The sequence below is a fragment of the Notamacropus eugenii genome, chromosome X, assembly GCF_028372415.1.
Source record: "Notamacropus eugenii isolate mMacEug1 chromosome X, mMacEug1.pri_v2, whole genome shotgun sequence".
Taxonomy (NCBI): domain Eukaryota; kingdom Metazoa; phylum Chordata; class Mammalia; order Diprotodontia; family Macropodidae; genus Notamacropus; species Notamacropus eugenii.
In genome coordinates, this window is record NC_092879.1 from 72,213,464 (window position 1) to 72,330,594 (window position 117,131).

General features: G+C 42.7%; 1 protein-coding gene and 1 pseudogene across 2 annotated transcripts; both read left to right on the plus strand.

Moving 5' to 3' along the window:
• The first annotated feature begins 11,622 nt into the window (after window positions 1-11,622).
• ZNF185 (zinc finger protein 185 with LIM domain) lies at window positions 11,623-73,583 on the plus strand. 2 transcript variants are annotated; one of them, XM_072627105.1, is made up of 22 exons: window positions 11,623-11,768; window positions 32,089-32,161; window positions 33,340-33,460; window positions 34,142-34,207; window positions 37,117-37,155; window positions 37,909-37,986; window positions 39,281-39,373; window positions 42,123-42,206; window positions 42,388-42,468; window positions 43,540-43,623; window positions 44,899-44,976; window positions 49,330-49,413; window positions 50,327-50,419; window positions 52,393-52,479; window positions 52,852-52,950; window positions 58,783-58,878; window positions 59,217-59,306; window positions 63,570-63,767; window positions 66,205-66,303; window positions 69,920-70,022; window positions 71,064-71,162; window positions 72,175-73,583. In XM_072627105.1, exons 2-21 carry the CDS (start codon window positions 32,134-32,136, stop codon window positions 71,160-71,162), a joined length of 1,800 nt encoding a protein of 599 aa, XP_072483206.1. In that variant the 5' UTR covers window positions 11,623-11,768; window positions 32,089-32,133; the 3' UTR covers window positions 72,175-73,583. The 2 variants fall into 2 exon arrangements, with proteins under 2 accessions (XP_072483206.1, XP_072483205.1); XM_072627104.1 differs by having other exon boundaries at window positions 44,884-44,976; window positions 72,175-73,478.
• Window positions 73,584-79,450: 5,867 nt separating this feature from the next.
• Window positions 79,451-80,094, plus strand: LOC140515638 (elongin-C pseudogene; annotated as a pseudogene).
• Window positions 80,095-117,131: the final 37,037 nt, after the last annotated feature.

Consider the following 117,131-nt stretch of genomic DNA (forward strand, 5'->3'; position numbering starts at 1 on the left):
ATGTTCAACTCTTCATGACTCCTTTGGGGTTCTCTTGGCAAAGATACTGGAATGGTTTGCCATTTCCTCCCCCTTCTCATTTTTTAGATGAGGAAACTGAGGCAAACATGGTGAAGTGACTTGCTCAGGGTCACACAGCTAGTAAGTATCTGAGGCCAGATTTGAATTCAGGTCTTTCTGATTCCAGGCCTGGTGCTCTACCCAAGGCAGCACCACCTAGCCACCAAAGATGCAAATTAGAGAAAGTGGAGGGCTTAGAGAGGGAAGGCTAAGGAGAAAGATACTGAGAACAGGAGTAGACTTATGTTTTTGTTCAGTCGTTCGGTCATGTTGGACTCTGACTCCATAGATCATAGCACACCAGGCCCTTCTGCCCTCTACCATCTCCCAAAGTCTTATTCAGGGTGGTTTATCTAAGCTAATGTGGTATAGTCGTGGAAAGAGCTAGGCTTGTGATCAGAGGAATCCTGGGTTCAAATTCTCACTTTGACACCCCCTAGCTGTTTGACTGGGCTCATCACCTCTACAGGACTCAGTTTTCTCATCTGTAAAATGGAGCTAGTAATCAAAAAGTGGTAGCTATCATTGTCCTAGTTTTTGCAACTCCTTTGATGAGGGATTTCATGCTATATTGGACAAGATAGAGACATGGAAGCTAGATGATGGAACTGCTCAAATACTCAAGTTCAAAGAGTAGTTATATATTAGTTAACATCAATGGTTTCATGTCAAGTTGGAAGGAGGTCTACAGTGGGAGGCCCCAGGGATCTTTGCTTGGCCTTTTACTGTTTAACATTTTTATCAATGATTGGAAAAAGACATAAAGGCCATGCTTGTCAGATTTGCTGATGACACAAAACTGGGAGGTCTCCAAACCTTCTAAGATGAAATTTAATAGGGTAGAACTAGGAGAATGGGTAGAGGTAATAGAGAGGCTAATTTATGCTTAATGTCAGGAAAGGCTTATAACTTAACAAAGTCTAGTATCCCATGACAGAACTTCTCATTATGTTACACATTAGCCATTTCTTTCAGGATTTGCATTCTTGATGATGTGCTTGACAGAATTAAGGGCTTAAATGTTACCTAATTAAGAGAGTGGCGCTTGGCATGCCTTCCAGAAGTTGGTTTATTTCCATTACAACCTTTTAGTTTTAGCTTCTTTGAGAATGTGTCTCTCTGACCAGCAGTAACCCCAAAAAGTTTGGATCAGCCTCAAGACTTGAGACCCCCTCCTAGTAGTACCAGATCTCAAACTGTACTTCAAAGCAGTAATCTTCAAAGCAATTTGGTACTGAGTCAGAAATAGGCTGATCAGCAGAACAGATTAGGCACACAACATAGAGAAGCAAACAAACACAGGGACATAGTGTTTAGTAAACCCAAAGACTCCAGCTACTGAAGTAAGGACTTACTATTAGAGAAAAATTGGGGAAAACTAGAAAGCAATCTGGTAGGAAATAGGTATAGACCGGTAACTCATATGCTAAGCTAAGCTTGGTATATACCATATACTAAGATAAGCTTCAGATGAATAGACACAAAGGGGGATTTAATAAGGAAAAAATTACCTTTCATAGGTAATTTTGGGAATGGGGACAAGTTCTTGACCAAACAGGGGATAGAGAGAATCACAGAAGGTGAAATGGATAATTTTGATTACATAAAATTAAAAAGTTTTTATACAAACAAAACCAATGCATTAGAAAGGAAACAAGTAACTGGGGAGGGGGGGACATTTTTCTTTGATAAAGGTCTCATTTCTAAGATACATAGGGAAACCAATAAAAATTTGTAAGAATAAGCAGTTCTCAATTGACAAATGGTCAAAGGATTTGAATAGGCATACTTTAAAAGAAGGAATCTGAGCTATATAAATAACCATGTGAAAAAATATTCCAAATCTCAAATAAGTAGAGAAATGCAAATTAAAACAACTCTGGGGTTCCACTTCACACCCATCAGATTGGCAAAGATGACAAAAAAAGGAAAATGATAAATTTTGGAAAAGCTGAGGGAAAACAGGTACATTGACACACTGTTACTGGTGATGTTGCAAATTGGTCCAACTGTTCTAGAAAGCAACTTGGAAGAATGCCACAAAAATGACTAAAATGTGCATACCCTTTAACCCAGTGATGCTGCTATGAGGCCTGTATCCCTAAAGAATTTTTTTTGTTCAAAAGAACCAAAGGACCCATATGTACAAAAACATTTAGAGCAGCTCTTTTTGTATGGGCAAGGACCTGGAAACAGAGGGTTCCCATCAATTGGGGAATGGCTGAATAAATTACAGCAAATTAATAGAATGGAGCACTATTGTATCATAAATGACAAAAAGGATAGTTTCAGAAAAATTTGAGACGACCTTAATGAATTGATAACAGATTAAAGGGAGCAGAGCTAGGAGAACATTATCTGCAACATTGTAAAGATTAGCAACTTTGAAAAGACTTGAGAACATTGATTGTTGTTTGCAGTGACATCACGATTCCAGAGGGTACCAGCGATGAAGCAGGCTGCCCACTTCCTGATGGAAGGTGATGTACTCAAGATGGAGAGACATGGATATATAGGGAATTTGTTTTTGATTAACTATGCATATTTGTTACAAGTGTTTTGTTTCCTTTTTTCCCTTCAGTAGAGCGGATGGTGGGAGGGAGAAGAAATATACCTATGATAGCTGAAAACAAAATAAAAAGTCTAACAGCTCTGACTCCTTAGAAGACCATGTTATTATCTCTTTAGGAATATAGGCTCCTTCTATAGCAGGGTTAGCCAGGTATCCATGAACTTATATGGAAAAAAATTATTTTTAGTAACCTTTAATTTCCTTTGTAATACTATGTATTTTATTTTTTCTTCATTTAAACATATGATTCTGAGGAGGGCTCCAAGAAAGTCCGTGACATAGCCAAGGTTAAGAAACCCTTGACCTATAGGATGGGGACAGACTCCTGGTACCTGAGTCCACCTCTCTCTCACACCCTGTTAATTTTGATTCCATGGTGATTAGGGGTGGGAGACCAGAGTAACCTCAAGTCCATGTTCTTCCTTATGTAATAACCATTGCCCTGCTGATAGAGGCAAACCCCTAGGAAAGTTCCGGCCTAACCTTTCTGCCTTTGGTTACTTGCTAGGTTCTTTCTCATACAGTATTCTTAGTCAATTTGATCCAGAATGCCTTGGATATCCAGTAGCTGGGTTATCATTGGCAAGTTTTTAACCTCAGCCTCATTTATTTATCTGAAAAATATTAATAAGAATAATTAATGATACTACTAATCTACCTTACAGGGTTGAGTATTGTGAGGAAGATGCTTTGAAAATTTTAAATAACCTAAATCTGACATCTAACCTCCACTGACGCAGATCTCAGAATCTCTGTGCAAGGCCTTGACTTAGTAGACAGGGACATGACATGGATTAAAAAGTCAAAAGACTTTTTGACTTGAGTCAAAAGACCAGAATTTGAATCTTGGCACTGCTCCTATTCTACAGTGTAATTTTACATGTCACTTAAGTGCTCTGTGCCTCAGTGTTCTCATCTGTAAAATAGGGATGATGAAAATAAAAGTGGCACTCCTACTATGCAAGGCTTCTGGAAGGATCAAATGAGAGGCAATGGGTGCAAAGTGCTTTAGAAACTGTAACCTGTTCTGAAAATGTCAACCATGGTCTTTGTTTTGGGATATTTTCTAGGTCACTAGACAGCAAGCCCAGGATCCACTACTAGGGCCATGCTGTAGACCTTCTGGGCTTAGTCTAGCCTTCTAGAACTTATCTCTATGGTATAATGAAGTACTAGCAGAGAACTTTAGTGAGAGAAAGGTGGACCTTAAAGCACTACAGAAATATGAAATTGTGGGGGGACTACTAAAAACTGTTTGGGGCAAGTAAACACAATGCCAATGACATGCCAAAGGGTTTCTAGTACCCATTTTTCTATGCCTCCACCTGCTAAATTGACTTTTTAAATAACTAGCTGATTCTAAGTAGGAACTGTTGAGGTTCCAATTTATGATGCAGGGGCAAAGTGGCCTTGGCAGACACAGAAACTGGGTTAAAATCCCAGCTCTGCCTCTCAGATAAAATAAAAAATATCTCTTAGTGGCCTTGGCCAACATTATTGGTCTCTATGTTGTTCCTGTGTTCCTATCTACACAATGAGGGAGTTGGAGGCCATAACCTCTACGACCCACTTCCTTTGTCCAGAAACATTCCTTGGTCAACCTACACAAGGCCACCGATTTGAAACCAAGTTTCTACTAGTCCAGAAAGAATGTTAGTCAACCTCTGCAGCCTTGATGGATTTGAAACTAAGTTTTCCCGTACCCCCAGTTGTGATTGGATGATCAAGAAAAAGAGGGACCTCATAGATGATTGGGCCGTCTTTTTTTCTAAGCCTCAGACTACAATATGATTGGTAGATATTGAGCGTAAGGGGAGGATGTACTGACAACTCCCTTTTCATGCCAGGCAATAACTGGCGTTGCCCAGCTTGCACCTCAACCAGTCTCACTTGGTTGGAAGGACTGGGATGTTCTGCTACTCTCTGAATTGGACTCTACTTCAGGTCAGTGATAATATATATACTTTGGAGTGCCTCTCTCTTTGGTGAGATGGAGCTCTTTATCTGGGCTTTCCGTTTCTTTGTGTACCTTGGGCCAACCTTGGTGGACTCTTACTTGGGTAACTTTTTATGGGGGATTTAGTCTTCTGCCTTGGAAGATATGGATGCTTTTCACAAGCTTCCCAAATACCAAGGCTCATTTCTAGGTCACTTCTCATTTTTCTTTTCCTGCTTTGGCCCTCAGCAAAAGAATTAATGCGCCTAAATTTTATTTTGGTAAAACAGCAGAAAGGGCAATGGGCTTAACAGGAGGAGAGTCCTGGTTTGAATCCTCCCTCTTTAGCTCATTTAGTTATCATTACTGCTCCATCTCCTCACCTGTAAAGTAGTCATAGTGATATTGTCTTAAGTTGTCTTAGAGTTATGAAAATTAAATGAAATGTAAGTGATACTTTGTAAATCAGTACATTGCTACAAGAACGTCAGCACAGCTGCTTCTCCTTGATTTTATTAGAATTACTTTTCCTGTGTTTGTTCTGGATCCTGGTCTACCTAATTCTATAAACTAGTCACTTCTGTGACAGAAAGTAACTAAGGTGCACTGGACAATGGATGCCTAGTAGAAGAGGTCTTTGGTAGAGCCCTTGATCCTGATGAGCACTGTTAACTGTTATGGGGGCCATCTTGGCTGTTGGGCAGGAATTTTACTGGCAATCGGAGGCAGGAACTGGCTTTAAGGCTTGGCCTTGGTTTGGCTGTTTCAGGGACTGGAACAAAGCAGGCTTGCTTTGGACTGGCTATTTTCTATTTGGAAAATAGAGAAGAAAATGGGGAAAGTCAGAGAGAGGAGGAGAAGGAGGCAGAAGAAGAGTGGAGGGCCAGGAGGTGCTGGGCAAGCTTTGAAGTGTCGAATGGCAGTTTCTTGGGTCGGATTACTGAGCAAAATAATTATGAAACTGTGATATAAATGTCTATATGTAAAATAATATTTTTATAGCTGCTGCTAAGTTTTCCTTTCTTGTTGGCAAGCTGCTGACCGCCAGGAATTAAGGCTATGAAGCTCCTTTGAGTCTCTATTAATTGACCCTGTGGGAGTTTAGCCACTGTATAAAAAACCCGTTAATTGTCACAGCGCACCTTCCGTGCCCCGCCCTTCTGCGTCTCCTTTCCCTCCCTTCCCGGCCCTTCTCCCTCACTTCTAGACCCTTCCCCATTTTCTATTACTTCTAGCCCCTCCTCCTTGCGTTCACTGTATGCGTTTCCCCCCTCCCTTTCACTCGCTCTTCCCCTTCCGCAACCTCAGTTCCGCACTTAGTCCCTCCCCTTCCGCAATCTTACGGTCCTTGCTCCCGCCCCTTCCGTCTCTGCGCTTAGCTCCTTCCGTAACCCTACGCTCTTAGTCCCGTCCACTCTCATCACCGTTTGACACGCTCCTCCTCCGCGTTTAGCTCCCTCCGCAACCCTGCGCTTTTGGCCCCGCCTCGCCCGCAATCTCGGTGCTTAGCTCCTCCCCTTCCGCCATCTTCTCTCCTTACTCCCGCCCATCCTGTGGTCCTCTTGCCTTGCTCTCGCCCCTCCCCCTCGATCTCTTCGCTTTTGTGCCCCCTCCGTCCCCACGCCCCCTTCGCCTTTTTCTTCTCTCACCTCTCTGCCTCAGGGGCTTGTTCTCAATATCTCCCCACCCTCTTATCAGAGTACTTGGGTTTCAGATTTGGGCGACTCCTTTAGTCTCCCCTTGGGCTTTACTTTCTTCATCTGTAACATGAGAGAGGCAAGAATTAGGTGGGCCCTTGGGTCCCTTCCAGCTCTGAAGCTGTGACCCTATAAGCCAAAAGTAAGGCCGCTTTAGGAGATGGGGGGTCTCTCCCCACCAGAAATCTTCAAGGATACTGGTTAAAAAGTAGGTTGATCACTGAAACAGATTAGGTACACAAAAACTCGGGAAAACTAAAGCAGTCTGGTACAGACCAGGAACCAATATGGTGTGTACCAAGAAAAACTCAACACGTACACACATGGCTTAGATATGAGAGCTCACATGAAAGAGTAAGAAAGAAATTATCTTTTACATCTATGGAGGACCAAACAATAGATAGAGAGGATCACAGAGGATGAAGTCAAGAATTTTTGTTACATAAAATTAAAAAGGTTTTGAACAAATAAAACCAATACTGCTAAAATTACAAGGGATAGGGTTGACTGAAGAAAAAAATGTTTGTAGAAAGTTCCTCTGGTTAAGATCCCATTTCTAAGATTTAAGGAACTGATTCAAATTGAATCATTGATGAATAAATTTAATGAAGCATGTATTAAATTAAGTCATTCCCCAACTGATAAACAAAAGATAGGTAGATATATAGATAGTTTTCAGTGAAATCCAAGCTATCAGCAGCTTTATGAAAAAATGTTTCATATCACTACTAATTAGAGGAAAATGCAAATTTAAACCACTGAAATTCTACCTCACACCCTTTAGATTGGCAAAGAATAACAAAAAGGTAAAATGACAAATAAATGTTGGAAGGGCTGTGGGAAAATGCATATTAGTGCTCTACTAGGGGCTATACATTGGTCCAGCCATTCTGCCTGAAAAGTCACTGAACTGCAGTAGTATATACTAGTCCTATACCCAAAGAGATGAAAGACAGAGGAAAAGAACCTTTATGTTCACAAATATTTATAGTACCTCTTTTTGTGGGGGCAAAGAACTGGAAACTAAAGGGGTATCCATCAGTTGGTGCATAAGTGAGCAAATTATGATAAATGAATAGAATGGAATACTAGTGTATTTCAAGGCAGCTGGGGGCCTAGTGGACAAAGAGCCAGAATTGGAACCAGGAGGTTCAATGTTCATCTCCAGCCTCAGACACTTCGTAGCTCTGTGACCTAGGCAAGGAACTGATCTACCTCAGTGTCCTCATCTATAAAATGGGCATGATAACTTCTCAGGCTGATAAAATGAGATATTTGTGAAGAGCTTTGCAAAGCTCTTAGAGCACTATATAAATGCTAGCGATTATTATGACTAATGTGCTGTAAAAAATGAGGAAGCAGCTGGTTTTAGAGAAACCTGGCAAATATAAACTATAGTAAGTATATAAGTATAAGCAGATTCAGAGCTCTGATCAATGCAGTGACCAGCCATGATTCCAAGGGACCCACAATGAAGCAGGCTGCCCATTTCCTGATGCAAAGATGGATGACTTAGGGTGTCGGTTGAGACATACATTTTTGGACATGGCCCATGTGGAGATTTGTTTTGCTTGACTATATATATTACAAGAGTTTTGCTTTTCTTTTTTTCTTTTTCTTTCAGTTTCAGGGAGAGGAGAAAATAAATGCTTGTTAGCTAAAAAATAAAAATTCCCTCACTGCATTCCCCACCCGACCCCACAAAAGAGAGACAGCTTCAAGCTCTCTCCAAGGTTTCTTGGAGCTGATTATTAGAGGAGCTTCTTGCCCTGGACTAGATTGTCTGCAAGGATTCCTTCCAGCTCTGACTTTCAGTGATTGGCCCATGGCCATATCTGGTCAGTGTCCCAGATGGGATTCAAACTCAGGATATTCCTTTCTGCCTCCAGCAATGGTGCTCTAGCACAAGGTAGTTCTCTCTACTACCAGCGAGCAGTCCTATGCCTGGCTTACTCCTATGTGATGATGGCTCACAGTGTTAGGATTAGGGTTAGCCCCAAATCCCTACCTAGGCCCCAGGCTCAGGAAGAGTTGTGGAACTCAGGAATGGCCACTAGAAGGGGCAGAAAGGTAAATACCCTATCCCAGGCAGGCAGCTCCCCAAACTTCTAGGGTTTCCTCCTCTGTAAGGCATCCTCCAACCTTTCAGGGCTCTATAATTTTATGAGAGACAGAGACAGAGACAGAGAGAGACAGAGAGAGAGAGTGTGTGTGTATGTGTGAGATACATACACACAAACACATTAAAATGTCAGTATGGAATAAATACAGAAGCTGGATAGAAGACCAGCCTTGGAGTAAGGAAGACCTAAAATTAAGTTCTGGCTCAATATATCCTAGCTCTGTGACTCTTGGCAAGCTGTCTAAAACTATAAAGTTACACACTGAAGTGCCTATCTGCAGTGGTGAAAGGTATGTTCCATACCAAGAATTCCCCATGCCAATGCAATCCAAGGTCCAAACCAGAAACAAACAACAATTGAACATCCCAAGCTTTTCTCACAGACGGCTAGAGTGTCTCAGTAAGATAAGGGTACAGACTTTAAAGCACCCTATAAATATTGGCTATCAATATGGAAAGGGAGCCAGCTGGCTGAGAAAATGAACTATATAGTCTGTCTGAGAAGGGGAAGGAGATCAAAGAGAGACCCATGGCTGGCCCTAGAAACACTTGGCTTGACTTTTTTTGAAAGAACTGCCTTGTGCTGGGTGATTGGGCATCTTGGGGGAGGGGGGGTGTCCTCTGAATCCTTGGGTCTGAATCCTGAATACTTCCTGGGGTCCTTTAACAAAGCTGGAGGCCCATATACCTTGGTGAGGCAGGGAGCAGGCTGGGGCATGGCCAGGGAGAGCTGAGAGAAGGGAAAGGGGTAAAGTCAGATTGTTCCTCAAGCAGGGCTCTTCCTCCAGGCTTTGGAAGAGGAAGGCCTAAGGTGGAGAGGGGAGATGAGTCAGGACCATTCATGCCTAAAATCTGACACCTTCCCGCCACCATCCACCTTGAGTTCCACATCATCCCCCAACTGTGGCCCCAGGCCGTCCTGCCTTGTCCAAGGCAAGAGTTGGAGGTCTGGCCATGGATCCCAGGCCCAATGGGCATCCGACCCCTTCCTCCACCCCTCCCCAGGACCCAACCCAGCACTACTCTCAGCCCCACCCACCTGCCACCTCCCAGCCTGGTAAGCTCCCCAGTTGGCACATAAGAATTATTCTGTTCCCCAGAGCAGAAATAATCTCTTCATCAGAAACTGCTTGTGGGGGGGGGGGGGGTGACACTGCCCTGAGTGCTCAGCTTGTAAGGCCCACTCTATTTTACTTGGTTCAGAAAAAGAAAAAGAAACAAAATTCTGGAAAGCATCCACCCTCTACGCTTTGTCCACTTGTCCACTTGCCTCAGTCTGACCACCAGGTACTGCACCCTTGTCTGAAGCCCTTAGAGTTGTGCTGGGCATCCCCACTGCAGCTAGTGGATGACACTGGCATTGAAAACCTCTTTGCATACATTCTCTCATTTGATCCTCACCATAAACCTTGTGAGAAGAGTACTTCAGGATGTTTAGTATTTGCATTTTTATAGAACAGGAAACTGAGGCTCAGGTCAAGTGACTGCCAGTTTCCTCTCAGGAGATGTTCAAGTAGAAAGGGAACTCTAGATTCCAAGCCCAGCTCTGTCACTTACTGCCTCAGGAAGGTCAGATTTTGACCAAGTCTCTTTCTCTCTCTAGGTCTTAGTTTTCTCATCTGTACAGTGAAGAGTTTGGGTTAGATGATCTCTAGGATTTCTCCAGCTTTAAAGATTATCCTCTGCCCAAGTCCAATGCCTGTTCCATAATAGGTGCTGAATACATGCCTAGTGATCTCTTGCCCCTAGGAGAGAACCAAAGCTCATAAAGGTTTCTTCACATAGTGGGGCCCTTGCCCCAAGCCTGATCTTCTAGGTTTCCATTCAGTGTTCTTTGCACCACACTTCATGGCCTTCCTGGGGCTGGGGAGGTTGCAGGACCATCTGGGTTCCTGGGGCCTGGGGCCTCCCCTAACAGGTAAACAGAAATCATCAGCTGCCATCTCCTGGGCCCCCACATGATTATAGAATCATGGTATTTGAGGGGGGCAGAGGAGGGGCCTTCAGAGACCATCTAATCCAGTGGTGTCTGACTCAGAAATAGACCTGTGAAGACTCTCTCATCTAGGCCATCTCTTTCATGCTACCAGAGACCGGACCTGGGATTTCAGTAGTATAGGGGGCTCCTTTTGCCCATGCCCATCCCCACTTGCTCTCCAACTTCTGTTCTTAGAGAGATGCTGGGGTACCCAGAGGTGCCACCATGTGCCAGAAACAGGCCTTAGACTCAGGCCTTCCTGACTTCGAGGCTGGCTCTCTCCCCACCCCACCCTGCTACTGGAAGGGACCACAGAATCCCATATGATTGTTCAGTAGCATTTAGGGGCTCCAGGTCTTTAGGAGTCTTAGAGTGCAAACCCCTCTAATGCAGGGGAATGAGGAGTCAGAGGAGGAGGTTTTAAATCCCAGCCTTACTATTTAGGTCCAGCGTGCCCCTGGGCAAATCATTCCCCCTCATTGCTACATAGTGGAATCTAGTTGCTTTTCTAGCTACCCACTGGCAGAGAATGGAGAAACACCTCTCTCCCCACCTCAAGAGGATAACAAGTGTCTCTTTCTCCACCAAAAAGCACTTTTCTGTTGGCCCTTTGCCCTGGGCCTAACCTCTCCATCTGAAAAATGGGCCCTCTAACAACAGTTTTCAGGTAGGGCAGGCTTAAAAAAGTACCTGTGGAAGTCTCAGGCTCAATGTGAGAGCAGGTAAATGGCATCAGGGGATGGATGGGGAGGGTCATTCCTCTCCCTTCGTAGGCTGCTTTCAGAGCTCCTGGCCCTGACCAGGGAAGGGCCCTGGTCTGCAGGGTCCACTCTGCCCTCTCCCTGGGTTATAGAGAATTGAGCAGAAAGGGGATCTAACCCCACAAGGTAGACTTTTCAGATGAGCCTCTGGGGCTCTGATCGGCATCTGGGGAAGCTCTGAGAGGGGCTGGCAGTGGGGGAGAGCCTGGCAAACTGCTACCTCCTGCCTGGGGAATGGCGAGGGAGTAAATCCCTCCTCCAGGAGAGAAGAGACAGGAGGATGGGGGCCAGGGAAAGGAGGTGGCTGGGGCCAGAGGGAGGGCAGTAGAACAGCCGGGTGAGGTGCTGCGTGTGTGTGTGTGTGTGTGTGTGTGTGTGTGTGTGTGTCTGTGTGTGTGAAGAGAAACCTGTTTGTTCCCCTGAAGGGCACAACACACCCAGCCTTCTGCTCCCAGACAGTTCCTCTCTCCTAAGTGTCTCCTTTCTCTCTGTTCAGGCAGGAACTATCCCAGCTGACCCCGGGGACCCAACCCCATGCTAGCTCTCTCTTTGGAGGGAGCCAGCAGAACCCAGAAGATTCTGTCACCTTCTAAGTGGCAGTCAAGTTTCTGAACCCCAGAAGAGACTGGAGAGCATTAGCAGGTAAGACTGCCTAAGCATCGAACCCTGGCAGGGGGTAGGCTCAGGAGATAGATGGGGGTGCTAATGGGGAAGTAGAAAGCACCCCTGCTTTGGGGCTAGGAGGTCTGGGCTGTAGTCCTAGCTCTACCACTCACTTGCCATGTGACCGCAAGTAAATCCCCTCATATCTCTGGGCCTCAGCTTCCCCATCTGTAAAGCTAGGGGATTGGACAAAACCATCTCACAAGTCTAGTACAATTTTGACATTATGGGAGCCTTAAGAAAGAAAGCAACCTTCATGGATGTATTCTAGTAGCATCGTCTAGTGGGAGGAATTCTGTGATTGGAGTTAGATGACCCGAGTTCAAATTCTGAATGTCTCTTTTAATACTTTTGTGACTTTGAGCAAGTCAGTCAACTTCTCTGGGCCTCTGCCTCCGGGATGAGGGATGAGAGAAGCTAAAAGGGCCATGTTTTACATCTCTGTTCCTATAGTTATCATTTACCAAGGATGAACTAGCTTGATTCTTAGACTAAATCAGTGGGCTCCCTCCTTGGATAGTGTCATCTCTATCCTCACTCATTCTTGAAGACAGAAAATAGTTTTGGAAGATCGGTCTGACTGGGCCTTGTCAGCCTGTGTGACTCAGGCCCCAGGAAGCTCTTCTGAGAGCCCAAGCTCTGAGTAGGACCTGGTATCTTAAGTGACTTTGAATCTCGTGGGATGACCCCAGGAGGCCTAAAGTGCCCTCTGAGATCCTCATAGCAGAGAATGGGGAAAGCAGCCCAGGAGTCATGGGGGTGGTATTCTGTGGATGTGATTCATGGGAGTGACTTTGAGGATAGGCTCCTTGGGAGGTGGGAGGAGGTGTGGAGCATGGGTCCCCTAGACTCAGGACTCCACGATGGGCTCCTCTGCTCACTCACTGGTTAAGGAAACTTTGGGCTGGCCTTAGCTCAGCCCTGGCTCTACAAAGCTGGCTGTGCTCTTATCTCCCTGGGGAAGAGGGAGGCAGGCCAGCCTTGATGAATTCTGAGCCTGGGCCAGCTTTCCACCCTTGAAGGTAAAGAAGCAGTGGCGGGGGGAGGCTGGGCCCTGGCTCGGTGGGGCTCCTTCGTGTCTCTTACACCCCCATTCTCGAACTCCAAGAGCATCAGCTGGGCACCAGAAATCTGGAGAGCTGGGCTACAGGACCTGGCATTCCTAACGGACTTGATTCTTGGTGGCATCCTGGTTTGTGGGGAGCAATGACACATAGTGGAAAATAAACCAGGCCGGGAGATGGATGATTAGGAGTTAGACCTGGCTCTGCCATTTAAGTCAGTGGGTGAACCTGGGTAAGTTCCTTCCCCTCTTTGGGGCTCAGTTTCCCCAGCCCCATTAAGAAGATGCGCTAGCTAGCCCTCTAGGACTCCTTCCATCTCCTAATCCTGAGTCTTTGCCTTACGGTCTGTCTGGAATCTTCCCTAACATCAGGCTACAGAAAAGAAGGCAGACAGTATGGTTCAGGAGAAGGAGCACTACCTCAATATGTTAAATATTTTGCAAACCTTAAAGTGGCACATAAAAGTTATTACTATTATTGTGATGGTGATGATGCCCAGCCTCCCTACTTTCCTCCTTATCCCCTCTCCTTTCTGTAAGGTTGGGATTCCCTTCACCCTCACAACCCTGAGGAACTCTGGGATGGAACAGGGGAAAGGACTCTGGCTTGTTAGTCGAGGCTCTGCTATTAACTCAGTGTGATCTTGAACAAGGTCCTTCTCCCTGAGTCTTGGTTTCCCCCATTTGTCAAAGGATATGGGTCTGGAATGAGATGATGACCTAGAAGAGTACTTCCAATTGCCAACATTCCATGACTTCTAAAAGTGATGCCCATGTTAGTGTATATTAAGGATTCTGTAGTGTAAATTAAGTATTAAGCATCCCCTTGGCGCTTTTCCCCTGGCTCTGTGTGTGTGTGTGTGTGTGTGTGTGTGTGTGTATGTGTGTGTGTTGGGAGAAGGGGTTAGGGTGAACAGCTCAGCCTCCCAGGAGCATCCTCTCCATCCCCACCTTAGCAGTGGGAAGATGCCCATAAGGAAAGGCCCACCCACCCCTTCTCCTTCCTGCCTTGGAAGTGTCCCACCAGCCTATGATCCGAATAGTTACCGTTTATCTAAGCCTTTAGGTTTGCCAACCACTCAAGGATTGTGGCTTCGGAGGGGGAAGGGCCTTCAGAGGTTGCCCCCCTCCCATTTTACAGATGAGCAATCTGAGGCCCAGAACAGTTTGGTGACTTTCCTGAGATCACAAAGCTAGTTAGTAAAACAGATGGTCTTCAAGCCTCAACATACTCCAAATCCTCTGCTGCCTCCTTTCACACTAATTGAGCCTCAGAAGAGCTTGCCTCATGAGGGAACAGATTCATCGAGGTTTAATCCCTTGCTCCCCACATCCAGGGCTGCAGCCATCACACACAAAGCAAATGAGTGACGATAGCCCCTTAGAGAAAGTGACCCTGGAACAAGGCTAGGGATCCTTCAGGGTATGAGATAAGGAAGGCAGTACATTCCAGGCAAAGGCATGGAGGCCAAAGATGGAGGGTTCTCTTCATAGTGGTTTGGGGGAGGAATGTCAGGTGACCCCTGGGTGGCTTCTGGAGCCTCTTCATGCTGTCCTAAGGAGAACCCTGGGTCTGAATCCTGCCTCTCTTCTTTACCATCTGTGAAAGCATGAGCCATTGAATCCCTGCTCCTCTGGGCCTCAGTATGCTCATCTGTAAGATGAGAGAGTTAAACTGACTGACTGTTAATGTGCCTTCCAGCTGTGAAGACTGTGACTTTTCTCACTAGCTGTCCTTTATGAGGCCCCAGATGAGGAAATGGAGGGGGGCACGTAAGACCTGGGATCCTGATCCTCCCCCACACACTCACCCCTTGCCTTCATTATTTTCCATCCCAGCTAAACCAACTGGAGGAGTTGTGTCTGACTCCAAGCCTTTCTTGCTATTTGTCTCTTGCCCCCTCTCTCCCCCCACCCTGCCCCCAGATTTGTCACTCTTTAACTCCTAAAGTCACTTTGTCTTACCTGTCCACATGTTATATCCTCCTTGGGAGCAGAGGTTTCTTTCTTGTTTTTGTTTACATGATATCTGGCACATAATAGGCACTTAATAGATATCCTGTCAGTTGAATATAGTTGAGACAGTGGTGCTTCCACAGCAGCTGGAAAGGATAGAGAAATCAGCTTTCCTAAGACCATTGGGAGCCTTGGACTATAGTCCCAGTTCTGCCACTGATGAGCTGAATGACCTTGGACAAGTCTTTTCCCCTTTTGGAGCCTCCTTTCTGCATGAGTGAAAGGGGGTGGAGTAGACCCAGAGGGTCTCTGTTTTCCCTAGCTCATATTGGAGCTAGGACCTTTGGGGTCCCAAGGCTGTAGTGCCCCTCCACTGGTCAAGACGACCCTCTGAGCTCCCTCCCAGCTTCCAAGTGCTAGGGTAAAAACAGCGGTGTCCAACTCTGGTTGGCTGTTACCAGGGAAAGTTCTCTATGGGGTAAGGAACTGGCAGCATGGTACCAAGAGACTAGCAAGAGAACGTTTCCCAGACAAGACAGCACCTGCTCTTTGTTTTCCCCGGGTGACACTGAGGTGGAGGATGTGCTCAGGAACTTCCTTTGACCCAGGAAAAAGCACTCACTGAGTACCTACTCTGTTCTAGGCAGGACCTAGTCTGTACTGGGCAGGACCTACTGTATTGAGGGAAATACCAAGTTTCCATAAGGTCTGTTTTCTGTCTTCATAAAATTTACAGTGAATGCTATTGAGCACCTCTGATGTGCAGACACTGTTAGGTGCAGGGATACAAAGACAGGTTTTTGCCCTTGCAGAGTGGACATTCTTGGTGGAATTTAAGCTCTGGAGCCTTTCTTTTCACCCATACTCACCACTCCTTTTTCCCCAGTCCTTTTGTGCCCACCTGGGAATCCTTACTCAGTTACTCAGGAATCCTGCCTGACACCTAGGGGCACCCACCCAGTGGGTTCCAAATGCCCACAGACCAACTGTGCTATAGGAGAACCCCAGGCCAAAAGACCCGAACTAGGAGGAACAGGGGACGAGAGGTCCATTTCAGCTAGGTAGGAAGGAAAAGTGCACCATACTGAGTTATCTCAAAGAGGGGAATATGCCAAAATATATTTACTTTGTAAATATAGAACATTAGGTCGGGAATCAGAAGAACCTGAGTTCATATCTAGCTTCAGATACTTACTAACTGTGTGACCCTGTCCAACTCATTTAACCTGTGCCTCAGTTTCCTTATCTGTACAATGGGGATCACAATAGCACCTACCTCCAATGGTTATTATGAGAATCAAATGAGATAATAATTCTAATTAGCACAGTGTGTGGCACATAGTAGGCACTATATAAATCTCAGAATAGTGTTTTTAAGCGTACAGTATGAAGTATGTAGTATTACAAAGGAAACCAAAAATAAATAAATGCTCCCTCTCATTCTTATTAGGTTGCTCATCAGCACCTGGGAGCAGTTATCATGCAGGGTGCTTGGATTCAAATACAGGTTGGACTGGCTGGCCTCAGAGCCTCTTACTACTCAGATGGAGACTTTAGAGGCCAGACTTGAAAATCCAGCTCTTGCTTTCAGCAACAAAGCCAGCCGAGCTGGTGTCAGACAGCCCCAAGGTCACGTCAGCTCCTTGATGGCCAAAGCAGGAGGAGGGGGCACCTCCTTCCCAGAGACAGAACACACACCCAGCTTTGCTTTTACAAATAAGGAAAGGTTCTGGTGAGAGGATTCCTTAAGCAAAGTGTCTTCATGCCTTCCACACCCAGGCCGCAGCTGCCCTGAGCCTTAGAGAGCCAGCCGGCTCCAGAGTTTTCCTGACCCTCTGCCCAGGGAGGGGAGGCAAGGCAGGGCTGTGTTTTCTGACACTTCAGGATTAAGACTTGAGAATGTGGGCCTATGTAGCTAGATGGCATAGTGAACCTGAAGTCAGGGAGATGTCAGTTCATACAAGGCTTCGGACACTCATTATCTGTGTGGTCCTGGGCAAGAAATCACTTAACCTCACTTTCCTCTTCTGTAAAATGAGGGTAGGAGGGCAAGGATAGCCCTTCCATCCCAGGGTTGTTGTGAGGCACAAACAAGATAAGGTATGGAGAGAGCTTTGCAAACCTGAAAGTGTTCTAGAAATGCTAGCTGTTTTTCTTAACAGGCCTCTCTGCTAATCAGAGCATGACTCCCACAACATGGAGGCCCTGAGAAGACAAATGTGCCCCTGGAGCCAAGGGAGGTAGAAGAATTCAGGGCCAAGAGAGGGGGGTCCTTTGAGTTTGGCTCCTCCACCCCACCCCCTTGCACTCCATCCTGGGCTTCGCTGCCTTCCTGGGTGAAACAGCCATGCCTTAATTAGATCCCAGACCTTAATCCCACTGAAACTACTGGCTCCTGACCAAGGCCAATAGCACTGAAGCAGGAGAGGGAGGGCATCTAGTCCAACCTACATGTCTTACAGGGGGAAAACTGAGGCCTCAAGATGGGAATGGCCTTGTCTAAGGGCACACAGAGAGTGGCAGAGTCAGGCCTCATTTTTCATGTCTGGGCATCAGATATGGAGAAGTCATTCTATAATATAGGAGGCTTTTTAGTGCTGCATAGGAGGACCAGGCAGAGCCCTTAGGGCTGAGACTGAGGCCCAGCACAGAGCTAGGGGCTCCTGCCACAGGGTGAGGATAGGGGCTAGCACCCCCCAGCTCTGCTGCTCACTCCTCTTCCCCATCAGCCAGTAGGGAGCTGGGAACATGTACATGCTTGGGGGGAAACTGTTACTGCCTCTAGGCGGGAGGGTGTCACAGGAAGTACATTGAGAATGGGATCCAGCTAGTTCTCTGTATGCTACCTTAGGCAAGTCTCCTCCTTCCTCTCTGGGCCTCAATTTCCTCATCTATAAAATGAGGAAGCATGACCTCCCTTAGGTCTCTTCCAGGTCTCAATCTGTGATCCTCGGGTCCCAGGACCCCTTTCAACTCTGACCAACTATGTCAGACCTCGTTTTCTTATCACAGCCCAGGCTAGATAGAAAGCAATCAGAGCCTTTGGCACCATGTCAGCTTCCTTCCCTGTGCCAATAAACCTTAACATGGCTTCTCAAAATGACCACCCCTCCCTTTCTAGACAAGATGATACTTAATATTGAACATCAATGCAACTCACTAAACTTGCTAGGTAACTATATTTCAATTAATTTCAATCTATAAAATGTTACTCAAACCTCTTTTAGCCTCAATTTTCTCATCTATAAAATGGGGGAAATAAAGCTGTTATACTTACCTTAAAACACTATAGAAAGAGCAGCTTCTTATCATTGTTATTAGTAGTGGTAGTAATACATTTGTGAGGACCTCTGATTGTATTGGGGCAGGGAAAGTCACTGCCCATAGGCCTCTCACTGAGAATCTAAGTTACAGACATGTTGCTGATCTGACCTAGACTTGGAACTGGAAGAGACCTCAGAAGCCATCTAGTCCAGCCTCCTCTTTTATACATAAGGAAACTGAGGCCTAGAGAGCTTCAGAAATTTGGTCATGATCCCCCTACCAGGACATGTCAAAGGCAGGGCTTGGTCCCAAGCCTTTCTAAATCCATGATCACCATTTAGGAAGGGGCCTTTCATATTAATAATAAATAATACACTTGTGCCCTTTTTGTCCCTCTCTGTCCATTAATGCTCAGTGACTTTTCCTTCTCTGGTCATCACTGCTATGGCCTGGCTTTTTCTGGCTCTGCCTTGGTCCCCTTTTCTTTGTTACCCCTCCTGTCTATTAATCTTAATGACATGAGAGCATTCCATAACATGAATGTACTATACTTTCTCCAACCATCCACCGTCCTGTTGTTTGATGTTTCTGATGCTGCCAAGCTTTTTGTGATGACAAATAATACTGCTGTGAGCTTCTGCGAACACAGAGTTCTCCCCACTGCCTTTGTTCTCCATAATTCATTCAGAATATGTTCCCATGAAGAAAATAAATAGGTCCAAGGGCATGTTCATGACCACCTGTCATCAAGTTAGAGCTGGAAAGAAGCCATCTAGCCCAACCATCTGTCATTGGACAGAGAGGGAAACTGAAGCCTGAGGAAGTTCAAGAGTGGCCGAGAAGGTTGTTACACCCAGATCATCTGAGCCTGAATCCAGTGCCCTCCCTGGTCAGAGGGCTCCCCTGCCAATATGCTTTCTGATACTGTATGTCCTACTCATAGGCTACCAGGTAACTCAGTGGCTAGAGCGTTAGACTTGGAGTCAAATACTTTCTAAACCTCACTTAGACTCAGTTTCCTCATCTACAAATGGAGATAATAATAGCACGCACCTACCTTGTAGGATGGTGTGAAGCTCAAAGGAAATAACACCAATGAAATGCTCTGCCAACCTCATAGCACCATGTCAATGCTAGCTCCAATACCAATTATTATTATTTTTACTGCTTCTCCTCCTCGCATACCAGCTAGACTGAGAGTAGGAGGGGGCCATGCTTCTGTGGTCTCATAACGGGCTTGTCCTTGGCAGCCATATGGGCCCATAGGACCATGGTACATCCGTTTGCAATCAAGACAGAGGTTGTTAGCAAACAGGCCCAGCTTCGTGGAGTAGTTTGGTTGTGGCCTCTGGCTCTTACACTTGGCAAATCTCTACCCACAGAATGTCCTTCTGGGACCTGGAGGAGAGGCTTGGTATGACTGTTGGCCATAAGACAACCCCCAGGGGAACCTGTGGTTCTGTCCCGTCTATGATGAGAGAGGGGGTTTAGTAGATTAACCACAGACTTCATGAGTTAATAACAGCCACAGAAAGCTTGTTCAGTCACAGACTTCATGAAGAAGAGGCCTACTGTCCAGGGCTTTGTTGTTATTGAGTTGTTTTCAATCTTGTCTGACTCTCCATGACCCTGTTTGGGGTTTTCTCAGCAGATACTGGAATAGTTTGCCATTTCCTTCTCCAGCTCATTGTATAGATGAGGAAACTGAGGCAAGCAGGGTGAAATGACTTGCTCAGAGTCACACAGCTATTAAGTGTCTGAGGCCAGATTTGAGTGAGTCTTTCTGGCTCCAGGCCAGATGCTCTATCTACTGCAGAGTCCGCTAGCTAGGGAGATGTTGATCTTCTTTCACTATGCCTTGGTCAGATCACTTGTGGAGTATTGGGGCTGGACTTGTCCTCCTTGGCCTTGAAGGTCAATGGGTGGAAGTCATAAATACGACTTGATGATGCCATGTCCTTCTGACTCTAAGGTTCAGTGATTCTCTTTGAAAAGGAGGGAGCAATTGCCCAAGGTCCCACAGCCAGGAGGGGCCAAGTTAGGTCTTGAAGCCAGGGCCAGAGACTCAGGCCCTGACTATTCTCACTAAACTGGTTATTTCTCTCTATTTGGTTGGCCAAGAGCTAAGGATAACACACAGAAACCGAGGGAAACATTGAAATAGGAAAAACCAGCAGGTGTCTGTTGGCTATAGTAATTTCTTCCTTCCTTCTAAGTGACTTCCTACTGCTTTTTATTGCCATAGAAACCTTATAGTGTACAAGGCCAGAAAGGCCTGCCAAAGGCTTGAACAAAGAAACACAGACAGGCCTGAGCTCTTGTTGCTTGTCAGATCTGAGCACAGGGTCTCAGATACAGGGTCTAGGAGGTGAGGAAGGGTCCCTGCATGGAGGGACATGGTAAGACTTTCAGAAAAATGGAATGGAGGCAGCAGCACAGGTGGCTCAGCAGATAGAGCACTGGCACTAAAGTCAGGGAGACCTGAGTTCAAATCTGGATTTACACACTTACTAGCTGTGTGACCCTAGGCAAGTCATTTAACCCCAATGGCCTCAAAAAAAAGGAAGGAAGGAAGGAGGATTGATAACAAAAGTGAGCTACTTAGTAAAGGGGGGAAGGCAGAGAGCAATAAGGCTGAAAGCATAGCAAGATAGATGGTCATAGACATATGGCATGCATTTGAGCTGGGATGAAAATCTGTAGGGCAGAATAGAGATCAATGTGTTTGAATCCAAGGGCCACTGGGAGGCTGTGACTGCCCCCACAACTGCACTGTGGATTTCAAGCTAGACAGCCCACAGAGACCATCTAGTCTTACGCTGTCATTTTACAGATGAAAAAACTAGCCCCAGAGGGGTTTAGTGATTTGCTCAAGGCCATACGATAAGTCAAGAAGCATTTACTAAGCTTCTACTGTGTGCCAGGCACTGTGTTAAACTCAATAGATTCAAAGAAAGGCTATAAAAATAGTCCTTGCACTACAGGATGTCATAATCTAGTAGTAGGGGCAGAAATGGGATTTGAAGCCATGGTCATCACTTTTTCCCACATGTCCCTCAAAGACGGTGGAATGAAGTTTGGCAGTAATCAAATAGCAGTAATAAATAGAATACATTGAGGTATTCGAATCTGCATGAGCCTGGAAAGTGGGTCTCATTCCAGCTTCAACCCCTTATTTCTGCCCATGTAGACATGTCACCATACTTTTACCTTTGCTGCCTCCTTCATTTCTTTCACAAAAGGCCACAGTGACTTGTATTGGTTTATTGATGCCCTTTAGTTTTGGATGTCCATTCTTGAAATGTGGAGGGATAGTCATGAGAGCAGTGGCCCCATCCTACTTGATTCCATACCCCTAATATGTGCAAATTTATCCCTATAAATTCTCTATTCCTCCATTACACTTTGTTTATAGCGAAGAAAAGGTTAAGTCCAACTGGCCCACCTGCCAGTGTATACGACATTCTGCTCCTTAGTCCACCACCATTCTATCAAGTCAAGGGAATTTTGCTGCATCTTCGGTTCTCCATGTCTAAGACTGGCCATTACTATGAAGAGAAGTCCAAGTGACCTTCCAAGTTGTTTCCTTTCAGTGATCACCACCATCATTTTAGATATCGTTCTTTTGGCTGTGCTTTCTTCATACAAGTCTTCTCCTGTTGCTCTGAGTTCTTCATGGTCATTGTTTCTTATGGTGTAGTAATAGTCCGTTACTTTCAAATATCCCAGTTTGGTTAGTCATTTTCCAATTGATGGATGCCCACTTTATTTCTACTTTTTAGCTAACACAGACAATGCCACTCTAAACATTTTTTTATATATGGGGATTCACTTTCCCTCTTTGGCTTCTTGGGATAGATGTCTGGTAATTGGATTGCTGGCTCAAAGGGTTTCAACATTTGAGTGCTTTTTGTCAAAAAAGTTCAAATTGTCTTCCACAACAGATGAGTCAATGGATAGCTCTACCAGTACTGTATTTATAAATGGGACACCTCAGTTCAGAGAGGTAAAATAGTAAGAGTGGGGAGAGTAGAAATGGCACTGGATTTGCCACTAGGGGCTTGGGTTCAAATCCTACTTACTAACTGGACAAGTGACTTTCTCTAGGACTCATTTCACTCCTTCATATTAGATGGTCTTTAAGTAAGATCCTTTCCAACTCTGGGTCCTGTGACAACATCTCGCCCTACAGTAACACTACTAGGTCAGTAGCAGATCCAGAACTATACCAGAGGTCTCACACGCTGTCTTTACAGGGTTTTTTGCCCTTAGTGCCTACCATCATGGGTCCTTATAAATCCTTGAATGGGGAGAGTTGATAGGACTGAACTATGTTCTAAGTGGCAGACCTCCTCTCTGCAGATGATGCCCCATGACAGGGACCTTTTGAAGCTTGGGTACCAAAATTGGCTTCACAAGCACGAGCTAGGGGGAAGTGTGACTAGACATCAGGGAGTCTTGAAAAATATCTGGGGCTCTTAGCATATTGCAAGCTCAATATGACTTAGTCGTTTGATAAGGCAGCCAAAAAGACTAATGAGAAAATGAACTGCATTAGGAGAGGAAGAATGTCCTGAACTAGGGAGGTGATAGTGAGATCTCATCTAAAACAGTACCCATTTCTGTGCACCACATTTTCAGAGGGACACAGATAAACTAGAAGGAGATGAGGATGGCGAAGAGTCCAAGGGTGAACAGGTTGAGCTGGGGATAAATTGCTTGAAGAAGAGGAGGCTTGAGGGAACCATGATACCCCTCCAAGTATTTGAAGAGGGGTTTACCTTGGTCTACTTGGGCCCCAGAAGACAAAAGGAGAAGTAATGGGCAGCAGTTACCAAGAGACATGTAAATCCATATGTGAGGTCAGGAAAAAAACTCCCTTACAATTTGAACTGTCTCCAAGTAGACTGATTTGCCCCAGGAGGTAGTGAATTACCCACCCCAGGGATGTATTAGAGGGAATTCTTGTTTAGGGAGCAGATTGCACTTGAGGGCCCCAACTGTGATGAATCCATGAGTTTGGACTATTTTCTATGAGTGCAGATGAGTTACAAATGCCAACAACCCAGAGCAAGTCAGACTTCTCAGGAATGAGTACAGAACAACTAGAAACAACTTCAGACCTCTGCTGATTAATCTCCAGGGGGCAGGCAGCTCAAATTCCCTGCCCCTTGCCCCCAAAAAGGACAGAGAGGCAAGCCAAATCAAGCCCCAGGAATGTCCAATCTAAAACAGACCACAGGACCATAATCTAAAATTGGAGGGACCTCCAAGGTCATTTGAGTCCTAGGCCACCATCTGATGGATGCTTTTATTTGCCTCAGCCAAGGTCTCCCAGGTTCAGTCTGGTTCAGCATTCTTTCCATAGTCCCCATCTAAGCCTGCTCCAGGTCTGATACCAGTAAGTCAAATCATGACATTAAAAGAAAAAACTAGGATAGCTTTGAGCCTTGAGGAGGGGACATTCTTACCGGTCTTTTAGAGAAAAATTGGCCTCCTTGTGCTCAGGTCCTCCTCGAACCCCAAACAACAGACCATTCAGCCACATGAGGCCCCTTGCCCTAGTACCTACAAGCCCAGCCACACACACACAGGCTGCCCCACATCATCTTGTGCTGAGAGATGCCAAGCCAGAAGAGGGTGGCAGGGGGTCGGTCTCTTTTTTCTTCCTTTGCAGCATAGCTGTTCAGGAGGCAGCTGCTCTCAGTTCAGCTGATCAACACCTCTGACTGGCCTGGCACCGGCCCAGACCATCAGCCAAAGCGGGTCTGAGTTTTGCCTGCATGGGGCAGGCCTAGGCCTGGCTTTGTGGTGTCTCTAGAAGGTAGGAAGAGACAGCCCCCCCCCCCACCCCTGGTTACTGAACAATCGGCCCTCCTCCCCGCTCTGTCTATGACTTTCAAGGCTCGAGGAATGCTAATTTAGGCCAACCTTTCAGAGTTTTGGGGTATCACTATTTCCAGTTGCTAGGCTAGAGCAAGGAGGAGAAAGAAGGAGGTTACTACCTTAGTGACCTGGGCCATGATCTATAGAGTCCTTTGTAGGATTTAGCCCCACAAGGGACCTCAGAGATCTCCTAGTCCAACCCCCTTGCCTCCCATTATTTTACAGATGAGTGAAATGATCCCTTGAGCGGGGAAGGGACTTGGCGAAGGTCACACAGGTCCTAAGTGGCAGAGCTGGCGTTTGAACCCAGCTCTTTAGACTCCAAGGCCAATTCACTTTCCACCCTACCCTGCACATAGTCAGGATGGAAAGGTTTGTTAGTGACCACATAGTTCAGTCCTCTTAATTTCATGGCTGAGATAAAATAAGGCCCAGAGAGGAGGAGGGACCGGCCAAAGGTCCTGGCTGGCCTAGTCAGAGCTGGGCAGAAGGGTTGGTGAGGCTGGGGAGGCCTTTTGTATGGAGAGCTGCTACTGGCTCAGTCTCTGGATATGCTTTCCAGACAGCTCTTATCTCCCTGACCCTGACCCTGTGGACATGCTGGGGTGCAATGAGCTAACGGATCTAGGGAGTCCAAGCCCCAGCTTGGGATCCCTTTGGGACCTTGGGCAAATCATTCCTTACCTGTCTGGGCCTCCGTTTCCCATCTGTACAATGCAGGGGGCAGCTTGGAAGATAGTAAGGGACCCTTTCCTACCCTGAATTTGAATTTCAATGATTCTTCTTACTGGGGAGGAGGGGCCAGCATGGAGGATTCCCACTCCCAGCTCTAAGAAAAGGAAGCTGTGCTATGGTGGGGGAAGAAGCAGGAGGTTTGTCTACCAGCCGTAGCACTGCCCCAAACTAGGTGTGGTTCTTTGCACCCAAATGAGCCTTGGTTCTTCCCAATAGAAAAATGAGAGGGCTGAACTTAATGGTATCTCATTTCAAATTCTCTGGGCTCCGAAGACAAGAATATAACTGGATATGAGGGTAGGGGCCCAGTGCCTTTGTGTAGGAAGGAAAAAATAAGCATTTCTAAGTGTCTACTATGTGCCAGCACCATGCTAAGCACACTATTGTGTTTGATACTCATAGCAACCCTGGGAGATAGATACCATTATGATCTTCATTTTACAAATGAGGAAACCGAGGCAAACAAAGGTTAAATGACTTGCCCAGGGTCACATAGCTAGTAAGTGTCTTTCAGGTCTTCCTGACTCCAAGCCCATCACTCTATTCACTGTATCTCTGTAAGCATAGAGAATCAGGATCGAGTGCTAGCTTGGCAGGATGAAGGCCAGGGAAGGAGACATTTATTCCTATCCCCTGGCTAGGAATAACCTTTTTACCCTGAAGCCTGGTAGTTGTTGAGCCCTGCCAAGGCAGCAGTCTCTACTTGCCTATCTCTTAAGCTATGCCCCTGGGTAGTGCCGCTGGAAGGGCTCTGATTCCTTGCTCTGACTTTGGGAGCAATGAAACCAGTAGCAGGGGGCTCTGCTGCTCTTCCTCATCCCCAGCAGCCAAGATCCCCAGGAGGAAGCTGTGGGCAAGAGAGATCATCCTGGCATAGGTAGGCCCCCCTGGGCCACTGGCACTAGCCCTCACCCTCCACCCCAGGGATATCCTTGTCATGGCTCCTCTTCTACTTTGCTCCCTATCACATCCCCTTATCTGTATCTGTTTCCCTTATCTCTTCCTTCCTTCCTTCCTTATTCCTTCCTTCCTTCTTTCTTCCTTCCTTCTTTCCCTCCTCCTTTTCTCCCTTCCCTCCTTTCTTCTTTTCTTCCTTCTCCTCAATTCCAGGATTCATGAGTGAGGATTTACTGAGCCCCTACTCTCTGCAAGGCTTTGGGAAAAGAAAAGGAGATAGGACTCCAGGGTCCCTTTCCCTCACAGAGATTACTGCGATAGAGGAGATGAGAGATGTCCAAAAATAGTTCGAATACAAGATGGACAAGATGTGACGAGTAGAAGCAAAGTCTGAAGAATGTGGCTGATGAGTTCACTTGAGGGAGACAGGCCTTTAGCTATACAAGTGAATATAAGTGAACTATATAAATGCTTCTTCTAGTAAAATTTCCTGGAAGAGGTAGTCCTTGGGCTAGACCTTGGAGGATGGGTAGGTTTCTCTAAGAAAACTAGCATCCACCTTGTTGCATAGAGAGGGGTGATGGGAGCCTTATTGTCCTGGCTGAATGGCGAATGGGGAGGGGTAGTGGATGGGGAATATAGTCAGGCCTGTGCTTTAGAAAAATGGTTTATCAGGTGGAGAGACAATAGAAGCCAGGAGTTTGAGTAAGAGGGCCTTGTGATAGTTTAGGCAAGATAGGGCAAGGCCTTGAACAAGGTGATAACCTAGTGAGTGGAGAGAAAGGATTGCTTACAGACCCTCTACTCCACTGCGCAGGCCTGCAGACCCATTGGGGATACATAGATGCCTAGAAAGCCCTGGGCAGGTTGGGGTGTGGGGGAGTGGTTGGTATTGGCCTTTCTTCTGCAGAGTTCTCTAGCTTGGGCAAGCCATGAGCCCATGTGTTCCTACTTAGATGGGAGACTGAAGCAACTGGTAGGGTTTGTTAGGACAGGACAGGCTAGGACTGGCTGGCTGGAGGAACTATATCCAAGTGATTCAGGTCTATAAAAACAAGCCGAGGTTAACTACTGCCAGCCTCCCACAGCCCAACTTAGCACGCCCCACCAGGGCACCCAAGAGGCTGCTTGCAAAGGCCCCACCATGCCCCAGGCCCAGCAAGCCCTGCCAGGATGGGCCTGGAGTGGGGCCCATAGCAGGCTCCCTCCTGCTGGGGATGATGAAGGTGATAATGAGGAGTTAATCCCTTTCTGTCTTCCAAAGCTTGGTTCAGGAAGACTTCAGGACAGTCTTTGTCATGGGCAGAGCTGTGAGCCCTGTTTGAGAGATGAGGAGCCAGGCTCATGGAGCAAGGAGACTGGCTTCTCTAAGAGGATCATTTCAAGATCAGAAAGAGGAGGGCTCATAAAATCATTTTGGCATTCAGAGGGATGAGGCCCAAGTCTGCTCTCTCCCATTCACCACCAATGACACAAATGGAATGGGCTGCCAAGGGGGTAGTGGGTTTTCCTCCCACTGGAGATCTGCAACACCCAATGAGGCATGGCCATTCACCAGGCATGTTGGAAAGAGGATTCTTTTTCCTGGTTTCAACTGGATGGACACCGAGGTCCTTTCCCACATTCAATTTCTATGATTCTGGTGCCCTTGTTAACTTAATGCATTCCCCTAACAAATTGGTATTAAGCAAAACCAACATCTGCCACTTTTACTACGGGTGTGATCTTGAGCATTCTCTGAACCTCAGTCTTCTCATCTGTAAAATGAGAGAGCTGGACTAAATACCCTCTAAGATCCTTTCCCACTCAAAATGTGTGAGCCAGTGGACACCTGTGTGCCAAGGACCAGCCTGAGTTATCCTGAAAGATTGCATGATATTCCCTGAAAACCTACAGCCCAAGCAATGGTCCTCTGGAGGTAGGATTCAATCTTTTATGACCCATTTGGGAAACCAGAGCATCTACCTGTAGCAGGTATTTTTCAGTGTTTGTTGATTTGGTTTAGTTTGCTCACAGTGGGTGTAGGAGGACCTTCCCTGGAGGCCAGGGATTCCCAGATTGGTTCAAAGCATGAACCCAGGGTTGGGGTTAAGCAGGCACATGCATGCACAGGCATGTACATGCACACACACACACACACTCACAGAGCAAAGTGTGTGGTCTTTGGGTGGCTTTTTCTAAAGTGGCTTTTCCGCAGAAGTTTGGAATCTACTTTTTAAATCATCCAAGGGAGGCTGGGTGTAACCAATGGAATAACTATTTGCTACAGGCTGAAAACAGCAGCAGGTATGTGTTTGGAGGGAAAGGACGGAAGAAATGACTGATGGGATCCATGGATTTGCACAAACTGAACAAAATGAAACAGATGGGAAAAGAGCTTTAGAACCTTCTCAATGCCCTCATTTGTACAGTTGAGGAAACTGAGGCCCAGAAAGGCAAAGTAATTTGAGCCAGAGTCACATGATTAATGAGTAGCAGGGCAAGGTCTAAAACAAAAGTTTCTGGGCTCCCAGCCTTCACCACACCAGGCTGCTTTAGACCATAATGGGAAGGGAGGAAAGGAAGAACCATTTTTAAGCATCATAGAGGATCATGGGATCTGAAATCTAGAGCTGGAATCAACCTCAGACTAAAGTTGAAGCCACTTATTTTACAGTTGAGGAAACTGAGGCCCAGAGAGAAGTGACTCAGTCATTCAAAGCAACTTGGATTTCAGGTCCAGTAAGTTTTCCATTATACCTAGCTGGAGCAATTCTAATCATTTAGATAGGAACAGAGTTCAGTGAGTTATAGGAAACCTGTTATTTGCCATGTATCCTTCTAGAAAAACCTGGTCACTGCTGCCTTTCAAAGTTCAGCTGAGAGTTAGCGAGCCTTTCCATGAACAGGGCAATCAGAGAGGGCTGAGGCATCCCCCCATCAGTCTCAGCTCTTGGGCACTGGGCAGCTGAAGGCCCTGCTGACCCTAATGGCTACACAGCCCCACCAGGACTTGACTGTATATGGGCTGCTCATTTCTTTTTTTTCTTAATTTATTTTAAACTTAAATACACAAAAAGAAAAGAAAAAGAAACATATTATAAACTTAAATACAAATAAGAAAGGAGGAAAAAACATTGCCATGTGCACAGCAGAATGTGAAAGGATTCAAAATATACAGCAATAAATTTCCATTTCAAGAAAGCCTATATAATACATACTACCATTGTGTTCAGAGCTGTCCAGCTTTCCTTTGCTTCCTTGTGAGTTTTCTTTTGTTCTCTGCTGTGCACTTTTTACTTTGTTCTTTTCCCACCTTCCTTCCCTTTCCTTCCTCAAGAAGGCTACAATTAAGCTACAATATGCATACATACCTATATATACATATATACATACATATATACCTCTATGTATATACACACACATACACACATACACTTACGTACGCATACATCTGCTTAGATATCTATAATCATACGCCTATATAGACCTATACGTTCATATGCATTGAAGCAAAACTGTATTATACTTGTTAACCCTCTGTTTCTCTGAGGGTGGATAATTTCTTCATTCATAAGTCTAAGTCTTTCCATATTTTTCTAAATCACCAACTCGTCACTTCCTATACCAGAGCAATATTCCAATCTTATACTGTCTAATTACTTTAAATAGTTTAAAACAATATTGATTAATATGACTGACATATAAGTTTCCCTATTTTTCTCTTTTGATTAAATCTATTTTAGCTTTAATTTTCTTGGAGATTGTGATTACCACCCCTGGCTTTGTCCCCTAATAAATTCTACTCCTGATCATTATTTTATGTCTGCATGTATCTCTTATTTCCTATCCCTTCTGACTCCCCTACTTTACTTCTGCCTCACTACCTTACCCTCCTATTACTTAACCTCCACCCCACAAAGATCCCTCCCTTATCCTCTCCCCTCAAACCTTTCCCCTTGCCCTCTAGTTTCTATCTGAATTTAGAAGATGCTAATCTCTTCTGTAGGCTTGGGTTCATTTGTTTTCATTTTCAATTATAATGGAGAAAAGAGGATGAAAAGGGGCTCAGGGAATGGGGGTGGTGTTATGATGGGATGGATCATTGAACAAGGGAAGACAGTGCACCTCAACTCTCATTTTCATTCTGTTTTCTCTGCCAGGGATCTTTGATCTTTGGACTAGAAAGCACAGAATAAAAATGACTTTCAACCTAAGATAAGTAAGCAGATAATAAGAGAACATTTTGATGAGGGTGAGTCACCTGTCCCAGAAGAACCATATGCCCAGGTACTGAAAGAACTAGCCGACGTAATTACTAAGCCTCTATTGGTATTCTGGAGAACAGAAGTTAGCCCCAGGCTGGAGAAGAGCAAATAGCCCAAATTTCAAATAAGAGGAGAAAGCTACCTGCCAGTCATGAGCTGATGGGCTTGATTGTAATTCCTGGCAAAAGTCTCCCACATCTTATTAAAGGGACAGATAGAGAACATTTAGGAAAGGGAGTGTTTAGTCAAAGAAAGCCAGCCTGAAGTCTTCACACACAGACTGGCTGTTGATTGATACATGAAGGGGGTACTGTAAATAAGAATTTACCTAGACTTTAACAAAGCATTTGCCCAAGTTGTTCATGCTCTGTGTGTGGACGGTAAGGAGAGATGTGAGCTAGGGCACAACCCTTCTTCCCCCACTTAATAGTATTTTATTTTTTCCAATTATGTGTAAAGATAGTTTTCAATATTCACTTTTATAAGATTTTGAATTCCAAACTTTTTTCTCCCTCCCCAAGACAGCATGCAATCTGATATAGATTATACATGTACAAATATATTAAACATATTTCCACATTAATCATGTTGTGAAAGAAGAATCAGAACAAAAGGGGAAAACCACGAGAAAGAAAAAAAAGAAAGTAGTAAGCTTCGATCTGCATTCAGACTCCATAGTTCTTTCTCTGGATGTGGATGGCATTTTACTTTATGAGTCTTTTGGAATTGTCTTAGATCCTTGCATTGCTGAGAAGAGCTAAGTCTATCAAAGCTGGTCATTGTACAATGTTGCAGTTACTGGGGCACAACCCTTTATAGTTGGATGGATTTGGAAAGGGTGAGATAGCAACATCCAAAGAACAATCCAGAGTGGGGCCTCCTTAGAGTCTTCTTAGACTCCTTATGTCTCCTTAGAAAAAGTCCTCTAAGGAGTGCTCCAGGGACCTGAGCTCTGTTCTTCAACATTTTTAGCTAGGAAGTGCTGGGAGTGGGGTGGGGGAGGGTCTTGCTTACAAGCTCACATAATCTTCAGCTGCATTAAGAAGGGTTCCTATCCAATGCCCACAAGCCAAAGATCTTTCCAATTTTGAATGCCCTGGGTAGGCCACGTTTGGAGTAAACAGGCTCAAGCCATTGATGAACTGGAGACTGGCCAGAGGAGAGCAACCAGGCATGAGGAGGGAACTGGCTGAGATCAGCTGGAACAACTAGAAATATTTAGATTGAAGAAAAGATGATTTGAGGGTGAGAGAAGGAGATCATTAAAGAGTGACAGGCTCTGAAGGGCACAGCCATCTCGTGATGTCTTCCAGAACTTGGGAGGTTGGCCTATGAATTCGTCATTCAACAAGCACTTATTAAGTTGAGGGCAAGGGAGGGAGGGCCTTTGTCCTAGCCCCCTAAGATCCAGCCCAACTCCAGGCTGAATCCACCACAGGTAGTATGCTTGGGCCCTAGTCCAATCTCTGTAGGCTCCTAGGGTACTGAGAACTGGAACCTATGGAAATCCTTGATTCTCATCCCAATCTCTATGGGGCATAATACTGATGGTCTTCTTCATGCCAGGCTACACTTTAGCAGAAGAGAAAAAACCCTGCCATTCTTGGCAATTGCCACCACCTATGCTTGACACAGCCCTGAGTTTACCTCTCTGAGTCTCAGTTTTCCCATCTGTAATGCTGGGGGCAGAGGGTGGGCAGAATGATCTCTGAAGGTCATACTGAGTCTAGCATTCCAAGAGCCTGGAGGAGGCAGTCAACAGAGCTAGGTTCATATCCTGTTTATCTCTTATGTGTGTGTGACCTCTCTGGGACTCATCTGTAAAGCTAGGAGGTTGATCTCTTAGTTCCTTGACAGCTCACAAGCTTTGATTCCATGATTCTCCATGAGGTTTCCTTCAAAGCTCAGCTCCTGAAAGTTTTTCTGTAGTGGTTAGGGTTCTCTCCCCGCTCCTTCAATTATCGTGTATGAACTGAGTTGTTTGCAGTTTGCTGATGTCCAGTGTAAGCTCTTGGAGGGCAAGATGTTTCCAGTTTTTTGGTACTTTTTTTGATTAAGTTAGTTTCCTGGGCACACTCAGCTGTTCAAAGCTTCTGGAGTCATTGCTGGTGGGTTTTGTCACCATCTAACTATCCACAGATGTGGAGAAGAAGCCACTGCTGCCTGGCAGTGGTGAGAATGGTGGGACTTAGGACCCTGAACCAAGTTCTGCCACTGTTTGCAATAACAGTCAATGTCTTATTTCCCCCAGAACCATTTTCTTTATTGCTCTGACCTGCGAATACACAACCACAATATGATGCCTTTCGGAAAAAACCTCAAAGGTAAGTCCCTTGGCTCCTGCCTCTCAGGTCCCTCTCCCTTTCTTTCGGGCTTCTGCCCCTCTCCTTTGCTGTCAGCTGAGAGGTATCCCCACCATCTACTAGCACAGATTGAGGCAGTCTGTGGGACTCCATGTTCTGTAACCTTATACTTCATGTAGGCCACCTCCCTGGCCAAGGATGGGATCATCCCAGTCTGGAGATTGGGGCGTGAAGCCTGAGGCCTGTGTATTCCTTGCTTCTCTCCACTAAGGCTGCCATGGACCTGGGGGCCTTCCCCTGGCTCCAATAGGGCTCTTGTCTCCCCTCCAACGTATGGCACCCTCAGACCGTCCTCTGTCCTCACCCATTCCATTACATGAGCTCACCTTGGTAACTTTGAAGTGCAGCTGCCTATTTAATTCCCACCCTGGAATTCCATCGTCTGCAACAGCATCCTTGTCTGTCTTAACTATCAAGCTCCCTAAATGCCGAGGACTATGTCTCCTTCCCTCCCTAGCTCTGTGCATAGTTCAGGATTTCTAGCCATAGTGTTGATGCTCCTTCTGAAACTTTGCCAGTGACTTATTGTCCAGACTTGGCTAGAACCATGGCCCACTCTGGATGCAATTTTTTTCCTCTAGTAGTAAAATGGGGCTAGCTGGGGAGAATCTTTGGGCTGCATATATTCTCTAGAATGGAGATGAGCAAGACCTTGCCTCCATTTCTGTCCCTAGAGTAGACAGTGGACATATCTGTCACAGATAAAGACTGAATTTGGGTGTAATTGAGAAACAGGAAAGAAGAGCTAAGTCTTCAATTGTAACCGTTGGTTTGAGCAAAGATCACCTTGGTTTCCTATACTCATTTGTATCCATCAGTGAGCAGGGCTAATACTTGGAGCACTTGAAAGGACCAAGTGGAGCTCAACTGTAGGATGGTGCATTTACCACCCAGAATCACTGAATATTGTCACTTGCCCCCACAAAGATGATGATGACCCAGACATAGAACCTTATTTAGCTAGCAGATGGTTATCTTTCACACAGATGAATAGGACCATCCAAACAAATGGTCTCATCTACCTTGCCTATTGAGGGACATTTATCCTGTTCATCCTTACCCATGACATGGTTACTTCTCCATCCCTGCTCCCAATTCCATTTTCCTTTGGAAAGTAGCTCTCTCTACTGTCTTTATAGGATATCCTCAATCCGAAGAAGGTGATCGAAAAAATGTCATCAAACAAACAAAAGTTCGAACTGTCATCAAAAGTGACAACAGCTGGATTCACAAACCAGATGATACAGAAGGCCAGACCATGTGAGTGTTCTAGAGAAATTCCTTGTTTTGACTCTGGAATGCTGCAACCCTTGTAGTTCTCTGCCTAAAGTGAGGAAGAGGTGGAAAAGGGCAGAAGGAAAGGGCCACTGATCAAGGTAGTAAGAGGGGCCCAGCTTGGCCAAGAGCCAGGCAAGGCCTAACTAATGTGCCAATGGCAAGCCCAAAGCAGTGGAGGGGGGCATTGGGGGAGATACAGAGCTTTAAGTATACCCATGACTGACAGGGACTCTCATCCCTGGTTGTCCTTGAATACCCTTTTTCCTTGTCCTAAGGGTAGCTAGAGACCTTTTCTGTTAGCTTCAGATGGTCAACCTAGCTAGCTTCCTGACTCTTGAGTTAATGGTGGTTGAACTATCAGATGTCTTAAGTCAGTTCCCGTGGACTTTGTCACTCATTCACCCTATAACTAGAATGAGGAAAGAGGAGCTCCTATCAATGTGCCCCAGAGGCCACCAGGTATATCAAACTGAAATGCTTAGTGGAAGAGGGTGGAAACTGGGGAGAGAGACTACTGTCTGGGTATATGAGGCAGATTTGGGCCAATAACATGGGGTAGATAAGTGGGAGAAAGGTAGATTTGCTTTCCCCTTTTGGGACGTGGCTCTGATAGGGACACTATTGCCTAGAACCCTCAGCAAACTTCTATTGTTTTTCCCCCAGAGAGTTGCCTCCCAGTGAGGAGCACTGTTCAGCTGAACCTCCACTTGAAACACCCCAGAAGGACAGGTATGATGAAGGCACCTTTCCAAACTCCTTTGCTCATTCTCCATTGTGGCAGGGACATGGCACACATGACCCACATGGCCTTCTCATCTAACCTAGAACTTTTCACCACACACAGGTCATAGAAATGTAGGGGATAAGGATATTTTTGAGAGCCCTATGGGCAGTGGAGTCAGGTGCTACAAGAGAAGAGATGTGAATGTTCATGACGTTCAATGTATTTCTGTGCATTGTGTAGAAGATTATCCCTCACTGAAACATAGTCAATTCCTTCCTGCCATTGTTAGACCCAGAATAATGGGCTTGATGAGTCAGTGATTGACATTCCATGCTAGGGAGAGGATTTTCTCTTGTTAGCCTAAGTCTGCTGCCCTACCTTTGAAAGGGAGGTGGGCTTTGTAAAGAGGAAATTGGACATGTTAGAAGACCCCGAGTAAAGAATTGATTCTACCATTCAGCGGCTGTGGGATCTTGGGCAAGTCACTTTCCCTTCCTCAGGCCTCAGTTTTCCTCTTTTGTAAAATTGGAAGCCTCTATACCCACATGCCTGGGCACTGCCATCTGGCCAACTTAGGCATCCTTGCCATCTGCCCTGCTAATGAGCCTATCAGAGTTCCAGACCTTTGTATGCCCCTGAGGCCAAGCCCTCTTTTATGTGCTCTGTCCCCTAATGGAATGTGAGTTCTCTGAGAACAGAAATTGTCTTGCTTTTTCTTTTTGTATCCCTAGCATTTAGCGCAGTCCATAGTAAGCACTTAATAAATGCTTTCTCCTTCATTCATCCATTCATGCCCTGCTCTACATAGATCAAATGAAGGGGGGATGTCTTGGAAAACCATAGAGTCCCCAATCCATCCATATTTCTGAGAGTCTGCCTTCTTACTGCAGCTTCTTGATGGCACTCAAACCAGGGGTAAGGATGCTGTCCTGCAAGGCATCCTGACAGTGATGTCTTTGAAGTGCTTAGAGCTCCTTGAGAGAGAGTTGAACAAATGTGTTATTAACTAGGGGCAGCATCTGTAAGTCCTGAGAGCCTCCTGACATATGGACGTTATACTGTGACTTTCCTTCGAGTTGGGAACAAGCAGGCAACCAGAGTTAGCTAACAGACCCCCCATGCAGGGTATCTCTGTTTCACAGTGTCAGAGATATCTGAGCTGGTAGAAACTTTAGAAGTCCACCCATTCTCTTTATTTTCAAAGGATCAGAAAACTAGGGGTAGAAGGGATCTTAGAGATCATGTAGTCCAAAGCCATCATCCTCTGGGTGAAGAAAGGCAGGAGGGAGAGGTTGAGGGACTTGTCCAAGGCCACACAGGTTCTTGTTGGAACTCTGATTCCTCTACTCTAGTTAGTACTCTTTCCACTGAGGGAAGTCCAGACCCAGAGAGGGGAAGGGACTTGTTCAAGGGTGCACAGCACAGGTGGTAAATTGACTGGCCTTACTCCAAGCTCAGTGAGCTTACCACTATGTCCCACTGCCCATGCCAGGGGAGACCCTCTGACTCCAAGTCCAGAGTGAGAGAGGACAGCCCAAGAGCTCTATAGATTGTTCTCAAGATGTAAAAAGAAGCCCAAAAAGGACCTCCAGCATATTGGTCAGATCCTCTATGGAAGACTGAAGGCAGAGCATGAATGGGAATCTCCATCACAGCTTTGGTTGTGGTCTGCACCATTGCGGTCAAACTCAGATAGAAATGGGGGCCACTAAATCCCTATCAGGATCCTCTACCCGGCTACACAGAGACTTGAAAAGCCACGCAGTACCATTATGAATGTTCTACCGTAGTTTTTCTTTCTTTTGTTAACGAGTTCCCAATTACATTTCAATCTGGTCGCATTAGCCAGAGGGCAGTCTGCTTGACACCTCTGGTCTACATTGACGAAGGAAATATCCATGTGAAAGAAAGCACAACTCCATTGGAGTTAAATAGCTGCAGGAGAGTGGATTGGGAGGCAGAGGATCTGGGTTCCAATCCACACTGTTTCTTGTTAGCTATTTGACCATAAGCAAGTCACTTCTCTTGAGGCAGCTGGTGGCCCAGTGGCTCAAGGACTGGGCCTGGAGCCAGGAAATTCTGAACTCAGATATGAGCCTCAGACATTTAACTAGCTGCGTGATCCTGAGCAAGTCATTTCACCTCCATTTGCCCCAGTTTTTTCAACTGTAAAATGGAGATAATAACAGCACCTAGGATCAAATGAGATGATATTTGTAAAAAAAAAAAAACAAAACACATAGTAAGCACTATATAAATGCTTACTCCCTTTTCTTCTTGGAACCTCAGTTTCCTCATCTTTAAAATGAGGGAGTTGTACTGAATGAGGTCCCTGCCACTTCTAATTTTCTAATGCCACCTCATTCTCTAATCCTATGACATCTAAATGAATGTGTTGTGATCCAGGCTCACAAAATGTTATCAGTGGGGAAAATGAAGGGAGCTGGACTCTTAAAAATATGTATATTTTCTTTTTTATTGTGAGCTTAACAATCACCAATCAATAAAAATGTTTCAGTCTAAAAAGAGTGAGAAAGAAACTAGTGCCAGAAACTAACTGTTATGTACAGTTTGACTTTGTTTAGCAACCCCCTTGATTTTACAGAGGAGGAAACTGAGGCCCAGAGCTGACTAGTGATTTGCTCAAGGTCTCCCAGATGACCTGATCCTCTGACTGCCAGTCTAGTACTATTTGCTTCCATGGTGCTGGGCTGCCTCCCAGGCATGTCTTTCCCTTCTAAGGATGGCAGGGTCACTGTCCAAATAAGCAGTACTGGAACAAGGTTAGTAGGGGCTACAGGACAGGGCCTGCACCTTTCCTCTGGCTACCTTCATGGCTCTTTTCCTTTGGGTCCCAGCCTCCCTGTTGCAGTTGAAACTGGCAGCTCCTGACTTGTTTTTTCTCTCTGTGCAGACCTCCACCTCCCAGGCCTTCATCAGGCTACATTATCAGGTGGGTGTTAGCTGGTAGGGGAGCTGGAAACAGTAGGGGACTGGCGGGGCTCTGGGTGCTTGCCAAGGCCAGTGATGGACTCTAGCCTAGAGGTTGATAGAATTTTTAGTGAGATAATTCCTTATCTCCCACCTGGAATTTTTAGGCAAAGGAGATGACAGAGTCAAGTTTGGGGTAACTGACCCCAAGGGAGTACATTTGGAGCTTTACAAGTGCTGCTTTACTCATTGCCTGGCTGGGGGTCTTGTCTATGATGGGCCCATTGCAGAATGATCTGCCTGAGAGAGCCTCAGAAAGCTCCCTTAAGACCTAGAAAGTCAAACTCTAATAAAACCAGAGTTGGGAGCAAGGCTGCTGGCCAGGAAGGGACTGCACTGCAACCTAGGGCCTCAGTAGACACTTTATAAGGTAGTGAGTACCTGGGGGTAGGGTTCCTTTTGTAAGTAAAACTCCTGAGATGGAGGGATCCAAGATGAATCTATGATCCCCTCAGAGTGCAGTGTGCCAGGGGGCAGCGAGATTGACTCTAGCTAGGCAAAATGCCAAGCCATAGGAAAGAAGGGTGTCTCTCAATGAGTTTGATGTGAGATTTGTCAAACTTGAAGAGATGCCCTCTCTAGAATGCATGGAAGGCCTCTCTGGCAAACCTGTCCCAGCCCACCTCCAGGATTATTTCAGCTGTGCTCTGCTTCAATGGATTTCTCTAAGTCATTTTGGACACTAATGAGATGTCTCCTCCTCGGGTTCATACAGGGGCGTGTTCACCAAGCCCATTGATAGTACATCTGTGCCCAAGACTCAGCACCAGGATACTTTGGAAAACCCCAAAAGGTTGGTCCGGTGAGAGGCACACATACTGTGAGTACCCATGGCCAGCATGTACCCTGCCAGGAGGTGCTTCCCAAGGCAGTCAGCAGCTATTAAGTATGGAGTAGAGGGGGCAGGGAGGGGAAGCAGCCAACAGCTCCTTGGGTGGAGTTGGCTAGTGCTGAACTATGCTAAATCTTTACAAACAAATTTAAATTGAGTCAGATTAATTGTGTTTTAGGAATTAAGCAGCCAGCTTCCCTCTTCACCCCCTCCTTTGCACACATATAGGCTTGAGATAGATTTGGAGACACTCTGAGACATACAAAACTATGGTTGGGCATCTCTCTTTCTGGTCTCAACAGTGAGGGTGTGGGCACTGGTAGCAGCTAGTTCTCCTTCTGGCCAGAACTGATCTAGCCAGAGGAAAGACAATGCAGATGGTGGCATTACTGGCTATTGCTGTGAGGAGCTCAATCAGTCAGTCAACCAACAAGCATTTATTAAGCACCTACTGTGTGGGTGCTTATCACTATGCTAGATGCTGGAGCTCAATATAGGACCCTTCCTTGTACCCAGAATCCTCTTCTGAGCATTTCATAGGTTCTTGTTTTAATTGGCTGCTCACAGCATCCCTATTATAATTGTGCCTATAATAACAGCTGGTCTCTAACCTAAGACTCCCAAAGGGCTTCACATAGAAACTTCACAGAGACTCCCTTCACTAGTGCTCATAGCTTTCCTCCCATAACACATAAAAATGACTTATTTCATAGATTCCTGAGTTGTTGGGGGCCTATCCCATTCCTCCTCTAGGAGCTATCCTGGGGATGAGCCTGTGCAAACATAGCTAAGGCTGATCCTCAGAAAAGAGGCTACCTTATCTCCATTGCTCAGGCCTGTAGGGCTTGAAGCTCCAGCCTAGTGAACCACATATCCTCCCTGAAGCATATCAGTGGAGCCACAAGCAGAATAATTCACCTTTCTATAGCATTGTATGGTTACCAAAAGTGGGTCTAGCTAGAAAGGCATCTCATACTTAGTCTTTGGAAAAGAGCTTTCAACATGAATTCCAACAGGCCTGCACCCCACCCCCTGGGCTCAGGGGAACCCCAAGACCTCCATCCGAAAAAGGTTGAGCTTGTTAGCACTGTCTTCCATGTGTCTGACTGAGTCTGAAAGGGAAGAGTAAGTAGGGAGAGACTGTCTCAGTTCCATCTGTGAATCATATACTAAACTTTCAGATGTTTGGGACCCTGGACAGCTCCACAAGGCCTGTGGCTATGAGGTGCTGACTGAGTTTACTTTGCTTTTCCAGATCTGTGGTTCCAGAAAAACCTGTTCCTGCCAGCGTGCCCAGGGTCTCAGGCTCCGGCTACAAAGTCAGTTCAGATGACTACAGCGGGAGGACGTGAGTGGACTTCAGAATCTACCCCCTTTTCTTTTTCTTATGTGCCAGCACTAGAAGGCACCTTTGAGGTCACCACTTGGTATATAATATGATGACCAGTGCACCTGGGGTCAGAGGACTGGAGTCTAATTCTGTTTCTGCCACTCACTTAGATGTATGTCTTTAGGAAAGTCACTTCCCTTCTATGGGACTCTGTTTCTTCATCTGTAAATCAGGGATGATTATAATGGTCCCATGACCGTGGTACTTGGCTGATATTTGCATAGCACTTTATTATTACTTGGGCAGCTAGCTGGCCTGGAATCAGTAAGACCTGAGTTTAAAACACCTCAGACACTTACTAGCTGTGTGACCCTGGGCAGACCTCTGGGCTTCCCTCCCCTGCCTTAGTTTTCTCATCTGTAAAATGGGCATAATAATAGCACCTTACCTGTCCAGGTTGTTGTGAGGATCTAATGAGGCAGATTTGTAAAGCATATTGCAGACCTGAAAATGCTAATTAATGCTAGGTATTGTTATCATCATTATTATTAGTTCAGTTCTCTCATTAACTGGCTCATCAAGGTTGAAGCAACATGACCTGACAGAGTCGCAGAATTCAGAGTAGCCTTGTTCCTATTTGTTCCATTTTACCATAAGTCACTGAGGGGCCTCTCCTAAGGACTCATGATGAAAAATGCCATCTGCCTCCATTTAGTTGGTATAAATTTAAAAAGTGTAGAATTTAGAGGTGGGAACCTGTGACCTCAAAGCCACATGTGGTCTCCTAGGTCCTTGAGTGCAGCCTTTTGACTGAGTCCAAGTTTTACAGAACAAATCCTTTCATTAAGGAGATTTGTTCTGTGAAGTTTGGAATCAGTCAGAGAGCCACACTTGAGGACCTAGAGGGCCACATGTGACTTCGAGACTGCAGGTTCCCCACCTCTGACCTAATCTCTGTCTGCCTCAGTTTCTTCATCTGCAAAAAAGGTATAATAATAGTACCTCCCTCACAGGGTTATTGTGAGGATTAAATGAGATAATAATTGTAAAGCACAGAGCCTGGCACATAGTAAGTGCTTTATAAATGTTAGTTATCATTAATGTTACTATTATTAATGATCAGTTTATGAGCAGGTCAAACAAATCTGGCACTATAAGGCAAGGCATAGTTCACAGAAGGTCTTGAAGAGCTGACAGAGCAGTCTGGAATCTGGAAAGTGGACTACCATCCAAAATTTAGCCTTTCTCTCCTTGTGTAGAGCGCCCTACCATATCAGACACAGCCCCATGGATGGGGATGATAGTGCCTTAGCTTTTCCTGTTGATCAGCAGCAATGACTAGAAAGGTTTGAGGAGGCTGCAGGAGGGGCCTCTCCCATGTTCACTTTCTTTCTGAAGCAGCCCAGGAAATTCCACCGTAGTGTCATTGGGCATCGTGCCTCATAGTTCCCCCTCTTGGGATGAACAAGGTGGGATTTTCCTTAACCAGGTGGCAGATGGCACAGTGGACTTTGATACTGGGGGTGATACCTGAGAAGCTTAGCTTTGCATTATGGCACTCCTACCTACTTAACTGTGTGACCTTGGGCAAGTCACCCCTCCTGGGCCTCACCTGGCTTTTCAGTGAAACTAGGGGGACCCCTTCAAGCTTCAGGTTCCATCATTGTCTGCTGTCTTGCGAATGTTTCACCTCTGGTTAGCTACAGGGCCTACTTGACTTAACTGAGAGGACTGAGATTCTTATAATCTCTTTGATCTGCTCCCCTACCATATCCCCATCCACTTGTTGTAAAGTGAATTAGAAGAAATCCCTGCTGTATGCAGGAGGGATTTATTCTATGGAATCCCCAATGCCAATGGTATCCAAGAGGCAAACACTCCAAGTTTGGAAAGTGCCCAATAGGTGCCAGCCTGTATTGGAAGAGGCTGTTTACTCACTAAGAGTACCCTATGCTAATGAAATCACAGTCCAGTTAAAAAAACCTATCAGATCTCCCAGAAACTTAAATTTAGGGCTTGGAAATCATCTAGTCTGACCCCCATTCATTTTACAGATGAGGTCTGGGGAGCAATTGTCCAAGGTAAAAGGAAGGAATGAGATTTTACCCCAGGTTCTGTGACTCCAGATCTAATGAGGTTCCCCTTACCCATTGTATGACTAGTGTGTAAATATGAGAGAGATGGTGGAAAGAGAAGATTTGGGCAATGTGGGGGGATCCTCTACGCAGGCTTTCTTGTTCTTCCTTCTCATTTCCCATTCCTCTAAACAATTTCCCAGCTAATGAGGCTGATTTTATTCAGACATGAATGTGACTGAAAGGTAACTCAGTGTGGTGGAAAAGAATTTCTGGATTGGGAATATGAAGCCCCAAAAGTGAGCCCAGGCTTCCATTCTTAGCTGTCAGTCAGAGCCCAGTCATGTCACTTCTCTTCACTTTAATTGCCTTGTCTGTAATAAGCCCTGCACTCCCTGCCTGGCATGGTGATGGTTGGAAGGGCAGAGGTGCTCCTGAAAGGCCTCTTTGAACTTGAATTATGGGGATGGCCTCCAGTGTTCTCCCTCAGAAAGAATTGAACTCTTACCAAGTTATAGTGGTGAGGGACCCCTTTCTACTTGCTTGCCTGATTTAAGCAGGGGTGGGCTGGACCACCCAGTACCCTAAGCTGCCCAAAAGTCAAACAGGTTTCAGTCAGAAGCCAGGTGGGTCATGTGTCCCCATGGGAGGTATGGTCGCAACCCTGGTTCTTCCCTTCCCTGCCCTTCTAGAGTCAAAGCCTCTAGCAAGCAGCTTCAGAAATCTGCCCCCTGGGAGCACTCCTATGTGCTATCTGCTGCCAAGAAGAGATCAGTGTGAGTGCATGTCCCAGGAAGTGGGGGGGGGGGGGAGGGAAGAAAGGAAAGGAACTGGGGGTGGAGACTGGGAGGTGGGAGGGGGGTGGCTTAAAGGGCACAGGGTTATAAAGCATTTGGATTTGATCTGACACTGAATGTGTCGGTCTTGTGTCACCTACTTTATTTTGTAATCCTACAGGCTAGGACCTCAGGTGTTGCCTTCGAGTTTCCCTTTCAAGAGTTCCACTCAGCACTTAAAATCTCCTTTTATGGCTAAGAGGTAAGGCTCTACTGAGGAGGGTTCTAGCAGTTCTCTCCCTGGGCTAAGGAGAAGGTGTCCTCTGGGCTTCCCTCCCCTGCTAAGGGGGTGGGCCAGGAAAGGAGAAGGCCTTGGGCTCTCCTGGAGACTGGGAGCTGCTGCTTGTGTGGTTTCACTGAGCACTGCCAGCCTGGCACAGCCTCAGGAGACAGACCTAGAGCCCTTATCCCAGACAGGCTAAATCTGTAGGACTGGAAGTCACAGACAGATCTGCGTTGCCTTTACTTTGTCCATGGAAAAAAAGTGTGCCCTGGGTTCCCCTGCCTGTGGAAAAAAGTAGAGGTGCTACATCTTCTGACCAAAGATTCATAGGCCCTTGAAAAAAGGAATCATCAATCATTTTGCCTTCTCAGAAAATATCCTTTTCTCCTGGGAAGGAAGGGTGTTGTGCTAGATAATCCTTTGGCCCTGGAGTCAGGAAGCCTGGCCTTAGACTCTGGTCACTCTTTGTGATCCTCCTCTGAGCCTCGGTTCCCTCATCTTTAAAATGGAACTCATAATAGCACCTACCTTATGGGGAAGAAGCACACAGTATAGATTGCATAAATGCTTACTGGCTGATTGAATAATGTCTATAAAGGGCTTTCTAAAACCTTAAAGAAAATGAGACCTAGCTTTAGGGGTTTCTGCACCAAACAGGCAAGCCTCTTTTGTTGGTAGAAGAGAGGTTAGAAAGTCATTTCCACAGGCAACCTTGAAGTAGATGGTTAGAAAAGGACGCCTTCAGCTATAGTCCTTGGTGGGGGTAGGGTGCTGGCTGTGAGTGAGCCCTCTCCCTTTTGACCGCTGCGACTGAATCACCTAAGCCTTGAGTTCCTAGAGGAACAGGGAGCTGTCCAGCATGGGGAGCTCCCCATCCAAGAGAGTATGACAAGAAGGAAGAGGGTGCCTTCTGAGAGTCCAGGACGGAATGTGAAGCTGTTGGGTTGGCCTTCTGCTTTGAAAGAGAAGAGGCTGAGTAAATGAGGGGGATGTCTGGCACAGTTACTCCCTGTAGCTCACTGAGAATATCTTTGTGTTACTTCCTTAAAGGGCTGAAGTCAAGGAGGATGAAGTCCCTCGTGAGAGGAGTAAGACCCTGCCATCTTTCTCAAGACAGGTTTTTGCTTTAGCCAGGTACTTGTTTCCTATTTGTTTCTGTATACACTTTGCCCTGACCTGCCAGCCTCAGTTTCCCTAAGAGCAATGGGCTTACCAGGGCTCTTCTTCCATCTCTTGCTGAGGCAGCAGTCCTAGCTCTCCAATTCCCAAAGCAGAGCACTACAGGGAAGAGGGGATGACTTCAGGAGATATTCAACACTCAGGCCCTTTTGGCTGACCTCTCCTATGCACTGAATCATTTTCTTTCACCTCTCATCTAGTTCATGAGAAGTAGCATGGCCTGGTGGAAAGAGAGCAGGCCTTGGAGTCTGAAAAATCCTGGGCGCAAGGCCCATCCTTGCCTGCCACATTCTGGCTGCCCCTCCCCAAGGCATGTCACTTCTCAGTGGTTCAGGCCACTCTCAGGGGTGAAAAGTTATAAAGAAGGTGCAGACCTGCTTTGGTAGAACAGGTGCCCTTCCTGGGTGCTTCCTATACCTATGAAATCACAAGAGGGGATGGGCATTCATGGATTTAGAGCCATGTCTGGCCCATTCCCTCATTTTGCATGAGGACACTGAGACGCAGAGGGGTTAGGTGCCTTGCTCAGGTCATCCAGCCCCAGGCCCTCTATCTCCAAACCTAGCCTCCTCGTTTGAGGACATGTCTCCTCTCCCCTGATAGAGTCTAAAATCTGAGAGCAGTTAGGTCTCCTCGTTCATCTCTATATCCACCTGAGAGAAGAGGCTTTACTGTGTTTCTCGAATCTTCCACCTTCTCTGGCAGTTTTGCTACTATCGCATTACATTGAGTGTACACTTTTAACAAAGCTGTACACAATAGAAGTTTAGGGTTTGTGCATTTCACTGTTTTTTGTTCTTTGTACATTGAAATGTTGGTGTTTGTTGGTGTTGCTGAATTTGTAATGAAAAGGAAAAATTGAAATGAAAAATAATTTTCAAAAAGACTTTCACCTCTCTCGTGGCCCTTCCTTGCAGAGCTGTCTCTAGCTCCAGGGGGTCTCTGTGTGTCTTCCTATTCCTGACCTCTCTCCCTTTCTCTCCACCTCCCAGTGGTTTAGGGGCCAGCCAGGTTCCTAATAGCTCCAGCTCCAGCAGCATATGCATGTGGGTTTGGTGAAGAAGGTCTGATTCTTCTCTCTCTTTCTCTGTGTCTATCTCTCTGTCTCTCTGTCTCTCTCTGTCTCTCTCTCTGTCTCTGTCTCTCTCTCTCTGTCTCTTTCTCTCTCTCTGTCTCTCTATAATATATATATATATATGTATATATATCTCATAGTTCTGATTCTAACAGAGACAGAGCAGACGGCTCACCTCGGGCTGGAAACGTGTCCAGGAGTCTCTTTTCATCTCCCAGAGTTCAAGAGTACAGGTAAAGGAACTGTTCTGTTTCTCTGTGTCTAAAATGAGAATAGTAATGCCCATCATACCTTGCTCCCCCTCCCAGAGTGGTTGTAAGGATCAAAGAAGACGAAGCAGGTCCAGTACAGTGTGGCTATAAATATAGTTATTATTGTAGGCTGACCACTGTCCCCAGGGTCATCAGCTTTGAGAGCAGGACACAGTGTCATAGGTGTGCTCCTGCATACAGGACCTCCTGTACCCCTTCCTCCACATCTTGTTTTCTGTCCTCTGATGCCCAAGGCTACTCTGAGCTCTCATTATTCCTTCCTGTCCCTTGTAGTTTCTGCCAAGGCGGGGGGGGGGGGGGGGGGGGGGGGGGGGGGGGCTGGGGGGTGAGAGGACCAAACTGTACCTTCTTGGCCTGAGTTTCTTTAACCCAGGCCAGGTACTTAGGCTTAAAAGCCTTGGCTGCCAGAAGCTCTCCGCCCCCCCATCCCTTCTTCTGCCCCATCCCAGCCCCTGGTTTTTTGTTCTCAGAGAGGAGGCTATTGATTGTCTACTGGCTCCAGGTTCCCTTGACTTGAGGCTCCAACTCACCTCTGTGGCCCAATTTCAAGGCTGACCTGAACTCTGATTAAGGTTGGGCTGCTTTGGCCAAGCTATTCCTGCTCAGATGCTAGTCATAATGAGCCTGACCTAGGTGACCCACCTACCCTGCCAATACTAGGTCAGTGTGATTGGTTAATATCTATCACACCATTCATGTCTTCTTGCAATGGTCTCCCTTCTGCTGCGATGGGGCTGGCCTGAAACCATCCAGGAGCCCACCTTATACTGCTAAAAGCTCCTCCAGAGGAGCTGCCCATTCCCAAGGGGCCCCATTCTAAAGACCACCTGTGCCTGATCTGTCAAAAGGGAGAGGCCATGGTTTTGGTGTTAAGGCCAGGCTTAGGGGAGGGGGACTGCTACCCACTTGCACACACCTATGCTGGTGGAACTATAACACCAGAGATCTTCAAATAGAATCCTAGGGGACCAGGCCCAGGATCTCCCATTGATCTCCTGTGGAGATATGCAGTGAGGCTGAGTCTAAGCTACCATGTCATTGCAGACTCATCCTTCTGATGAGCTGATCCTACCTCTGGCTAATAAGCACAATCATAGCACAGAAGGTGTCTGGGAGGAACACCACCACTGTCCTATTGCCTTACCAGAAAGTCAGCTCACTGGTCAAGTACAACCAAAACACTTCCAAAAAGGAAGACTGGTTTCCCCACATAGAACAAAGGCTTACTAGGGCCACTTCCTATTGCCACACCTAAACAATGACTGACTTACATCTACTTGCAATAGTGATCACTCTCCCTTACCCTTTATTTCCCTAGCTGTGTGTTGCCTCCACATGATTAAACAGCCATACATTTATACATGGCACATTTCTTCTATTACCCTCACTCTTGTGGCTCCTTCTGAGTTCCCCTAGTTACCATGCTGATACCTCCCCTCCCCTCCTTGTACACACATACACTCTTATGTACTCACAGCCCCATGTGTTGTCCTAACAGCTCCCCCTTTAATCTACTTACAGACATATATACACACAGATGTGTTCCTTTGCCCTCACCCACCCTCACATACAAAAAAAGAAAAAAAAAACAAGAAGGGGAATAAGATAGGAGAGGCTCACAAAGGGGTGATGGTGGTGAGGAAAGCTTAACCAGCCCTGTTGGACCCCTGGTAGGTTCATATTTAGTGGAGAGGCTGGCCCCTCAACATGATAGGCAGAGAGACTTAATTTCCTGAGCTCTCCCACTAAGGATCAGTCTCTGGGGAAATGACTCAGATATGGCTGATGTGGTCCAGAAAGCCAATTTATTCATTTCCAAAAATAAGCGTAATTGCCAAGCAGACCAAGATGTTCTTGTCGGGTGGCCAGCCTGTTCTCACCCCAGCAGGGAAGTCACATTAAAACCTGGAGGCTACGTGACAAGGAAAGAATCAGAGCAGAGGGAGCTGGGTGGGCTCAATAGATGTTTTCATCGAGCTGTGGTCGCCTGATAAGTCCCAGTAGCTACTGTCGAGCTGTTGCCATAGAGATAGAATACCATCTCTAGACTCAGAGAGTAGTAGGTAGATGTGGCTGTGCTGCAGGCAGGCCTACATTATATGATAGAGTAAAAAACTGAGACCCAGAGAAGGGCAATGGCTGTTTAAGATCACATAGATAGTTGGAAATCAAACCTTGACTGGAAGCATGTTTTCTGACTCCCAATTCAATGCCTGTGTTGCCTCCATCTTGAGAAAGGCTTCTTACCTTCTACCTACCTACTTCGAAGGTTTAGGCCATTTTGGTAGCAATTCTGAAAAGGGGGGTAGGGTTTTGAGCATCATAGAATCTCAGAATTCTATGGGACCTTTGAAGTGATTTAGTCTAGCTACCTAACACAGAAATCTCTTCTGCCACATCCCTAATTAGTGGTCATTCAGCCTCTGTTAAAATAATCACAGGGAGGGACACATTACCATTCTGTAAAACAGCCCACTCCTTTGGCAAACAGTGATAATGGTCAAGCACCTGTGCCTTATGTTGCGCTGAAACTCATTCTTTCTTGAACTTCATTTGAATTCTGCCTTCCTGAAGCCAGTTTGAAGAAAACTCTCATGTCCTTCTGACATTTGCTTTTCTCCAAACTAACCATTCTCTAACCCTTCAACAGGGTCTCCTATGACAATACTTCTGGTCCCCTCCCCTATCCTTATCAACCTCCTCTGGAGGTCCTCCATCTTCTCCCTTCAAAAATATAATGTGGACTTAGGCCAGAGAGGGGAAAAGAGGCCCCCATTCCAAGCCAGCTGCAGATGACTGCTGATCTATCTGCAGCTCCTAGAAAGAACTGGTTTTCTGTGATCAAACAGAAGGCAGGTGCATTCTTCCTCCCCCACCTAAGTTTGGAGAATCTCTACCAGCAGGAAAACACAGGGAATCCTCATTGAAGGGATGCCTCCAAATGCCGCCTCCAGGAAGCTGGCTCTCAGAAACTGGGAAGTTGAGTTGTTCAGAACCATTGACATGTGTCTAGGGGAAAACAGTGCTGACTGTTCTCCAGAAGGATGAGGTCTCTTGAGAGTTCCCTCAATCTCCCTGGTGATTGATTGCAGGTGCTAGCCATCTCTGGCCCTGTGTGGTAGTTATAGTAAAGTTATAGTAAAGACTTCTTAGTCTTCTCGTTATTGCTGTTGTATTAGAAAGGTATCTTCTGTCCAAGATAGGCCTCTCAAAGATTTCCCATGGCTTTTTCTTTTTCTTCTGTAATGATAACAAATATTAACGAGGAGCTATGATTCATTTTATAAAAATCTGACTAATGCACAAATCTCCACAACAAATCAATTGTCTAAAGTGAAGTGTGCCTGTAAAACAAGGGAGTAATTGGAGTAGCTTTGGGGAGGGGCGTGGGGGTTGGTTCTGATTACCATCATCATTACCCTTTTCAAAAAAAGATAGTAGAACTACAGTGTGAGAAAGGCGAATGATAATAAACAGAAATGACTCTCATTTAAGAATTTACAAAGCCCTTTCCTCAGAACAACCCCAGGAGGTTTGTAATATAGGCATCCCCATTTTAAGACTCAGAAGAGGGAAGTGACTTATTCAAGGTCAGAGAGTTAAACCAGGCACCATCATGATTTGAACCCAGGTTCCTCTGACTGCAGACCTAGCACTCCCTTTTCTGATGAGTGGTTTTCACTGGATTTTCTACTGCCTTAATGGCAACTGTGATTGCTCTCTGGTCTTTTGATCAGAGCAACCACTCAGACTCACACTTGAGAGGGAACATTTGTGAAAAGCTAGTCTGGAGGAAAGAGAGTTGACTCACCAAGGCCATCCGTGACATGGGGTGAATGTGAGGCAAGTCAGGAATAACCACAAATTCTGGGATCAGAGGTCCAGAGAGCTGGAAGAGACCAAGGAGATCCTCTAGTCCAGAGGAGGAAATGGGGTCTAGAGTGATGAAGCAACTTTCCCAAGGCTACCCAAATGCTAAAAGAATCACAAGCAGGATTTGAACCTGGGTCCTCTGATTTCAGACCCATGCTTTTGCCCTGTACCATGTTTTCATCTAGCCCCAACGCAAAGAGTGGAAAGACACATGAGTGCACTGGAAAGAATATTGGATTTAGAGGTCAAAGACCTGGGTGTAAATTCTACTTTTGACTCTTACTTCCTGTATGAACTTGGGCAAGTCTCTATCTCCTTAGGTCTCTGGGACCTTTGTGACCTCTGAAGTCCCTTCTAGTTCTGAATCTATGTTCTGTGGTCACCATAATTTGTGGTAGAATGAAGGGGGATTGAATTACACTTTCTTTTTTCCTTCTGTAGTGGAAAGAGAGAAGAAACTCCCACTCATGACCCCAAAATGGAATCTACTCTTCTTGACCTTTCCCCAAAGACCAGTCATAAGAGGTAAAGTGGTGGTGATTGAACAGAGGATGTGAGCTGGCTGTCATAAAGGAACCAGAGAGCCCATCAGGGGCTCATCTCTGCCCCCTTAACATGCATCCTGCATTTCTGCCATTTTGATGTTAACCATTGCCCCTTCCTTGCCACACACATGTATGTGTGTGCATATGGAGGAATGGGGAGTGTTTTGTCAGGAAAAGACAGTTAAATCCATCCAGATCCTGCTGTATGCTTCCTTTATGGTCCCTCTGCCCCATGCCCAGAATTATGTTCCTTTAGCAGGTCAAACTCCCAGGCTAAAGACAATGTTGGTTCCTCCTGATAGATTCTCAATGAAGTCATGACTTTCAAGTACATTGGCCATTTTTTTTTCCTGGAAGGCAATTGAGGTAGAGTAGAAAAGGTCCTAAGCTGGGAGTCAGGAAACCAAGGTTCTACTCCCAGCTCTGCTACTCAATGTGACCTTAGGCAAGTCACCTCTTCTGGGCCTTGGTTTCTTCCAGTGTAAAATGGATGAGTAGGCCCTGATGTTTTTTTACATGGTATCTATGCTCCTCTGATGGAACAGACTCTTGTCTGTGAGGATCATTGAGACTTATTTGAAAAGATCTGTGGAAAACGCATTGCAGGGGTAGAACAGGGTATATGCTGCCAGGTGCTGTGTCCCCTGCTTTTGAGACTTCAGTGGTATTGTTTCTTACATGTTCAGGGCTCTGTGTGTGTGTGTGAGCGCACATGCACACATGTGTGTTCATGCATGTGCACACAGGGGCGGGGGGTGGGGAGTGGAGGGAGATGACTAGCACCTAAAAACAAAGGTTTAAACGAATCTCCGAAGAGCTTTTGGGGAAGGCGAGCTGTCCACAGGATAGTAGCAACCTTTTCCCTGAAAGGAAGCAAATTGTTTCTTCTCCAGAACTTTCTTGGAGTATAAGGAAAGAAACATTTCTGGCGCTAGAGGGGACATTCCGAGAGAAGAAGACAAAGATTTCTACCCCGATACTGACAGGTAATGAGACCCAGGGGTGTCCTCTAATCCTTCCAGGTTATCCTGAGTTGTGGCCAATTTCACGGCTACTCTGCACCACGCCCCTTGCTCCAAGCTAGCTTCTGGGTGTTCCTGCTGATGCTCCTTACAGAACTGAAGGAAACTGTCCATTGAGAGTTGGGTTTTCATGGCACATTTGAGTTCATTGGAGAAATGAGCATTTGTATCCCTTCTCTCACTCTGGGTGTTCCCCAAGGCTCTGCTCTGGTAACTTATCTTTCTCACTTGGTAACCTCATCAGTTCCCATGAGCTTTATTACCATCTCAAAGCAGATGATCCTCTTTATTTATTCTTTTTTGAAATTGTATTTATTATTTATTCTCTTAATCCCTTTCTTGACCTCCAGTCTTGCATCACCAACTACCTAGTGGATATTTTCAACTGGATAGTTTTTAGGCCTCTCAAAATCAACCTGTCCAAAAGACAACTTGTTGCCTTTCCCCTCAAACCCTCCCCAGTCACCATCAAGAGCACCACAATTCTTCCTGTCACCCAGGCCTACAACCTCGGCATCATCTTCGACTCCACTTTCTCTCAGCTCTCATGTCTAGTCAGTTGCCAAAGCCTCCATTTCCACCTGCATCACATCTTTCACATGTCTCCTGCCACCACCCTAGTTAAGGTACTCATCTCTAGGCTGGACTGCTGCAGTCGCCTTCTAACTGGTCTCCCTGCCTCAAATCTCTTTCTGTTTCAATTCATCTACCACATAGCAGCCAAGGTGATTTTCCTAAAGCTCATCTCTTTGTCACTCCCCTACTTGAGAAATTCCACTAGCCCCTTATTACCATTAGGAGCAAATATGAATTCTTTTTGCATTTAAAGCTCTTCACAATCTGGCCACAACCTACCTTCTTGGCCTTAGTAATCATTACTTCCCTTCACACACATTACAGCACATTCACACAGCCTTCTTGTTGTTCTTTATCCGTGGCACTCCATTTCCTGTTTCTCTGTTTTTGGGGTTTTTATTGGGGTGTTTCACACTGGCATTTACCCTTCTTGCCTGGAATGCACTCCCTCTTCACCATTACCTCTTACAATCTGTAGTCTCTTCCCAGAGCATTTGGCTCAAATGCTACCTTCTATGGGAGGCTTTTCTTGCCATACCCAACTGCTGGTACCTTCCTCCCCTCATCATCTCGTACTAATGTGGTATCTGTGTCCATGTTATCTCCCCCCAATAGAATGCAAACTGCTTGAAGGAAGGGATTGCTTTGCTTTTGTCCTTGTCACCCAGTCCCTGGCTTCTGGTGTATAATAAATGCTGGGCTGGTACCACTCTAGCCCATGATACTTGATGAAATTGCACCTTGGGAGTGAGAGAACCTGAGCATTGCAAAGCTGGCAAAGACCATTATTAGACATAATCTTGTCCAGCTCCCTCATTTGACAGATGGAGAAACCAGGGCCTGGAGCAGGGAAATGCTTTGCAATCAAATCATATTTCAGATTGCCCAATTATTGGCAAGAATCCCATGACTTGTTCCCCTAGAATCCCAGGATAGTATCCAGCTCATTCCTGACAATCCTGTCTACAGCCCAGTGTTTGAAGACCCTCTCACTTCCCCCACCAGTGAGGGAAAGCTCATTACCTCCCCAGGCCATGCATTCCACTTTCAGAGAGCTCTAATTGCTAGGAATTTTTCTTGATATGGAATCTAAAACTGACTTTGCAATTTCCATGTGACCAGATGCTCTCTCCCACCACTATTTTGTATTTAGCTGAGCCAGACATTTCAAATATGAATTGGAACTTGGGTCTGGAATGACCCCCAATTTCCAGATGGGGAAACTGAGACACTCATGAGTGCTGCCACAAGGAACTCAGTCTCTAACTTCTCATGCTTAATGTTTTAACAGTGGGTACTTGTGGCTAGGGGAGACCAGATGTAGAGTCCTGAGGCTTCTAATGGGTCTTTGCTTCTGACAGATCAAGTACGTGGTCAATTAACAGTACCCATGGCTCCAGTGGTTCACAAAATGATCTGGATGAAATAGAGATTACCTCTAAGAAAGCGTAAGTTGTTCCAGAGCTCGACCTCTTCCCTGGTAAGTGCTGGCCTTAGTATATAGTAGCATTCATAGTAGGGGAAACAGGGCAGATGAATGAAACAGTCCAGGCACAGGAAGGTAGCCCTAGGAGAGCTCTTAGAACATTTTGCAAAGGCCTTTGAGACCAAAAAGCAGTAGAAACCCATTGGCCCTTCAGTTGGTTTGATTCCACCCTTCCACAGTGGACTATGGGCTGTGTTGCAGATTCCACAGTAGACCTAAGTGGATGCTGCTGACAGAACCAGACATCCTGGTTCTTCAGCATGGACCTCAGCATTCCTTCAGCTGACCCCAAGTCCTGCCTAAAGGGCTCAAATATCCTTCTCTTCCCATGCAGATCTACCTTCAGCTCTGTCCAGCAATACGTCAATAGAATTCAGGGAGGAGGCTATGCGGGCCCTCGTAACCAGCAACCTGTTAAAGCCAATGAACCCAGGTGAGGGGGTTACAGGACTCTATGGATCAGTAGAATCTGGCCTGTCAGGACCCTTATTTTACTGTAGAAGAAACAAAAGCTTAGAGAGGATGAGTGACTTACTCAAGGTCATACAGTATAACTGATGGATAACCATGACTAGAACCTAAAGGGAAAAAAGTGTTTATTTTCACTGTAGTTGATCTCATTGCATCAGAGCACAGTATTTGTTACAGTGAGTCAAATTCACATTCAGTCTGATCAGTGTATAGTCTATTGACAGCAGAACAGTGAGGATGCTCTCATTTTCCAAGCATTAAGTGTGCATATCATGATGTTCTAAAGGAAACATTCTTCCAGGCATTTTCAGCAGTGACAACTTACAGTCATATCGTGCATCCATGAGTTGTAGAGCATCAATAGCATTCCAAATGAAACTGGAAAATCAGGTATTTGGATTTCATCAGCAGATCCTGGCAGCTCATAGGATGTAGTAGAAAGGTCAACGAACTTGGAGGCAGAAGGGCCTGGGTTCAAATCCTTCCACTGACACTTTCTAGATATATGACCCTGGGCAAATTGGCTTAACCTCTCTGGGCCTATGCCAACTTGAATATGGTATCTGCTTGCCAGTTGTGCTCAGATATGATGTTATTCTGTAATGTGATTATTAATATGATTAAGTAATCTGAAGTGTCATCAATTTGGGAGTTTGTGCTAATGATATTTGTCCATGCCATGTTATTCTCTTCTGTGTCCTCTCCACCGTTCCCCAGTAATAAGCAATTGGAGGCACCATTGTTACTGGTGTGACCTGAGAAACTAAAAAACCATTCTAGCCCAAAGCTAGCTTGTCATAATGCCTGATATTCAACTATTAGAGATTCATTCCTTTGGATTAACTACAACATAGATGTCCCTGCCTGGGACACTAACTAGAATGTTAGCTCCCTAAAGAGGCTATTTCTTTTTTCTCTCTTTTGTCTTTGTATCACTAGCACCTAGGACAGTGTCTTGCACATATAGGTGTTTAATATGATTGATATTGATTGATTTAATATGATAGTTGTTGAATTGCATTTCTGAATGCCTGGACAAATAATTTTCCTTTTCTGAGTCTCAGTTCAGTTATAATATGAAGAGCTTGGATCAAACAATCTCCACCCATTAAGAAAGCCATCAGTAGCTAGCCCTTTAAATCCAAATTAGTTCACTCACATGGTTTGAATGGCTTATATCTTACAGATCATTTGGTATCTATTCTCCCACTGGCCCCCCACAACTCTTTAAACTACCTAAAGGCAGGTAATACTATCACCATTATACAGATGAAGAAAACAGACTAGATCCAGGAACTGACTTACCTACCCACAATCACATAACTACTAAGTATGGAACTGGGATTTGAATAAACACAGGGCTTTTGCTCCAAATCCTATGTTCTTATGTAAAAAAGCAGAAGCAAAATAACTCCCCACCAAACATTCAAACAAACCCATTTACCAAGTATATTCTACCCCCAAAAGCAGGTGATCAGTTCTTAACGGAAAGGAAGGCTCTTTGTCCCTTGCCTTTGGTATTAGGTTACTCATGTTGACCACTGGATTTGGCCTGAAGTGTGTTACTCCTTCCTGGGGGAGAAAGGGATTGACTACCTCCACTCTGCCTCATTTCCTGTAAATCTTGTAGCATTTTCCTGAATTCTTCACATTTGTCATTCTTCATGTTCAATTCTCAGTTTATTTGGTGTTTGTTCAGTTTTCCAGCCATTCCCCAACTGATGAGCATGTATTTTGTTTCGAGTTTTTTATCACAAATTATGCTGCTACGAACCTTTTAGACATATGGGTCTTTTTTATCATCAGTAACCTCCCTAGGATGTATTCCCAATAGCAGAATCTGAGTCAAAGGTATATTTAGTTACTTTTCTTGGATGGATGGATGGATGGATGGATGGATGGATGGATGGAGCATTTATTAAGAATTTAGCTATATACCAGGCACCGTTCTAAGTGCTAAGGATATAAATACAAGCAAACAAGATAGTCTCTGCCCTCAAGGCGCTTACATTCTAATGAGGAAAGATAACACATAAAGGTACTAGAAAATGATAGAGGAGAAAGGAGGTATGGTATAGAGATCTCCAGGAGGTTGCATGAAGTCCTAGTTCTAGGCAATAGAAGGCAAAAGAAACTACTGTCCCAGGGACAGAGTCCAAGATTCTGGTGGGGGAGGGCAGATGAGTAGGAGGACTTCCTTGGGGTATAGAGTCCCAGAACTTACTTTTCTTGGATAATTGCAAATTGTTTTCGACAATGTGTGAACCAATTCACATTCCTACCAACACTGAATTAGCATGCCTCTCTTCCCACAGCCCCTCTATTAATGAGTTCTTCCATTTTTTAGCACCTTTGCTAACTTAATGGATTGATTTATATTTCTATGATCAGTAATGATTTTGAACAGTTTTCTTAGGTCATCATCCATAGTTTGCATTTATTTTGAAAACCATCATGTAATATCCCTTGACCATGTACACATCTAGTAGCAATGTTCCAATGCTCTTTGCCCACCATGTCACCTCTGCCTCTTCAATTGTGAATGGAAGTGGAGAGAAAAGGGGGAAACAATTAGATGGCACCAGACACTAGCCAGGGAGGATACACTAGACCTGCGTTGGTTCTGCATGACTGAGCACTTAGGCACTTAGGGTCTAGAGAGATGAGAGATATAAGGAGATAGGATGGCCAGCCATCTCCTACTCCCTGACCCTCAGGTCGTCCAGTAGACAGTAAATGAATGTGGTATCTTATGCCATCTGAAGATGACTTTGCTATAGGGTATTTAGAAAAGAGTTTCCCCTGGAATGAATCTCAATCTGAGACCAGTTGGCAGTGGCATTTACTTTAAGAAACATTTCGCTAAAAATCGCTCTAAATCAGAGCCTTTAAGGCACAAAATAAATGTCCAGAGAGGAATCAAATATTTGTTACTCTGGTGCATGTTTCCTTGTCTTTAGCCTATCTGATCTGTATTCTCAAGAAAGCAATATTCAAGAGATGCCTCTGGTTCCATCTGTGCCCAGAGAATACAGAATCCCCTTTTGGAATCTGACAAGGTAGATTCAAGGTAGAATCTCCCAAAATGAGAGAGGCATTTATCTTAGTCTTCACTGCTCCAGCTCTCCTAACCTCAGCCAACCATTTGATCTCTGATGTGACCTTAGAGCCATAACAACTTCTCACAGGGAATCAAAAAGACTTTTTTCACATGAACAATAAACTAACTTTGTTTCCTACTGAGAGCCCTATCTTCTAAACCCAGGGAAATGGAGAAACATGGAAGGAGAAGTATGTTAATTACACTTCCCAGATGACTGCTCATCCCAACTGCACTCTTGATTCTGTGTGACCCTGGGTAGATTACTTTGAGCCTCAGTTTGTTAAGCTACAAAATGGGGGGAAATGACACTTTATTGAGTGTTTGGGCTAGAAAGAGCCCTTGGAGATCATCCACACTAAACCCCCTCGTTTTGTATGTGAAGGAAACTGAGGCTTAGAGAAGGGAGATGACTTGCCCAGTCCCATCATTTTCATCAATCCTTATAACCTGCATTTCTACAGTGCTTTGAGGTTTGCCAAGTGCTTTATATTTCTTATCTCATTTGATCTTCACCATAACCCTGCAGGTAAAATACTATTATGAAATTAGTAACAAAGACAGAATTCAAACCCATGTCTCCAGACTCCACGTTTCACATGCTTTCCAGTACATCAGACTTCTTCCTTGTTCTATACCAAGGCATCTTAACTCATGTAACCCAATATATGCCAGAAAAATATATATATACCCAAAATGTGCATATGAAATTGTATTTCAATAGACATTTCCACCTGAACTACAAAGATGGGCTCTCCTGGCGGGACAAAAACTTACTTCCTCAAAAATAGTTCTAAATAGTGGGTCTTTAAGATTCTCTTTAAGACCTCAACATGGTATCATACTGGAAGAGTACTAGAATTGGAATCAAGAACCATATACTTGAATCCTGGCCCTGTCCCTGACTCAGGGTGTGACACTAGGCAAGTCACTTTCCTTTTCTGGGCTTCAGTTTCACTGTCTGTGAAATGATGGCCGGGCAAGTTTGTCTCTAGGGTCTGCCTATTCCAGCTCTAATGTTCTCTGCCTCAATTAGAATAACATATAGCTAGAAGCGAGCATGATCCTTGCTTATGGGATGCATGCCTTCATCCCCCTCTCTTCTCCCCTGTCCTCTTGGTATGCCATGTATGTATCTATTTCCACAGTGTCCCCAAGCCCTGGTGCCATTACCCAAATACACAGATCAGTCAGTCAACCCACTGACAATCTTTTATGAAGGTCTAGACCAGTAATTCTTCACTTGTCTGTATTCTGGGCCCCTTTGGTTTAGTAGGTCTACTGAAGATCCTTTCAGGACCCTTTCTCAGAGTCATGTTTGTAAATCATTGAAGATTAGCGGCTAGGGAACATGTAGTGAGTACCCTCTGGCTCACTTACTTTTCCAGAGCCAGGCCAGCTCCTTAAAGATGTAGCCATGGAAAGTGACTTCCCATTCTAGTCCACAGGCTCCTTGAAAGCTATCGACAGAGCTCTCAGTCTAATGTGTGGTAGGTTTTGGGGATGCAAAGACAAAACCAGTCTTTGACCTCAAGAAGCTTACATTCTGTCAAGAGAGACAAGTACATGAATAAATATCTACAGAAAAATAGCAAGCACTAGTTTGAACACAAGGGGCTTTGGGAGAGAGGACATTGGCAGCAATCTTGGGGATTAGGAAGGGCTTCATGCAGAAGACAGCACTTGAGGAAGAGATCAATTTTGTGAGGTGGAGGTAAGGAGAAATGGCCAGGACAAAGGCAAAGATGGGAGCTGAAGGACCATGTGTGAAGAACCGAAAGGAAAGGCTGGTTTGGCTGGTTCACAGAGTGGAAGACGAGGTAGCATGATAGCTTGGGGCCAGCATGTGAAGGGTTTTGAAAGCTGTCATTTTAGATCCAAAAGGGAGCCAGTGCAGTTCATTGATTAAAAAGGCACCAGGAATTGGATAATTGGAGTAGAATGTTAGAGCCACAAGAGCCCTTTGATAGCAGCTCAGCTAACCCCTTCATTTATTTTTACTTTTTTCTCTTTTTTCAATGTGTAATTAAATTATTTTTCCAATTACTGACCATACCCATAAATATGTATCTTATTCTGCACCTTGAGTCCATTTCCTTTCCTATCATGAGGTAGGTACCATTCTTCATAGGTCTTCTTGAATTATGGTTGATCATTACATTGATCAGAATTCTTAAACCTTACCAAATTTTTCATTTTTACAACGTTGTTATTTATAGTTTAAACTATTTTTTCTGGTTCTGCTCACTTCATTGACATGGAACCTTTTCCTTTTTTATCTTTTTGGAATGTAGGCCTAGTTAATAGTGGTATTACTTGGTCAAAGAGTTTACAGTTTAGTAATGTCCAGGGCATAATGCCAAATGACTTTCCAGAGTGGCTAGAATTTAGGATTAATATTCCACCAACAGGGCAACAGTGTGCCTGTTTTCCCACAGCCCCTCCAACATTTGTCATTTTCCTATTTTATCAGTTTTGCCAAACTTATGTAACCCTCTCATTTTCCAGAAGGAATAACTAAAGATCTGAGAAGGGAAGAAATTTGGCATATACAGTCAGCTAATTGTAGGTGCTACACTAGAATCCAAACCTTCCAGTGCAAGGTGCTTTCCACCAGCTCCTCCTAAATCTCTCTGATGGGAACTCAGATCTATCCATTATGGCATGTGACTTATAATTTGTTGTCTTTATTAGGTTTGGTTCAGAGGAATGTGGTGTGTTTTCTCCAGATGACCAATATGATCGTTCCATGAAACAACAATACTGCATACCCAGCAAGAACACTACAAAGTAGGAAAAGACACTAATGGGGACCCACCCACTTCCATAGTGGTCACTGGGCTGAAGAATTCGAGTGCTAGAACTATGCATCCTAGTGCAGTGTGCAATCTGCTGGCCCTCTCCCTTCTTAGCAAAGAGCACTACGATGCGGGGAATGCACTGTCTGGGGAGGAGGAAACCCTATGTACTAGGCCTGGCCTCCCCCTAGCTGTGTGCCTTTGACTAAGTCCCTGTTCTCTGGGCCTCAGTTTTCCCCACATACAAAGTGAAACACAGTAAGGGGAATAGACTACATGGTCTCCAAAGACTCCTTTCATTTCAGAGGTTCTTTGTTTCTGTGGCTGCAGGTATGCCTCTGCCTCTGCTGGTACCACCACTGAAAAGAGATATGGAAGCTCAACCAGCTCAGATGATACTATGGCAAATGAACCCCAAAGGTAAGCAAGGAAGATTTGTTACAACTGGCCTCAGTTGGAGGGAAGGGGCCTCATGAAATGTGTCCTTGGATTACAGGATCATCTCCATAGAATTCCAAGGGACCTCAGAGCCCATTTAGCCCAGAGAAGGGCACTGAGGCCTAGAGAGGTTATGACAACTTAGTCAAAGTCACACAGATGTGAGACATAGATTTAGAATAGACTTAGAATAGATAACACAGCTTGAAGGGACCTTGGAAATCATGTAGCCCAGTTTCCATTTTACAGATAATGAAACTAAAGGCCAGAGAATAGAAGTGATTTACCCAAGGTCACACTACCCCTAAATGCACCTCCACCTCAGACTCTAGAACTGAAAGGTGAACCCAGGACATCTCACTCCTAATGCAGTTCATGCCATTGCTACTGCATATCATAATGTGCTGCCACTGTAACAGAACCTGATTTTGAACTTGGGGCCTCTGCCCCCAAATTGAGTACTTGTCTTCTCAAGTAAGCAACAAGCATTTGTCAAAGGCTTCCTGTGTGCTATTCAGCATGCTAGATGCAACACAAAGCAAAAGAAAGGATCTCAAAGAGCTGATACTCTGTTGGGAGAGATATCTAAGTGTTTTCTTTATGTATCTCCAGAATAAATCCAGGGTAGTTAGGGAGGAAGAGAGCAGGAGAATTGAGGGGTTGAAGAAAGGCTTTGTCTAGGAAGGAAGCCAAGGGGGAAAGAGGAGGGCATTCCAGGCTCACATTGGCCACTGTCTTCTCTTTTGACCTGGGACCAAGGAATGAGCCAAATAGACTGCAATCCAGAGACTCTAAGCATCATGAGCTGGAAGTCCAATCCCCTCATTTTACAGATGAGGAAACTGAGGCCCTTGGAAGGAAAGAAATTTGCCTAAGGTCACCCAGCCTTAAATGGCAGAGCTGGGCCTAAACTCAACAACTTCTATCTCTCAACTTTATGTCCTGATACTCCCTTCTCACCATTTCCTATGTACTATGCTGCCTTTGAGAGAGGTCCTTTCATTAAGAATGAGAGGTCCTTTTTTGCATTGATGAGCCTAGCTCTGCTGACTGGCTCCAGAATATCTAGGGGACCCCCCTCACCTCCCACCATGGATCACTGATTTGACCAGTTCCTCCAGCTTCCTCTGACAACCATCACAAAAGGGAGTGGGGGTGGGGAATGATGCTTTTGCTTGCCATATCACATTAGCCAATTAGAAGGCTGGTGTGAGGTACTCTTCTGGACGCTAGATGGCACTCCTTTCTCATAAAATGATAGGAGTGGAGTGGATGCAGGGCTCCTTAACCTTTGTTATGCCCTGCCCCCTGTGGCAGTCTGATGAAGCCTAGGATGATAAATTATATTGTCAAGTTGTTTTTGTTTTTGTTTTGTTTTTTTTAAACCCAGTTCGTGGATCCTAGTTTAGGAACCCTTGAATCAGTGTAAAACGGGGTGTGTGTGTTTGTCCTTCGTTGCCGAAGAAGACCACGCCATCAGAGAAATGATGACATGACTTGCACTTGACTTTGTTTTGAGTGAGGGAGGGCTGTGCAGGTCACCAGCCTCACTTCTCCTCCTGAGCCATCTGGATCCAGTAACCGGATATTCATTAGGATGACTGCAGATGACCCAGGAAGAGGCAATTGGGGTTAAGTGACTTGCCCAAGGTCACACAACTAGTGAGTGTCAAGTGTCTGAGGTGAGATTTGAACTCAGGTCCTCAGGACAGAGCACCAGTGCAGGAGTCAGGAGGACCTGAGTTCAAATCTCACCTCAGACACTTGACGCTCACTAACTGTGTGACCTTGGGCATGTAAAAGGGACTTGAGAGATGAAAGAATAAATGAAAAGACATTTTATTAAGATCACCTGGTTCTACCCTCACTCCCCATTTTACAGATGAGGAGACTGAGGCACCAAAAGGAAAAGAGACGTGTCTAGAGACTTTGGGGAGGAAATAGCACTATTCTTTCCCCAAGAGGATGCTGGGGTTTTTGGATCCTTGGCCTGAGAGCTAGAAGAGGTATTAGATACCATCTATTCCAACTCCTGATGTTTCTAAAGAGGAAATTGAGACCCAGAGTGGGGAACTGACTTGCCCTGGGTCACGCACTTTGTGGCAGAGTTGGGATTCAAACCAGGTTTTCTAACTTCAGGCCTAGTGCTCTTTCTACCTGATCAGCCCATAGAATATGAACCTTAGAGGTTGTCTAGTTGTCTAGATAAGGAAACTAAGGTTTGGGGGGGAGGGGAGGTACGCTGTTATAAACAGTCCTTATTCACTTTGCCATGTATCCAATGAGTAACCTATTCACTGAGAACTTTCAAAACCATTTAAGCTAGCCTCCATCTTACAGAGGATGAAATTGAGATCCAGAGAAGGCATATATAAGTGACATGAAGACTCAGGGGTAAAAGTGAAGATAGCACCTCCCAGGCTCAAGGCTCCTTCCAAGTCTGTGAATTGGCACCTCCATGTGAGAGAAGCAGACCAAGGCTAAATTCTCTGCAAGCAAGGGAAGGCCACTGGGATGCAGGGGTCTCTTCCCCTAATTGTTCCCTTCCCCCACCTGCCTTGGACCTCAGGGAGAAAGACGAATCCTAGCTAAGGCATTGCTGATGCTGATGCTGATGCATCCAGATAAAATCAAGGGACCTCAGGCACCATCCCAATTAATGCCCTCTTGATATGTATCAGAACACTAAGTGTTTAGATTTATACAGCTTGGCCCCAGAAGGTCCAACTAAGAGCAATGGGTAGAAGTTATAGAGAGACCCACCTAGGTTTGGTGTAAGTGAAAATTCCCCAGTGCTTAAATGGAATGGGTTGTCCAAGAAGGTAGTGGGCTTCCCCTTCCCTGAAGGGCTTCAAGCAAAAGCTCGATCACCACTTTCTGGGGATGTTGTGGAAAGGGTTTCCAGTTCACTTGTGGATTAGACTTACTTTGTACATTTAAAAGCCTAGATCTCATCTGATTCAAAAATAGACCTTATGAGGAAGACAGGATGAGAATAGGAGGAAACTGAGGCTCATAGATGAAGCACCTTAGCATCAGGGGATCACAGATTGAGAGCTGGCATTCTCTTTAGCCATCAGCTCACTTGTTTTAGCTAGAGATCTCAGAGAGATTGCCCAAGGTCACGTAGCTAGTCAATGACCCGACTTTTGGCAGGGCTGGGACTAGAATGGACATGTTTCAATGTCCTTTCCAGAGCTCTTTCCATGTTACCACACCTTTCCTAACGTCATAGGGAAAGCAATGGACAGATAAGCCTTGGACCCAGATCAGCTAAGTCTGAATCTAGAGTTTTGCCCCCTACCATAGACTATGTTCTTAAGGCTTGGTGAGCTGATGAATGAGAGTGGGGCAAGCTTGTTGGTGGGCAGCACAAGCTAAAAACCCTCTTGCCCTACTCCAGATGGTTGTATTAGTTCAGGAAGGATAACGAATAAGAAAGGGTTTGGGGCAAACTCTTCACATTTGGTACATGTGTAAGAGATTCCGATCCCATCCAACTGCTGGATGACCTGGTTGGGGATGCTGGCAAAGGGATTACTTTTAGCCTAGGCTCAGCTAGGTGGCACTGCAGTGGATAGAGTGATTGGCCTGGAGTCAGGAAGATTCCTCTTCCTGAGTTCAAACATAGTCTCAGACACTAGCTGTGTGACCCTGGGTGAGTCATTTAACCCTGTTTGCCTCAGTTTTCTCATCTGGAAAATGAGCTGGAGAAGGAAATAGCAAATCACTCTCTTATCTTTGCCCAAAAACACCCCAAATGGGGTCATGTAGAGTCGGACATGACTGAAACAACTGAACAACAGTCTACATGAGCTCTTCAGCCCACTAACTGTGTGATGTCTGGCCAAGTCCCTTCTCTTTTCTGGGACTTAGTTTTCCCATCTGTACAATGAAAGGGTTGGCCTAGATGACCTCAACGGTCCCTTTGGATCTTACATCCTGTTATGTTCTTGTAGATTTGCATCATCATCCTCTGTCAGCTCCACTGACCAAAGATTTGGAACCCTGCCTAGCATGGATAGCAGGATAACATCTGACCACAGGAGGTTAGCTTGGAGTTTTAGGGATTCTGTTTATTCACTTGATCAGCAAAATGAACAGTGGCAAAAAAGAGGGGATTTCCTGAAAGCCCATGTACCCTGAAACTATGAGGACAGAAGTTTTTGCTTATAAATGAAATCTTAATTTCCTGTTAGTGTAGTATGGGGCATGGGCTTCATGGATGGCTTCTTTCTTTCCTAGCACCCACTCTGATTATCAGGAGAGAAGCGTTACCACCATAGCCAAAGAGACCAGATGGGACAAAGCTAGACTTGCTGGAGCCAAGGGAGGTATCTGCCCAGATCCAGCTTTGCAGCACAGTGACTATCCAGTCGTCGATCCTGATTGTGCTCACCAGCAGTCCTTGAAGGGCAGAAGCCAAGAATCCAGCTCCAGAAGGTAAGGGGCGAGGCAGGATGACTGGTGAAGTCCAACAGGTAGCTGCAGTGTAGGTTTCAGGTGCTTTTAAGCAAAACTCTTTTGCCAGGACTTGCTTCTTGCCAGCCTAGTTGTAGCTGTGCTTGCTCTCTAACATACTGTTCTTCTCACAAGGTCCAGGGACACAGAGGAGGGAGTCTCACTGGATCTTTATATTGGCTCTTGGGTAGCCTCGGGACTCAGAGCCCAGACAGATCTGCTGAGGGCAATGAGTGGAGCAGGTCATTTGGGAAGCTTATAAGATCAGAGGGCTAGAGACCATTCAGGGGTGGGGAGTCTGCAGCAGGATTTGTTCTGTAAACGGACTCAGTCAAAAGGCCACACCCAAGGACCTAGAAAGCCACATGTAGCCTTGAGGCTGCAGGTTCCCCATCCCTGACCACCTCTTCATTTTGCAGATGAATAAACTGAGGCCCAGGGAGGCTAACTGATTTGCCCAGTGTCACAGGCTGTTAGTGTCAGAGGTGGCATTTGAACCCAGTTTCTCTGGCTATATGGCCAATGTTCTTCCCATGCTCATCAAAGTGAATACCAGCAAGTCTGTGGTAGGGAATGGAGGGGACAGGGAAAAGGCAACATCTGTGGGATAAAGACTTGATGTGGAAGGACGTGAATCCCTAGGACAGGGCCAGGCGCCAGTCCTGCAGGAAGTATGATTTAAAGGAAAGCTGGAAAATTGAGCACATTTTTTGAGGCAAAGAGGAGCCAGTGGATAAGAGACATAAGACACAGTGTTTGCATGGAAAACCAGAAAATGTGACTGTGGTAGAAAGCCTGTGAGAGCGTGTGAGAGCAAGAATGTGAATCCTATCTGAATAGGATGGGGCGACATTATGCCATTGTTTGTTTAACACTAATGGCATTGTTGCTGAGGAATTCATCCCACCAGGTCTGACATTTGAGTTCTGTAGCAGGAATTCTGAAGCATTTGCAAGGGCCCAGGCTCAACAAAGGCAGGCAGGAATAGGGGGCTAACCACTGGCCTCTTGATCATGACAACATTCCTGTTGACTGGAGCTCAAATCACTACACCCCAGCTTGTATGCCAAGCTTTATGCACCAGACTTGGTTCCAAATAACTTCTGGCTGTATCAAAATTCAATACACCCTCAAAGGGTGGCCCTTTTACCTTTGTGAAGTAGATATTTCTGTTATGTTTATTAAGAAACCAGCCTCCTAGCAATTGTGGAACACTGAAAAGAAATAAATAAATAAAAACGTGTTACAACAACAAAAAAATGAAAGTACTTATTAAAAAAAAATACAAAAGAAACCAGCCTCCTTAGGTTAGAATCACTTGGTGTTATTACCCAGGATTAGAGTCAGTACAGGAAGCCCTTGTGGCCTCCTAGGCAAGGGAAAGGCATATTGAAGCAGTGATGAACTTACTTTCCAACAAACCAGTCAAGTTGGTCAACAGTAAGAAAGCATTTATTAAGCACCTACTATGTGCCAAGCACTATGCTAAGCACCTCCCTACCACCAATGCCATCGCAGAGTTCAGTACTCGGAGATTCCTTTCTGTAGGTGGCACATCTGGGTGACACATTGGGTACCCCTTCTAACTGAGCTCAGTTGGGATGATTAGGTAGGCTGTTCTAGGCCAGGTCTGAGGCATGGTTCTCCCATTTACTATGGATAGGCTCTGGAGTAGTGCTAACAAGCCATGACCTGAATTGCTCTGACCCTGACATCCAGGAGTAATATACACGTAACACAAGGAAGGCTGTGAGCTTAGGGGCTATTGCTGCTGCTAAGCATTTGTCCTGGTACCCTTGGCCACCCTGCCTTTACTTCCTCTGCTTACTGTTATGTGTACATCAGTCTAATATAGATATCCCAGCTGGCTTGTCTCAGATTGCTCTGAACACCCCAACAAGCTATGCCTCCTAGCAGAAGGATCAGTGTTTCCTAGGGCTGTACAGTGGGTACATTCTCAAGGCATCTCCTCCTTGTGGTGGTAGTCTTCCCAGGTATCTTCTGCTACCTTTGCAGCTCAGGGGGCTCATTCTCCTTTCTGGCTCTTCTTGCTGGTTCCCTCAGAGAAGGGAAGGCCCCTTTCCCAGGACAGGAGCCATAGCTTCCTCCAGAAGAGTCAATATGCCCCTGTTTCTTTTGGTTCTTGGGATGTTAATCCATTGCTTCAACTGTGCCTGTGCAGGATCTTTCAAAGCTGTTCATACTAAGACTGTCAAAAAGGGTTTTTAAATCCCTCCGGTGAAGCCCAGAGGACCTTGCCTCCAAAGGATGCGGTATCAGTGTGACCTGGTGGCTGCTGTGATCCTGAAACCTCCTGAGAACCATCAAGTTGCAGCTTTTACACTTTTGCTGCTCCGAGCCTTGGACCCTGAGGAAGCCCTGGCTTCTGTGCTCACAACTCCCTCTCTTCCTTCCTCAGGTTTGTCTCTGCTTCCGGGGAGAGAACACCTGTGAGCAGCAAGACTTCCAGCTCTCGAGACAGTTCGGTGGACAGTGAACCATCTCCTTCCTCTTCCAAGTAAGGAAGCAGAGGGGCTGCTCAGTGGCTTTGTTGTCCTGGCACAAGGAAGGAGAGGAGTTAACCATCTTGGCTCCCCTACTGTTTGCCTAGAACTAAATACCTTAACTTCTTTACTTGGCTGGGCCACTGCCTTGGGAAGACCAGTGAGTGGTGAATGCCCTTTAGTGACTTTACCCACTTGAAGGTTCATCCAAATTCTGGTTCAGTTCCAAGGCCTGTGGGCCTGACCTGAGGTAGGCTTGGTAGAAGACAGGATACTTCTTGTCCAGGATAGTCCCTCAGAGTCCATTCCAGGTAGAGAGATTATCAAGAAAAGCCATGGTTTTACAGGGTTGATTAAACAATTTGAGTCCACAGTAGCGCAAATCATGGTGTCCATTTGGGCTTATGTGATATAACTTGGGCCTCCCCAGAGATAATCTTAATTCCTGACTTGGCCCCGGTACTTAAGACTCTCATCTATCCATTGGACCTCTATGACCCAGAGGTGGGTCAGATGCTTCTAGACTCCCCATATACCTCCTCCCCTTCATGGACCTGAGCCAGAACCTGACTTCCTCATTTCTCCTCTCATCCCATTGAGGATGAAATGGTGGGGCCCCCTTGCTTAATATATAGTGCTTTGCTGGATGTTATGACCCTGACATCATAAAAGTGCTTGTAGGAAGGCTTCCAAAGAGAACATCTATGCCATGTGCTAGCCCCCACAAAGAAATGTGCATGTTCTTCAGGGAAGAGTTGACACAAGGGACAGCGTGTCTTTTCTGTTTGTTCCTCCTTGCTCTGAGTCCTCTGGTCCACATTTTTGTTCTTTGCCTCTTTCTCTAGCAAAGGGATGCTCTTTGCAGAGGAGTATATGAATGCTTGAGAGCTGTCATCCACTAGGCCCTCCTCACACTTCAGCAAGTAAGAGAAAGTGTCCCTTTCAATTTTATGGGTTTCAGCCTCCAGATACCCTTGTCCGGGATCTCTGGTATCCTGAGGACATACCAAGCAGTCAGTCATTTACTTTCTGCCTTTCAAATACCCTTCAGCCAGTCCCATGCCAAATGTGCACCCTGCTGTATGTCTTAGCTTAGCCTCCTGTTTCCAGTCGGTCTCCTCTCCAATGGAGCTGCCTTATTAATGCATGAGTGGGATACATTCACCTCGTCTGTATTCAAACATCTTTACTGGATCCCTCTTGGCTTGAAGAATAAACCGCCAAGGCTTCTGCTGTCACTCCAGGGTCTCCCCAATTTAGCTACATGTCCCTCACATCTAGAATGGATGCTTCCCCCTTTCTACCCTCTCTCCTAAGTGAAGGCCTTTCTGAGCTCTTCCCCAGTTCAAAATCCTTCCCTCTTCCAGTTCGTTAGCTTCACTTACCATCCCCATGCATTTTCCTTCCCCTTTCCAACTCATCTTATAACTACTTCAGGCTCCCTTGTTTCATCCCCTCTTCTAGATGATAGAACCCCTTGACAGCAAGGACTATCTGTGCCTAGCAGGAGGTTGATAAACGCTTGATTAGAATTAGAGTGTAGCTCTCAGAATGCCCATTGCTGCGAGGGCACTGGTGCGCTTTAGTTTTCTAGTCTATCAAGAAAATATTTCTTTCTATGAATATGGTGATTCTGGGCCCTGGACCTTGGCTCCCATAATTCTCTTTCTTTTGACTGTCTAACCCTGAGGCCCTTGAGTCTGCCTTGGGCCTCAGCTGAGGCTCTGCTGAATGCTCCTCCGTTATTCCGTGGCTAGTAACCAGGTGTCATTCCTTCCCACCTTTTTCCTGGAGCACTAGAAATCCAGATGGCTAGACTGGGATAGAACAATTCTCCTGGCACGTCTCTTCTTTCCACTCCTCTGGTGGTGCCCTGTTGTAGAGATGTTCATTTGGTGGTTTTACTACAGTTTGGTCTCACAGAGTTACCAGGATATGCAAACCAATGAAAAGATGCCAGTTATTTATACCCACAAATGCTCTACTACAGTACCTGGCTTACTTGGGATCTGAAATTCCAGCCTTCAGAATGAGAGAGCCAGTAAATACAGCAGAGTAACTGTTACACAGCCTGTGTGCTCTTCTGGGCGGGGGAGAGCCTTGGGCCTGCTGAAAACCTGTTAGATCTCATTTAACACAATTCTCAGAAGTTTGTGGAGGCACAGAGCTAGATGACCAGCTAGGCAAGCATTCGGGTCAGGGCCAGCAACCCTACGTACATTGACTGTAAACCTGCCTCAGGACAGCATACTTGACAGGTTTGTCATATTCTCACTATATTCTTAGGAACAAAATGGAAAGGAGTGGACTACATATTTAGGATTAATAGGAGCCAAGTGACCAATAGGAACTATGTCAAGTGTCACAGGTCTCTCTCCTCAGTCCTATTCTGGTCAATCAATCAATAAACTTTAAATGCCTATGCGTCAGGCACAGTGCTAAGCAATGGGGTTACAAAGCAAGGCAAAAGATAGCCCTACCCTCAAGGAGTTTACAGTCTAGTGGGGGAGACAACATACAAACAAATATATACAAAGCAAGCTATATATGGGATAAATAGAAAATAATTAACAGAGGAAAGGCACTAGAATTAAGAGGGGTTGGGGAAGGCTTCCAGTAGAAGGTGGGATCTTGGCTAGGACTTAAAGGAAGCCAGGGAGGTCAGGAGGTAGAGTGGAGAAGGGAGACTGTTCCAGGCATGGAAGACAACCAAAGAAAATGCTCAGAGCCAAGAGATGGAGTGATTTATTACTGTGGCATTTCATACAAGTGTATTTTACTGAATTTGGAGATGACAGACATGGGAAAGAGGGATGACTTGATAGCTAACAAAATCAGAATCCCAAGTAACCTCACAGGCTAAAGGGATGAACCAAATATTTAGTCTATTGCTAATTGCCTCAGATGTTACAAACATTTATCAGTGCTTTGGTCTGGGTCCTTGGGAGCTATTTAACCATAAGGGGTGGGAAGCAGTCTTTGCCCGACTTTACTTAAGAATCTTAACACATGCCCCCTCAGCCTGCTCCTTCTGAGTAGTGCTTTGAGGGGAGGAGGGGGTGGAGATAATTCATAGAGATAAATAAGCAAATGGGACATGGATACAGAAAAGTGGTCACCCGACATCAGCATAGTAATAAGTACCCAGACCTTTGGTGCCAGACTAACCTTGGAGTGGGGAGCTTAAGAAAATAAGCTAATAACTCATTTTAAGGGAATGATCCAAAGTATGCCTCTTCAGAGATTTGGAGCTGGATGGAATGTTGTTGTCTATCTGGCATAGCAGGTGTTGCTTCTGATATCCAAGGTTTCAGCCAGCAGCTGTAAAACTAGACAGGTAGGAGGGCAGGAAGAAAGAGGCTAGTTCCAAGAAGAACCCACTGATTAATCAGTCGCTGGAGCCAAGGACAGCCAGAGAGTCCCATGCCCTCCAGTTAGAAGCTTCTGTGCCAACTCCTGGCCGACCTGCAGGAAACTGCCCTCAGGCCATCTCTAAAGTGGGAAAGTGATCCTGGCACTGAGCCTGTGGCTGATGTAACGGATTCCAAACCATCTGGAGCCAGTAACCCAAACTGGCATTGTCTGCCTATGCACTTGGGCTATTCACCAAGATCTCCTCCTTCTCCCTAGGTTCAATGCTGTTATCTGTACTTACTGCTACAAAGAGATTAGATCTGGGTCCAAAATTACTCTGGAGAGCTTGGGCATCTGCTGCCATGAGAGTTGTTTCAAGGTAAGGATTATTTTACTATTAAAAAACAAAACACATTTCCCTCTTCTCCTATCCATCCCCCTCATTGGAAAAGTATGGTAATTCTTCAGATTCCAGAAATTATCCAAAGCTGAGGCCTTTTGTCTAACTAAGGTTCTCACTGTAGATCCCCTTATGTTCTCACAAGTAGATCCACAGGCTTTTTTTTAGAACTTTCAGGACTTACAGCCATTAGATTCATAGCAACATTGATTCAGAGCTGGAAGGGACCCTTCAGGATCATCTAGACATCTTCATTTTACAGATAAGGAAACTGAGACCCACAGAGGGGAAAGTCATATTGGCCATGAGTGGAAAAGATGCAGCACTTCAGAAAGTTGGCAAGCATGAATCAAGCCCTGTGTCTTGGGTGTTGTGGGGGTTGTAAGAGTGAAAGGCCCTTTCACTCAAGGTTCCTACCCTTGAGGAGACAAGATCTCCCTACAGTAAGGATCAGAGTACAAGATAGGACCCAGGCAACAACTGAAGGATTGGTTGTAGGGTGCTCCAGGTAGAGTCTACTACTCAGTGTGGGCTAGACAAAGGGGGAGAAGAGGCTTCCCATACAAATCAAAGCTTGAACAGGGAAAATTCGTAGGAATAGCAGGAACAAAGGAGATAGGAATGAATATGGCTTGTGGGAATATGAGGAAGATTAGCCTGAATGGAATTGGAGGGATCTTTGGAAGGCTGGCAGAGCAAAGAGGAAACTACTTCAGAGCCTAGTGCAGTGATAGAGGGGGTGAGGTGTAGTTAGACTAGACTAATGAGGGCTTCAGGAAACAGTCTGCAACAACTTTCAGATTACTTTCCTGAGTCAGAAGTGGTCCATCCTCTCACAAGTGGACTCTGGATTATGCTTCCCTATACTGGTCAATGAGACTGAAAGAGGAGGGCTTCCAATGGGAGAAATGCCACAACATCACCAACCACCTGCTGGCTCTTCCTCATCTGGTCATTGTGTTTATTTACTTAGGGCTAGATTTCCACTAACCTCATAATCATTCCTCATCTCATTTGCAGTGTGAGATTTGCAAGAGAAAACTGAGTGATATGCTGGCCCACGTGTACATCCACAAGGGAATCATTTACTGTGATCAGTGCTATGAAAGACTCTTCTAGGTGGGTCTGCCCCTCCCCATTCTTTGGGCCCAGAAAATGAGGTTCTTTTGAGATCATTTGGGAATTACTTTGGTTGTAGGAATCATGCATTATTAGTGCAGATGCTCCCTTTGTCCATGTTAATTGGGCCTTTTCATTCAGTGGGATTTGGGATCATGTCTTCTCATAATCCTCCTTAAAAAATCTACCCAGTCTTTCTTTTCCTTCTAGTAGCATGGGGCCACCAGTTTATGTATCCCCTCAGGTGTTGTCATTCATTTAAAGTGAATCTGACTGCTAGAGGTTAATCTAGGGAGTCCCTTGATCAAGTTGATGAGTTTATAGGGTAGTGAACCTTTGTCTGGGTGTTTGATTAGATTTTCCCACTGGAGGGGATGGGCATGCATGCCCACTGTCACATACCTCATTAAAGATGAGTGATTGTGGATGAATTGCTTAGCTTGGATTTTATGGTCAGGTTTCCATTTTTCGGGGACAGATCATAGAAGAGCAGAGCTAGAACACACACACACACACACACACACACACACACACACACAATATTAGATTTAACCATTCCCCCCCTTTCCAATCCCAAATGTCTATACTGTAAAGTACTGATTATCCAACACCCATTATTAACACTTGCTCAGTAAAACAGCCAAACTATGAGAATAGCATTTAAGTGAAGGAAGGCCCCTCAGATATTTTCACAAGTGATGAGATAGGCAAAAGCAGTTTTATCCAAAGCACTCCGAGAGCAGCCTTGAGGTTAATGTCCTAAGAAATGTCATGCATTCCTCCATGAAGCCATTTGAATTTCTCTGTGGGCATCCAAGCACAAAATCTGGTCCACTTTGTGTAATGCAGTTTTAAGTAAAATACTGGTCTGGTGGTTTTTTGTTTGGTTTTCCCCCGACCAAGACACAATATTCATTCTATTTTAGCCCCAGGGCTTTGGTGATGACTGGGGAGGAAGAAGAACCATCTTCCCATCCCCACATTTCAGATCTTGTTTCCTCTTTTCTTACAGTTTCGATCAGCTCATTAAGAGTCATCATGAAGATGGGGACCCATCTCCCTAAATCTGCAGCTCTCCCGTTTCCCTTTATTACTAATTCAGTGGTTTCCTTCATCTTTTCCCATCTAACTCAGTTTAGAATGTTTCATGAAGATAATTAGTTTTATTTGCCTTTACATTAGCTTTGATTTTTTGAATTATCCACCTTTTGATTACCTTTGATTTTTTTGAATTATCCAGATTTTGATTACCTTTGATTTTTTTAATTATCCAGCTTTTGATTAGCTTTGATTTTTTTGAATTATCCAGCTTTTGATTAGCTTTGATTTTTTTGAATCATCCAGTTTTTTATTAGCTTTGGATTTCTCCTTTATCCAGTTTGTCAGTAGTTTTGGTTTTTTACATTATCCAGCTTTGATTAGCTTTGATTTTTTTTGAATTATCTAGCTTTTAATTAGGTTTGATTTTTTTGAATTATCCAGTTTTTTATTAGTTTTGGATTTCTCCTTTATCCAGTTTGTCATTAGTTTTGGTTTTTTACATTACCCAGCTTTTAATTAGCTTTGATTTTTTTGAATTATCCAGCTTTTGATTAGCTTTGATTTTTTTGAATTATCCAGGTTTTTTTTTAGCTTTGGATTTCTCCTTTATCCAGTTTGTCATTAGTTTTGGTTTTTTACATTATCCAGCTTTTAATTAGCTTTGATTTTTTTTGAATTATCCAGTTTTTTTATTAGTTTTGGATTTCTCCTTTATCCAGTTTGTCATTAGTTTTGGTTTTTTACATTACCCAGCTTTTACTTAGCTTAGATTTTTTTTGAATTATCCAGCTTTTAATTAAGTTTGATTTTTTTGAATTATCCAGCTTTTGATTAGCTTTGGATTTCTCCTTTATCCAGTTTGTCATTAGTTTTGGTTTTTTATATTACCCAGCTTTTAATTAGCTTTGATTTTTTTGAATTATCCAGCTTTTGATTACCTTTGATTTTTTGAATTATCCAGCTTTTGATTAGCTTTGATTTTTTGAATTATCCAGCTTTTGATTAGCTTTGATTTTTTTGAATTATCCAGCTTTTGATTAGCTTAGATTTTTTTGAATTATCCAGCTTTTGATTAGCTTAGATTTTTTTGAATTATCCAGCTTTTGATTAGCTTAGATTTTTTTGAATTATCCAACTTTTGATTAGCTTTGATTTTTTTGAATTATCCAGCTTTTGATTAGCTTTGATTTTTTTGAATTATCCAGTTTTTTTATTAGCTTTGGATTTCTCCTTTATCCAGTTTGTCATTAGTTTTGGTTTTTTACATTATCCAGCTTTTAATTAGCTTTGATTTTTTTTGAATTATCCAGTTTTTTTATTAGTTTTGGATTTCTCCTTTATCCAGTTTGTCATTAGTTTTGGTTTTTTACATTACCCAGCTTTTACTTAGCTTAGATTTTTTTGAATTATCCAGCTTTTGATTAGCTTTGATTTTTTTGAATTATCCAGGTTTTTTTTAGCTTTGGATTTCTCCTTTATCCAGTTTGTCATTAGTTTTGGTTTTTTACATTATCCAGCTTTGATTAGCTTTGATTTTTTTTGAATTATCCAGCTTTTAATTAAGTTTGATTTTTTTGAATTATCCAGCTTTTGATTAGCTTTGGATTTCTCCTTTATCCAGTTTGTCATTAGTTTTGGTTTTTTATATTACCCAGCTTTTAATTAGCTTTGATTTTTTTGAATTATCCAGCTTTTGATTACCTTTGATTTTTTGAATTATCCAGCTTTTGATTAGCTTTGATTTTTTTGAATTATCCAGCTTTTGATTAGCTTAGATTTTTTTGAATTATCCAGCTTTTGATTAGCTTAGATTTTTTTGAATTATCCAGCTTTTGATTAGCTTAGATTTTTTTGAATTATCCAACTTTTGATTAGCTTTGATTTTTTTGAATTATCCAGCTTTTGATTAGCTTTGGATTTCTCCTTTATCCAGTTTGTCATTAGTTTTGGTTTTTTATATTACCCAGCTTTTAATTAGCTTTGATTTTTTTGAATTATCCAGCTTTTGATTAGCTTTGATTTTTTTGAATTTTCCAGCTTTTGATTAGCTTTGATTTTTTTGAATTATCCAGCTTTTGATTAGCTTTGATTTTTTTGAATTATCCAGATTTTGATTACCTTTGATTTTTTTGAATTATCCAGCTTTTGATTAGCTTTGATTTTTTTGAATACCAGTTTTTTGATTAGTTTTGATTTTTTTTAATTATCCACCTTTTTTATTAGCTTTAGTATTTTGAATTATCCAGTTTTTTATTAGCTTTGGTTTTTTCCTTTATCTACCTTTTTATTAGCTTTAGATTTTTAATCATCCAGCCTTTTATTAGCTTTGGATTTGTCCTTTATCCAGTTTTTAAATTAGTTTTGATTTTTTGCTTTATCTAGAGTAGATAGTTTCTAGGTGCAGAAACCTAAAGAATTGTAATAAGTTGAAGCTCTAAGGAGGAAGAGTGGTATGGGGCTGTGGCCCAGAGCCTTTTTACTACCACCTGGGATGAGTGCTGGAGACATCTTGTCCAGCTTGCTAGAGGAAGGGTCCCCTGAAGCCAAAGAGCTCTCATCGTCTTTATCACTATTAATGTGTTTCCTACTCCTCCATAACAGAAAGATAGCCTTGGCCTGCAATATCAAAGCAAGTCCAACTTCTGAGCAGTATGTATGAAAATACATGCCTGGGGAAAATTCCTCCTGCTTTTGGCTGGTCATCTCCCACCAGAGGATGACCAGCCCCTTTCACAACAGACATCCTCAGAGCTCAGCATATTGTATTTCACTGCAGTGACTTCCCTTGGGGTGAGAGTGGGTGTCCTTCAAGAGGGGTGGAAGTGGGGAGTGAAGGGAGGACAGGTGGGCAGAGTAGCTCAGGACAGGGTCCCAAATGCAGCATACTTTCTCCTCTCCCCACCCCACTCCCTTGGTGAAGAAGTTGGGGGAATAATTTTTTTAACCTGCCAAGGGGTAAGGTGGTTGGGGAAGAGGAGCTATTGCTGGAGATCCAGGTCTGTGCTCACCAAAAAACTTGCAGTTACCCTAGAGGGAAGTTTCAGAAGCAGTAGTCCCCGTAGGCCATGGAGTGGGGAGTGTTTGTTGGTGTTGTCTTTAAAAAGGCTCAGAAAGTGGGCAAGCCTTGGCCAGGATGGGAACATCGAAGTATTATCAGTTTTCAGGGCCGGCTATACCTGTTTCACTGTCACCTGGGGACCCTTGTTTATTATGCTTGTTGCTTATTACAATTACTGCTTGCTTTACTTGGAATGTTTTCCCCTTCTTTATTTTATCACAATTCTAATAAATATTTTGGTTTCAAGTTTACTGCTGGCCTATGTCTCTAACTGCTGCTACTTTTGACAAAAGGGCTAACTGGATGTGATAGGCTTTTGTGGTTTGATTTCCCCTATGCCTTGAAGGTGGACAGCAAGGTAGTATGGTGGATACAGCAACTACTTCTGGGTTCTTAAAGGGGGTGGAGGAGGCTCCTTAACAATGGCTATCCAGAGTCTTATGTGGCCAATTCACAAAGAAACATTTTTCTCCAGAGCGAGGCCTGAAGTAAAATGCCAACCTCCCAGTATATATAGTTTTCAAATAATAAGCTCAGAACCAGAAGGCATCACAATCCACATGATTCAGTACCTAATTGGCTCAGGGCCAAAAGGTGTGAAAGTGTTTCTGGAAGCAAACTTCCTCCTAAGAAAGATTCCCCTTAGGCAAGTTCTTCCCCCAACGGCAATATAAATCTTCCTGAAACACAAGATGGGCTTTATGTGATTCAGGGTGAGTCAGAGCTGTGGACTGAGCCCAAGTTCAAAGCACCAAAACATCTGTGATTGAAATACCTATGTACCTTTAGACTTGGGAAAATGGCTCCTGTTCCAAGGGAAAAGGGGATACATGTGGTCACATAGGCCTATTAATAGGTGGGGAAGATCTTATATTTCATTAACCCTAGAGTCGTGAAGAGTTGGGCAGAACTGAAATGACCGAATAACGACAGTGGAAGAAATTTCCCATGCAAAAGTAAGGACTCTTCCAGTACTGCATGGAGTGTAGTGTGGCAGACAGTGAGAAGGGGCATGGGGCAGGAGAAAGCCAAGTGATATAGACCTGGAAGGAATGTTAAAGATCATCTAATCCAGGGGTTGTTAAACTGGGGCCTACGATCTTGGTTACAAAAAAAATTTATGACTATACTTCCATATAATTTCTTTCCTTTGTAATGTATTTTATACATTTAAAGCATTATTCTGCGGAGTTCATGGCATCAAACTGCCAAAAGGGCCCAGGACACACAAAAGATGAAAAGGCACCGATTGAATCCAAACTCAACGTTTTACAGAGGAGAAAACAGTCTCAGAAAAAGTAAAAAGCTCTGCCTGAATGTACAACAGGTAGCCAAGGTCAGCCTGAACAAATGATAAGAGAGCCACCCATGAAACAGGCAAAGAAAATAAGACATTCTAGAATCCTAGAATGTCTGAATCAGAAGAGACCTTAGAAACCAGCTAGTTTGAATTAACATCCAGCACTTCTTGAGAAAGGTTATCTAGTCTCTTCTTGAGTAACTGGTGGCAGGGAGCTCACTAGTACAAGGCTGCCCATCCCAGCTTGAATTTTTACAAAGTTCTTACATATGCTGAACCAAAATTAGCCTCCCTGAGAAACACAAGTGTAATCTTTTCTCTAATTGACAACACTTTATTTAAGTCCTGCAGTCCTCTTTGCCCTCAGCTTTCTATTCAGGATAAATACTCACAGTTCCTTCAGCAGCTATGTCATAGATATACCTCCCACAGTGCTGGATTTGGACTCCAGAATTGGAATGCTCCCTTCTTACCTGTCTTGCTCTGGGCAAATCACTACCCTTTACTGGTACTGCAGCTTGCCTTTTTACAAAATTAGAGAGTTGGCCTATGATTCTATGTGAACCATATGATCCATTCTATGTGATCTGACAGCTCATGTTAGGTTTATGGTTCATTGAAAACAAATTTTTGCACCATGCTGTATCCCATGCTTAGAATCCTCTCCCTCCTCACTTCTTGGAACACCTATATTAAGACTTTCCCTTAAGTGTTTGTGGACTGCCTCCGCGAGGCGGGGCAAGGGAAAGACATGGAGACGGGTCCCCACGAAGAGGGGCATCACGTGCCGGCCCCCCTCCCGTCCATCTTCTCAGAGGGAACGGACGGTGTCGATCCAGCAGGCCCGTTCCAGCCGCAGCGCTTGAAGGGCAGCATCCTCTCCGCAGCCCCTCCCCTCCAAGTACCACTTTCTACAGACTGGGAAGGGAGGCTAAACGACTTGCTCCTCATGACACACAGCTAGGGGCGGCGGGGGCGGGACTTGAACTCGAGATTCCCAGGATCTACTCACTGTACACATAGCCCCTCTCCTTCTCTTTCCTCAGAGCCCCTACCCGTCCCGCCCAGGTTCCTTCTGTCACCCCTTCTCCCCATCACGTGGGGCCAAGCTCCGCATTGCACATGTGCACAAAACCTATGCCCCATGGTAGACGCAGGTCAGAGGCTGCGCACGCATCCCACGCATCATTGCATCATCGTTCCCCGGCTCTGGGGAGAAGTTCAACAGAGAAATTAGTGATTCTATCTTTCCCCTGCAGGCCTCGGAGCTACCGAACTCTAGATCCTCAGGCTCCTTCAAGGCCTCCCAAATTCTGTTTCTCAGAACCCACCCTGGGGTTGTGTTTCCTCGATCCGGGGCATTAACCGTCGGCGCCAGCCAACAGGACTACACTTCCCAGAATCCCTAGGACCATGTTCGCGCCCGGCCGGAAACGGTGCTTCCCTGAGCATTCTGGGAATCGTAGTCCTCTTCCCGCACCTCTACTTCCGGAGTCTCATAATTCTGCCGAGCTCGGAACATCTTCTCACCTTAGCCTGGGAGGACCTCTAGGGGGACCCCGAAGCCACGTTCTTAAGTGGAATAAAGGTGGGGTGGGGAAATGAGGGAGGAGGGGAGGAAAGAGAGTATGACATAGCCCACAGGGGCGGGAAGGCCAAAGGTGAGAAGTTTGCATCCTGCCTCAGGCACTTTCTGCCTGTGTAATCCTGTACAAACCCTTTCTCCTCTCCGTGGCTCAGTTTCCCTATTTTACAAATGAGGATACCTACCACACAGGGTAGTTTAGAAGCTCACAGGAGATATGTGAAAAGCGCCTTGTAGAACCGTAGAGGTGCTCTGTGAATATTTGAGTTGGTCTTTTCTTCTTGTCGAGGTTCCTAAGAGGAAGCCTCCTCCTCCCTTCCCCCAACCTCCAACCCAAGACATAGGTGGGGGGGAAAAAAAGGGGGCGGCAGGGAAATGGGTTTCTTCCTAAAAGTCAGTACATAGGAAATGCTGTATAAATATCATTTTGACTTGATGACTCCTCTCCCTCCTTCCCCCAACGACAAGCCTATCCTTGATCCCTCCTGACCTAGATAGGTTCTGGATTGGTGGGCTTCCTGCTTGACTGTGAGCCACTTTTCAGGGATTTCTGAGAGCTCGTAGAGACTTTCAGGTCCAACTCTGTCCCTCTTTACACAACACTATGTTGCCTGCTTCTCTGTCAAACAGGTGAATCACAGAATTTTGAATTGAAAGGGGTCTTACATTATAGAGGGGGAAACTGAGGCCCAGAGGTTGTCAGTCATCTAGCATTTATTGAGTGTCTTATATGTAATCATTGGTTTGCTTAAACTCACACTTGCCCAAGATCATTTAGCACCAGAGCCAGAATTCAGACCTTGACCCTCTGTTACCAGGTCCACACACAGTGGTGAGTTGGTTAGGCTTCCCCCCTCCCCAGAGCAGTCTGTGTGTACATATATGTGTGTGTGCAGGGTTTCAAGAAGACTGTCAGACATTTACAAATTGGGGGAAGAAACCTAGTTAATGGTAGTGCAAGAGGGGCATAAAATAGAAATGGTAGAATCATGCCTGATGTTAAAATGCATTAAGTGGAAATGTGGGAGACCCCAAGTCAACCACACCAGCAACATAGAGGACCCTTTCAAGGTTTGAGGCCACGATCATCTGCATATCCATTTGCCTAGATATAGAACAAGGAAGTGGAAATGTAGCACGTGTGTGTGCGTGTGTGTGTGTGTGTGTGTGTGGGAGAGAGAGAGAGAGAGAGAGAGAGAGAGAGAGAGAGAGAGAGAGGAGAGAGAGAGAGAGGGAATAAATGCACAGTAGGCTCCTATAGGAACTACCTTAGAAAACAATGCTGACCTGGGAGCACGGGCTGTAGAGGTTAAGTGGAGACTAACCTGCAACCACTCCAAAACTGACAAAGAAGGTGTTTTGTTAAAAATTCCTGTGGAAACAAAATGTAATTTCATAAGGAGATAATGGATGGAAAAGAGAAAACACATAGGGATGTGAGGGCCCAGATGCTACATATGTGAAATTGATATCTTTGGATGGTCATGAATTTATTGTGAAAAGAAAGCACGCTTTAACATCAGGAACAGTAAAAGCCATGTTAAGTGGCCCAGGTCAGTTTACTGAAAACGAGACCAATGAGCTTAATTTTAGAGACGTTCCATCACATGTGCTATCAAATGTATGCATGTATTTTACCTATAAGGCTGGCTACACTAATAGATCTACACAGATTCCTGAATTCCCAGTTGCACTAGAATGAATGGCTGCGAACTTCCTAGATTGTTAAAATAAATTATTATAAACTGTTAACTTTTTCAGTATTTAATACTTGTAGTTCAGTTAGTAACTTTTTTCATATAGCATACTGGGGAGAGGGTTGAGAACTGCAGAGTGCATTGCAAAGCAGATACCTTCAGTCTTTTCTTTTGCATAGCAATCAGAGTTGAAATTTGTTTTGCAACTTAAATAAAATAAGGACATTTTCACTAAATGAGAAATAAACAAATATGCCAATTAGTTGATGGCTTTGCCTTATCCTTTAGATGTGGTTTTAAATGTTAGAACAATGATTATAGTAAGTACTGAAATTTAGGCAAACACTACAGGTTTACACTGGCTAAGTATTTTTAGGGGTTTTGTTGTTGTTTTTTTGAGCTGGTGGGGTTAACTTGAACCTACCATATCACAGCTATCGAACATTATTAGTTATGCAACTATGTTGCATTGTCAACTTGTGTTTATAAATATGACTGGGCCAAAACATTTATTTTTTAATAACTCTTGAATATATAAGAATTGATCTTCCATGTCTTTTGATAAATTGCAGCCGTGTTAGCATATCAGTGTATCTGCTTATCTGTTTTTGTCATACAACTTAAGTGGTACTTTCTTTTAAACCATTATGGAAGATTGTTAGGTATAGCTTTTGTAGTAGTGAATTTTTAAGAACTTTAGCCAAGTTGTTAATAAGTAGCCACAATACTAGATAGTTTTGGCTCTGAAAACTTAGGGATAATCATCCAATACCCTTTTTGAACAATCCAAAGTACTGTACTTAATCATCTAGCTAAGAAAGCTTCCTTTGCAATTTACTTTTCACTTACTACATTAATATATCATTATTTAAATGTATTAAAATAAGATCATGGCAAAGTTTATCCCACCTCCTCATTCCTCCACCCTGTCTCCCCACCCCACCCCCAAAAAACCGACTTGAACAAAAAAATATATCAAAATCTTTTTGGAACTTAATATGAGGAATTCATGGTAAGAGCTTGGCATAAAGTGCCTTAATGGTTTGTGGGATCAGTTTTATTGATGGTCAGATCATGTCTTCTTTGTATGTAGTGGCTATATGTAAAGTTGCTGATATTAAGAAACAAAGCCTATATATATATGGGGTTATGACTACACGAGTGTAATAAGGCTTTTACTTAGTGAAAATGAACATTAATCTTTTAGGATTATGAAGGACAAATAAAAACTTCAGTCAGGATATCTCTTTCTTAGATATAGAGTCAAGAACATGAAAGTTGAATTTCAGTCAAGCAATCGAGGGAATCCAGCTTTTCTGTGTTTCTGGAGACTATGGCAGAGGGATTGGGATGTAATAGTAGATTGGACACTGGGCTTGGAGTGAAGAAAACCTGAATTCAAATCTGACCTCAGACACTTACTAGCTGTGCGGCTCTGGGCAAGTCACTTCACCCTGTTTGCCTCAGTTTCCTCATCTGTAAAATGAACTGGAGAAGAAAATGGCAAACCACTCTAGTGTCTCTGCCAAGAAAATCCAAAATGGGGTCATATGACTGAAACAACAATAAACTTCTGACTCCAGAACTGGTACTCTTCTGCTCTGTGACACCACTTTAAACCTCCTTACTGTTCCTCATAGAAGAGCTTTCATGTCCATTCTCACTGGCCACCCCCCATGCCTGGAATGCTCTCCCTCCTCATCTCTGCTTCCTTCAGATCCCAGCTAAAATTTCACCTTGTACAGGAAACCTTTCCCAAGCTCTCTTAATCCTAGTTCCTTCCTTCTCTGGATGCTTTCCTTTTAGTGTACATTTGGCTGGATGGCTACATAGTTGTTTGCATATCATCTCCCCCATTAGCCTTGGAGCTCCTTAAGGGTAAAGATTTTTGCTTTTCTGTGCATCATCAGCACTTAGCATAGCTGCACACTGGCAGGTACTTAAGAAATGTCCATCAATTGACTGACTTCATGCTAGAGAAATAAGATTTAAGCCCTTTGTCCTCGGATTCTTTTGCTGGATTATCATACGTATCCTGTCCCCATTGGGTGCCCCCCAAGGCTCTCCCTGACTTTTGGTCTCTCTCCTGAGTCTCACACTGCCAAATGCCTGGTGAGCATCTTGAATGACCTGGATTCCTACAGGCATCTCACACTCAACATGCCCAAAACAAAACTCAATATTTAACAACCAAAACTTTAAACCAACTTCCCTATTTCTGTCAAGGGCACTGTCATCCTTCCAACTCATCAGGCCCACAGCCTTGGAGTCCTCCTTGGCTCCCTGCCCTCCCTTAACCACCTTATCCAGCTTCTCACCTCTCCTTTCTTCAATTCAACCTCTGCATAATTAATATTCTCAAAACATAGAGCTAACTACATCAGTCCCCTACTCAGAAAACTGCAGTGGCTCCCAATTGCCCCTAGGGCAGGGCTGGGGAACCTATAGCCTTGAGGCTACATATGGCCCTCTAGGTCTTTGGGTGCATCCTTTTGACTGAATCCAAGTTTTACAGAACAAATCCTTTTACTAAGGGGATAGGATATAGTACAAATTCCTCAGTTTGGCATTTAAAGTCCCCCACAATTTGGCTTTATGTAATACGGTAGCTAGGGGGCCAGCCCTAAAGTCAGGAAGACCTGAATTCAAATCTAGCCTCAGAAATTTGCTAGCTGTGTGAACCTGGGCAAGTCACTTAATTACTGTCTGCCTCAGTTTACTCAACTATAAAATAATGCCACCATCTACCTTCCAAAGTTGTTGTGTGGATCAAATGAGACAAAAATTTGCAAAACGCCTAAGCACAGTACCTAGCATATAGTAGGTGCTTAATAAAAATTTCTTCCCTTCCCCTTTCTAGTCTTATGCAATCACATGGTGGTCAGAAGAAGAGATACAAGGACACTCTCAAGGTCTCTCTCAAGAACTTTGGATTTGATAGTTCGACATCGGAGACACTGGTACAGGACTGCTCAGCATGGTGTGCCCACATCAGGAAGGGTGCTGTGCTCTATGAGCAAAACAGAATTAAGACAGCACAAAGGAAACATAGGATGTGCAAATTTGGAGTATCTGTGCCCAATCTGTGGTAGAGCATTCTAAGCTCTTATTGGTCTGATCAGCCACAATTAGCCACATTCAAACTTGACTTTATCATGGTGATATCATTTTGGACCTCTTCGAGAATAAAGGACAACAACCATATACCACATTACTCCCCTTCACATATTCTACATTCCTGCTAAATAGTCCTCAAACTTGATTTTTCATCTCCTATCTCCATACTTTTGCACAGGCCATTCCTCTATGCCTGGAATGTACTCCTTCCTCACCTCTACCTCTTAGAATCCTTTGTTTCCAGGATCTATTTGTACAAAAATATTTCTAGCATCTCTCTTTGTGGTGGCAAAAAATTGGAAATTAAGGGGATGTCCATCATTTGGGGAATGGCTGAACAAGTTGTGATGTATGATTGCGATGGAAGACTATTGTGCTATAGGAAATGGCAACAGAGGGTTTTAGAAAAACCTGGAAAGACTTATATGATCGGATGCAAAATGAAGTGAGCAGAAGCAGGAGAACACTGTACACAGTAACAGCCATATTCTATGATGATCAACTGTGAATGACAGCTATTCTCAGCAATACAAAGATCCAAGTTTTGTATGACCGCACATTTATAGTCTCTATCAAACTGCTTGCTTTCTTGATGAAGAGGGGAGAGAAGGGAGAAAAGGAGAGAATTTAAAACTCAAAAATTTTAAAATAAATGTTAAAAATTGTTTTTACATGTAATTGGAAAAAAATAAAATATATTAAAAAAGAATTCTTTGTTTCTTTCATGGCTCAGCTGACATGTTCCCTTCTATGGGAAGTTCTTCTTGATTCCCTAAGTGGTCAGTACTGTATTATCTCCAAATTATCCTGTTTGCATTTTGTAAAGCACCCCTCCCCCAGCAGAATATAAGCTTCTTGAAAGTAAGTCCTGCTTCTGGTTTTTGGTCTTTGTATCTCTAGGGCCTGACACACAGTAGTCACTTAATAAATGTTGGAAGTTTTTGTGGAGAAACTCAGTGTACTCTTAAACTTTGATACCATCTAATCTGAAAATAATTGCCTAATTGCTAATTCAATTTTCAGAGATTTCATTCAGGTCAATTAGAAATAAAGTCACATATATTCTGAAGAAATGACAGCCAGGAAATTATTATTCTTGGAGGACAAAGTAGGACAGAATGGCATGCATCTCCAGACCACTCCCAAAAGAAAATTAGCTCTTCCAATAGGATTTCTAGTTTTAAAAGATCAGGAAATGTAATAACTACAATATCATAAAGGAAAAGAACACTCACAGACATCAGAATCTGATCAGTACAGCAACTGATGTTGCTTGTATCCTGGAGATAGTGCTGGATTTAGAGCCAGAGGATCTGAGTTCAAATTCTGACTCTCTTACCTGTGCAACATTGGGTAAGTCACTTCACTACTCTTAGCTGTAGTAAATGGGGATGGGACTAAATGACCTCCAAAAAACTTGTCAGCTCTAAGACTGTCAGGGAAGCATATTTCCTTCCCAAGGAAGATGGTAGACCATAAAGTGTGGAAGGGGGTAGAGGCTGCCATTTCTTTTTGTTTAACTGTACTTTTTTGTTATAAGGGAAGATTCTGTTGGAGGCTAGAAGGTATAACTGGGGAGTGAAAGCAGTGGTTTAAAAAAAAGGTCAATAACAATTTTCTTAAAATAAAAGAGTCAGGAGAACAAAGACAACGTGGTGATCAGTACTGTGTCCAAGTTATTGAAGACTCAGTAGAGACAGCTTGCGGAAGGAAAGAAGAAGCTAAAGACTCATCACGTCATTTACCATCTCTTGCTGATTTCGTTTTTTGTTTGTTTGTTTTGAAATCTGGGCTCCATTTACTGGCTTATTTTTCTTCTTTTACTTTGGTCTTGCTCTTAAAGAGCTGCCTGGCGCTCTAAATCTCTGAATTACAGATGAGCTGCTAATCTGAATTGCTAGAGGGGGTCTCCTCTCTGGGAGGCCTCTTGTTCCATGGAGTTATACTCTACACCTCCCCACCACAAAAGAGCTCCAGTTCTTCTGTTTTAGGGGTCCTTCACCTTATTGTGTGTCCTGGGCACTCTGGTGAAGCCTGTGCACCCCTTCTCAGAATCATGTTTTTAAGTGCATAAAATCAAATGGAAAGGATTACAAAGGAAACTAATTCTATACAAATGGAGTTGGCCAAACTTCATACCCCAGTTTAGGAACCTCTGTTTTGAACACCTGTATTTGTTAATGGAAGCAAAAGAAAATGTATATTTTTTAAAAATAGGGCTTCATCTACCTCACTCATTTTTGTAAAATACCTCAGGATTATTGACAAGTGTGGAGCATTGGAAACCAGCTGATAACCAATACTGTCCAGGAGCTTTCTTGCATTAACTCACTTCAAAAGGATGCCTCTGATAAGGCATTAGTATTCACTCAAGGACATTATGATTGGTGGAGGGATTATAGTAATCACATTGCAATGGAAAGAATGCTGGTTTGGGAGCCCAAGGGCCTGGGCTCGTATCTGGAATCTGCAGTTTACTAACCATGGCACAGTGGGCAGGGCCCGGTTTCCTCCTCTGTAAAATGATAGTGTTGGACTCTGGATGTCCTACCCTGTTATGTGTCTGTGACCTCCAAAGTCCCTCCTGGCTCCAAAGTTCCTCCTGGCTCTGATCTTAATGTGGGAAGCCATTTCAGTTTCTCAAGTAGGGAAATGAAATATGATGAAATAATGAAATACTAGTTAAAACAATGAGGCTAGTTGTTGGGGTCGGGGTGAGATAGCGGAGGGAAAGGAAAGGAAGCCAGACTTGTTCACACAAGGCAGGGAAACGTTGAGGGAAGAAGGTGTGCCAGACAGAGCTGTGGTAGAGTAACCCAGACTCCAAGATCCTGGAGAAGCTGGGACTGCTAGAACACACATGAGTGAGCCCAGTCCCAGCAAAGTAGGGAATCAGTTATGGGAAAAGACTGAACAGTAGGTCTTCTGATGCCTTCCACTCCTCCCCCTCCCCACCCTCCCAAGCCACTTGGAGGAAAGCTGGTCGAGCAGGTTTATCTTCTGGGATAGCCCTCGGAGTAGGAGTGGAATGATTTCAGCACTCCTCCAACTTCCTCCTCTACCACCACCACCCACTACCACCTTCCTCACCTGTTTGCTGAAGCCTAAAATTCCTTTAATCAATCAACAAGACTTCATTAAGCTCCTCTAAATGACAAACACTATACTAAGAACTGGGGTGCAAGGACAATGCATGAAACAATCCCAACTTTAGCAGGGCACAAAGCCTTTTAGGCAGTAATTAGACAAAAATGTACAGTCTGTTTGAAGTCACACTAACAAATGTATACCAGTGACTTCAATTGTCTAACTTACAAATCCATCCTTCGACTGTAACTGTTCTCTCCAAAGTTACGAGGAGACTGATGGTTTGCTCGTGATCTTCATCCTTCTTGACCTCCCTGCAGCCTTTGATGCTGCTGCTCTCCCTTTTCTGCTGAATATTTTTCTCTCTCTAGGTTTTTGTGATACTTCTCTCTCTTGGTTCTCCTCCTACCTATATGACTGACATTTTTTCCCATCTACTTTGGTGGGTCTTCCTTTAGGTTATGCTAACTAATTTGTTGTTTACAAGAAACACCTTTGAAGTAGAGAGACACAAACACGGTAAAAGTAAGGGACTAAAGCAGAGTCTATTATGCTTCAGCTGAAGTAAAAAAAATCAGGGGTAGCAGTCATGATTTCAGACAAAGCAAAAGCAAGAATAGATCTAATTAAAAGAGATAAGCAGGGAGACTATATTTTGCTAAAATAAACCACAGTCAATAAAGTAACATCAATATTAAACATATATGCACCAAATGGTATAGCATTCAAATTCTTAAAGGAAAAGTTAAAAGAGTTAAAGGAGGAAATAGGCAGTAAAACTTTGCTAGTGGGGGACCTCAACTTTTCCTTCTCAGAACTAGATAAATCTAACCATAAAATAAATAAGAAAGAAGTTAAGGAGATATATAAAATTGTAGAAAAGTTAGATATGATAGACCTCTGGAGAAAATTGAATAGGAATAGACAGGAGTAAAGCTTTTCCTTAGCGTTATATGGCATCTTCACAAAAATTGACCAGGGCATGAAAACCTCACAACCAAGTGCAGAAAAGCAGAAATATTAAATACATCCTTTTCAGATCATAATGCAATAAAAATTACCTTCAATAAAGGGCCATGGAAATACAGATTTAAAATTAATTGGAAATTAAATTATCTAATCCTAAAGAATGAATGGATCTAAGAACACATCATAGAAACAATAATTTCATTAAAGAGAATGACAACAATGAGGCAACATACCAAAATTTATGGGATGCAACCAAAGCAGTTCTTAGGAAGAATTTTCTATCTCTAAACACTTACATTAATAAAATAGAGAAAGACCATATCAATGAATTGGACATGTAACTAAAAAAAGCTAGAAAAAGGACAAATTTTAAATCCTGAACTAAACACCAAATTGGAAATCCTGATAATCAAAGAAGAGACTAATAAAATTGAAATTAAGAAAACTATTGAGCTAATAAATAAAACTAGGAACTGGTTTTATGGAAAAAAATAGATAAGCCATTGGTTAATTTGATTTAAAAAAGAAAGAAGAAAACCAAATCATCAGCATCAAAAATGAAAAGGGTGAATTCATCACCAATGAAGAGGAAATTAAAGCAATTATTAGGATCTATTTTGCCCAATTATATGGCAATATGTCCAACAATCTAAGTGAAATGGATGAATATTTACAAAAATATAAATAACTCAGATTAATAGGAGAGGAAATAGAATATTAAATAACCCTATCTTAGAAAAAGAAGTTGAACAAGCCATAAATGAGTTCGCTAAGAAAAAATCCCCAGGGCTAAATGGATTCCCAAGTGAATTCTACCAAACATTTAAAGAATAATTAATTCTAATACTATATAAATTATTTGGAAAAAAAACAGACAAGGAAGCAGTCGTCCTACCAAATTCCTTTTATGACACAAATATGGTGGTGCTGATATGTAAACCATGGAGAGCAAAAACAGAGAAAGGAAACTATTGACCAATTTCCCTAATAAATATTGATGGACAAATTTTAAATTATTCTAACAAGGAGATTACAGCAATATATCACAAAGATCATACACCATAACCAGGTGGGTTAAAGAATGAGTGGATCTAAGAATGAATCATGAGTACTAGACATAAAAAAAATCATATGATCTAGACATAAAAGGTGATACCATAAGCAAATCAGAGGAGTATGGGATAGTTTACCTGTTGCATCTATGGATAAGAGAAAAATTTATTACCAAACAAGAGATAGAGAGCATTACAGGATATAAATTGGATAATTTTTATTACATTAAATTAAAAAGGGGTTGCACAAACAGTATCAATGCAGTCAAGATTAGAAGGAAAGCAGAAAATTGGGGAAACATTTTTGTAGCAAGTTGCTCTGACAAAGGCCTTATTTCTGAAATATATAACTAAGTAAAATTCATAAAAATACAAGTCATTTCTCAATTAATAAATGGTCAAAGGTTATGACCAAGCAATTTTTAGATGAAGAAATCAAAGGAATCTATAATCATATTTTTAAAAAAAACCTCTAACACCCTATTGATTAGAGGAATGGAAATTAAAACAACTCTGAGGTACCACCTCACACCTATCAAATTGGCTAATATGACAGAAAAGGAAAATGACAAATGTTGGAGGGGATGTGGAAAAATTGGGACACTAACTCACTGTTGGTGGAGTTGTGAACTGATCTAACCATTTTGGAGAGCAGTTTAGAACTATGGCCAAAGGGTTATAAAATGATGCGTTTGACCTAGCAATACCCCTATTAGGCCTGTATCCCAAAGAGATAAAAAAGGAAAAGGACTTACATTACAACAATAAATTTATAGCGGCTCTTTCTGTGGTGTCAAAGAATTAGAAATTGAGGGGATATCCATCAATTGAGGAGTGACTGAACAAGTTGTAGTATATGACTGTGTTGGAATACTATTGAATTATAAGAAATGATGAGCAGGATACTTTCAGAAGAACCTGGAAAGACTTACATGAACTGATGCAAAGTGAAGTGAGCAGGACCAGAAAAATAGGGTGCACAATAACAGCAATATTGTATGATGATCACCTGTGAATGACTTAGCTCTTCTCAGCAACACAATGATCCAAGAAAATTCTAAAGGACTTTATGAAGAACACTATCCATTTCCAGAGAAAGATGCTGAAGTCTGAAAGCAGATCAAAGCATGCTTTTTGTCTTAGGTTTTTTTTTTGTTTGTTTTGATCTGTATTTTCTTTTACAACATGGCTAATATGGAAATATGTGTCTCATGACTGAACATATATGATCTATATCAAATTGTTTGTCTTCTCAGGAAGGGGAAGGGAGGAAGAAAGGAAGAGAATTTGGAACTCAATTTTTAAAAAATGAATGTTAAAAATTGTCATATGTAATTGAAAAAATAAAATACAAATTTTTTCACATAAAAAAGAAGATTGTGTGAGGAGAGGAAGTAGAAGCATTGGTTGTGCTTTATCAAGGAGTTTAGTCATGAAAGGGAGGTGAGATATAGGACAATAACAAGAGAGGATATTGGGATAAAGGAAGGGAAACTAAGCATGGAAAGGCAAGGAAGCAATCAATAGATAGAGAAAAATTAAAGATTAGTGAGAGAGTAAGACAACCTGCTGGAGAAGATGGGACAGAATGGGAGCACTTATGAATGAAAAGAGATTTCAGCAGGGAGAACAGCTGCTTCATACGAGGCAGGAGTGAAAGAGTTAGTAGGGGAAAACACCTAAGTGATGTGGGATAAGGAGGGAAAAGAAAGAACTCTAAGCAAACCATCTTCAAAGACTGTTTTCTCATCCTTGCTCCACTATAAAAACAATGAGCCAACAGGCCCTGTGGCTTATCCCATTCTTCCAGAAATGTCCATTTAAGGCTCTTTTTATGGTTCTGGCTAGTGACTGAAGGAAGAACATCAGTCCTGTTCATTTAGTGTGGTTGGGGGGTGTTTGTGGACCAGACTAGATCATGATGGTACAGAACACTGCTAAGGAATGGTCAAACAGACAGGAGGAGAAACAAGAGAATATAATATAACGTCACCCAAATCCAGGAATGAGAGAGTGTCTAGGTCTAGCAGGAGGGAGTAGTTAACAGTATCAAATGAATGAATGAATGAATGAGAAAGCATTTGTTAGTGTTTATTATGTGCCAAGTACTACTTTAAGTGCTTCTAGGGATACCAATGCAAGTGAGCAAGACAGTCCCTGCCCCTGAGGAGCTTCCATTCTAATTAGGGGAGATAACACATAAAGGGAAACTAGAAGGGGATGGGGTACACATGGCATCACAGTCTGGAAATAGACAGTAAATGAAGTAAGTGAGTGCCTGGTTCTGGGCCACATAAGGAAAAAGCTCATTTATAAGAGCCCACAGTCCCAAGGATAGAGTCTAGAATTCAGTGGGAGGAAGAGGAGGAGGATGACCTGAGTACAGATGTCATGGTTTGAAAATGCTCCAGGGAATACAAAAAGGATGAGAGCTGAGAAAATTCAAGTGATTTGATTCAGAAGTTAGTACATCCTTGCTAACTTTGGAGAGAGAAGTTTCAGTTGAATGATGGGGTCAGAAACCAAAACTGCAAGGGATTAAGAAATGAGTGGGAGGTGAGGAAGGAGAGGCAACAAGTATGTACAGTTTTTTTTTCTGGGAGTTTGGCGGAGAAACAGCTGAGAGATACAGGTTGAGAGGATGGCAGGGTCAAATGGAGGGTTTTTTTTTAAAGAATGTTGGAGACCCAGACATGTTTGTAACTAGTATGGAAGAAAACAAAATGCATAAAAAGATATTGAAGATTAGAAAGAAAGAGGGGGTGATCAAAGGGGCACATGCCCCTTTCCCAGAAGAAACAAGAAGAGATGAGAACAGGGACGCAGATGGAGGAGTTGGCCTTGGTAAGGGCAAAGACTACCTTTTCTTTTTTTAGGCTTTATTTAATTTTTCCCCCAATTAAAAAAAATCTCTTTTCTTTTCTCCCCTCCCCCGTCTTGAAAAGAAAAAGAAAAAGAAAACCTTTGTAACAAATATACAGTCAAGCAAAACAAATTCCTGAATTGGCCATACCCAAAAAATATGTGCCTCATTCTGCATCGTGAGTCTATCACCTCTGTCAAGAGGGACCCTCTTGCTTCTTCTGAAACTGTTGCAAAGGAAGAGAGTGGGCCCAGAGGTTTAATTAATAGAATGGGGAGGAAAGGGAACTTCAGTTGAACAGCCACAATTTTCTCAGTAAAGTCTGAAGCAAGTTGTGAAGCTCAAGCTTGTTTGGCCCTGTCTGGAAGGAGATAAACATATGTCTCATTTCCTGACTCAAGCACTGGGCTTTGAGTTTCCAAACCCAAAGTTATATCCCAGTTAAGAGTCACAAATACTGGATCTGCAGAGAGTCCGAAAACAAGCAGGAATGAGAGGCATCTGTCTAGGTGAGTGAGTGAGAATTAGGCAGGTGAAATTTAGAGGAATGACAGTCTGACTGCTCAGTAAGAAATTGAGGTCTCTGAAATGTCTGCAAGATATGCTAAGATGGCTACTGCCATCGTCCTGGCCAATCAGAAGCAGAGATTCTTCTTTTTCCCATTTCCTACTGACCCGGGACAAATAGTCATTCAACCTTCACTTGACGACCTCAAAGGCTGCCCACCTTGGGCCGATGTAGATGGTTCCCCATGGTAATTGGTCTTCAAGGAAAGGCTAGATGACAAGTTGAGTAGGATGTAGAGGAGGTTCTTGTTCATGTAGGAGATTGAACTAGAGGACCTCTGAGGTTCCTTCCACTCTGAAACTATCATTATTCTGAAGGTTTTCTTTATTGTGAATGAAATCTGCCTTTGCAACTTCTTATTACTCCTAGTGCTTGTGGGTCAAACTGAAGCCATAATAATGGCTCTGTGTGTCATGTTTGACTACTGGACCAATCACAGGTGACTATCTTGGAGCAGTGGGTCCAGTTTTAGAGGAGCTGTCTCGGAAAAGTAGTGGGATAACTTTTCTTAAAATTCCATTGTTTTCCAAGCTTGAAATGGGCAGCTCTTACTGTGCTGGCTAGAGGCCTGACAGTTATGTCCCTTGGATGGCAATGACATCATCCTGATTGAAATGACAATTCTAGAATCAAACTTTACCCATAATCAAAATAGGATTTCAATAACCTAGGCCTACCAAAACCATGCAAGACCAGTTTGTACTTCCCATACTGGAATCTAAAAGAGCACAATCTATAGAATGTCCCCATAGGATGTCTTCTTCTTTCCATTCCTCAGAAAATATCCAACCTATAATTATCTCTTGTACATTTATGTAATTTGTAGAGAAGAAACAAATGTTTAGGGAAAACTAACAAATAGAAGTCTTATGATGGGATAGAATGTACTCCATCCAAGTCACTATCCATGACAAAGCAGGTGGTGACAATGACATCTACACACTCTGCAGCTGGAAAAACTAGAGTAAGAGCAGGTTTTATTCCTTCTTCTCTCTTATTCTCTTTCATCACTTTTTGTTTGGGGAAGGGTAGCCTTACATGGTGTTGGGGTTTGGTTTTGATTTTTTCCTTGCTTGGAGAGGACCTCAGTGGGGCTTCTGTTCTGCTTTCTCATCCTTCAGCTTTCTGAGGACTGATAATCTCCAACACTTGCTATTTCTGACCATTCAGGAACTTCAGCATGCCTCAGAAAGAACCATCCAAGGATATGCTGGGAAATCTATCCTTCCTGCTCTGTCCTAGATGACCAGCTGAACGTTCGAACGTTTGGACGTTCCTACACAGTATACACTTCTACCACATTACCATCATAATTAAGCAAGGTTATCTTCTTCCTCTCATTTACTCATGTTCGTCTCCCTTCTCTGCCAGAGATGGTCTATATGCAATTTAATGTGAGTTGATAAAGCTAAGCCCCTTAGCCACAATACTATCTGATTGAACCTAATCCCACTTTGATGAACAATGATTTGTATATTTATCTTTGAGCTAAAATGGTCCCAATGTAGATTTTCATTCTTCATGTTTTCCGCTCCTATTTTCAAAGAACGACCAAAAAGAATGTGTTGCTGTGTCCAATCAGCCAAGATGCATACTGCCCAAGTTTACTAGACTCTTAGAACATGTATAAAATAAGCACATGTTTATGGGAAGACTATTTCAAGGAGTTCTGGCATAGGGTCTAAAGAGAATGGAGTCTTACTCACTAACAGGAGTTTTGTCCTCTCTGGCCAGATAAAACATTCCTAGTCTTTCTTCCATAAAACAACTCTTCAAATACTTAAAGACAGTGACCATGTATCCCCTGGGTCTTTTCTTCTCCAGACTAAACATCCACAGTTCCTTCCACTGATTCATGTCTCACATAGTCACCCACCTCATTGCCCTCTTTGGGATGTCCTTACAAAAATGTGGTGCACAGAACTGAAGCCCAGGATGTAGACATAGTAGGACAGGAGGACCAGAGACCCCCTTCCTTCTAGATGCTACCTTTGCTGTGTTTTTTAATGACTTATTATTTTGTATCTAATTTATTTGAAATAGGGGGCTGAGTAATCAGAGCCCCATCCTTATGAGTATGTACAGCATGTGTAGGTATTTCATGACTGTTTCTTGTCTGCTTATCATGTGACAATGAGGAGCCTTTTAATTGGATACTGAACATAAATTGAGTATGCATACAAGAAACATTAACCAGACAAACTGGTCCCTCTCCTCTATAGCTGCATTAGAGTGAGAAGGATAAACTGCTGTGGGCCATGAGGTTCATTATGTATTTATTATTTACTATTTTATATGGACTTGCCTCCCCCATTAGAATATAAGCCATAAGCAGAGCCAAGGTGGCAGAGTAGCAAAGAGCAATACAGTCAGCTCCCCCCACCCCCGCAAAAAAAGAATTTCCAAACACATCTAGAAAACATATCAGACCAAATCCTGATGGGGAAATTCAAGAAAAAAATCACATTGGGTTATTTTTCCAGCTCAAGTCAGCATAGGGAGACAGAAAGGTCTTTGGACATTGAGTACAGGGTCTGGCCAGGAGTACCTGTGTGTGGAGCACCCAAGGGCCCAAGCAAGATGAGGTCCCTGACCCAGATCCATACCAGGGTAGGAATCTCAGATCAAAGGAAAACCTTTCAGTATCAGCAGAACTTTCCAGATGACCTATAATGGCTAAGTCTAGCAGTAGTCTCATGTTGCTCAGAACCAAACCCAGGTCAAGAACTTGGAGAGCTCAGACCAGGGGAGCAGTGATCAGACTTTTCACTGGATCAGACCACCTTGAGGGGACTGAAAGCTTGCAGGTCCCCAGCCTCAACTATGTCTGAGAGCCTGAAATACCATGGAACTCAATACCCCCAAGAAAGCAGCAACAAGACCAGCCTAGACCTTCCCTCCAGAAGGGTTCAAAACCCAACTCTAATATTAAGTCCAACATCAGATTACCAAGGAGTAAATGCTCATATTGAAAATTTAAACATTAGCTTCTACAAGAATGTAGGAGCCAGGGGCAACTAGGTGGCACAATGGATAAAGCACTGACCCTGGAGGACCTGTGTTCAAGTCCAGCCTTAGATACTTGACACTAACTATGTGACCCTGGACAAGTCACTTAACCCCAATTGCTTTCCCCCCTAAAAAAAAGAATATAGGAGCTGGCTCAAGCACACTTCTGGCTAGAGACAATTATAAAAGAAAATAAATAATTGTTATTACGTGAAATTGAAAAGCTTTTGTACAAACAAAATTAATACATCTAGGATGGGAAAAGATCAATTGGTAAAAAATCTTTGTAACAAATATCTCTGATAAGGGTCTGAATGGTAAATGGACTCCGAAGTTCTTCCATATTTCAGTGCAGGCCTTGCACATAAACTGTTGTGTCCCCTAAGTGAACTCAGACCTTGAAGACATGATAAATCCCACACAAACGTGGAACATCTGCTGCCTTGAGAACCTAGCCAGCTTTCCAAGGACGAACATCACATATGTACTCCATTGCAAGGTTTGGCTACCCTCTCGATGGACAACGTATGGGATAGTTGGCAATTAGCCTCTTTGTTGGCAGTCAGCCTTCTTTGTTTGGAAGGGTTTATTAGGTCTCTGTTCTGAGGAGAACTTTGGAATCTCACCCATGGAGAGGACGCTCTGCCTGGGACCCCTTGCTCCCAATTCAGACCCTGAAAGCTATATCCTGGGATTCCCCAGCTGAGAAACTTCAGGAGTTTGTGCCTCCCTGAATTGGTGATGTTTTTCTATTTCCTCTTATATCTATATTAATTATATTAGTATTAGGATGTATTAATTATTGCTGCTATTGCTCTAAACTGTCTGTGCATTTGCCTTTTCTGTAAATCAATAAAATATGCAGCTTCTTCTTCTCAAGTGTGTCTTATTGTAGGTGCGAATCCAAACCATAAATTTCCTTAATCATACATTTTTGGCATCACGAACAGGATTCACAGTACAATATGCCATTTTTGAAGAAGAATTTGACAAACAAAGTATGTGAACAAGATATCCTGGGGTGGGGAGATTTGCCCTACTCCTCATTGGCAAAAGGACAGGACCCTGTGAAGACTGGGGTAGTTGACTTAAAACTGCAGAGCCCTTACAGGTGACTTCTTGCCTACAAGAATCATCACCTCTGGGATGCATCAGATTCTCTGCTCTTGGTAAACTTCACTTCTCTGTTCCAGTTGCAAAAATGTATTTTATCTCTGTTTGACCTGTTTTCTGATTTGTAAAAGTAAATATAATAATGTTTGTTGTTATGGGATCAAAATGATAAAATGATTGTAAGATTCTTAACATAATGACTGGTGTAGAATTGTTAACTTTGAAGTGGTTTTAATTGCTAAAGGTAATAAGATCAATAATTTATGGAAATAGTACTATCTGAAGTTATTGTTGTGTTAAAACTGTGTTTCTAAGATTGTATTTCTGAATTTCTCTTAGATGTCAAAAACTGAGTGACCACTGTAATCCAGAAATGGTGTTAGACAAAGCGATTTTTAATCTGAATTTTGTTGAAACTAAAAGATGTTGGGAAAAATTGTGTAAAACCAGCTATGTTACTTTATCAGTCCTGCTAACCTTGTCTTATAATGTTTTATAAATGCCATTTAGAAAACCAGGTATTTCCACCTTTGCCTGTTAAAGAAGTTATAGCTAAAACAATCTGGCTATCATGTATAAAAGTTATAAGATTGTTAGCTAAGTTATTTGGAGCTACTGTTTTAATGCTAAGCCTAAAATTGTTAATTGATTACTGTGTAGGGAAAGAAAGGAACTTGTTTGGCTCATGTAGTTCCTGAACAACGAATATGACTTGCTCAGAAGTTGTAATAAATAGAAAGGATTTTTAACAATTGGCTTTTACATATTGACAAGTCTTAAATTTCAGAAGGAAAGATCTTAAATGGAATCCTTTATGTATGTGAATCCTGGTAAATCTTTATTGCTTATTGCAACTCCATGAAAATAAAAATAACTGTATCTGGCTCTAAACTGTGATTGGTGAAATTTGCTGTTTAAGGTAAAAGGCATTTGGGACCATAAGTATTTTTGTTTTGAGTTTGAATTTGGGCATAGTTGTTTGCATTATATCAGTATCTGAGAGAAATGCCGTGAGCTACTCAGAGGGAATGGGATCCTGTACTGTTAACAGGTGAAGTTTGTATTTGGAAAGGAAAGGTTGAGGAGACAATTCTAGCCTCAATCTAGGATGGGATCCCCCTGGCTCAGTTTCCCCATTGTGTTCCTTTAAAAACAGAATGTTTCCCACCAGATTATTCCTGAATCTGGCTATGAAACAGATACTGCATGATTGGAAAATTTCACTCTTATCTGAATTCAGAGTCAAGGATGTGTTATCCTGTCATATTTGGTATGTCACATGTCCTTGCTTTTTTCCTTCTATAGCAAATTTCTATGAACAGAGCAAGTAGTCAGTAAATGTGCGAGCCCTTTTGTGTAATCTTACTGGAAAATCAAATGTTATTTTTTTATCTAAAATTAGAACATGTACAGAAATTTATATAAACTACTTAAGACTCATCTTAAGATGTTCCCATTGTTTAAAAGGATTTTAAAAGCAATAGTGTTTTTCTGTAATCAGTCTCTTACTGTTACCAATGTGAGATTCCATTGCAACACCTTTTTGACTAAAACATTTTGTGATATCTAGGAATTCTGCAATAACTAAGAATTTAGTTTGTAATACTTTGGGAATTCATAATACTTAAGGATATTTTTATAACAGCTCAGCTTTAATGAACTTCAATTTTAAAGTTTTATTTTTGCTTCAAAGTGAAAAGAGAGTTATCATTTTAAAAGGTTTCAACTAAATTTTTTTATAAAAGTTAGTGACTCTCTTAACATCAGGATAAAATTTAAACTGTTTTTAAAAAGAAAAGGAAATACTTTCAGACGAAATTTTTTTTTAAAAATCTCTCTTCTAAGGCCTACTAAATTTTCATTTTCAAGATAATGTATTGCTAAATTAATATGTAATGATCTACAAAGCAGAAAAGATTTTGCTATTTTGATCTGAATTTGTAGTCATCCCATAGCCTAAGCAAGAGTTAAAATGTGTTTGAACTTATCATATATAAGCAACAACAACAACTTAATTTCTAAAGTTTCCCTTCCAGAGTGAATATAATCAGAAAAAGATAAACAAGCCTGTGAAACAACAATGTACGTCTACTCAGTTGTGAGGTTCGAGTTAGACATCTCTTTTGTTTAAGGCAATACAGCTATACTAGTGAAGAGCTATAACTTGTGAGCTATCTTGTCTACGGTAGAAATATGAAGGAAAATGAAGCAGTCTGAATAATGGGTTCAAGAGATTTTGAAAGATAAATAAAGGATTGATTGAAAATATGGAAGGCAGATAAGAAGGTTTGGGACAAATTGGGGTAATCCAAGCCCCTCCTATCTCCAGATAGTTGCTCTGGATACCTTTGTACCAGTCTCAGATGGTTTAAGTATGCTGAGAGAGAGGAGTATTTTCAGAAGACAGAAAAATGATGTAACTTGATCTGATAATTAGTAGCCCAATCAGATTTGAGATGGCCTTACCTAAGGGATACCAACCCACATTTAACCCCTTCTGGTCATTTTTTGGCTTTCTTTTGCTTGACCTCCTTGCCAGATTTGTCTCCTCCAGGGTTTAGTGCCCTCCACTTGCAGATGACCATTCTGGATGTATATCACCCTCTGTCTGAGACTATTACACATCGCTGTCTGGACCACATTCTTGATACTGACTAAAGAACCAACCCCTTGAATGGGACCTCTCAAGACAGGGACAGCTCTACATTCAATCTCAGCATGAAGCAGTTTCAGAATCTGAGACCTTCATCCCTTACCCTAAAAAGATTTTGGGTCCCATCTGTTTAAGAGGGGAATAATGGGGTGCTTGGGTGCATGTACTTGGGCCCCAATTCTGGAATCACATTTCTCTTTGGGAATCACATTTCTCCCTAGCCTCAAAATACTGCCATTATGAGTAGATATTACCCTGATCAAGTTTAGCTGTTTTAGGAATACATGTACTAGGAGGAGTAATTGACTCTGACTATGTTGGAGAAATTAAAATTATTTTGCAAAATTTGGGCACTGAATCCTATCATACAGCAGAAGGGAAGAGAGTTGTCTAACTAGTTATTATCCCTTGCCTAAATCCTGAATGGGTCAAGGTTCATACTCCTGAATCTTCTGATGCCAGGAGGGGGAGGATTTGGTACTACCATTATGACAATTGGCTCGTTAAAAATAAACCTACAGACTGGCCTAAGGCTGTGGAAATCGTAGCTGAGGGAAAAAATAATTCAGTGCTGGTTTGTTACTCAGGAGATGATGTTGTTCCATTAGCACATGTCTTTTTACATGAATAAAGTGTTTTTTAGGGATATGGCTACTGCTGTACACCATCTCAGAAAACTTTGCCTGGACACCTGGAGCAAAAATGGTCTGATCCTCAACAGTCGTTCGGCTTAGGTGGAGGAACTCTACTTTCTCATGTACACAAGGCAACTACAGCTGCCCAGCAAATAAAAGCTGTAATGTGGTTAACTGGACTATTTCAAGTAATGAATCAACATTCTGATGAGCTCCAGGACCCATATTTGCTATTCTCTCTCTTTTTTAAAATTTATTTATTTAACTTTTAACATTCATTTTCACAAAATTTTGGGTTACAAATTTTCTCCCCATTTGTCCCCTCCCCCCACCCCAAAACGCTGAGCATTCTAATTGCCCCTATCACCGATCAGCCCTCTCTTCTAACATCCCTCCCTTCCCTTGTCCTCATCTTCTCTTTTGTCCTGTAGGGCCAGATAACTTTCTATACCCCATTACCTGTATTTCTTATTTCCTAGTAGTAAGAACAATACTCAACAGTTGTTCCTAAAACTTTGACTTCCAACTTCTCTTCATCCCTCCCTCCCCACCCATTCCCTTTGGGAAGGCAAGCAATTCAATATAGGCCATATCTGTGTAGTTTTGCAAATGACTTCCATAATAGTCGTGTTGTGTAAGACTAACTATATTTCCCTCCATCCTATCCTGCCCCCCATTGCTTCTGTTCTCTCTTGGGATCCTGTCCCTCCCCAAGAGTGTTGACTTCAAATTGCTCCCTCCTCCCCATGCCCTCCCTTCCATCATCCCCCCCACCCTGCTTATCTCCTTCTCCCCCACTTTCCTGTATTGTAAGATAGGTTTTCATACCAAAATGAGTGTGCATTTTATTCCGTCCTTTAGTCGAATTGATGAGAGTAAGTTTCATGTTTTTCTTTCACCTCCCCTCTTTTTCCCTCTACTGAAAAGTCTTTTGCTTGCCTCTTTTATGAGAGATAATTTGCCCCATTCCATTTCTCCCTTTCTCCTCCCAATATATTTCTCTCTCACTGCTTGATTTCATTTTTTTAAGATATATCCCATCCTATTCAATTCACTCTGTGCTCTGTGTGTGTGTGTGTGTGTGTGCATGTGTGTGTGTGTAATCCCACCAACTACCCAGATACTGAAAAGTTTCAAGAGTTACAAATATTGTCTTTCCATGTAGGAATGTAAACAGTTCAACTTTAGTAAGTCCCTTATGACTTCTCTTTGCTGTTCACCTTTTCATGCTTCTCTTCATTCTTGTGTTTGAAAGTCAAATTTTCTTTTCAGCTCTGGTCTTTTCATCAAGAATGCTTGAAAATCCTCTATTTCATTGAAAGATCAATTTTTCCCCTGAAGTATTATACTCAGTTTTGCTGGGTAGGTGATTCTTGGTTTTAGTCCTAGTTCCTTTGACTTCTGGAATATCCTATTCTATGCCTTTAGATCCCTTAATGTAGAAGCTGATAGATCTTGTGTTATCCTTATTGTATTTCCACAACACTTGAATTATTTCTTTCTAGCTGCTTGCAATATTTTCTCCTTGACTTGGGAACTCTAAAATTTGGCCGCAGTGTTCCTAGGAGTTTCTCTTTTTGGATCTCTTTCAGGAGGGGATCAGTGGATTCTTTTAATACTTATTTTGCCCTCTAGTTCTAGAATGTCAGGGCAATTTTCCTTGATAATTTCATGAAAGATGATGTCTAGGCTCTTTTTTTGATCATGGTTTTCAGGTAATCCCATAATTTTTAAATTGTCTCTCCTGGATCTATTTTCCAGGTCAGTTGTTTTTCCAATGAGATATTTCACATTCTCTTCCATTTTTTCATTCTTTTGGTTTTGTTTTGTGATTTCTTGGTTTCTCATAAAGTCATTAGCCTCCATCTGTTCCATTCTAATTTTGAAAGAACTATTTCCTTCAGTGAGCTTTTGGACCTCCTTTTCCATTTGGCTAATTCTGCTTTTTAAAGCATTCTTCTCCTCATTGGCTTTTTGAACCTCTTTTGCCAATTGAGTTAGCCTATTTTTAAAGGTGTTATTTTCTTCAACATTTTTTGGGTCTCCTTTAGCAAGGTGTTGACCTGCTTTTCGTGCTTTTCTTGCATCTCTCTCATTTCTCTTCCCAATTTTTCCTCCACCTCTCTAACTTGATTTTCAAGATCCTTTTTGAGCTCTTCCATGGCCTGAGCCCATTGCATGTTTATTTTGGATATTTGGGATACAGAAGCCTTGACTTTTATGTCTTTCCCTGATGATAAGCATTGTTCTTCCTCATCAGAAAGGATGGGAAGAGATATCTGTTCACCAAGAAAATAACCTTCTATAATCTTATTTTTTTTTCCCTTTTTTGGGCATTTTCCCAACCAGTTACTTGACTTTTGGGTCCTTTGTCAAGAGTAGGGTATACTCTGGGAATCTGTGAGATCTCAGTTCCTCCAAGGTGGCACAATCAAGCGTGTACTGGTCTGGATGCAGAGAGGGATATTTATGCCCAGAATCTTAGCAGATACCTCTCCACAGCCACTTGGCCTCTAGTTCCCAAGTCAGCACTGGGGGCTGATTTTCAGATAGGCTGGATGGGCAGGGCCACCATTCAGTGTGAGACAAAGACCAGCTCAGCCAGAGTCTCCACCCAGGGCAGATGCAAGACTCAGCTCTTCAATGCCCCCAGGGTTTTTTATGCTCCAACAATGGAGCTTCCTTATGGGCTGCTGTGCAGGCTCTGTGGCCACTGCCTGTTGCTGGAGCTATGGGAAAGTCCTTCTCCCTTCCTGGCCTGCTGATTAAACCCCATCACTGACCTTTGGTGCATGTGGGCTGAGGGATCTGAGGCCCCACTACTGCAACTGGAGATTCTGCCCCCAGGTGTCCTCCTCCCAGAGTCTCATTGTGCCACGCCACTCGGCCAAGGCTGGGCTGGGCTCTGCGCTCCAGCTCTGCTTCCGGCACAACCGATGTTTCCTTGGGCCTTTCAGGTCACTGTGGGCTGGAAATCTCCTCCACTCTGTTGTTCTCCACTTCTGTTGCTCCAGAATTTGTGGAGAGTCCCTCTCTACAGGTATTTTATGGGCTGTGGGGAGGACCCTGCATAAGTGTGTCTTTCTAGTCGGTGATCTTGGCTTCACCCCCTTGCTATTCTCTTAAGTAATTTTCCTGTGAATCTGGCTATACAGACATTAGTAAATATTTCCTGCTGTATAAAACCTACGCATTTTATTCACCTGTCTTCTAAGATAGCTGTTATACAGCAAGCCATATTGAATTGTTCTCAATGGAATGCACCAGAAACTAATTCTATACTATTGGACATTATTTCCTTAAACTCTTTTTTAATAATACAAAAAGAAAATGTCCAAAGGTTGTTACTATTCAGAGACTCCCAATTATGGGAAGCAGTGTTTAAAGATTTCATACCTCAAGATCATTGGGTGTCTAACACAGTATTGTGTTGCAAATGTGATAGTGGCTCGTGCATTGGCACACTAATTCATTACGAAGTCAGGTCTGCCACAGTGATGTGTGCTTTTCATGTTATTCCTTTTATCTTACACTCTTATTTTGCTTTGCCTCATATTAATGGACAATATGTAGATGTAAATAATGTTACACATACTTTAGCTGATTGCACAAATTGTAAGGGGGGACTTGTGTGTGGAATGGTCATGTGACAGTTGAAGCCCTGTCTGTTAAGGCATTCCTCTAATCTATGTGATCTTACTCTATATCCTATATCCAATTTCTCTATGTTACATGAAGTATCTGTTCAATCTGTCTGCTTGGTTTCTAACAATCAAACTGACTTGAATTCTGTAGGGCAAGTAGCCCCATTTGCTGGTTGTATACAACATGTGAGTCTTCTCCATTGGCAGGGTGATGATTTCTACTTTTCCTCTGATAGTGGATGATATTATTCTGTCTTGGGTACCCAAACTATTACGTCTACCCTATGTGTATTTATCTTTGGAACCTTTAATCTCTATTTTAAATTCTTCTGTTGAATTGCAGCAAGTATTAGAGAAAAACCAAAGAGCTCTTAATGAACATCGAATACAAACTCATATAGTTGCTGGGAAATTAATAGAAGCCTTTCATTTAGTAACTTCTGACACCAGTCCTCATTGGTATGACGTTTAATTTAGATCCCCTTCTGTGCAAAAATATTTTTCTGTAATAGCTCACCCCATGTTAATTTTTACTGCTGTGCTTATTATATTATGTATATGTAATTGTTACGTTTTTCCAAATGAAAAACATATACACTAAATTGACCCCTAAAGTTTCAATGGCCTACACTATCAACATGTCAGAACGTAAGGCCGAATGAATGGTAAATAGACTTAGAAGTTCTTCTATATTTCAGTGCAGGTCTTGCACGTAAACTGTTGTGTCTCCCAAATGAACTCGAACCTTGAAGACATGATAAATCCCACACAAACATGGAACATCTGCTGCCTTGAGAACCTAGCCAGCTCTCCAAGGACAAACATCACATATGTACTCCATTGCAAGCTTTGGCTACCCTCTCGATGGACAACGTATGGGATAGTTGGCAATTAGCCTCTTTGTTGGCAGTCAGCCTTCTTTGTTTGGAAGGGTTTATTAGGTCTCTGTTCTGAGGAGAACTTTGGAATCTCACCCATAGAGAGGACACTTTGCCTGGGACCCCTTGCTCCCAATTCAGACCTTGAAAGCTGTATCCTGGGATTTCCCAGCTGAGAAAATTCAGGAGTTGGTACCTCCCTGAATTGGTGATGTTTTTCTATTTCCTCTTATATCTATATTAATTATATTAGTATTAGGATGTATTAATTATTGCTGCTATTGCTCTAAACTGTCTGTGCATTTGCCTTTTCTGTAAATCAATAAAATATGCAGCTTCTTCTTCTCAAGTGTGTCTTATTGTAGGTGCAAATCCAAACCACAAATTCTCTTAATCATACAGGGTCTGATATCCAAGATATATAAGAACTAAGAGAAATACATAGGACCAAAAACCATTCTATGATAGATGAGTGTTCAAAGGATATGAACAAGCAATTCTCCAAAGGACTGAAAACTATTAACATCCATATAAAAGAATGCTCCAACTCATTAGATATAAGAGAAATGCAAATCGACACAGTTTTGAGGTTCTACTTCCTACAAAGCAAATTGGTAAAGATGATAAATAATAAGAGTAATCAATGTAGGAGGGGCTATGGAAAGGCAGGTACATATTAGTGTTCCATAAGAAATAACAAAATGGACAGTTTTGGAGAAAACTAGGAAGACCGCTATGAACTGATGCAGAGTGAAGTGATATTATAAAGAAAAACAATTTTGAAAGACTTTGAATTTTGTGCTGAACTTTGATCAATACAATGACAGACCACAATTCCAAAGAACTGAAGATAAAAGTACACTACCTGCTTGTATTTGTATTCTCAGTACTTAGCCCAATGCCTAGCAAGCAGTAGTACTTAATAAACGTTGTTGACAGACTGCCAGAGAGATGGATGGTAAATTTAAAATGAAAGAGACATACATGTTTGAGCAGGACCAATGTAGAAATTTGTTTTGCTTGAATCTGCATATTTGTTATGAGGCTTTTAATTTTTTATTATTGTTCTATTGGGGAGTGGAAGATAAATAAAATAAATGTTTGTTAATTAGAAAAAATAGTGAAATGAAATGTTAACACTTATGTGGGGCTCACTGCTACTGACAGATTGGGGCTTCAGAGAGGTGGCTATCATTACTCCTAGAGATCTAGGGGTAACCCTATGCGTAGCTGTCTTCCTGAACACTAGCTAATTCCATTAACTACCCTTCATTTCATCGTCTATGTAACTATCTTATATTTCATCCTCTGTATATGGCTTTTTAAAATCTACATTAATTGGCCTGAGATTTGTTTGGTCCCATTAGGGTTTTTAAATTATTCTTCCTTTCCCTTCTCATTGAAATTATTTGTGTCATCAGAATTTCATTATTGAGAGAATTTTATCTCTCTTTAAGCTTTTTTCCTATATTAGTTTAGTCAAGAGGCTCATACCTTCATTTTCTCTAAATTCTTTGAAATCTGCCCTGTCAATATCGCGGATAGGTGTCAGACTATTCCTAGCTTTCTCCTCCTCACTGACTTTAAGGGGTGGTCACCACCTCTCAAGATTCCAGTTATTTTTCCCTTGGCAGCTAGTTCATCCTTATAGATCTAAATCAGGGCCAGAAGAACATTTCTCATTGTTTCCTTCACCTTTTGAAGAATAAAATGATCAAGTCAAGAATTTATCAGATGCTCCAATAAACACCCAGATAGTTGAGTCCCCTCCATCACTACTAATTTATTTTTCGGTGCTGGGGTGTTTTTTTTTTACTATGTATGTATATGTGTATATATATATATATATATATATATATATATATATATATATAATAGAGAGAGAGAGATTTCTGCAAAGCTTTTGTCAGTTTTGAAAGTTATTATGTTAACGTTCATGTTTAAAATTTTTGAGTTCCAAATTCTGCCCCTCCCTTCTACCTCTCCCCCACCCCTTGAAAAAGCAAGCATTATGATATCAATTATACATGTGAAGTCACACAAAACATATTTCCATATGTCATTCTGGGTTTTTGAAAGACTTCTGGAACTCCTCCTCCATTTGCTCCTTGTGACTGGGAAGGCCTGTATGGTATACTCCCTAAGCCATCGTACTACTTCCAACTAGCATTGTATATTACAGCACTGTCTTTGCATCGATTCTCAACTATTCTTCACCATGTCACCCATCCCACTCACTCCCACCTCTCTTTATGGATTACTTCATAGTAGTAATACAATGCTAAGAGAGGCAGTGTGGTATAGTGGATAGAGAGCTGGCCTCAAAGCTTGTAAGCCCTATGTTCAAGCCCTTCCTCTGACATATTACGTGTGACTGTGGGCAAGTCATAAACCATTTCAAGGCTCTTAGCTCTCTGACACTAAATTGCAGAGAAAGTGCTAACCTGCATTGGCCACTTTCTCACTTGGGAATTCCCTATGTCAATAAAATCACAGGTTCGGTCCCTATCCTAGTATGTAATATTATTTCATCACCCCTTTTATATGAATGAAGTACACCCTTCTATTTAACATTCTCTAGTCATGAGCCACATCCCATGTCTAAATGACATCTATGACATCTATGACTTTTAAGTTCAGTAAATCTAGTTATTGTGGGCTACACCTAAATTTGGATTAGTCCAGCAGGTTCAAAATTAAAACTACTTTAATAAACAAACTTTAAAAGCACATAATGCAGTATTACAAAGGATCTAAAACACAACTCCCCTTCCACAATCACTGAGTCTAGATTGTGTTCACCCTTCGTTGTTGAAGAAGACCACGCCATCAGAGAAATAATATGATTTGCATTTGACTTCGTTTTGAGTGAGGGAGGGCTGTGGAGGTCACCAGCCTCACTTCTCCTCCAGAACCATCTGAATCCAGTGACCTGATATTCCTCAGGATGACTGGAAATGGCCCAGGATGCGCTGGGAGATCTTGGGCCCTTTAGGTCAAGGTCTTTGCAGGTACTCACTTAGGGTGAGGCAACGCCCATTCATTGAATAGGCCTGCTTAAGAAGTAGCCAGGGCATGGCCCCTTTAATAGGGTCAAGAAAAACAAACTGAAGGAAGTGACCTGCAGGTAGTTCAAGCTATGAAAAAAATTTTTGACCACTTGCCCCACTCTCAGGCTAATCTATTTATATTTCAAACCACTAGGTATACAAAGAAGTAGTGGAGGCTAAACCAAGGGTCTGGGATGACCACCTGTGGACACAAGAGCTACAACATCAACAGAAACCCACCCAAGCTCCCTCTACATTAGTTCATTTCATCTATTTTTATATAGAAATCTTAAGGCCAAAATATTATTCCTGCCCCTCTAGTTTGGGGTCACCTTTTTCTGAATAATGCTGCCATGAACCATCACCTACTCATATCCAGTCCTTACCTGCCATTTTTTCTTTCCCTCTTCATTCAGCCGCACATTCCCAAACAACTTCTCTCTCCTGACCATTTCCAGCTTCCCCTACTCATATGGTCATTCCTCTCTCTGTTTAGTCTACTTCTGTAGTCACTCTTCTCACCCTGCTGAATGGACTCACTGGGAGAGCATCTCTTCCATTCCTTTCACCCTGTTTGACTTTTTATCCTTCTCCCCATATTTCAAGGTTGTTTTGGAAAAGCCATTAAGGATATGGATTCATAGTCTGCATTGATTTTGGTCATGATTTTCTCTTTCCTTATTTTTATTGACAATTTTGCCTTCCGTTAACATGTACAAGTATTTGAATACATGAACAAGAACAGATAAGCAAATATAAATGTTTATATTTATATAACAGAATTTATATTTATATAACAGAACATCTATCTGTTCATTCCTGGGTTTTCACTGTACCAAGGTAGTGCCTCCTGCTTCAAAGGTCTCAGGATACATTTGCAGAGGTAGGGAGTTGGGGGGCTTGTGATAGCCACAGGAGCAGGGTGTCAGTGGGTGAAGGCTTAGCAGCAATGGCTGCAGAACTGAAAAGCAGGTAAATCTTTAAAGTGCTTGGGAAAATGAAATGGAATTTTATAAGGACATAGTGGATAGAGAGGAGATCACAGTGAGTTCATGTATCCTTTGAATGTCATGAATTGATTGTAAAGAGAGGCTACACTGATATCCAGAACAATTAAAGTCATTAAGTGATCCAGGTCAGTTTGCTGAAGATGAAAGCAATGAGGTGATTACTTAGCAATGGGATGTCTTCTGTCTCTCATCCCCTATGGCTCATCCTTGGCTATCTTGGAATGAAGTAATAGAGCCTGAACAGTTCTCATGAGTTCAGCCCAGCCCCATGGGACTCAATCACTTTAGTTGTCAGCTGTCACCTTTCTGTCTCAGAAGTAAGACAGATCCTGAGCTTCTTCAGGGAAATAGAAGTGAGAAAAAGTCTCTTAGAAGGGGAATGGTATCTATCAGAAATCTTGGGCCTCATAGCACCAGAGCAAGTCTATGATTCTGGGAACTTAAAAGTCCATAAAGTGGATATGCTTATTCTATGTACAACTGGTTTCTGAGAGTGTATACTATCACATGAGGTAACTATGGAGCTGGTATCACTGTGAATTCAGTACAACCAGGAATAAGTCATTTACTCATTCAGATAAGTCTCTGCTGCCTCTACCCAAGTTTGGGGTGACCATTCAGGAAAGCTGGATCACTGTCCAACTCTAACATAAAGTCCAAAGTTCAGAAGTAGGCTAGAAGAATGAGCAAACAAAAGAAGAACCCAATCATAAATAGCTACTGTAATAACAAGGAAGCTCAAGACACAAACACAGAGAAAAGACAATGACTTGGAAACATCTGTAAGCAAAGCCTCAAAGAAAAATGTAGACTGGATGTAGTCCAACAAGAATTGCTAGAAAAGCTAAAGACAGAGGCTTTTGTTTGTTTTAAAGAGCAAAAATGTTATTCTAAAAACCAAATAAGAGCTGTAGAGGAAAAAATGGGAAATGATAGCTATGCAAAAAAGTTATGAAAAGAGAATTAGTAGCTTTATAAAACGAATATTAAACATTGTTAAAGAAAATAACTCCCTAAAAATTAGAATTGGTCAAATGGATTATAATGACTCTATGAAACATCAAGAAATAATAAAACAAAGTAAAAAGCCTGAAACAATAGAAGAAAATGTGAAATATCTCATAGGAAAAACAATTGACCTGGAAAATAGATCAAGGAGAGATAATTTAAGAATCATCGGACTAATTGAAGTCAGTGAACCAAAAAAAAGAGTCTAGAAAATTATATCAAAAATTTGTATCAAGAAATTATAAAGAATATCTTAGAAACTAGATATCTTAGAACCATAGGGCAAAGTAGAAATTGAAAGAATCCACTGGTCACCTTCTGAAATAAATCCCCAAATATTACAGCAAAATTCCAGAGTTTCTAAGTTAAAGAGAAAATACTGAAAGCATCCAGAAAGAAATAATTCAAATACCATGGTGCCACAGTCTGGATTACATAAGATTTATTAGCCACCATAAAGAAATGAAGGTCTGGTGATATGATATTCCAAAAGGCTAAGGAGCTAGGACTGTAACTAAGAATAAGCAACAGTAGACATTTGTTTAACACTTAAATGAGCTAATTTGATCCTTTTTGTAGCCTTATGAGCTAAGTATTATTATCCCCATTTTGCAAATGAGGAAACTGAGGCATTCTTCACAATATACCACACTGCCTCTCAAATACTGAAAAGAAACCCTAATGAAAGTAATCAATGTAATTAAGAGAAAGCCTTCAGCCAGAGTTTGACTGTTACTAAACATCAGAGGACTCATATTGGAGAAAAACCATATTGATGTAGTGTGTGTGGAAGTCTTCCCTCAGAGCTCATCCTCTACTAAACATGAGAGAAGTCATGCTAAAGGGAAGTCTTTTGAACACAGTGAACATAGAAAAGCAGAGCACAGAACTCAGGAAACATAGGAGAACACACACTGGAGTGAACTCTTATGACTATAGTACGTAAGAAGAGTTACAGTCTTCAGTAACAACTTAGCTGTTCATTCCAACATTAGCAACTTCACAGTTGAGAGTAATCCTAGAAATATAATGAATGTGGAGGAAGCTCCATCTGAACCTCTTTGCAAAATTTTCAAGATTCAAAGTAAGACCAGAGACCTGCTAAACACTGAAGATAGGTCTTGCCTATCACCAAGCATCTTCACTTGAATCTGTTCATCTTTTTAGTTAAAAGCAAATTCTTCACTTCCTAACTCTTCCAGCAAGTAGTACATATCTGTTGTATCATCTAGGGAACTCCAACAACAGGAAATGGCACTAAATTGGGACCTGAATTCCATCCACATTTTGAGGTATTCCCCATCTGAATTTAAAGTCTTGAACCAAAACCATCTGATAAATAACCTTCAGCCTCAGCTGATTTGAAACCTCCAGGTAAAGCAAAGTGCTTAGGCCTTTAATATATCTGCAAGCTTCAAAAGCCCAAGCTGGCAGGGCTGACCTCAGAACAAGTTTATACAAGTCTATAGTCTGCTTCAGGCTAATGTGGAATCAACAGCTAAGCTACCGATTCTGCTTATAATTCTTAGATTTCAAAGAATCACAGAAATTTAAGAGTTGGAAAAGACCTCAAGAGGACTTTAAGCAGTCATAGTAGTAATGATCACAGCTGACATTTGTGTAGTACTTTACCTGTGTGGAGGAAATGCCTGGTAGGTATTGTCTCCTGGGAGCCTCATTAAACCCTGCAAGATGTGAGTGGTGGTACTGTCATTTTGCAATCTAGAAGGCTGGGACTTAGGGAGGTTGGCTGGCCTACCCAGTGTTACACGGCTAGTAGCTTTGGGAAAAGGGCTTCCAGTCCCAGTCTCCCTGACTCTAGTTTCAGTATTCCTTACACTGTTCATCTCAGTTGCTCTAGAACCTATAATTCCTCTGGAGAACATGCATATTTTTGTTGTTGGGGTTATTGTTGCTGGAACATATGATTTCACTGGTATGGCAAACTATCCTTTATCAATGAAGATCAGCGTCTGCTTTGCAACTTAATATAAGCCATATAGAGCTATCTAGAATACTGACAGGTTAAAAGTGACTTACTTAAGTCACATAGCCAGCATATTTCAGATGCAAAATTTGAATTCAGATCTTCCTGACCCCAAGGCCAGCTCTCCATCCACTGCCCCACCACATATACTGTTCTGAAGAACTTTGGAATTGATTGCATGACATGGGAGACACTGGCACAGGATTGTCCAGCATAGTATGCTTTCATCAAAGGTATTCTATGAGTAAAGCAGAACTGAAGTAGCTCGAAAGAAAAAAAAAGAAGCACAAATTTAGAGAATCTACCCCAAATGTTCACACAGACTATTTGTGTCCAACCTGTGGTAGAACATTCTGAACTCTATTGGTCTGACCAGCCACAGTTGGACACACAGTACCTTGACTCTAACACAATGATGTTATTTTGGTCCTCTTCAAGAATGGACAACAACCAACCAACCAATATGTACTGCTGTGTACGTATGTATCACACACATACTTATTACATAAAGAATACTTATCTCTCAATATTTTTGTTTTAAACCAGTGAAAGCAATCATTTCTGCTTTTCTTGTAAATAATCAGTACCTTTACCACTTCTACTAATTCTCAGCTTAATTTTTTTCATTTTTTTATTGTACAACCCAATCTGATGATGGGACTTAAGAAATCAGAAAATCAGAATTGAATCTTTTTTTTGGTTCATAGGTTCCATGCATCATTAGAATTAATTTTGGTTAAAATGTTTACTATTTCTGATATATTTGCTACTTTTTCTATGGTTAATAAATCTCTAATACTTTACTAAAAAACAAATAGTCCAGTCCTAGAGAAGAATCTCCTCCACATAATCCCTGACAGATGATCATCAAGTCACTACTTAAACTGCAGTGCATGTCTATTAACTAACAAAGAACTCAGCTTTGGACAGCCTTCCTTATGTTGGGTCAGAATCATCCTCCTATTGTCCTTCCATCCATCAGTCTTAGTTCTGCTGTCAGGAAATGCATAAAGCAAGTATTTACCATATGAGAGTTTTCCAGATATTTAGAGATAGCTATAATATCTTGTTATCAATTCAGCTTAAGTATGTATTAAGTGTCCACTATGGGAGATAGCAAATTTAAATTAAAAAACCATCTCTGTTCTGCCCTTTCACTTATCATAGAAATTATGCTATCTACCATTGCTTTACCATTTCCATTGGGCCGTTGTTACTAAGGAAAAGCTTGGGGGTAATTAAATGAGCTTTGCAATCTCCAAAGGGTAATCCATCTCACTCTCTTCCTCCTCCTGTTTTAATTCTGGAATCAATTTGTGCATTTGCAGTATACGTCCAAGGTGTGTGTGTGTATATGTGAATATACATATATCTCTGTGTGTATTCGTATATGTGGACAGACGATGAATTGTCCATATAACTGCATGTTGTAATCTTGACCACAGAGAGTCTTCATTCCCTTAGTGTTTCCTGTAGGGATGTCCATATGGGAAAGCAAGCGTGTGGTTACCGATGTCTTTCAGGAGGCTCTATGATATTCCCAAACCTGATACAGCCAACAGAATGTCATTTTCAAAGGGGAGAATCTGGAAGACCTCTCTAGCCATAGGGAATGCATCTTCAGTTTGGTTCCCCTTCACAACACTGGCAAATACCTTTAGAAAACATGTCTCTTCTGTTTCGTGCCTTACCTGATATTTATGATGTCACTGAATAAGGCTCTCTTTTGATAAATTTTTCAAAGAATCTTCAATGTTTATGATATACAGATGGGTTACGATCTGCTGAAGGTGGCCCTGGGTTTTTAAAAGCTATGTCAGCAAAATGTATTCTCTGGCATGTTTGATTACACTGGGAAGGCTTTGAGCATTATCTTGGAAACATACTAAAACTATTTGCAGAGGACCAGCCTAGGTCATCAAAAGTAGGATGTCTACAATATAATGAATTCTTTGGCCATGGGAACTCATGAAATTAAGAAAAATACAAAATGATTCTCAGGCCTCTACACCCCATTGACTTCCTCAGTGACAGTCAGTTAATTGGTCAGTTAGCATTTATTAAGTTCCTACTATGTGCCAGGCACTGTACTAAGCACAAGGGATGCCAAAAAGGCAAAATAATAGTGACAATGGCAAAGTAGTGGAAAAGAGACAGAGGGCACTAATAATCACAAAGTTCTTAGACTTTCTATAAACTTCAGCTTAGCTGGTAGCCCTCTAAATACAAATCCTTGTCCAGTGATCAACCAGAGGACAGACTACTAAAGGAAGTAAATCATAATAATCAGCATTCTCACTATAAATGAAACCAGAAGAAAGAAGGAAGTTGTGATTTAGTGGAAAGATAAAACACAGGTTGTCCTTAGACAAATGAAAGAGATGGCAGAGTTGGATTTATTTCTTACTCAAAAGTAATAAGAAATATTTTATGAAACATTTGGATATCTCCTATTATGGTTCTCTTGAAAAGTATTTGTAAAAAGGTCACCATTAAACTAACCACAGGTTAGACACTAACACCAGTTGCAGAAGATTAAGAGGTAGAGAAATTCTATGAAGTGCTCATTAAGTGTCTCAAAGTTAAATCATCATACACTTTTTTACTCAGTGATTTCAATGTAAAGGTGAGAATAAGTGAGGAAGGGGAGTGATATGTTGCCAAATATGAATTAGGAATAAGGAATGAGAGCTACCAAAGACTTGTAAACTACACAGAAGCCTCTTCAAGGATGCCCTTTGTGAATTCTTCCTTCAAGAAAAGAATCAGAGTCAATCAACAAACATTTATTGAATACCTACTGTATCAGTCATTGTGGTAGGTGCTGGAGATTTAAAGACAAAAATGAAACAGTCCTTGCCCTCAATAAGCTCATGTTCTATTGGGGGAGACAGCACGTACACACAAGCACTTACAATGTAAGCATAACAGTCATATCAGGTCGAGAGCAGGGGAAAGGGTAGAGATTTGGGAAAGTCTCATGTAGAGGTTGAGCTGAGCTTTGAAGAAAGGAGTTTTAAGAGGCAAAGGTGAAGATAGAATATGTTCTAGGTCTTTGGGGACAGTGTGTGCAAAGTTACAGAAGATAGAAGGTTAGAATGTCATGTACAAAGAACAACAAGTAAGCCAATTTGACTGGAATGCAGTGCTCCTGAAAGAGAATGATGGGCAATAAAGAAAGTTGGGCTGGACCCAGATTGTGGAGGGTTTTAAATGTCAAGTTGAAGAATTTGTAATTTACCCTAGAGGTGAAAGGGAGCCATTGGGAGCTTGTTGAGCAGGGGAGTGGCATGTGGAGATCTGTGTTTTTAGGATTATCATTTTGATAGCTATGTGGAGAATGAATTATAAAGGGAAGGGAAGAGGCTGCAGGAAAGGAGTCCAATTAGGAGGTTATGATAATAATTCAGGCAGAAGCTAATGTGGCCTTGAATTAGGATGGAACCTATGTGAGTAAAGAGAAGGGGCAGGGTGTGAGATATCGTAGAATCCAACAGGATTTGGCAACTGATGGATGGTGAGAGATGAAGGAGAGTGAAGAGTCAAGGATAGCTCTGAGATTGTGAAACTGGGAGACTGAAAGGATCATTGTGCCTAATAGAAAAGTAAGAAGAAGGATGAGTTTGGGGTAAAAAGGCACTCAACATGGCAAGCACCAAGAAACTTCCAAAAAATGAAATTCATTACATTCTAACAGACAGAAGATGACTTGTTACTGATGTGGAAATCATTCCTAAATCAGCTGTTTGTTCACTTTCAGACCAATGATTCATTAGAGAAAAGATAAAAGTGAGTAGAAATATAAAACAATAAAAATAAGAAAAAGATAGCTTTGCAATCAAAACAACTCAATTCTGACTATTCAAAGCAATTACTGATGATGAAAAATGAGAAAGCACAGACACAGACTATAATATAATGATTTCACATAGAAGTTTAACCAGTATAGGTCAATTGCCATAAATTGGAGACCAAAAGAACCTAAAAAGTACCTTAGCAAACACTTGTCTTACTTGATAAGGGGAGAAATATGGAAGCCAAAGATAATCTCTCTTTAGAGTATTAACTCATTTGTAAGCTCTTATAAAGAATAAAACTTATGGTTTATGAGCAGCAAAGTGAAGCAGTATAGGACAAAACAAATTTAAAGAAAGCATGATGAGGGACCTATGCAAACTCATATTTAAGGATGAAAATGGAAGAGTATGTAATATGGTACCCAACAAAACATAAAAGGAAGTAAGATATTACATAATGGCAAAAGGAACAATAAATAATGACTATTTAATAAAATTTAATTTCTTTGCAACAAATATTAAATTCATTAAAGGGCTAACAGCAATACAAGAAGTAGACAAAAATGCAATAGTTGGTGACTTTCAACACTTCATTACTGTGATATGGCCAATCAGATAGACTAACAATAATGTGTAGTCTGACATTTTAAAAGCTAACAATAACAGTTATACAGCGAGAACTAACAGAATGAAGCAAGGAAAATGCATGATTTAGAATTTCCATACAAATTGGTGAAATGCTTGGGCACAGAGAGACCCATGGTAAATTTCAAAAGGCAAAAATTACACATAGAACTATGATAGATAACGAATCAATCAAATTAGAAGAGCAAGGAATAGTCTATCTGTCAGATCTATGGGGAGGGGAGAAATACATGACCAAGCAAGAGATAGAGAGTATTACAAAATATAAAATAGATAATTTTGATCATGTTAAATTGAAAAGCTTTTGTACAAACAAAACCAATGTAATCAAGATTAGAAGGAAAGCAGAAAGCTGGGAAACAATCTTTACAGGAAATATCTCTGATAAAGGCCTCATTTCTCCAATATATAGAGAACTGAGTAAAATTTATGAGAATACAAGCCATTCCCCAATTGATAAATGGTCAAAGGATATGAACAGACAGTTTTCAGATGAAGAAATCAAACATATTTATAGGCATATGAAGAAGTGCTCACTTTTGATTAGAGAAACACAAACCAACTCTGAAATACTACCTCACATCAATCAGATTGGCTAATATGACGAAAAATGAAAATGATAAATGTTGGAGAGGATGTGGGAAAAACTGGGGCACGAATGCACTGTTAGTGGAGTTGAGAACTGATCCAACCATTCTGGAGAGCAATTTTGAACTATGCCCAAAGGGCAACCAAACTGCATACTCCTTGATTCAGCAATATCACTACTAGGTCTGTATCCCCAAGAGATCATAGTAAAGGAAAAAGGACCTACATGTGCAAAAAATATTTATAGCAACCCTATTCATGGTGGCAAAATATTGGAAATTGAGGGGATGCCCATCAATCGGGGAATGGCTGAAAAAGCTATGGTATATGAATGTAATGGAATACTATCATACAATAAGAAATGATGAACAGGCAGATTTCATAAAAATCTGGAAAAACATGTACAAACTGATGCAAAGTAAAATGTGCAGAACCAGGAAAAGCATCAGTAACATCACGTGATGATCAACTAAGAATGACACAACTTTTCTCAGCAACACAATGATCCAAGATAAATAGAAAGGGCTTATGAAGGAAAATGCTATCCACATTGAGATAAAGAACTGATGGACTCAGAATGCAGATCGAAGCATATTTTTTTTCACTTACTTTATTCTTTCTCATGTTTTTTTCCCTTTTGATCTGTTTCTTCTTCCACAACTGTGATGAATATGGAAATATGTTTTACATGCTAGCATATAAACTGTTTCAAACTGCCTACCATCTTCAGAAGAGGGGAGGGAGGCAGAAAAATTTGGAACTCAAAATCTTGTAAAAATGAATGCTAAAAATGTTCTTGATATGTGATTGGGGGAAAATAAAATATTATTTAAAGCAAAAAAAAATTTACACATAGTGATTTCTAAACCTGAATACAAAACAATTAAAAATAAACTATAACCTGAGTTACAAATACAAGGTTGCTTGGAAATTTAAAAAACAACCTAGCAAATAATAATTGGATTAAAGAAGACATCAGAAAAGTGAGTAATGTAATGGAAAGAGTGCTGAGTTTGTAGCTGAGAAAGCATAGGTTCAATTTCTGTTTTTACCATCACAAAAGAAAGAGTACAAATGGATTTTAAAAAAAAGCATCAGAATTCAATTTTTTAAGGTTTTTGATTTTAAGGTCAATAAAATGCACAAATTATCAGGGAACAATCAAAAAAGGAAAGAGAAAAAACAAGGGATCAAAATTTGAAATCAATTAGATCATAACAAAAACAAAAGAAATCAAGATCATGATCAGAGTTTATACATAGTGATATATTACTATATTAAAGAACTTCACTGAAATTTAAGAATTTTTTTTGCAAAACTATAAATTACTAAAATTGTCACAACAGGAAATTTGTTCAAAAATTGTTCAAAAATCAAAAATTTCAGTTCAGGAGAACTGAAAGGGACAAATCTTAGAGATAAAAATTAGACAAATCATTCTTCTGTGTTACTTCATCTCTCTGGCTGTCAGTTTCCTGTTCTTTAAATGAAAGTTGAAATGTTTGTTGAATCGGTCAAATCTTCAGGTCCCTTCCAGGTCTAATCCAAAGCTCCTATTTAACCCACAAAAAATAAATACCTGTAACATATGAGTCTACAAGGAAATGTTTTCATA

Coding starts and splice junctions, on each gene's coding strand:
- ZNF185 (XM_072627104.1), top strand. CDS start 32,134: ATGATGCCTTTCGGAAAAAACCTCAAAG. Junction 39,374..42,122: donor GATGACTACAGCGGGAGGAC/GTGAGTGGACTT, acceptor CTGCCCTTCTAG/AGTCAAAGCCTCTAGCAAGC. Junction 66,304..69,919: donor CCATCTCCTTCCTCTTCCAA/GTAAGGAAGCAG, acceptor CCTTCTCCCTAG/GTTCAATGCTGTTATCTGTA.